Source organism: Molothrus aeneus, chromosome 8 (genome assembly GCF_037042795.1).
Source record: "Molothrus aeneus isolate 106 chromosome 8, BPBGC_Maene_1.0, whole genome shotgun sequence".
NCBI lineage: Eukaryota > Metazoa > Chordata > Aves > Passeriformes > Icteridae > Molothrus > Molothrus aeneus.
Window position 1 is genome coordinate 1,407,074 of NC_089653.1, and position 141,621 is coordinate 1,548,694.

Genomic DNA, 141,621 nt, shown 5'->3' on the forward strand with positions numbered 1-141,621 from the left:
ATTACTACCCAGTGCCCTGCTTCTCATTGATTTCTACTTGGCACAGTTTGCCAGATGCTGTTTGCTCTGAGTGTCGCCTTGACCTGCCCTGGTGACGCTGGCCCCTTTCTGCTTTGTGGCAGGATTTTCCCAGCGGGGAGGTCCCACCCCTCTCAGAGTTCAGTTGCAACTTTTGCTAAAGGCTCAGAGGTTACCCATATGTTGTAGTGCAGGGGCCAGCCTGGCTGGAATTAACTCAGGAGTGGCGTCCAGCTTTGTGGCTGGAGCTGGCCCAGAGGAGATTATAAATGCCCCAAAACTAATTAAATATTTTGTCTCCTGCTGGTAAACAAAAGCGAATGAGGGCAAAAATACGAAATGCCTGATTTAACTAGGATCTGTAAGTAGCTTGACAACAGCAACCCTGAAGTCAGTGATGCATGATTTAAAAGCCCCTAATGGGTCAAAGCTGCTACACAAATGAGACTTTTGTCGATTATCCTTCACTTTATAGATTTGCAGAACTGTTACATAAATGTACTTCCTGTCAGTATCCAGAGGAGCCTTTCTGGGGTAAGAGCCATGCATCCACAGATTTGTTTGGAAGAATTCTTAACTTTCACTTTTGCACTGAAGAAATACAGAAAGTAAATATAACCACCAAGGAAATAGGTACAAATAAGAAGTGACAGCATTTTCAGTAACATTTTCAAGGATCTGAACTGTCAAGTGTTGCTTCATAAAAATGAGAGAAAAATATCTCAGTTAAAAACAGATCCAGTAAAATGTTTTCAATTCCATTTTCTCACCTAAGTGCCTAATTCTAGGCACTTCTATTTAAATATGTATCTATAAAATACAAAATTCTATATTCTATAAATATTATATATATATAGAATATATTCTATATATTCTATAGAATGTACAGAATCAGTTAAATTATTTAAAGGCAGAATAATATATATCTAACCAGTTAAATTATTTAAATAATGGGTCAAATGTTTTTGATATCTATAATTCAGATTTCATCTATTCAGTTATGTAAATCAAAAATCCATTCTCATGGCATTTTAAATATTGTCTGTCCATAAGGACATATTATATTTTAAAATACACTGCTGCAGACTCAGTTTCTTTTCTTTTAGAAATATGTAAGAATTGTCACATAAATATTCCATGACAATGTTTTAGAAGGTTAAGTGATGAAAAGTCTCACAAAAATCCCATTATGAAACAAAATGAGAATTCCAATTTGATATTCTGGATACTAATTTCCCATTCATGCTTAACTTCACGTGTTTCTGTAATCCTGCTGCAGCTAATGGGACTAATCCAGTATTCAAAGGGAAAAATAAGGTTTGGTTGTCCAGGACCACAGTGCATAATGCTGTGAACTACAAAATGACTTGTTCAGGAAAGCAGAACATTCACCTCATCTGGGAGGACATGTGTTCAATCTTTATATTTTCCATAAACCCAGTTTTACTTGCTTTTAAAAAAAAAACCATTAGAGTAAGGTTATCTTTATCTGCTAAAATTTGAAACTTACTAACAAATGGCAAGGATCAAGAAAAAAAGAAAAGGAAAACTTAAAACAAATTGGTATATGTACATATACACACACATATAAAATACAGAATATATATATATATATATATATATATATATATATATACACCTCATTTCAATTTTATTGTACTTTGCCATTAGATCTTTATAATCTAACTGTTATGCAAATGAAGTCACCCTCAGCCACATTAAGTGAGGGTTTATGCTAAGGGCTGATGTTGCAATTACTGCTTTCCAGAGGGAGGAGGAACTCTTGGAGCTCTCTGGGTGTGCCCCCTGCCCAGGCAGCTGAGTGCCCACGCACACTCTCCTATTCCACATCTGCTCTTTTGTCTGCATGGACAGCAGGACGCCGCAGAGGTTTCCCCATCAAAGAGAGGCAATTCGAAAAGATTAAGATGTTCTAGTTAGGCCCACGGTAACATTTGATGGTTTGGATTTTCAGCTCTCCCAAGTGTCACATTTGGGAGCTCCCAGGAATTGGATGTGACGGGGGTATTCTAAAAGCTACCAGGAAAGAATAAAGAAACACTTGATGTGCCTGCTAACAGTTAATACTGGCTCACAATGCACAAAGGACAATGTTTCCATCAGGTACCACAGAATAAAGTGATAAGCCATGGCTAGGAGAGCAAAAAATCTCACTGCACTCCATGGACACAGCAAAAGGACTGAGCATTTGACATCTAAAAGCTTGGTGTTTGCTTTTTTCTCCCATAAAGCTAATTGTTTCTCTTAATTCCTTATTATTTCAGGATTTCAAGAGTCTTGAAAGTCATCATTCTATCAGATTTCAGTGGAGTTTTTTTCTGAATTGTACAAACTTGAGGATGGGAAAGTAAATTATTAGTCTTAGTAGTCTTAAATTAAGGTCTTAGTGGACCTTAGTTATTAGCTTTATTATTATTATCTGTAATATTATTACAGAAATATTATTATTTCTGTAAAAAAGTATATAGTTATACTTTTTTACAGAAGTATTTTCAGCCACTGCTGTTATACAAGTTCCCTTCTTTCCATACAAAATAAATTACACAATCATTCTTATTTAATTGCATACATCATGGTTTATGTCATCAACTACTCATGGACTTTAATTCCTGCAAAAAATGCAGGAAGGCAGCTCTATTTCTGTCACAGCTGGCCTTATTCACATATAATTGAGAAGCAAAAATATACGTATTACTTTTTTTTCCCTTACAATTTCGAAAAAAAAACAGTCTGAGCACAGGAATAATTATACTTGTGTAATTCAGACTCGCTGAAAAACGTGTCTCTGATGGAAGTGCTATCAGTTTGAAGAATTAGGGATGCTTTTCAAGTCAAACACTAGGCTGAGGGATATGGGTGACAAAACAGGAACATGTATGTATGACTGCACAGGGGACACGAGCTCGTCTCTGCTTTTTCCAGCAAGGCTGCTTTCCACACAGGGTGTTAATGTTTTCTCCCCCAAAGCAAAAAAGTTTCAATAAATTGCACAAGGCCTTTACACAGGCTGTTAGAACCATGTAAGAAAATTTCTCCTAGTTAAGAAAAGATGCCATAACCAGTGTCAGCTCTCACTAAAAGAACAAGATGCTTGAAAACAACTGAGGAGAGGAAACAAACACACAGAACTTCAGCTATCTCCTGCTTTTCCTTGGCTGGCAGGAAAGCCTAACAGAAGCAATGAACTCATATTGTACTCTTCTAAGGATCAAGATCCCACCTTGGTTTTGCCCATCTCAAAATCCTAGGGCATAGCACAACTTAATCCACACTTCCCATCAGCCAGGAATGCAGCAAAGACCACCTTCCACATACAGTTCCCTTTGGAGCTCTTCCTGGAACTGCCTGTACTGGTCTTCAGTCAGTGCTAGTGCTTGACAAGACAACCAAATCCTTTGTTAAGAACTTCCAGAATGAAACAGAAATACCAATTAACTGGTATTCTGTCTGGAACTAATTTAATTCAAAGGTGTCTTCTAGTACCTTGGGATATGGAGTGTTCTGCTCTGGAGAGAATCAATCAGTGGGAGATTGATGAAGGGGTGCTGAGGTCAGGTTTGCAAATACAGAACCATCTGCAGAGTCTCCTGGGTTGGTACCTGCAGCACAGTAATTTACAGGAGCAGGTGTTTCCTTTTAATCTACATTTTTTTTCTGCTGAAATTGTAACTTTATTAAAAAGTGTCTGCAGTTTATTATTAAGAGGGTACTTTGTTCATTTTTGCTATTAACTGACTGCTGAAAGGTTTCTGAAAGTTTTAATGCCCATAATCCTTAAAAATACAGTTGAGAAAAGAGGCTGTGATGTTAAGTATGGAAGTCAACCAGACAAATCTTTAGAAAGCTGCTACATGTAAACACAATAAAGCCCAAAAGTCTGTTCTTAAAACAGAATTATACTGTTCAGGACTGAGCCATTTCTTCCCAAATAAGGGTGACTGAAATTATTCCAGTCATGAAGATTCTAATTTATTTTTGTTTACAGCCATAACTAACTATGGAGAAAGGAAGCTTTCTGAAACAGAAAAACACTCAAGAATTCCAGCTGGAATTTCCCACCTTGGAAAGATGGGCACTCTGGTCAGTCCCCTTTGGTTTGGCTCCAAAGCACAGCAAAGGTCAGTAAAGAACATTTGAAGTCCAGCTCAGGTTCCTGGCTTTGCTGCACCTCACACCTTGCTCCAGCTCCACTCTAATCCACATTATCCCTTGTCAGGCCTGAGCCCCACACCATCCAAACTGGCTTTGCAAGGTTTCAAAGGTGCTCACATTGCAGTCTCCACAAAGGCATCACACCCCTGCCTCTTCACAATCCTACAAATGTTCTGCACAATTTTCCTTGGCTTTGCCTGATGTACTTTACCCACCTGTAACTCCTACCAGGACAAAAAGGACATACAGGAAAGCAGTTTCCTGGTTTGACTCTATCACCAAAAGAGTCACAGAACACTGCAATGTGAATAAACCTTGGCCTTATATGAATCACAGCATTAAAACCCAAGGAATATCCTTCTTTGCCAATCAGGGAGGCAAAACCCAAGTCAAAGTACACAAAGAAACCAATAGACTTAGAAATTAATTTTTTTTCATATTCTGCTTTAGACATTAAATCTAAATGTCTTAGTCTAAACCCAACTTCCTAGGGAAAAAACCCATACACACCATTGACTATCTGGTCATATCCTGGGTTTTGCTCTTCCACTTTCCTATTCTTTGGAAATTTTTATTTATGGTTTGCAGTAAACTTCAGGAAATAAAAGGACAGTGACTCAGCAATTGAGAAAAATCCCTAGTTCTGTGTTTTTGTTTAAGTCTCTTAATTAATTTCAAGACAGATTTACTCCTTGGGGGGAAAAAATAGATGTGAGAATAAAATATGCTTAATTGGCAGATTTTTCAGTTTTTAATTGAACTAATGTAATTTTTACCTGACCAAGCATCACTCTTTATTTTAATTTAGGTTTTGGGTATTTTTTTACTTCTGGGAAGGTTCCCTCTGTTCCCAGCATGTTTCCCTGTCACTCTGATGAATACTGAGACAAAGAAATCTCTCCTTTCCCAGAAATAACTGCCTCATCTGTTGCTAATTTCCCTTCCCATCCCTTATGGAACACATGGCTCCTTTCTATGACCTCTTGCTGTGTGCACATTCATGAAGTCTTTAGAATTTCCTCTTCTTCCAAAACTTTCCAAATTTAACAACCACCTTCAATGTATGTTTTCTGTCTATTCTCATCTAAATAATGGAAAAGAAATGCAAAGTATTTTCACGACTCCTTTAAGCAAACCTGTTAAATGGCTTATTATTGAGTTATTCCCATTTTCTTGACATCCCTTTTAGCCCTACACTCATTTCCATAGCAGTACATTTGTATGGTTTCTGTTGCTCACTAAAGTTTCCTGGTTTGCCTCCTTCCTCATGGCCATGTGTTTTCCTCCTGGCCCCTACACGAGCTGTGCCTCTGCAGAAGCACACACCAAAGAAGCAAAACAAGCAAAAGGGCATTTAAATGTTCGTGTCTGGGCTGCTGGATCTAGCCATGGATTTCCTCCAGCCTTACAGTGGCCTGAAGCTTCTGTTGGACACTCTCACAGTAAATAACTCTCAAGTGCACAGGAATTTTTGGAATTGTATTTCCCTTCAGGCCATTTGCTCTTGGTTCAACACATCTCTATACCACAAGTCTTAATTAAGAGAGCAGCACAAAACAGTTCTGCAAATCCTCTGCACCAACACTAAGCAAATCCTTTGCAAAAAGATGTGAAACAAGGCCACACAAGTTCTAAATAATATTACTTTAAGTTTGCACAACCTATTCTTTTATATGGGAAGACAGAATTTGTCACAACTTATTTCCTTTACTGTTAACTGAAATGTGCAATACAGTAAAATAAATCTTAGTGAATAATTAGGATGACCAGGTCAGCTACACAATATTTCATGAGAATAAAGTTGCTCCTCAGAAAATAAGTGCTCTTTTTCTTGCCACCCTCAGCAGCCTTACTTGTTTTGCATATGGTTGCACGTTTAATTAGCAATCTTTCTGTAAATGTCTGCAATTAGACAATGATGATTAATAAAATAACTCCTTTAAAGCTCCATTTAGGCAGCAGAACTGCACAATCAGGTATAATTAATTCATCATTAATAAATCATGGCTGATTAACTAACATGTTGATTACAAACACATTACTGCATAGCCTCCCACCTGAGCTCTGGTGATTTTTCTATCCTGAAAAGAAATAGAGACAAAGTAGTAGTAAACTATAAAGAAAATGCTTTAAGCAGCAAAGATATTAGTTTGGTCAGGAAATTTATATAACAAGTCTCTTTGAAATGTATGGGTCTTGTTCATTATTAGTGCTCTTGAGTAAAACAAACTATGGTACTGTCTATTTGTTAAATGTGGATGGGTGAACAATGGCTGGTTCTTTAGTTCACTTTTACTCCTAAGGAAGCCTCTTTTCCTCTGATCATGGGCCAGATTCAGCCTTTGCCTAAGCCAGCAGGAAGAATGAAAGCAGCAGCACTGCTGCTCCAAAAGGTGCACAGCCCTTCAGCCAGGAACAATCCAGGGAATATCCAGGGAATAACCCAGGGAATAACCCAGGGAACAACACAGGGAACAACCCAGGGAACATCCAGGGAACAACCCAGGGAACATCCAGGGAACAACCCAGGGAACATCCAGGGAACATCCAGGGAACAACCCAGGGAACATCCAGGGAACAACCCAGGGAACAACCCAGGGAACAACCCAGGGAACATCCAGGGAACAACCCAGGGAACAACCCAGGGAACAACCCAGGGAACATCCAGGGAACATCCAGGGAACAACCCAGGGAACAACCCAGGGAATATCCAGGGAACAACCCAGGGAACAACCCAGGGAATATCCAGGGAACAACCCAGGGAACAACCCAGGGAACAACCCGGGGAACAACCCAGGGAACAACCCAGGGAACAACCCAGGGAACAACCCAGGGAATATCCAGAGAACATCCGGGGAACATCCGGGGAACATCCAGGGAACAACCCAGGGAACAGCCCAGGGAACAACCCAGGGAACAACCCAGGGAACAACCCAGGGAACATCCAGGGAACAACCCAGGGAACAACCCAGGGAACAACCCAGGGAATATCCAGAGAACATCCGGGGAACATCCGGGGAACATCCAGGGAACATCCAGGGAACAACCCAGGGAACAGCCCAGGGAATATCCAGGGAACATCCAGGGAACAACCCAGGGAACAACCCAGGGAACATCCGGGGAACATCCGGGGAACATCCGGGGAACATCCAGGGAACAACCCAGGGAATATCCAGGGAACAACCCAGGGAACAACCCAGGGAACATCCGGGGAACATCCAGGGAACATCCAGGGAACAACCCAGGGAACAATCCAGGGAACAACCCAGGGAACAACCCGGGGAACAACCTGGGAACAACCTGGGAACAACCCAGGGAACAACCCAGGGAACAACCCAGGGAACAACCCGGGGAACAATCCAGGGAACAACCCGGGAACAACCCAGGGAACATCCAGGGAATAACCTGGGGAATAAGCCAGGGAACAACCCAGGGAATATCCAGGGAACAACCCAGGGAACATCCGGGGAACATCCCGGGGAACATCCAGGGGAACATCCCAGGGAACATCCCGGGGAACATCCAGGGAATAACCCGGGGAACAACCCAGGGAACATCCCGGGGAACATCCAGGGAATAACCCGGGGAACAACCCAGGGAACAACCCAGGGAACAACCCGAGCTGTGGGACAGGAGGCCAGGGCCAAAGCTGCCACCACAGCTGTGACCTGCACCTGATCACAAGTCCATGTGTATAAATCATCCTGCAGCTCCACCAACTCCAGCAAGACTGAATGCAGGAGAAGAATGTGCATTTCCATTTGGAGACTGCTTTTGCTTGCCACCTAGCCCTGAGATGAGCAGTGCATTTAAATCTCATTATTGCTATGTTCTTTGTAGCTTCAAGAGATAGAATTTTCTATTTAAACTAAGATTCTCACACTGTTACTTGTCCAGCTGCTTGGACTTAAGTAAGATGTAACTAGCAAGTTCTGATAAAATTCAAAATAAAAGGAAAAATGGGAACTTGGCACAACTAAGTTCCTGATGATTTATAACAGGATGACATCCAACTGTTCCCACAGTATCAGAGTGTCTTCTGAATTCAAAACACATCACCCTGAAATATTGCAAAGAACTAAAGCAAAGCTTAAGACAGAGGTGACTTGAAAGAGAAAACAGTTTTAGCTAGTCATTGGAAGTTCCATATTCCTAATAAATCCAGTGAAAGACCACATCATGGTGACAAAATCTGAAGCAGTACACTTCATGAAGATTACAGAAGAAACTTTCAGTTTAGGAGAAAATCTTCAGGTTTTGAAAAATAATTGACCTTACTGTAACCAATAAAGTTTCCCCTCAGATTTTAATCAGCTTTAGGTGCATCACAAGGTCAATCTGTTAAATCTACTAAACCTTTAATTAAAGTATTGACTAAGCAGCAGTGCTATGATCAAAGGCAATACCATTTGACTTCAAAAAATACTGTTCATAAAAGAAAACCACAAGGCATGTTTCTAAACCATTTATATTTTTTCATATTTTAATTCAAGTAAGTCAGTGAACATGGCTGCCATTTTAATACATAGCCAAGAAAATATACTTTTTTTAAAAAATTAATTCAGATTTCATGAAAAATTATCTACATGGGAAAAATTTGATTATCAAACAGATGCTTACAGTTTAATCCAAGAAGCAGTAAGGGATTTCGACATAGAATTTGGAAATAAAGAGAAGAATCATTTAAAGGCAGAAAAACAAGATAGCTGTACTCAAACATTTTCATTGGTCAAGGCACATAGGAAGTGGCAAGATGGAAGTGAAGAATACCAAGGATCTTGAAGATCAGAAGTGAGTACTTTCAAGCAATTTTTAAAAATGGCCAATGAGTAATAAAAGATTTTGAGAACAGCAGTAATTGACTGCCTAGAGCTAAGATAAAATCAGCATAATCAGAGTAACATAAAGATTAGTGATTAGTGAGAGCAGAGGGAGACTGGTGGCAGTTCTTTCACAAAGTCAGGTTTCCTTTTAACACCACAGCCGTTTGCCCTGCAATGTCCACTCTGCCGTCACCGCGCACAGAAATCTTCAGCTCTCCTCCACGGCGGGAGCACTGAAACGCTAAAGAGAAACAAGAACTCAGAGTTAAAAAACTCCTGTGTGTCACAAATGCTTTAGAAATCCATGAAAACTCAGGGAAAGGAGGCTTCTGGCTCAGAAAGCAAGCAGCACCAGGGCAAACAGTGCAGCAGGGACAGCCTGGATGAACTGCCTTCATGGATGAAGGTCAGCTGAGGCGGTGTATTTCCAACCAGACCTTGCCTCTTGAGCCTGACAGCCTTACTGCTACTAAAACTGCTACTTCACACAAGCAGTGAGGGGCAGTTGGCTTTGTTGTAGCAAATTTAGTTTCTTCCATGTAGCTAAGAAGTTTTGAATTCTCCCTTCATGGGATACAGTTTTTGGAGGGAAGAAGGAAGAACACCAAGCGTTATCTGCATGAGAAGGAATTGCCATTTCACTGGCACTGAACACCAAAAGCTGACACTGCATTCAAAGATGTGCCTGCCTAAAGGGTAATAAGCTCACAAAGGCAATGAGAAAAGTCTACAAAGAAACATAGACAGCTTCAGCTGTCAGAAACTGACACCAAATTCTTATACAGGATGCAACAGATATTGATTTCTAGAATCTTGAAGATATCATTTAATACAACTGGGTAAACCTGAAGTAGACACAGCCTTCTGCTTGCAATTGCTTAGAGAATTCAGCTTCTGTCTGGACTGCTGAGCCATACACAGGTGGGATGATGTTCACCTAGCATGTGGAGTCTCTAACTCGTTTCAGCAGTCTCATTTTAGTTGCATGACTTGAAAAGGGTCTGGTTCAGATGGCATTTAGGAAAGTTTTAAGCAGTGTTGCTTTTGTGAAAGGCTCTAAATGGATGAAGAGGCAATCATGTTCAGTCTCCTCACTCAATGAACTTCCAACTGCTCCAGAAGTTGTCCAAAGCTAAGGGGCATGTTTTTCCTCCCAAACCCACAATTTATAAATTGGGTAGAGATTGTATTCAGATCCCAAAAGAGCACAGGCTCTCTGATGCCATACATGCTGTATGCTTTGAAACTATTTCTCAGGCACTGCTGCTAAGAAAGCCCTTCTTTGATCAGGAGATTAGATTCTCAGACAAAGCAAGCACTCTGAAAGAATGGAAACAGGAGCTATTTAGAGATTGAGATTGATACTTTCTGTTCTTTTCCATTTATAGAACCATGAGTTGTTTTTAACTTGTCAGACCACCTATGAATGGAGTATTGCTTCAAGTAGTAACTGAAGTGAATATTTTAGACTCTTAAAATACCCAGGTCAGCTAAAATTGATCAATTATTATTGCCAGGTGTGGAGGCAGGCTAAGGTCTTCCACAATAGCGGATTGAAATAAAATTTCAATTCTTCAAAGGTTGGTTTGTTTTTTTCTTCTTGAAATGTCCAAACTCTTAGCTCTTTCACGTCAGGATTGCTGAGATTATTTTGATATTGGTCCATTTTATTTTATTTTTATTTTTTGGAAGAAACTTCTGAAGTACAAGAAAAACAAAAAATAACACACAAAAGAAATTTTTAGACAAGCTTATACGAAAATAATACTTGATTTATTCCTTCTCTCACACAAAAGCACTGGTATTTCATGCCATGTCCTAGAGTAAACAGGCCTGCATGGAACATTTCAGTACCCAGAGCATTTCATTTAACAGCAGTGCCTCTGGAGGCTTCAGGCATCTCTGAAGTGCACTCACCTTTCAGATCATAAAGCTGTTGCACACCCATTCCACACCTGTGTTTACCAGGAGTACTTCACACTATACATAGATTTTATACATATCTGCCATGAAAACAAGTATGTACAAGTGTACAAACAGTATCTACCAGCTGACCTCACAGTGCCCTGGGCTCCTCTGTGGTTAACCTGACACACAGGAAAGTTTGGGAGCAGCCACAAGGCCGGTGATACCACAGTATCACACCCCCTGCACTCACACAGCAGCTGGGGGCCTTGTACAAACACTATCCTCTTGTTCTGGAGCTTCCTACCAGCCTAGATGGAGCTCAATGACCCCTGCTTAACCAATTAAAGAAATAATGGATTTTCTTCATAAGGTCATAGAATGACATCAGCACAAAATATTAGTGATTTCTTAAGTATTATTACACTCTTGTAGTAATACTTAAGAAATCACTAATATTTTGTTTGAATTTCTAAACCCCATAGAGGAATGCTGAAAGAAGCATTTGTTCCTTAACCCAAGCAAAGATCTCCAAGACTCTTTTTTTATCCTAAGAAAAAAAGTGGGCAAATCTGGTGATTGATGGAGGGAAACACCTCTCCTTTGAAGAAATGTAACACTTGTGCATAAATCTGATGTTGTCAATCTATGTGTTGAGATTACTTGTAAAAGATTAAAACTGCAATGAAAACTCTTGACTTCATGAGAATTCAAATTAGCAAAAATTTAAATACAGGTAGATTCATTGTACCTTAACAGAGCAACTTCTTCTGTCTTTTTATGTGTTTTGTTGTTGGTGGTAATGTTGGTAATGTTGGTAAAGCCTCCCCAAAAAACAACCCTTAAATGCTATAAACCTGTTCTGTAACAGAAGGAATCAGAGAAGTTAAAGGCAGTGACAAACAAGCAAATTTCCCCACAAATAAATACAGTTGTCCCAAGTAAACTGGTATAGCAAGATTCCCCTAGGTTAAACTGAGATAAAAACTGTCCTGGGTAAGGCCTTGACATCACAATAATTTGGGAAGTCCTCTCTAATTTGTTTGGTTTATGGAATTCCTTATGCAGGTTTATAAATGTTACCCTAGAGATATGGCAGCAGTGTGAAGGGCTGGATACACAGACAGTTGTTCTACACTGCATTCACTAGCAACTGAGGAAGTCCATACATCTGAGAGATTATAACTTGTATACATTGCAGAGACTCCTCAAATGCAAGAAAGGCAAGGACTGGTACAAAACCCTGATTGTACAAACAGCTTAAATTCAAGGACATGGACCCAGCTTCAAGAAAAGGTCATTAAGTATTTCACCTTGTAAAAGTACTGGAAAATTCTCTTTGTAGTTAGTGGGAGTGGTTGTTGTTTGAGAATTTAGTCTAAAAAAAGTCAGAAGAGAACCCAAACACAGGAAATTAAGTCTGATGCTTCAGCAGAGCTGCAGCTGACCTCCTCCTAAAGGCCTCAATAGCCAGAGAGATCTGACAATAGATTTCATGTTCCACATTTTATATTACTTTATGTGTAATCTACTTGGGAGCTAACAGATGCTTCATTCTACGGAAGAAAATCTTCCTTTATTTTTGCAATAAAAAGTATCGGATATTGCAGAAGACACCACAGAGATTTCTAAAAAGTGCAAAGATGCTCTTATTTATTAATACTTTCTGATATGGAATGTCCTTGAATGCCAGCTATCTTTTCCAAATAATCTCATTAGTAGTAGAATCTGCCCAATACTACCTGATACCTCTCAGACAGGCACATGACCCCTGTAAGGAAAAGTTATTTCTCATAAACATACATCAAATTAACTTGTCCTATTTAAAACAGTTCTGTATGATTTCTAACACAGAAGAAGTTTGAGGACATATATGCATGAAATATGAATGAAAAAGAAAACCCGAACAACACAAACCTATCTTGTGGACAGATAGGACTTTCTTGTGCTGAACACATTAGAGAAGGTGATTACAGTATCAATTGCCCTGGCTGCTTTCTGGTTTCTCTAAAAGCAGAACAGGGACAGTACATACAAAATACATGAAAATGCAAAACGGGTAGAAAGTGTCAATTTTAAGTACAGACAGAATTCCAGCCTGTTTGAGTGCTTAAAGAAACAGTGTCTATAGATGCTATGGGGAGTTTCAGTCCCACATTGACATCCAAAAATGTCAAAATCTTCTGAGAAACAGCCAGTCCATAGGGACACATTACCAAAGACAGTTTTTCATCTTCAGAAAACATGCTGAGATTCCCCCCCACCTCCCCCCAGCATTACTTAAACTATCACAGATATTGAGTGGTGTAAATGCAAATACAAGATCTTTGGGACAGAACATGACATCTTTCCTTTGATCCATGATGGAGAAGGTCCAGTTCATGGTGGAGCCTTTAAAGACTTACCATCCTCAAGAAACTCCATTCTGAGATTGATTTGACCCAATACAGAAAGGCTTACATTCAGGCTAGCTGTTTGTTTGGAAAAGTGTTTACTTTTATGGACAAAGAACTTCATTAGATCAAGTATCCAACCTCTGCTCTAAACTAAACGTGGCCAAAGGTTTGTGTGCAGAATTGTCCCCTGTCCCTTCTTGGGGAACCAGGTAGGGGATGAGAGTATTTTGTGTTGCTTCTCTTGTTCCTCTGTTCTCTGGCAAAGCAGCAGAAACAGGAGAAGCAAGGAGTCACCCAACACTCCTCACACAGCATTGGCACATGTTAACAGCTTCTCTTGGTTTCTTTCCACCATGTTCTAAGGTTTCTTGCTTAGTAACAAAGATGTGACCTAATAAGCATATCTCATTGATTGAACCAAACACACAAACCAAACACATCCCAAGCTTCAGGGATGATGAAAGGTCGTGAGAACTAAAATCCCAAAGCCAAGATCAAAAACTGACAGCAGAGACTTATGATGCAGAAACCAACACTTCAAAGCCCTGGGCATGATGTGTCATGGTGGTGGATAGGAAAAAAAGCAATTTCTAAATGATTACCTCACACACAAAATATTGCTTAATATTCTATTCATCTTGAGGAAATGGATAGGGAGTTATTGCTACTTTTTGCATTGCAGTAGTAATACAACCTTTTCTTTTCTAGTGAGTAGATTTACACAAATGGACAGCTTTGCAATAAAACAGTTTCTCTTACCAAGCATTTCTTTCTTCCCCAGCTGCTCTGACCAGTAGCTGCTTAAAACAGCATGAGCAGATCCTTAAAAGAAATTGGGAAACAAAGTACAGAATTAAATTATAATCACTACTTTACAGAGTAAGCATAGCCAAAATGTAAATATCATAAACCAAGTGCCATGTGTGTTTAGGGCAAAAAAAACCTAAGTTCTGTCTGCTGTGCAGACTCATAACTCCCATTTATGGTAAAGCAGTATTACTGGCACATCCTCTAGCTTCAAAGCAAGTCTTGCTAGGTGAGGGCACCATCATCAGCTACAATTCTCAGCTGACTAATGATGAAATGGTACCTAAGCAAAGAACACCACCCTGCAGCAATCCAAGACACTGAGTGCAATGCCAGAGAACAGGCAGGAACACGCCCTGCTGCCCTAACATGCAGCCAGCTGAGCTCCCACAGGCCTGACAGCAGCAGCAGGGTCATGAACCAGGGAAGATCTCAGCTGAAATGCACTGCAAAAGAACCCAAACAAAAATCCAAAGCACCACAAAAAAGAACACCAACAGAAGAGGATATAAATTTCCACTGCAACACTCATCCAGTAATGAACTAGACTCTCACTTTTATCTAATTGTAATACTTGAGGGAAAAGATCTGAAAAACACACAAGAATATCTGGCCTAATGACAGTAAGAAGCTGATTTGATTTCTTCTGAATGAGTTTGCCTCAGCCATAAAAGTTTCTAGTTTAATGACCACTCCTGCTATCCATATACACCACTAATTTATAAGAGACTCCAAAGTACAAAAACAGATTAATGAATCTGAATAAGAACCTTTTAATTCAACTGAAACAAAAAGTATGAGCTGCTTATCATACAAACACATACCTGTAACAGGGTCTTCCAGAACTCCAACCCAAGGTGCAAAATATCTGGAGTAAAAATCATGGCCTTTTCCACTGGAATTTCCCTTAACAGTGAGTATGAGTCCTTTCAATTTTCCTGTCTTTTCAGCTGACAAAAAGTGTTGTGCATTCACTTTCAAGTTTTCCAAGACAGACCTTGAATATAATTTTGAAAATTTAATAGCCCATAATTCATTTTACATGAATATAAGTACTGAAAAGAAAAAAATAAAGCTACAGAATCACCTTCTCTACAATTCAAACCAGCCCTAAAATATTAGGGGAGACTAGATCCCTAGCATTGTCCTCACAATGGTACTTGACAGAAAAATCACCTGGAACCTCATGCACTCTGAATGAGCAGAGAAAAAACGTCAAGCCATGCATCAAGCCATCCTATTTATCTCTGAAAACAGAGCATCCTGAAATATTAGCCACCAAAAAAAAAAAAATTCACCTTGTATCAACATTTTAATCATTGAAAGAATTATTGCCTCACTATGGAATGTACCAAGTGCTCCACCTCCTTTCAGAGCAGGCAAACAACACATATCATTCTAAAGCAGTCTGTAACTGCCTGATACCTCCCTACAGAACAGTCTGAAAGAGTGAAATTATAAGAACTCAGCTGAGAATATTTGTTTTCCCCCAGTACCCCAGACTTTAACCATTAGTCAGGCCAAACTTCAAGTTTGTAATAAGAGTAATTTGGCCTGATTAAAGAAGTTATGTTTCAGCAGTATTTACCTAAATCATACTTGAATTAACAATGAAATTCAGATGAGATTAACAAATGCTTTGGAATAATTTGAATTGGAATTTTCTCTCTAAAGCTACTCATGGTGCTGTTAAGCATGTGTAAGCAGATTACAGACCCAGGCAAGTAAGACTCCCTGGCATTCTGCCAACGTGCCCTGAGCTGAAGCAGGACTCCCAACTTCCCACCAGGTCCCTGGATCATCCTTAGACTCAGATGGATGGGAAAAATACACCATCATTAAAACTGCTTCCTTCTCTTGAAGAGAGATTTCAGAATGATCTTCCTCAGCTTTGCAGCTTCAATAAGCTCACTTTAAAAGATCAAATAACCACTTTACACAGAAATTTAAATCAGAGGTTTCTAATCTCCACCTGATTTAAAACAAGATAAAAGAGCCTGGTATGTAAGGAATAAAGAGGCCAGCTCCATGTCTGCATTCTTGATTAAAGCAATTACCTGTCATAAGTGTCACTGAGGCGGACCAGGAGCTTCTTTGTGTCGGGAGAATAGCGGATGTCTTGGACAATCATGTCACCAACAGCTGCCTGGTGGGAAATGCAGAGACAGGAAAAACCATCATCACGTGAACATAAAATATTATTCCCTTAGCATTTCTGTAGAGCACCTTCCCTGCTAGAAGAGGGCTTATGCAAGCTCTTCCATGCTACCCTCAAGCACGTGCAAGCAAGAAAAGCAAATGCACCAAGTGTTTGAATGGATATGGGGGAGTTACAAGCCCCATGTATGTCAGTTTGGGAAGAAATCCAGGACCTAGAGGAGGGCAAGGACACAGACTGCCCTCTTAAGCACACAAAAGGCTGAAAATGCCATTGAAATAAATATTGACACTTTGGTCAATGGAAATGGGAGACACAGGTTCAGCTGCAGCACTTTGGAGAATTCCACTCCCTGACCCTCTGACTCATTACTGAGAGCTTTGAAGTTTGGTGTTTCCAGTTCAGGAGTACATTGAGCAGTGCCTTGTCACCATTTTTTAGCCATTTTTATACATAAAAAATAAGCAAAGCTATTATAAATGTTTTTCTAAGACAACTGATAGATTCTTCCTTTACCTTTATTAATTCTTCTACTTCCTTAAGTTCCTGAAGAAAAAAAAAAACAACACACACACACTGTAAAAAATGCAATTTATATGTATGTATCTATGCAACTACAAACAGACACATATACTGAGATACACATACAAATACACATTTTCCTTGAAAGCCTATAGTGAATAAAATTTTGACTAACCTGGGGGTAGGCTGTGTAAAGTGGCAAGTCCAGGACAATATGATCTTTCACTTGTCTGGCCTTTAATTCCCCACTCAGTGTCACAAACGTGAGAACTGAGTTTGTATTTTCTAGAGAGAGAACATTGCAACATTATCAAACATTGGAATTTTAATCTAAATTATCATAGCCCTGGAAGTAGCTCAGTATATTCAGAAAAAGTTAGTTATGCAGCTCAAATATAGAGCAACACTGTATTCTGGGCAAAATTCCCAACTAACTCAATCAATCTGCTGAGGCTAATAAACACAGCAATTGTCAGGGAATCATTCCTGCATTTGCCTAGAATGAATGGGAATGCCCTTTTAACAGAAAGAGCAATATTCCCTATTCATCAAATCCTGCTCTACCTCTCCCAGATGACATTTGCATATTTAGCACTTTTCCTACACCAGAGTAATAGCAGGGCATGGGAATCAGAGGGCAGGCATCAGACTACAGCCTTGTAACTACAGGCAATACCCAGGGTATCTCCAGTTGTGTTCTACAGATGTTCTGAATGTCTAATTGCCTTTGTCTTAAAAAAACAAAGATGTTAACTAGAAGTAAATGTTCTAAAAAGCTATAATAACACATAAGTTGTAAACCTACTTTGTACGTGAAATAACACAGCAGCTGATGCAAGAGTAGCATGACCACAGAGAGGAACTTCACTGGCTGGGGTGAACCATCTGAGCCCAAAGCAGGAACCTTGGAAAAATAAAGTTTAATAAGTGGAAGAAGTCTATATCTTAATTTTACCTCAATTATATATATATAGAGTGATGATGTTTCAGTTAATCAAAATGCATGTTACAATCAGTTTTGGTCCTAACCACACTTCTAGGCACCCATTTGACACTGATTTTTCAGAATAGCTATCCCTTTTGAATCAGGTCAACAACCTCTGCATGCTGCACAGCTTTTCCTTTGTCCTGAACAGGTCTCATTTAGAAGACAAAGCCTCCATGTCCGTGTGTATTATGAAATCCTCCAGAGGCAGTCATGATCTGTATCACCTGCAGGCCAGGTTACTGATCAGAGGCCATAGATGGTTTTGTTGGTATAACACTGCCTGTACTGGAGTTAGCTCACTTATGAATTATTTTGCTTAAACCACCAGTTAAGTCTGGTAAAAGCCCCTAATGTCTACTAACCCTTCATTTCACTAGAAATCATATTTCTATTTGCTGTTTAAAAAATTTGTAATACACATGTATGATACTTGGTTTCCTGTAACTTTTGCATGTGCACTTCAAGTGAATAATTACCATACAAACACAACAAGAAGTGAAAAAGAAAATGAATTTTTTTTAATCCAAACCAGTCTTGTCACTGCTCCTCTGGAAAGTTTAATACATCAAAGTCAGTCCCCTGTAATAAACACAAAGAGAAGCCAAACAAACCCAGTGGTGGAAGGTGATGTCCCCAGCAGTGAAGTGCTGTGGGGGCCAGCCCAGCCCAGCCCAGCTGGGAGCCTGCTGCTGTCCTGGGAGCAGGACATGGAGGGTTCATGCACGTGCCTGAGGGAGGCAAACGTGACCCAGAACGGCTGCCTGGACACTCCAGACACACAGGACTGACAGAACATGGGGCACTGCCAGAAAGCCACATGTCCCTAAAGTAATAGAGTTGACTGGTTTGGTTTTTTCTTTAATTAACATTAAATTAATACTGATGGTGAAGGCCTGCAGAAACACATGCTGTGTCCAGCAGCCCTCCCTACACCAATTCATGTTCCAGAAGCAGATGATAAATGACATTCTGATGCTCCTGGCTCACTCCCACCAGCCCTCAGCACACACAGTCTCAGGTGTAGCTGAGTGACCAAATGCTTTGAAAGACCTGTGCACCCTGGGCAGCTGTGTGGATCTGTCTGAGGCCACAAACAGCCCATTAGTGCCAAAAGCTCTATAATGACAAAGAAGGTGCCATTTTGTATGCTGGTAGAGATGGGTGACTGAAAATAAGCATGTTAAACATATTGGCAAAATGCTAACATGAAAAATGAAAAGTACTGTAACTTCCTGCTCCAAGCAATTAGTCTGACCCTAAAGTAAATTCCAATTATTAACAGTAGCAAGCAATTGTAGTTACTATTATCCTTAATATTTTTAGTTACAGAGACTGTACAAAATCCTACTCCCTGAACAATCCATCAAACAACAAAGCTGACAAACATGACTCCTTAACCTGGAATCTAAGTCCAGACTAGGGGATGAGCCTTGGCTCAGGCCACCACACAACTGCCAAGTGAGCAGATTCAGCAAACTGATTCAGCTGAAAATTAATCCACAGAGTGAGTCTGAATGAATTCTGCATTTGTCTGATGTTTTCTTGTAAGCAGAACCACTAACTTTTGGTAAAGTCATCTCCAGGTTTCAGTTTTCTGATGAAAGCTGTTTCTGAAAGGTTCATTTCTGCTGCAATTTTTTGGTGCAAATCTTCATCCAGGTCCTAGGGATGACACAACAAATCCAGTCAAGCAAAGGCCAAAAAATGCAGAATCAAACTTTCTGTCAAATACAGACAGTTAATTTTCTATTATAATAAAACATGGATTCAGTTTTAATTCACAATAATCTCCGAGAGTAAAAACAACCTTAAGTGGGACAATCCACTCCCTTGGTAGGAGTTGAGAAGAGACAAATTGGAAGAAAAAGAAAAAAAGAAGAAACAGCTGGAGCTCACAAAGTGCCTGTAATTTAAGCCAGTGGACATTGATCCCAAGATACCCAAGCCCAGGGGTTGTAGAACATTCTCCTTGGCCCATGTTCCACTGCTCTTTCCCCACGGTTATGCTGACTGGCCAGGTTTGAGAATCTAACCTTTAAAATACTGAAACTCAAGTGAAACAAAGTACTGAAGGGACCTGGTCAGGTTCAGCCTCTGAGATAAAAATGTGCCCTTTAAACTTGAATTACTTCCTTCAATAACTAACCCTTTTCAGCCAAAATCCCATACTGCAGCTACAAACCAGGAACTGATTAGTCCACTAGAGCTGCTCTTGCAGACTGAATTCTGTACAGTTAAACAACATTCTCACATTCTACAGCACAGTTACATTCCCTTTATCCCAGGAAGAGTTCAGCACAGTTACATTCCCTTTATCTCAGGAAGAGTTCTGTCAGTTACTGCAAAGATCCTAGACCAGGGCAAAGACCAGTAAAAATGTTATTAGAATAACTTCTTTTTTAATGACATGGAACTTCATTGAAACACTGCCATCCTGTGGCACCTCTGGAACACAGAGAGGACTGGTTTTGCCATTGCATTTCTCCTGATTTTTTCTGTAAAGCATCTGCTGAGACTCTGGAGGGAGCAGAGAACACTTGTTTTGCATGGCCACTTCCTTCAACCTTAGAATAAAATGCTGAATTAGGATCTCAGCTTTAGCTTCACACTAAAGCCTTTACTTCCAGGAACTGGAGAAAAATTTAAACATCTGCATCCCAAAGTCATGCAAGTAAGGTAGCTTCATGATATCTTGATGTAACAAAGTAAAATTAATATAAAAAATGAAATTAGAACCTCATAATTTTAATACAGAGATAATTTTGAGAGTATTTAGATTTTATGGGGCCAAAAATATGTCTGAAGAGAGATGTTCCCAGTCACACCTTTGGCTGACCTGGTAAGTAGGCAATGCTAGATAAGATTTAGACAGACTTAGGAACTCTAGAAAGGATTCATGTTGGCATTACGAGCTGTTGCCACTGGCTACCCTACATAGATTTTCAGATTTACAATTTTTATCAGGAGTTACTACCCAAACAATACAAGGCCTGTAAGTTTCGGATCCATCTTAATAATTGTTGTTGTTAGAAATTGGTACCAATTAGCACCAACTGTGCACGACACCCTGATGAGGGGGATAACTACTGTCAACTGCACCAAAACTATCATGCAACACTGAAGCAATAAAAACTGGTTGTTTAAACTTGGATAAAGCTGAACCCAACACGCTAATGGTGAAAGAGTCACATCGAGGTCTGTACCCCCTCTTTTTCTTTCTAGAGAAAGAGTAAAAATTAAAGAAAAATAGGGAGAAAACCCACACCAAAAATCAAAACCCACACCAAAATCAAACCCCACAGTTTAATCCTTCTACTGAGCACTGATTTCATTTTACAGCGTTACTTTTCAGAGTTCACTCTGAATCCTTCTTAATTCTTCAGAACTTTTAGTCTGAATTATTCTTGAAGAAATTAAGCCATTTCTCTTAACTCAAAATAAATCCAGTTTGTTCCTTAAAAAAATATTTTTAACAGCCCACAAAAACTTCAAACGTTGTCTTGTATGACATCGTTTTGATGAAAAAAAAAAAAGCAACTCCTTTGCTAATTTGTCTGTATTCTTGTGCTACAGCAAACAAGTCTGGAAAACAGAAGTTTCGAGTAAAGAAAGCAAAGTCTAATGCAGTGCTGAGTGCTCAGGCCAAGTACAGAACGGCAAATGTCATTGCAGTACCTCAAAAAACAGTTGGGGTTTTTTTTAACTTACATTTTCAAGCAGACAAACTGCCGCAGGATTTCCAGAAAACGGCCGGTTTGTAAATGCATCAACCGTAAAAATTGGAATCTGCATTGTCGTGTGCACCTGTTTAGCCGCAGGCTGCGCTCTGCCAGGTGCTCTCTAACCTGTTTTACCCAGACCAGCACAGCTCCCAGTTAAAGCTCTCCTGACGGCAGGCGGAGCCAGCGGCCTCATCCCGTCACTTCCTAGCGCCGACACGGATTGAGACTCCGTCCTACACCCCTGGCGCTCCGCACTGATTTATTATTCTTTTTTTTAAATTAAACCACACATTTTAACCTCCCTTGCAGCCCCTGAACGCCTCAGCGCGCCCTTTCCCCACAGCGCCCGGCACGGTGTGTCCCGCACTGAGGGAGGCGGGATCCTGCCCGGCTCGGCAGCTCTGCTGAGGAGATCTGGGCAGCAGCCATGGCGTGCGCCCACAGCGAGCAGCCTTCCTCATCCTCACTGCCTCCCAAAGCTGCGCCGAGGGAGAGGGACAGGCAGAGCGAGACACAAGCTCCAGAGCATGGCCGCAGCCGCCGCCATCAGTGCGGGCACGAGGCGAGGGCGGCGCCGTGAGGGGATGCCCGGGCACGCGCGCGCCCCGCCCCCGCTCCTGGCCGCGCGCGCTCCCGCTTGGCGCCAAAACGAGCGGCGGTGGCCGCGTGACCGAGGGAGGAGCGCGCACGCGCCCAGGCGGCCTCTCAGTAGAGGAGGCGGCGAAAGGCAAAGGCGGAACGCCCCCTCCCCTACCCCGCATGCGCACGCGCTCCCTTCCACCACCCCCCGCTCTCCCCCCGCGAGTGGCGCGTGCGCGGGAGCCGCCTAGGCGGGTGTGAGGCGGCGCGCGGCGCGGGTATCGCGATAGTCGCGCGGCCCGGACGCTCCGCTGCCCGTGGGCGCTGCGCAGCTGTGGACTCGCCGGAAGGCTCGGCAGAGAGCGAGAGGCGCGTCCTGCCCTGTGCGAGCGGCTGCCAGGGCACGGCCAGGGGTGCGCGAAAGGCTCGCGGTGAGCGGAGAGGGCGAGCGGGCCGGGTGAGCGGCGGCGGGGCCTGCCCGGGGGGCTCGGCGGGCGGAGAGTCCCGCCGGCGGCGGCTCGGGCCCCGGCCGTGGCCGGGTCGGGCCCGGCGCGTGCCCGTGGGCGGGGGAGGGGGAGGCGGTGCGGAGCCTCGTTCCCGATCGCGGTCGCCATTTTGAGCGGTGGAGCCGAGGGCGGCGGCGGCAGCGGTCCCGGGAGAGCGACGGGCGGGGGCTTCTGCGGCGGCGAGGGGGCACGGGCCGGGCGGGCAGCGCAGCGCAGCGCAGCACCGCACCTCCGAGGCTAGAGGTGGGCAGCGGGACGCGGCGGGAGCGGGCCAGGCGAGTGGCGGGCGCCCCGGGGAGGCGCGGTAAATGGCGGCGGGGAGCGGGCGGGGGTCAGGGCCGCGGTCTCGGGAGGACGGCGGGAGGCGGGATCGCGACGGCTCCGCGCCTGCCGAGGCGGCGATGGCGGCTCCCTTTGTGGGACGGCGGCGGTGCCCCCCCGCACGCGCCCCAGGCACGCACACGCCCCCGCCGCCCCCGGCTGACGGCAGACAAAGAAAGGCCTTGTGCCTCCAGCCCCTTCCTCAACTGTTGCGCTTCAAGGGAAAAAACAGCCCAAAAAACCACAGCGCACGAAGCTTTACGGAGCGGATGTGCAGCGTGCTCGGAGTAAATGCCGAGCTTTATGTGCCGTGCTGCCCACGTGTGCCCGCCGGCCGCGCGGTGATCCCAGCACAGCAGCCCCGGGGGTGGGGGTCAGTCCCCGCCGTGGCGGGCTGAGATCCCGCTGGCGTGTGCTTGGATACCCGGTTTCAAATCCGGAACAGAAATAAAGCTCATGATCCATCATGTTTTCAAAATAAAATCTTAACAGTTTTCTTTTTAAGGGCGGGACTTAAGCACGGGCGGAAACTCAGGGGGTTTTTATTTCTGTTTTGTTGGATTTTTTTTTTTTTTAGGGTTTAAATAAATAAAAGATGGACTGGAGTGGAAAACACAATGGGCCCAATGATACAACCAATGACGGAACAGTGGTACGACTCCGAGGCCTCCCATTTGGTTGCAGTAAAGAAGAGATTGTTCAGTTTTTCCAAGGTACCTCCAGTATAGTCGAAGTGTAGTGGGTTTCTTTAGAGTTTTTTGTATGTTATACACAGCGTTTTGGACATGTTTAATAGCTTTTAATGGGGTGGATGGGGAGGGATTGTGTTGAATCAGTTTATCTTAATTAAGATTTATGCCCTGTAAACGAAGCACAGATAACCGTAGATATAGTAGAACACAAAATGTACCTGATTTTGTCGAGGTGGGAAACATACCTTGCACAGGGGGGTAACCTGAATGTTAGCATTTGGATCAGTTAAATTGCTTGATTGGTAGCTATATTTTCTTCGTGTAATTTAGGTGGTTGCATTTTTGTATAGTCTAAACAGAAAAGTACGGCTAAATCCATAAATGTTTAATGCAAAAATCATGGGCTTGTACTGTTGGGTGATGGGGGAAACAAGGTGGTTTTCTTTTTCGTTGTTGTTGTTTAGATATGCTTTAAGTATTTGCTACAGATGGGAATGTTTCAGCCTTTAACACTGTTCCCCTTGACGGGGTTATTTGTCCTTGGGTTAAAGGGTTGGAAATCGTGCCAAATGGGATAACATTGACGCTGGACTACCAGGGGAGAAGCACAGGGGAGGCCTTCGTGCAGTTTGCTTCAAAGGAGATAGCAGAAAATGCTCTGGGGAAACACAAGGAAAGAATAGGGCACAGGTGGGGATGGAGAGTTTGGGATGGTGTTAAATCTTTCTTTTTTGGGGGTTGTGGGTCAGTAATGCTTTTGGGGGGTTGGGGACCATTGGGGAATTGGCTGTTTTTAAGAATTTTTATAACTGATCCTAAGTTAACTGGGGAATTACAGTAGATTTGGGGGGTGGGGGAGACAGTATTGCACCGGGTAGTTTGCTAAACTCAGAAAACTGTTTCAATCATGCTCGTGTAGGGTAATTTGTGATAAATGCTGCTATAGCCATTGTTTTTTCAACAGTATGTTTCTCATACTGGAAAGACATGTTTTAAGCTTAATTTGTACAGCTAGAATTTTCACATAGTAATTTTTGCCACTCTAAAGTGGGTTTTTTTAAATGCACTTAAGATTCTTACAGTTTTGAGGAGGAACTTAAGTTCTGTGGTATTTCTAGTCACTGCTATTGGCTTGTACCTTTGGCTCTAGAAAATGTAGTATGGCCTTTTGTAAAATTCAGACTGCTTCTGCCTGTGTTCTTACTGGTGCCTTGAAAATCCTCTCTTACTAGATACATTGAAATCTTCAAAAGTAGTAAGAGCGAAATCAGAGGATTCTCTGACATGCCAAGAAGAATGATGGGACAACAGCGACCTGGACCATATGATAGACCATTAGGAGGAAGAGGGGGTTATTATGGAGCTGGGCGTGGAAGTATGTATGACAGAATGCGTCGAGGAGGTGGTGGATATGACGGTGGTATGTTCATCTAATGAACACAGGTTCTCTTGGCAGTTTCATGTTTCTGACATGCTTGTCAAGAAATAAGAAATGGCACTAGCTGTAATGCCCGTTAGGTTGGATGTATTTATCTGAAAAAAAACTTGTATCAAATCATGTGGCTGAGTATTTAAGATGAATGTTAATAATAAGGGAGCTATTTTCATTAGAATCAGATCTTTCCATTTGCATGTTTCAGTCTGTGTTACATAAAAAGAAATGTACTTTTGCACCATGTTCAGAAATCCAGGTTTGACAGTGTGCAGGGGCTGTTTGCAAAGTGCTGGCTGCCCAGAGACTGCAGAATTGAGTGTTGTGTGTGCATTGCTGTGTGAACTGTGAGCAGTGGTGTAATGGCTCCTCTCCTTCTCTCCACTGCACAGGATATGGTGGCTTTGATGATTATGGTGGCTATAATAACTATGGCTACGGAAACGACGGCTATGACGACAGGATGAGGGATGGGAGAGGTAAACGAAATTCATAGTTTGTCTGAAAAGGTTTCCCTGTTACTTGAGTTGCAAGACACAGTATTTCCAAGACAGAGATAACAGTTTCATTCTGCTGTTTGGTAAAGAAGGCTGTTAAAAAGGGGAGGGGATTGGGGAGTCAAAGGTAAATAGATTGCTTAGCAGGGCTTCTGGATAAGGTTTGGGCTGAAACATGGGAAGTGTAAACACCGTGCATTCACTGGTATATTTAAGTGCTTTCAGAAAAAGAGTAGTGATGACTTTTGGCTTTTCATGATCTTAGAGGTGTGTGGGTTTTTTTGGTTTGGGTTTTCCAATAGGCATGGGAGGCCATGGCTATGGAGCTGGAGATGCAGGGTCGGGGTTCCATGGTGGAGGTCATTTTGTTCACATGAGAGGGCTGCCTTTCCGAGCCACGGAAAACGATATTGCTAACGTAAGTACCACGGGGGAAAGGGCTTCTCATGCCAGCAGCGTGCACGTCCCTGGCTGTCCCAGCCAAACTGGGGGAGCCTTCTCAAACCAGTCACTGCTACATCTGCACAAAGTTAACCAGCTTTTATAGAGCTACTGTCTGAGGTGGGATTAGCGGAGAAGTCAGCAAAGCTATATTTAACATTAATCCCTGCACTCTCTGCTCCTTCGTTTCCATAAAAGATGGATTGCAGAGACAACACTTGCTGTAATCAGTATCCTCATTTTAAGGTCTTTAGGATTTTTTTAAGCTTATCTGATTTGCCAGAATGACAGAAGGTGTGAAACTTAAATTGCTTAGTTTGCATATTTGTTTGTTAGCCTCTCTGAGACTTTATTTCAGGAGAGGCAGGGTGGGCAGGCTGTGTTGGCTTGGAGAGGACTGTATCCCTCTTTAAAGACACTGGGGTGGCAGGTAGAGGTGCATCTGCAGGATCTTGGGAATGCATTCTTGAGTCAGTGCAGATGTGGTGTTGTTGGGGAAAAGATTTTCTTGGGATACAAGGCCTGGTTTAAACATAGCACGTCTTTGGAGAGAGGCTGTCTTGCCAGTGGCACCTATGTATTACATATGCAGAGCTCCATTCTTCAACTTTTGCTTGTTTGCTTTTGTGGGTGGGTTGGTTTACTTAAATGGAGGTGTATTTTCTTGTGACAGTTTGATTGTTCCATTTAGGGTAAAGACTCTGTGACAGCGAGGGCCAAAAGTCAGGCTTAGATCTGGGGCAGTGAGGAAGAGCAGTGCTATTGACAGGCAACTTCTCTTGAATTCCATGAATGCATCCTTGCTTTGAGAAATCTGGAAGAGCAGAGCCAAATGGAAACCAACTGATGGTTTTCTTGCCCAGGATGCCATCACATTTAACTGTGCTGCTCAGAGCAGAGTGTGTGGGCAGGAGTTGTTTGTATCTGCATTCAAAGGAAGCTCCTCAGGCTCTGTAGCTGCAGCTCTCCAGGCTGTGTAGTAACAATGGGTTGTAAACGTAGGTTGACCTGATGCTGAATGTCCCAGAACCACTAAGTACTACTTGAGAAGTGAGTAGTTACATCTGTGTGGTAGGATGACATTGAATTAAAGCAGTGCACCACTAACCATGCAAATGGAAAAAAAGTACCTGGCTTGAATTCTGCATTAACGTGATTGGTTTTTTAATTTGTTTTTTCCCTAGTTTTTCTCACCATTGAACCCTATAAGAGTTCACATTGACATTGGAGCAGATGGAAGAGCTACAGGAGAGGCAGATGTGGAGTTTGTAACACACGAGGATGCAGTAGCTGCCATGTCCAAGGATAAGAATCACATGCGTGAGTGTCGTGTTCCCTGGCGCTGCTCGGCCAGGCTCCATCCTGAGGTTTTCCCAGTTTCCCATATTGCAAGCTCGCTTGTTTGTGGGCTGCTGCCTGTGAGGGGGTGAGGGTTTCCTTTGTACCTGTGCTTCTGGTCTGGAAAACAAAATACAAACGGAGGCTTTTTTGCTTCTTCAGAGCATCGGTATATTGAGCTGTTCCTGAATTCCACTGCTGGAGGTGGCTCTGGAATGGGAGGCTATGGCAGAGATGGAATGGGTACGCATCAATTGCACATTCAGCCGGTGCTGTGCCGAGTCTGATGAGTTCCGGGCTTGTAACGTTGCTCTTGTGGCTTTGCAGATCAAGGGTACGGCTCTGTTGGTAGAATGGGGATGGGCAGCAATTACAGCGGTGGATACGGAACCCCTGACGGCCTGGGTGGATACAGTGAGTACAAGTTCTCTGCCAGCTGGCCTGGGATGTGTGTGAACGGCTGTGGAGGGGGACAGGGCTGCTGGGCTTTGGGCTGGGAGAAGGGAAAGAGAGGGGCAGTGGTTTTCTGGAGCTCAGTCTCTGGGGCCTTTGCACATTGTGCTGCAGACGCTGGTTAAGAGCAGTAGTGCTGGAGCGTTGTTGGTGTGAAGTTGTCACCTTCACCAGTTCTGTGTCACCCATCCCACTTTCTCTTCCTTTGAGGTATGTATGTATGTGTGACCTTGTGTCAATTGTTTGCAGGTCGTGGCAGTGGAAATAGTGGAGGATACTATGGGCAAGGCAGTATGGGTGGAGGAGGATGGCGTGGGATGTATTGAAGGATAGCCTTGCTTCTGCAGAACATCTTGGAAGAAACAGTCTCTGGTCTACTAGACTTTCTTACAAAATTTAATTTCTTTTGTATTTTAAGAACTTTATAATGACTGAAGGAATGTGTTTTCACAATATTATTTGGTAAGCAACAGATTGTGATGGGAAAATCTGTTTTCTGTAGGTTTTATTTGTTGCATACTCTGACTTTAAATAAATTTTTATATTCAAACCACTGATGTTGATACTTTTTATACTAGTTACTCCTAAGGATGTATTACATATTCCAGGCTACAGTCGGTTTAAAATGTTGTACTATGGTTCCATAAAGGTGGTTGTACTGTAACTCCTATGAACACTGATTCAGTTCTATGTACTCTTGGTCTAGTGAACAAATTGAAACATTCACTTGTTTAAGGGGAGAAGGGTAGATGAATAGGTTAGTTTCTTTGGTAATTCCTTTCCTAAACCCTTTTGGTAAGTTGTATGTAGTAACTCAGCACAGCAGAACGCTGTGCAGGCTCAGTCACTGTTCCAGCTTCCTCCTGCTGCCAGCGCCCCCTGGAAATGCACAGCTGTGAAGGAGCAGCACCCCCTTTGTGCCTCCACAGCACCCAGAGCTACCACGTTGGTTTCCACCTTGCTGGAGTGTTCAGAGCCTGCATTTCACACCTTGCCCTGCCAGCCTAACAAACACAGCACAGCTTGTAGCTAACACCACATAGGTCAAATACTGGTTCATTCGATGCTTCTTACTTCTGATCTTTTTCACAAACATGCTTTTAGGAAGAGTGGGGGATTTGGAAGCAAGTTACTTCTTTTCTTTCTTGAATTTATTGTATTTAAACACGGTTCAGCATTTTTTTCACTGCAGAGAGCTGATTTGTCTGTATTAGTTCAAAGTTTGCAAAGCCATTCTACATAGGAGCTCATTGGAAGCCAAGATCTCTAAAATACCTGTAGGCCCAATACCTGTTCAGTAACACACAACCCAAACACGGTGATAAAACTTTTTGTGCATTTGTGACATGTAAGATATGTAAGAAACTTATTGTTTGAAGACACTTAACATACCTGATGTGTAATGGAAAAAGGTATTTATTCTTCTGAGCCAGTGTGATCTCCCAAATTAACTGCTTTGTCCTCAATGCCTCCCTTAAAATGTCAAATGTGATCTCTTGGGTATTGCAAGTCTGTCACCTGTTTTGCTAGTACTGTGTTATATCTGTAATAAATGTCTTCTTGTGGGAGAGAGGAGAATGGAGTTTATTTCACCAGAGACCGTGTCTGGGTGTCAGAGGGAGTGGAAGAGCTGCAAAGGGTAACTGGCACAGGAACCTTCCAGCACTGGAGCAGCGGTGGCTAGGAAGGGGAGGGGAAATGAGTCCTTAACCGCTTGAACCATTGTAGCTCTGCAGAATTAGGGGGCTCTTGGTCTGTTGCCAGGGAAGCAGAGGTGTTTCCCAAGTGGCAGTAGGAGCACCAGAGTTAATTTAATTGCAGAAGTACCTTAGAGAGAGGTGGAGGAAAGGTGCACTCGCAGGAGCCCGTTAGCGTGGGCACAGCCAAGAGCGAAATCCCGCGGCGCTGCAGCGCCTCCTCCCCTGGGAACAGCTGGGGCTCCATCTTGGGAGGAGGAGGAGCTGACACCTGCCCGGCCTGGGCTGTGCTTAGGGCAGGGTGAGCTCACTGCAGCCCCGGGAGCTGACACTGCCCGGCCTGGGCTGTGCTTAGGGCAGGGTGAGCTCACTGCAGCCCCGGGAGCTGACACTGCCCGGCCTGGGCTGTGCTTAGGGCAGGGTGAGCTCACTGCAGCCCCGGGAGCTGACACTGCCCGGCCTGGGCTGTGCTTAGGGCAGGGTGAGCTCACTGCAGCCCCGGGAGCTGACACTGCCCGGCCTGGCCTTTGCAGAAGGGCTGGGCTGTGCTTTGGGCAGAGTGAGCTCACTGCAGCCCGGCCTGGGCTGTGCTTAGGGCAGGGTGAGCTCACTGCAGCCCCGGGAGCTGACACCGGCCCGGCCTGGGCTGTGCTTAGGGCAGGGTGAGCTCACTGCAGCCCCGGGAGCTGACACCGGCCCGGCCTGGGCTGTGCTTAGGGCAGGGTGAGCTCACTGCAGCCCCGGGAGCTGACACTGCCCGGCTGGGCTGTGCTTTGGGCAGGGTGAGCTCACTGCAGCCCCGGGAGCTGACACTGCCCAGCTGGGCTGTGCTTTGGGCAGGGTGAGCTCACTGCAGCCCCGGGAGCTGACACTGCCCAGCTGGGCTGTGCTTTGGGCAGGGTGAGCTCACTGCAGCCCCGGGAGCTGACACTGCCCAGCTGGGCTGTGCTTTGGGCAGGGTGAGCTCACTGCAGCCCCGGGCAGCACAACTGCACCGTGCGGGACACGAGTCCCGTGTGCCCGTCCTGTCCCTGCCCCGCAACGAGAGCAGCGCTCAGCGCCGACCCTCGGCTCCCAGCAGCAGCAGCACGGAACGGCAGAGGAGCCGCTCCCGGAGCCTGAGCAGAGCTGTGGCCGCTCCCAGGGGCCGGAGCGTTGCAGTCCCGGCTCCTGCCGGGCAGCGCCGGGCACTCGGGGCTGCCGTGGCCCCCGGGCAGGCAGAGCACGCACGGGCACTGACCCTGCCGGAGCCCTGCACAGGGAGGAGCACGGGGAGCAGGGGCTGACTCTGGGGCTGGCTATCGGCCCCAGAGCAGCACAGCAGAGGTGGCTTCATTTCCCAAAAGTAATAAAATGTTGCTCTGATCCTGCCTGACAGTTCCAGGTTCTTTGGGTACCCCACAGCTCTTCCCGTGCTCTTCTCTGTGTGAGAAAGATTTAGGATCAAAAGCAGGGTTTTACAGAAAGTCAGAAATGCAGCATCAGTCACAGCAGTGTCCAAAAACCTTAAAACCAGGCCAGGTATGCAGTTTGATGCCAAGGAAACCATATGGAACATCCAGCATCCATTTTGTTCAAGGCTGAAGTCTTACCTGCAGTCAGTAACAGCAATCTGAATATCACACACTTTTCCTATGCAAACAGGACAGCACAGAGGGGAGGAAAAGATGGCAGTTAAATAACAAATTACTTCATTGCACATTATGGAAATGCACTATGTTCTTGTTTTAAAATATTGCCTACTTTAAATTATTTCTGTTTAGTTGCATCCCTTTTCACAAGTTATTTATTAAAGCAATACAGATTAGCTTTATCCTACCCTCTCTATCCTGCATCAAACCATGCCTGCCCCACAAAAGCCCACCTGGAAACGCTCTCAGGAAGCACCTGAGCAGCACCTGATTGTGTCTTTGGCAGGGTACCCCACTCCCCAGCACAGGCAAAGGCTTTCTAAGCAACTTCAACTTAATAAAGTAAAATACTCTCAATTACAAATTTAAATTAAGTGACATTATTCTCAGATAACTTAAATTTATTTTTTTCCAAAAGTTATTTACAGATTTACAAGTATTTGTGTGGTATTTTACAAAAAGTTACATCAGGTCATTTTAAAAACAATTTTCTTTACAAAAGCTACATAAGCAACTACATTGAGGTGTTAAAAAGAATAGCTATGTTAGCTCTTGGGATATTCACTAAATCCCTATCCTCAGAGACAAAGCCAAGCTAAACAAGGTGCAAGGACAGCTAAAGGACCTGTTTGCAGCCTCCCTTTAGCTGCCAGCACTGCTACTCCATGCCCACAGCTGAAGGAACTACAGGGCTGGAAATCCTGGAGGGTCCAGGGCTGGAGCCCAGGCCAGGAGTGGCTAAAGGGAGGAGGGTGCAGGGCAGTGAGTGCAAGTGAGGGCAGTTTATCAAAGGATATTATTTCTATTTGCCTATGGAAAGAACAAGGATCTTACATTCCAACAAAAGTTACCATCAGTGACAAGAGTGGGTAGACTCAGAAAGGCTCAAAAGTGCTCTGCAAAAAAATGAAATTTAGGAACCAGCTCTGAAGGTTTGAGAAAGATGGTGACAAAATAAGGAAGAAGCTCCCTGTGCAGCACAGAAAGGATGTGATCCCCAGCCTTTCTAGGTGGTTTCTAGAGCTAGGCAGTGACTACACGTACAAGCTGGAGAGCATGACTTGCATGAAAATGCTGCAGAGACTTGTTCAAGGTTACAGACAATGTCAGACAAGAGGCCTGTGCTGAACAGCTCTCTTTCAGTGGAAACACAGATATATCAAATTAATAGTTCATGTGAACAAATCATTCAGCAAAACACACCTTCCTCCAGAAGTGCCCCAAGCACTGTTTGTGCCCTGGCTGAGCACAGCTCCCCTCACCCTGGGACTGCAGAGAACAGCTGCAGTGCCATGTTCTGGGATGTTCTGGGATGTTCTGGGATGTACCAACTGCTGCTAATGCAGAGAGGTAAACAAGCACACTGTATTTGGCAACAACTTCTCAGCCCACTGCATTCATTGCCATGCTTTTTTCCAGTACAATTTAAAACCAGCTACTGCAGGGTTTTGCTTCCCAACAGCCTGTCACAGGCACAGGATTAGGTTGGACTTGTGGCACATCAGCCTATAAGAGTATCACCTTCCTCCAGATCATCTTACCAACTGAAATATTCATCCAACACACATTAACACTGAGTCTCCTGTATAAACTGCCCTGCTTCCTCCCAAAAAAGCTGCTGAGGCATTTGGCAGACCAACATACCCTTCTGGGTTATTCTTCTTTTTAGATGTGCATTTTGTACATTTGGTCCCATTGTCTCCATTTGTTTCAAGAGGAAGCAGAGAACTCATCCACAGTACCTTGAAATTCCAACTCCACACTGCTTACCTCAAAGTCTGGAAATGCTGTTGACATTCTTTAGTTGGTGTGGTGGTTTTTACAGGATAAGCTAAACAGCAGAATGAATAAATCTCTTATGGCACGTTGGAAGAGCACCTCTGTATCAGAATGGCATGGCAGGAGTCACAGACCCGCACAGGCTTTGGTGAGGAGGGCAGAGGCAGCTCATTGTCAGAGCAGGCATTGCAGAAGATCTCCCCACAGTTCCTACAGTGATGCTAAAGCACAGGCAGAGGATGAAAAATTGAAATTTACAATGGAAATGTGCTTGGTAATTGGATACCAACAAACAATACACACAGTGCAATCCAAACTGCAATTCCTGACTCCTTCTTGGAGTCAGTCTGCAAAAGAAAATGGATCTACATCCCAAACTGTGATGCAATCCTACACAAATGATGTTTGTCTAGGACTGCACCACAGACACATGGCCTTTCTAGACTTATATATATATATATATAGATATATATGCTGAAAATTTCATTCAAAGTCTGGATTAAGGATGTATTCTGCTATAGAAAAATACAGCATGAGCAATGATATCTGAAACAGTGGATGCCTCTGACAGGTAGCTAATTGAGATTTAACATAAAAAGGTAAAGGAAACTTCCTGCACAAATTAGTAAAGCTTGGAAATTAATGTCACATTTTAGTTTAAAATTACAAACTCATATTTTCTTACTCCAGTATATAAAAAATGCCATAAAAAGACTTTTACACATGTCAAATTCTAACGGTGCCAGAGCTGATAAGAGTTTGAGATAACAATTCCACAAAGTAGTTAAATAATTCTTAACTAAGTTGCTCTGTGGAACTTCACTATGACACTGTTTCTTTTGAAATTAGGGCCCAGCTGCATTGTATGTATCAAAGAACTAGAAAAATATCAAAAATACCTCTGCTTTTACCTGATCATTGGCATTTCATGCCACACCTCAAAGATAATTATTATTTACATCATCCTTGTAATAATAATTACATAATACTTGTAAACACGGTGGGAGAAATCTTGTTAAAGTTTTACCTTCCTTTTGGAAAGTGAAAATTCCTTTTCACACAGCTTGCAATGAGTGGCTTCTTTGTCCTTCAACCAAACCTGGCCCTGGAGAAAAAATGATCATAATTATATTTATCTGATGAAGTTAAACTTTGGGCTCCAGGGGAGAAGAAAAACCAAGAGCAGAACATTCACTGCCTGAATGCTCAGTGCCCTGGGAGCAGAGTAATGTCACAAAGACACCCTAGAGCAGCACAGGACTGCTCCAAAACACTGCCAAAAAGACAGAGCAGAGGTGCACAGAGAACATGCTTGAGGTGCTAAAGCTGGGCAGTGCCTCAGCTGGGAGAGCACAAAGGCATCCAAGCCTCCAAGTGAAGCCAATGTCCCTGCTCAGCACATGGGAACAGCCTTCAAGATGCAGGGAAGCAAAAAAAAAAACCCAAAAAACCAGGACAGTGTCAAGAATTGTGAATTTCCTTCTGTTAAAACCACTTAACAAACCCAGAAGTCTGCAGAAGTCTGCTCAACCATTTCTGCCACTCTTACCTGGACTGCAGCAATGTGCCAGGTACACACCAGATGATCAAACCTGTGCACAGAATCTCTGCTCTAAAGTGCTCCCTGCTGTCTTTAACAGAGTCCCAAACCTGCTGACATTGCACATCTTATTTTATCAGCTTTGGTGCTACAAGTTCACTTGTTTCTTAGGATGATCAAATATTTATTGATCACTGAGAAGTAGGATGCAGTTTAAGCTCAGCTGGCTTCACACTCTGTCCCAGATACACTCTGTAAATGACAGAAGGGTTTGTACCACTGCAAGAAAAGGGCCAAAATGCACAGCTGTGCACCAAACAAGGAAAAGCAAAAGCAAATGGATTTTTTCCAGGAAGTTACAAGGGAGTGTGCTTCTCTCCCACTGGAGGAAATCATACAGTGAGTCTCTCTGGAGTAGCTGCTGTTGGAGAGAAGTCTTTCCATGCTTATGAAAGATTTCAAAAAGAACACTTTAAAAAAAGTTTATTTTCTCAAAATGCTACTGACCTGCAGTGCCTTGTTAGCTTCTTTTATATCTTCTATTTTCAGCTTTGATCTAAGGAATAAGATAATGCTACTTCAAACTTCTACATGGTCAGTTATGCTCCAACAACTTAAAAAGCTGGTTTAGGTACTTAAATTTTAAGCCAAGTCCTCTGAACAAGAGTACAAGACCACATTATGGCATTCTGGAAGAAGCAGCCTCCCCACAACCATCCAGAGCCAATCCACTGAGATATGGGTCACAGGACACACACAAAGTTATCCTGCAGGGCATCAAAGGCCACAGAAATCACAGCAGACTGCTGAGGAGACAGAGATCATTGAATGAAGCTTCAACACCACGGAACAGTCAGGAGAGTGCTGCCTGCCAGGTGCCCCTCCCCTCCCCTGAACCTGGCCTGGGGTTCATCTCCCCCCCAGGGTTTTGGGTTTGTGCTGAGCACAGGTTGATAACACAGGGATGTTGCTGTTGGGGCTGGGCAGGGCTCACACAGAGCCAAGGCCTTTCCTGGGGGTGATGGGAAGTGAGGGCACAGCCAGGACAGAGCATAAAAGGGATATCCAAAGGGATATTCCAGACCAATGGCATCCAGGGGACAGCCAGGACAGAGCGTAAAAGGGATATCCAAAGGGATATTCCAGACCAATGGCATCCAGGGGACAGCCAGGACAGAGCATAAAAGGGATATCCAAAGGGATATTCCAGACCAATGGCATCCAGGGGACAGCCAGGACAGAGCATAAAAGGGATATCCAAAGGGATATTCCAGACCAATGGCATCATGCTTGGTATATAAAGTGGGGAAAGGGGAAGGGGGCCTTTTGGGGTGATGGAGTTTTGCCTTCCCAAGGCACCATTCCATGGGATGGGCCCTGCTCTCCTGGGGGTGGTTGAACACCTGCCCAACTATGGGAAGCTGTGAATGAATTCCTTGTTTTGCTTTGCCTGCATGTGTGGCTTTTCTTTTCTGTAGTAAACTGCCTTTATCTCAAGCCTTAATGAGTTTTCCAGTTTCTGCTTTTCCAGTTGTCTCCCTGGTGCCAGTGTGGGGAAGTGAGTGAGCAGCTGTCAGGCTGGGGCTCAGGAAGAGCAGCCCTGCCCTGCTGCAGCCAGAGCTGTTACCTTCTCCTTGGGGCTCCTCTGGGAGTACCACAGCTGCCAAACCAGGCAACTGTTCTCCTGCAGAACAAAGCCTGATGTCCTTCACACTGTTTGTGTTCAAACTGTTTTGTTTTGGATTCTCTGTTCACAGCACTGTCATTACCCAGGAGCTCACAGCCACCCCACCAGCCACAAGTAAAAATTACCAGGCCTGACCTAACTAGATACATTGACTTCTCCCAACTGGTTAGTTACCAAAACAATAATATTGTCATATTGTAATAAATTATTAATAATAATAATAATAATAATAATAATAATAATAATAATAATAATAATAATAATAATAATAATAATAATAATATTGTCTAATATGCTTTACCACTGTCCCACTATTTTCCTTGATTCAAGTGTATATGACTAAAGCAATATGTGTAAGTCATCATGAACAATAAAATTACTCGCTCAGCTTGGATGCCAGTTCTTGGAGAGCAGCTTCTTGGTCCTCACATGTGCTTTTCAGCTGCTTGTTCTTCTCCTGAAGTTTAAGGAACTCCTTAAAACAAAACAAACAAAATAAAATGAATAAACAAATTATTCTCAAATGGTGCCTGCCCTACTGCCTAGGAAGCTGCTCCTACTGAGAAAGCCAAGTGCACAAGTGATCCCTCACACTCCCTCCAAACACAGCCTGAACAGCAACTGCTCAGGAGAAAACTCTCTCAGACCCCAAGAGACAGAGAAACATTTCTGCTTCTGTAGCCCACTGCAGGGAGAAAATAAACCTGAATGACTGGAGATAAACCCTGGAAAATAAACCTGAATGACTGGAGATAAACCCTGGAAAATAAACCTGAGTGCTGGAGATAAACTCTGGAAAATAAACCTGAGTGCTGGAGAGGCCAGGAGTACAGAGAGCCACAAGTCCAGCCTACAGTGAGGACAGAGCCCCCCACACTGAGAAGGGAAAGCCAGGATTTCATTTCTCCTTATCCAAAGTACTGAGCTCTGATCTGAGGACTAAATGGGGAGTAAAAAGCCAATTTTTTCCCTCATTTTATTTGTGAAAACACATTAATGTAATCTTTCTCATATATTTGCAGAAATTCTTTAAAATACCATGTCTAAGTCCATAAATAACATTGCAGTCAATTTGTAAATTTTTAGTAAAAATTTGCAGCAGAATTTACTTTCTTAAGGGTAACTATTTCTTGGGTCTCTGTTCTCAGATGAGACACAGTTTCCTTTTCCTTCTGAAGATCATCCTCCAGGGTTTGCCTCCACTCCTTTTCTATCTTCAAGTCTGTTTCCAGCTGAAGCCTAGAACAGGGAAAACAAAACAAAAATCACTGTGCACAACAGTATCACTTTTGAAAACAAAACTGAGTTTATTTCTGGGTGCAATAGACTATTACCATAACAAACTATTAACTTACATGTTTTCTAAAACAGAAATAATGTGTCAATATAATATTTTAGGTATCAGTGTAACAAACAAAGCACTGTCATTTAGAAAATGCTTTTCAAAGTAAGTTTATTTAAAGGACCAGTAGTATGGCATAATTTTGAAGAGCTGACCTTTGAAATAAATGAGTAAGAGAAGACTAACCACAAAATCCTGAGGTATTTTTAAAACAAGCATAGGCAAAGCCCCTTAACTTTATACAGCTCGTTTCTAAAACAAACCAAACCAACCAGCCACAGCATCATTGGTGATGCAGACAATCATTGCAGGTATCTCTGATATCATAGAAGTTATTTCATTTTACACCCTTAGATGTGAATCTTCTATTTTAGACTAAGGTTTATGGCATTTTGAACAGAACTGAAAATAAAGGAGGAAGGACTTTAAATTACTATTTTTGTTGAGGTTTCTACACAGCTGAGGTTCAGCATCAACAGGGCTACAGATTCTATTGGCTTAACTGAAGTCCAGCTAAAGGAGTTAGGGCTACTCTGACAGAAGAGCCATTCCAGCTGGAATTTTACTCTTGGTTTCATGGAAGACTTGGTGTTTTGAATGTTATGGGGGTGGAAGCACACTGTTCAACCTTCTAGATTCAAACTGTGTCAACACAGGAGAAGAGGAAATAAAATCTGAGAGTATTCATGCAAGGTCTTTGGATGGGAAACCTACAGCCACCTGAATTTTCCTGTTTTAAAAGCAAACCCACTTTTAAAGGAAAGACTTACATTTTGGGACACTACCTCAGCATCTGGCTGGAAAAGAAGTGAACATGACCTGGAGGTTTCAGAATTGCAGAATTCTAAGGCTGGGGTGTGAACTGTTCTTTTGCCCAAATCTGCAGAGGTGACTGTGGTAGTAAAGTGAACATTTGTCATGACAGTTGAACAAGTGGATTGAAATTCAGAGTTCTGAGAGAGGCAGGGAAGGGCTAATAACTGGGTTGGAAATCACTAATTTTTAAGCCCCAATCTTTGTGCCAAAGATTTACTTCAATAACTGATGTTTTATCTTCCCAAAGAGAGGAAAGCACCTGTCCTAACAGGGAGCTTCTAACATTATGTACTGATTTCAATTAGTACTGAAGGATGTAACAGGAGAAAGACAGAGGGCTGGCTTTTAAATTAGCTTTTAACTTTCATGACTCCACTGGATTTTCACTTGTTATTTCCTGTGCACTGGTAGTTAAAGCACTTCTACCTCATCTTTAAGCTGGATCAATCTAACTATTGTTGTGCCATTTCTGTTTAAGTTTACACTACTCCATACTTGTGGGCTTTGTTCAAAGTGTGTTTTACCACTACTCCACTACGTATTTTCCCCCACTTAGGATAATTTCCTCCTGAATTAAGTTGGCCTTTTTAGCCAAGAAATAATGCCGTTTCCCCTTTCCTTTCAAGCTGTATGTCATTTTAGAGGCACCCAAAGCCAGCTTGGCTTCCTTGGAATGACATATTTTCTTCTGCCTTGCCAGTACCTGACACAAAGATTTTTAGTATTTGCATTCTGTTCAAAACCATTTAACAACAAGCAGCCTGCACTAGGACAGAGGACATCTTGCAAATGCAGAATGTTTACTGCCATGCATTTTTCCAAACAGGGAAGAAATACTCACAGCTGTTTCTCCTTCTGGGAGAATTCGTTCTGCAGGCTTTCAGATTTATTCACATATTCCTGTTTAAGTTTCTCATCCTCAGCCTCAGCCTCCATTTGAGCCTTCTCTGCTTGCTGCAATCTGGTGTAATTCAAATCAACTTTGGGTAAAACTGAAGCTAGAACTAGGGTGTAGAGGGTGAAGAAGACAAATAAAAGAAAAATGGGGAAATAGAAACATTTCTAAATAAAAACAAAGTTTGGGGGAAACTCACAAACTCAAACGAGAAATCCATACAATGCCTAGAGAACTTAGGTCCTGGGTTTGCACAGTCAGAGAGTAATCACGGTAAGTAATAATTGTTTTATTTATGCTCATGAATAACAGGTGCCAAAGCATGATACATATTTTAGAATTGAAGCTTTTCTTTTTCCTCTAGCATACGTTCATGTGTTATTTCTGAAGCCTTTTTCCCCCAAGTAAGTTCTGTAAGAGTCCTTGGCTTGCACTGATCACCCATTAAGACAGGGCAGAGCGTGTGTTGTGCAAAAGCAGCTCAAAACAACTGAGGCATAAGGTTGCATACAGAGCACTGCAATCAGACAGCAAAAGACTTGACTAGCCTAACACAACAAAACACACCCTGACAGCTCCCACTACATTCACAGAACTACCTCAACTACATCATAATTAATTTAAATAGTCTGTAGTAAAAATAATGCATTCTTACACTGGTGAAAATAGCTCCATACTATAGACAAACCAAAATGATTAATCAAGAAATGAGGGATTGTTATTTGATTTAATCTTTTCTTTCTGAATTCCAGGTTTGTTCAGCTCTGGTTACTCTGTGGTGGGTGTATTGTAACAAAAGTAAATGTACTAAAAGGGGATTTGTGCTATATCATGGTTACACCTGTCTGGAGAATACAGGAGCCTGTAAAATCCCAATGAATGTCCCCACGTGACACTCTGTGTTCTGCAAAACTGCCTCAAGGGCCTCTCAGGTAAGTGAGGAAGCAGTGAGATGGCTGACTTGTCACCTCCCAGCAGCTCCCTGAGCACAGAGTGACTCCCAGCTGCCAGGGTCAGCTAAAAAGAAGATGTGTCAGCAATATGTCTGCATTTGTGCTTCTGCTGATGAAGGTGCACCAGAGGGAGTTTCCAAAAGCTGCTGGTAAACAAGTGAACAAGGCTGGAATTAAACCACCTTATCAAGGGTGCACTACCTCCCTCAGCTGCCCCAGGGGCCTGAGGGATGCTCCCATCACATCTGCAATGGCAGTGCACAGAGGCCAAGCTGTGGGAAGGAGAATGCAGGGAAAGAGCAGGATCCTCCCCAGTGCAGAAACTGCCTGAAGCTACACAAGACACCAATGGCACATTAAACCCTTCCCTAAGTCACAAAATAACTGCAGAGCTGTTTCCACAAGCAAGGCAGGAAGGGAGCTTGCTACCCTAAAGCTGCAGCATCATCCCCAGCCCAGCACCAGGGCTGGCTGCAGTGCTGGGATTCAGGCAGATGCTCAGCTGGATTTGGCATGCAGGTGATTCTGTGGAAACACTTGTTTGCATAGATAACATTGAGGTGGATAAGGCTCCCATTTCTGCCATGGTCTTCCTGTTGTTCTAATCTGTGTTTCTGGTTTGGGTTTTCTTTGAAGATAGTTATTTTTCAGTAGCCAGCTCATGTTAAAGGCTGTTTCTGCTTCCAAACCAAGGAATAAGCTAGTACATAACCATGCAGTAGAAACCCTTTCTGTATTACTGCATCCTGCCCCCACTTTTACAAACATCCCCTTCTGCTGCAGAACTCTAAGGTCATTTTCCCACTCAACATCCACTACAGCCTTCAGAGCAAACATCAGGGAGTGTATTAAGGGCAGTCAGCAGCCTGAGCTCCTCTCCCTGCAGTGCAGGCAAGCAGCAGCTCCCAGCAGGAACAGGAGCTGGAAAGGCTCACAGTGCTGATCCCAGTGCAGAGATCTCAGCTGACAAACGGGTTCGGCAGGTCCAGGGCCCTGACTGTAAATCCTGCTCACTGCTCCTCCTGCCAGGGCAGTGGGCTGGGCAGCAGTCACAGCTACAGGATTTGCTGGAGCACTCTGTGTGCCTGGAGCCCCTCAGGAATCAGGCTCCAAGCACATTGTGGCTCCAGGAGAGTGTTTTACCCCAGGACATAGGGAGGTGAGCTTTAGCAGAGGCTGGCATCCCTTCACTGCACACACACTGCACAGATGCTGGCACCACCCTCCTTCCTCACACCCATCCTTCTGAGGGAGCTCAGCTCCAGCTCCTGCCACTCCTGCTAGTTACAAGCACAGAACCCAGCAGAGAGTGTGCTTTGGGGTAAATGCAGCCTAAAACTGAAAGGAGTAAGCAGGGGCAAGGGAAGTTTTAGCCAGAAGGGCTACTTTGTAAACCTCTTACCTACAAAAGAACCAGGAAAATCACTAATTAGTGATTCAAGTGTCATAAAAATGTACAGTCAAATAAAGATATCTAACCTCTTAAAATAAAATCTGACAAAGAAGTGATTCAATAGCATTAGAAAACTAGCTTACATTTGCTTAATAATAGTGCAGTAATTTACTTTTTTTCTTTTTTTGTTTTTTTTTTTTTTTAGGAGGGGTAAAGTGAGATCGGAGGTGATGTTCTTTCAGAAAACAAACCAGAACCCAGCTACAATCAGTTACAGTGCAGGATTTCTAATACCACTTTCAAGTTTGAACTGGGAAATTCTGAAGTCCTATTTTATCAGCAATTATTTCAACACAAGAGGTCTGGAGGAGCTCTCAGAATGATATATCCTTGACAAGTTTATACTGGTGCTGAGCCTCACTGCTGGCACATTTGACGAATGACATTGCAATAGTCCTAGTTTGAGTTAACAGATCTTTGTCACTTCATGAATGCAGTGGACAAAAATCAAAGACAGATGGAGGCAGCAAAACAGTAAAAACAAAAATTGGGATAAAAGGATAAAAAGAAAAAGAAAAAAGAGGAAAAAAGGATGTCAATAAAAGAATATTCATGTCACTAATTTTTTTAATACATAAGCATGTTTTTCATAATCAGATTTAAATGAAAAAAAAGACATGTCAAACACCAACATGACAGGGCTTATGGATATGTTATATTTTACAATTAGAAAGATCAATGTTGCATATAAGGCCACTAAATTAAAACATGTGAATCACATCTTAGTATTATGCTGTACATGCAGTCTAACCATAATGTAAATTTATATTCTGGAATTTTAGTCTTTCACTTTTCAACCTTTCAGTGTGAAAACTCATTAAGTCATTGAAAATAATGGCACTTCCAAAGCAATGGACAACAATTATAACAGCTTCAGCAAACAACCAGTGATCCTTGAAGGCATTAATGTTTATATTAAGCATATGCTTAAGTATAAGCAAGATTAATGCTTCAGTTTCTATTGCATTTCATTCGGGGGGGAAAAAAAGTAGGCAATAAGGAATCAAAATTTTGAAACAACTGAAAGAATGACTTTTGATATCAGCATAAAAACCTAGGACCAGAAGAACGATGGTAGAGGAAGAAAACTGAAAGATTAAGTTTGCATTTAAAGTGAGTGTGTTTGTCAAACAGAAAAAAACAGTCCAACAGCAAAGCACTAATTAGAAATTTCAGGAAGGTTTGGTTTAAATGTTCCAGTTGAAAATTACATTTCAATGGCAACCGTGGGAATGCAGTAAGATGTAAGGGAGTGGAGTTGTGAATAAAGAGAAACAAAGATGGGGCTGTACCTTTGTTCTAGTTGTTTCATAGTTGCATTAATTTGATTGGTCTTGTCCTCTAATCGACTAATTATTTCATTCTTTTCTTTCATAGCATCTTCAGAAACCTGTGTTACAAAAGAGGTTAAAACTGAAATTGGTACAATTGCACCATTACCTTGCGGGGGCTTTTTTTCCAATATCTAAAAGGGCACATGGTAAAAATCAAGTTTTGGTTCTCTTTAAGCATTGCTTTCCAAAATCCTTTGAGGACAGTATGTAAAATCTTATGCCTAGCAAGTTTGTAGTTTTATACTCTGCAAGTGTAGATGCTATTTTATATTTAATAAGTATAAATGTTTCCCTTTGATTTCCTTCCTTGGTTAATCACTTTAGAAGTCAAAGTTAAATTCACTGACCAAGTAGCCCATTAGAACCTTACCACTGAAGAGCAAAGAGCTTAGTCCAGAAAATCACCAAGATTGTCCTGCAAATCAACCCCTCCCCAGATCCTAACACTGGAGAACATTCTCTTACTTTTCTCTCCAGCTCTATTTATATTTCTCATCCTCTGGTGGAATTTCCTCACATTTGCAGATTGGAAAGTAGAATCCTCTGTCCATCACTTCAATTATCCCTCTGCAGCATCCTAATTTTTTTCCCCTCATTCTGCCATAGATTTGACTGGGTTCTTGTGTTGGTTTTCAGAATTTATTCCCTAAATCAAATTCATATTTTACATAAGTAATTCACTGGTATTTTGTAATTTGTTAACTGCATTTGGGGTCCCTGAAATCCACATTCTCCCAAAAAAAGGCATTTAATTGTTAAGAGATTTTCTTAATTTGTTAACTAATTTAAAAATAACCCCAAAACTGTAATTACCTTTTTCCATTTAACATATTCTTGTCTTCCTTTCCCTACTTTGGAAGGTCAGGGCTTCTCTTCAACTCCTCACTATGTGTCTACATACTTCTGGTTTTTTTATACAACACAGGCCAAAAAATGTCTTTGTTACAGTACATTATTACTCTCTCAACTTCACATAGGATATAATTAGGCCATGATCTTATCCTCATGCTCTTTTCTTCCCTAAACCCAGGAAGTAACTGCCTTAATAACTTCTTTGTATGAAACCATGTTTACATAGGTAATGTTCCAAAATGTCAAGCTGACCTAAGAAGCACAAGGAAACCAAAACTCCAGCATCCAACTGCCCAGAATGGTAATCATGCATTTCTGTCTCTGTGATCCTTTCAGCAGTTTAACAGCAGATTGTCCCTTTACCTGCAGCTTTTGGTACATTTCCACATTAATTGCTTTAACTTCATCAAGCTGCTGCCGCAGGCTGATGAGGGTGTCCTGCTTCTCATGGATATCCTTCTCCAGCAGCTTCATGGCAAGCTCTATCTCGTGTTTCATGCTAACTTGAACCACTAGCTCATTCTCCATATCCTATAAAACACAACACAATGGGTTTAAATAATTATGGAATTATTTATTTCTGGTTTTAAACTCTAACAGAGCTGTAGCACCACCTATTTTACTACTTCAGAAATTCTGCCCCTCTTTACCATTGCAAATTATCCATAAATGTGACACTCATATACTAACTGGCCAATGGGGTTTTTTAACTTTTGGAGAAGACAACTCACATTATAAGAACGGTGTACTGTGAAAAATGTGTATTTTATGATTGGCTTTTCACAAATATTCAAATGAATATTATATGTGTTGTGTTAGAAAGCAATGCTGTATTCATTCTCTTAAGCAGTGTGTTAAATATAGTTTCAGGTTATAAAAAATGTTAAAATAGAAACTATGCTATGTAGGATACTTTTTTTAAAGAAAGGACTCGCACTGAGACAGCAGCCACAGGCCACCTGGATCCTTCAGAGAAAAACAATTTATTGCCCTCCTATCAGAAGAAATGAACTTCCCACCTCGAAGGCGCTGTCAGGATTCAGAGGAAGAAGCTGACACTGCCCAGCCAGAATCCTGTGTTTGAATGGAATTTATGCATCATGGATGAGCTGTATGAATATGCAACAGGCTGTTGCTTTTAAGGGTTAATCCTCTGTTAACGTGGGGCCTTTTTCGGGCTCCTGCTGCCCAGAAAAGGTACCCAGACATCTGTAACTCTTTGTCTCTATTGTCTCATATTGTCCTAATTCAAATTGTCCAAATTATTATTACTCTAATTGTATTACTATTTTTATAACCATTTTATTACTATTAAACTTTTAAAATTTTAAAAATAAGTGATTAGCGTTTTTCACATGTACAGAGCTGCCTAAGTATTAATTCCAAAAATAGAAGTGAAATATTTGTATTTTCACAGGAAAGATTTAGCACAGATAGAGAGCATAGAGTATTGCTAAAAGCTTACCTAAAAATTTATCCAAGAAAAACGTGGTTGTTTTTTTACTATTCTTCAGCAACATTACTACAGAAATATTGGTGCTCTGTGGCAACTCCCTTTAGAGCAAAGGCAGCACTAAAGCCAGGAGAAGTGGCACTGCTGGGCCAGTGAGGGCGGTGCAGGGGCAGGGCAGGGCAGGGCAGGAGCGCTCACCTGCCGCAGCTGAGCCTCCTCGCGGAGCTGCCGGCGCGCCTCGCTGTACATCTCATCCAGGCCCTGCCTCGAGTGCTTGTACGTCTGCAGCTCTGCCTCCACGTCCACCTTGGCTGCCTGCAAACACACACAGCTTCTGGCTTCCTTCTTCAGAAATGCTGCAGCTTGATGGCACGAGTTTCATGTAGGCACACAGCTGGTGGTGACTGGGAGTGGGGCTGAGGCCCCGTCCCCAGTGGTACAGCTGTGAAAAGCAGGGGAGCAGCACTGACAGCAATGAGCCATGGAGGGCCCAGGGGTGCTGAGCAGCCAGGAATCCCAGCTTTTTCTTCCATCTCCCACCTAGGCTGAATAGCAATCATGATCATCTACAACCCTAAGCTTACCCTTCTCAACTTCTACCTATATGCTATAATAACTGCAACCGTCTTCCTCACCCTAAACACGATCAAAGTCCTAAAGCTATCGACCCTAATAACTGCATGGACCAAAATTCCATCACTAAGGGAACAGAGGGCACACAGGTGCAGTGCATGACCATGAGGGTATAAAAGGTTGGGCTGAAGAACAAGAAGGGCAGCCACTGGCAGCCTTCTGGAAGTGTGTAGTGATAATCTGTGTGTTGTGTCCGTCTCAACTGCAACAATTCAATGTTTTTGGGGAATATGAAGAAAAACTGACAAACACATCCTCCAAGCACAGGATAAACATGGAAAGAGCTGTTTCTGCTCTGTGGCCATTGGCTTGATAATGAGAACTGAGTAAAACCAGCAAAACATCTATACTGCAGTACTGTCCTCTTTTGGTGTCACTTGAATACAGTACACATGCATACAGTGTACTAGAATTTTAATTTACTTATGCCATTTAGAAAGTTCCACTTTAATTTAATAAGTCCTTTCCCACATAAAAGTTGTACCAGATTTGGACAGGTTAAGTTTACTTGAAGTTGAGATGTACAAACTTTCGAACAGAAATTAAACATGTTACAATATTAAAAGTGGTAAAACTAACATACCTCTAAATGATGCTGTGTTTTCATTAAAATCAGAGTATTTTCACTCCTTAATTGATGGTTTTCTTCCTGAAGTTTAATTATATTGTTTTTTGCTATTGCTAACTGAAAAGAAACAAACAAAAAAAAAAAGAAAAGAAAAGAAAAGCACTGTGACCACTTTTGAGAGTAGAAATAAAGGATAAAATGTTCTGATTAATGCAAGAGCAAGACATCTGCTCTGTTCTCCCTGCCTGCCAAACAGAGGATTAGCTGTTTTTAAAGAAAGCATGAAGCTCCTGGTTTTAATAATGAGTCACTATCACTACACAGCAGCAGTGTGTTCAGGATACTTCACTGTTTCATGGCTGGTGAAGAACATGCTTTCTTTTCATTGCTCCATTATGACTTAAAGACCCTCAATTCTCTTTCCTCATCCTCAACTTCTGCTTTCCACTTGGCTTCAGGTTCATCCAGTTCTCATTTTCTTTTTTGGGCATCTTAATATATCATATGGAGCAGCTTACATAAGAAAGCCTCCCCCATATGAACAACAAACATATTTACAAAAGATGACATTTCATAACTGGGCCCTACAGTATACAGCCTAATGTCAGAATTATAAGCCAAAGGATCAAAATAGGTGGAAAGTTGGGTTGAAAGCTTATAAAGGAACCAGAATACTCTGAGAATTAACACTCAGAAAAGATGCTCTCACTCTGTCTGGATACATTACTCCCAGAGTGAGCTAGCTGTCCCTTCAGCAGCTGAATTTAGTTTCCAATTTTCCCCTTCATTAACCAAAAAAGGTGTGCTCTCTCTTATAAAGCTAAGAATATTGGAAACTAGTCAAGCATCAAAGATAAGCAGAAATATAGGCTATAAACACAAACCAGAACCAGACAAGTCTGAAAGTTGTGTATAAGCATCCAGGAACCAAGCAAGAAGCAACCCTTTGGCTAAAGCTGAGGACTGGAACAGAAATTGCTTGGTGAACTACTTTCTGTCTCTTTGTAGCAACTGGTGTCATCCATTCTAGACTAGTCATCTGCACAAATCAGACTGACAGCTGGCACTGAGAAAGGATTCTCTTCTCATTTTGTCCAAAGTTGGGAATCGCAGTGTTCTACAGAATTGATGCACTGATGCTAGGGGCTGCCTGGCAAACTGACTTCAAGTCCCTGCAGCTGCTGCCCCTCTCCTTTAGGCCAAAACAAAGGTATCTGAATATATTATACAGAGCTTCCATAGCTTAAAATAATGTAAGGATATTTTGAAAAACGGTCTTTCAGAGAAAACAATATGCCACACATTACTAAAATAAAAAAGTACCTCTTCAATCAGTTTAGTGTTTGATTTCTCCAGTGAGTCAACTCTTGCATGTAGACTGCTAACTGTGCTACTGAAAGGGAAAAAGAAACAATGGTTTTCAAGATTACATCAAAACTCACTCAACCAAGCTCAGAAGCTTTAATGCAAGGTACAGTGATTAATGGTTAAGAGCTGTGAGGTCTGTTCCCATTACTGGAACTTTTCCTAAATATAAGAAAATTACTCTCCTTTGTTTAACATTTCTATGCTGCTTTCCAATTCCCAATGTCACCCCTGTCACTTAAACTCCTGCTTGGCCAGAGCTTCCATGCACTCTCCCTTTCCTTTATCCTTACAACCATATTGCAGACAAAAGATAAATGAGTTCTCCCCTGTAGAACAAAACCATTCTCCAGATTCTCTTCCTCCAAAATACATTTCTTTTATAAAATCATTTGTTTCTCTGCATTTTTTGAGATTTGTCCTGAGGCTCCAGATTCTCTTCCTCCAAAATACATTTTTTTTATAAAATCATTTGTTTCTCTGCATTTTTTGAGATTTGTCCTCAGGCTCCAGATTCTCTTCCTCCAAAATACATTTCTTTTATAAAATCATTTGTTTCTCTGCATTTTTTGAGATTTGTCCTCAGGCTATCTCTTTCCTGATGCTTCTTGACTTCATTTAGGAGTCTCACCAGAGTTTTATTGCCTTTTATTACTCTGTTGCTTTTTATAGTATCAAACTACATCCAGGCCTTTTCCATAACCTGATTGCCTATTTCTGCAGAAAGCACCATTTTTTTAGGCTGCACTTCACACACAGGGAAACAGAAAACCTATTTTGTAACACCATTTACTTTTTTACATATTTCTCTGTGGTGCCTTCAGAAGTTGCCAGTTCATTTGGAACAGCAGGGCAGAGAGATTAATGCATTTTAGGATGTCTAAACACAAACAGCTGAACTGAAATAAAATGGGAGAGTTGCTGAATCACTGATCTGACAGGAAATTCTGTGCATAAACCAGAGTACAAGAGCACACAGAAGCTCACCTGGATAATGACATCAAACAAACACCACTGCTCTAAATTGTGATAGCTCCTTTCTCCTCCTTGACTTCCATTTTGCTCATATTTGATGTGCTCAGCTTTTCTGTGCTGTTGAAGGTTTCTGCTCAGTGCCACCATTTCGAAGCAGAATATCCTTACTCCAACAGGAGTCTTAGAGTAACCAATGATCCAGATTACCAGCATTAAAAATTTAAAAATATTATTACATTTCCAAAAGGATCTAGATCAGCTGTGCTAGAGATCCTACAGAAGTTCTTTCTGGCTTTGTTGTTTGGTTTTGGTTCGTTGGGGTTTTGTAGCTTTTTAGCCCCTCAGACTTTAATTTTGTACAATACTCCTCAGAGAATTTAAATCACTGCTCTTCTATTTGCACAGTAACAAGCACAGTGGTGGACTAGGTTTGTTTCATCCAGCAAAGCAAGAGGAAAATGCTGCTTTCCTGAAAATTGTTTCAACAGGAACCTCAGCCTACCACATGTAAGTAGCTTCTAGCAAGCAGTGAACTTATTCAGCTTCAGTCCTAGGCATTAAAGCCACAAACTAAAATATTCTGCAAGGCAAAGAAATAAAATCATATGGATTCAGCAGAACACTCAAAACCACTTCTGGCAAACTGTTAAATGGAACACAATTAGAATCCAGACCAAGCTTTTTATTCCTGTGATGTTTTGAATCATGAGCACCTTCCCATTCTAGCCTGTTGGTTTTGTGTTTCTTTGAAGAATAAAGGTTTTGCCTGTCCAAAAGCATGAAAACTGACACTGAGTCTCCAGGAGAGTGTCTTTTCCTACTTCACTAAATCTTCAGTCTAAACACAGAAAATTTGCAGCTCTTTCTGTGAAGTTCTCTCATAAAGCTGTGGTACAAAAGGCACCTGTAAGCCTGGCCTGACACCCATAGTTCAAAGTAATACTTACTTCAGTTGCCTGTTTAGCTCCTCAACATAATTCTTTTGGTCCAATATTGCAGCAATCTGTACATTTCTAAAGCAAGCACAAAATAAAATTAACAAAATTATGTATTAAACTATGGACTGAAAATACACATTTTTTCCATATGCAAACATCCATCTCAATCATGTTTTTACAAAGAAAGGAAGCAACTTCATCTCATACTCATGAAGGTAACAACACACGTTATATCAGTGAGACACAAAAAAATCCAATGCTTTAACTGCAAACAATTTCTCTTCATGAAACAACAGTCTGAGAAGGATAAGGATGTTTATTTACTCTGCCATAACTCTGGTTCCTTGAAAGCCTGACTAAATCCCAAGCTGGGGCCTTAAAGGTCTGCAGGTTCCTTTTCACTGCCACCTGGGAAGCCTCCCCTGCTTGGAGGCAGGAGCTGATGCTGCTGAGGTTTGCTCCAGACTGCAAATATTCCTTCAGCTAAGTAATAACACAGAACAACACACTGAGGCACTCTTCTCAGGGTCAGAACATTTCATTCTTAGGGAACCTGACTTATTTCTAAAAGAACAGGCCCAGCCAAGAAATCATTTGTTAACATAGAAAACAGGAGGTGTTTTGTGAGGACATACCTTTCTTTACCCCCAATGTCATCATCACTCTTCAAATACACAGAGAAATCGATCACCCCAACCTAGGGGAGAGCAAAGGTACAGTTTCATATCATACAAATAAGTGCTGCTGATATTTAGAGCCTTGTATTTATGCAATTGATAAAACCTCAGTTACAGCATTTTTAAGGTTCATCCAGTTTCAGCCAGAAGCTGAAAAACCTGAATTATAACACTTAAAACAAGATTTTACTACGTTTAATATTTACTTGGTTTATACAGTGCTCTCCTGTCAGGATCCTGTTTGTTCTTTCCATGTCTTTTCTAAAAAGTTTCTTCTCAAAATACTTTCTAAAAACATGTTTTTCTGATTAAAGCAAAATGCCATCTCTAACAAATAAGGTAAAATGTTCTATTTATAAAAGTTATTTTATTTCCATTCACTAGGGCTGCATAAACACATTTCACCACTGAGTAGCATTTTCTCAACATATCAAAATGATGCTCCTGGCTGTGATTTCCATCAAGGTTCAGAAATTTACCTTTCTGCTCAATAAAACCTGCAGCTTCTGGCTTCTCTGAGAAGGTGCTTTCTTTATACTACTCTTGACAAACAGAATTATTCTGGACATGTTACAAATGTCAAATTGGGACACACTGCAATCAGAATCTCATCTGCCACTACTGCCTCCTCAAACTGAGATTTCTCTCTCATGCAGCAAGGCCACCCAGTGATAACAGAGCTGTAGCTAGCAACAGATTTTGTGGTCTATAATACACATATTTAATTCTCAACACTAAGAGCAAGTTAAGTTTTCTGTAATTACAGGCCTGTCAATGTTATATCTTCTTTTACACAAGATCAGTGCCTGAAACTAACATTACACAGTAACCAGAACAAACAACTGAGGACAAGTTAACCACGGGATGCAAAAGCACACACACACAATTAGCTGTAACTTCTCTTTCCCAGAGGAGCTGTTTTTTCACCAAATATATTAACAATAGTAATAACCACTTAAGCTACTATGATTTATTTCCACATAGAAGCTGAAAAAACCCAATCAGGGCTGAACACAGTCCACATTTATTTACAAATACCTGTGCATCTGCCTTGAAACAAAAACTGTTAATATTTTCTTGGAAGAGACCAGGGTTAAAAGTCAAAGCCCATTCAAAGCAGGAAGAATTCCAAGTCTTGCTTTGCAGAATCAAAGTAGTCACCCTCTTAAGAGGTCATAAGAGAGTGTTTGTTTCAGGACGCTGTATCATTCCTATGATGTTCCAGAACAGCAATAAATGAAGCAAGCAGGGTAAAGTGATCATGGAACTATCTCTACTTGTCCCACAGAAGAAAAGGCTGGGTCACACAAGTCAGATGGAAAGAACTCTGCCTTGCTACAGCTGCTCCCATCTGAGGACAAAGCACAAAGCTTCACCCGTGCACTCTGCCCATTATCTCCATTCCAAGGTCTGACCCCACTGATAGTGAGGTTAAGGCAACAGCCCCACAGACCCTGGAGCTGGATCATCACACCCTGAGCAGTCTCAGGTAGGATTTCTAACAAGTCACCACTCCAAAGTAACAAAATCCACCAAGAAAAGTACAGAAAACTCTCATGGACTGCCTGTGCATTCCTTTACCTGGATGGACTTACTTGTGAATCCAGGTCTTCTCCCTTCACACACAGGTTGGCATCGATCACGTTCAGCCCAACTAAGAGCCCAACAATCACTGCTCCTTCCTCCTCCATCATCAGTGCATGATACTCATAAAACTCACTGTGTGAAGGAGAAAATTGCACCTTACTGCTATATTCATTCTATATACATCCAATAAATTATTCAGAAGTGACATACACATCTAAATTTTCTCTTATTGTAGCCTTACTACAGCATCCATAAAGATGAAACGGCCCTGCCCATACTTTCACCTCATAAATATTTAAAAATTCAAAGTTTTTCTCAGAGGCTATTAAAAACAAGGATACTGCCTTAGGCTCCAGATGGCTGGGACACTGTGGGGAGGGTGACAAGATTTATTTTGACTTTAAAAGAAAACAAATAAACAAACAAACAAAAACAAAAAAAAAAGAAAAAGAAAAAACAATGTTGAAGAGGATACTGCAAGAAATGGATGTTTGGCCACACTGAGTCAGACAACTCTTAAGTTGTTAAGAAGCACTGCAAGCAATGCAAAGGAAGAATGGCAGAAGAATTACTTTTTGTGAAAAAAAATGCCTGGAATTTAGTGAATACATGCTTGAAATCCAAGGACCCAAGGAAGGGATTATATGGATAAAAGAGAAACTTAAAGGGCTGAAATGCTAAAAAGGTTTTTTTAATATTGTCATAGTTTTACACCAAAATCACTACAAATAGAAATACTTCACTGAACAAGAGAATACCAGCACTTTCTTCTCCTTGCACTTTTTGAATAAAATTTTAGGTTCTATGTAACAAACTGTCTTTTCACTGGAAAAATCCATAGCTGCTGAACACCAATGACATCCTGACATACCAGTGTTATCTAGGCACAAAGTCAGTCTTAAAAATATGTATACCTTAGAAAACTGAAATGAAGAAGCATCTTCTCCATTGTGTTTGAATGACTCCATCAGAGAGGAGAAGTTATACCAGAAGAGAGCAATGCCAGTGTTAGAACTGTGAAAGCAAAGCTCAAAGCAAGAGCCCTCCTTCCAATGGCAGCTCAGTGGAAAGCACACCCATGGTGGGGATGAAGTCACCCCCTCCCCAGTGCACGGGGGGGAATTATTTTTTAGGAGGATTATTTTTTAGCAGGATTATTTTTTAGGAGACTAAACCTCTGAAAATAAACTGCACCCAGACTCCAGTGAGTTGTGTACCTGAGCAGGTCTCTCTGAATGATTAAACAGCGAAGATAATCGGCCATTTTCTTCTGCATCAGCGCCAAGCGCAGCCAGGCCCGGGCGCGGCCCAGCGGCGTCCTGAAACAAAGGCCACAAGGACAAACAGCCCCAAATTAACAAAATATTGATTACATCGTGCTCTTTAACACCTTATCAGTCTACTGGTGGAACAACTGAAGGGGTATTTTAAGCTATTAGTTGAGCATCACCATGTGGAAAGCCATAATGTTTAGGCTTTGACTCCAAGCTTCAGGGTAACAGAAAGACTTTCAACTACTCAGCTGAGCTTGGGAGCAGGCCCAGGAAAAACAGGAGTACAGACTGCACTAGAGCCTGATACTCTTGAAAGTCCTGTTTTCTGCTGAAGTAAAATGCTTGCAACAGTTGAGACTCCTTTCTGCAATTTGTTTGGTAAGAGTTGAGGGGAATTGCAAGAAAATGAACCAAATGTCCATCACAAGCCACCATGGCAGCTTCCCTTCCCAAATCCTACTCTGGCTCCACCCAACCCTTACTCAAGCCTACCTTTAATTGTGTGCAACTTCAGTGCTATCTTAGGAAGACAATGCAAAAAAAATGAAAAGATAAAAAGTTACATAGGTAACTGGCAAACTCGAATATCCAGCACATTACACCTGGACCTTTAGAATTTCCTCTTCTAGTGCTTGCATACTTACAAGTGGTAAGCACATCAATGAAAAAGAAAAACCCCTCACAAGTTGTGTTAGGATAGGAAGAGAGTAACACACCTGGCAAAGGTTATGACTTCCTCTGGCCTGCCACAAGAGTAAATAATTATTTACATGCCTTGTGCTTTAGATAAGGTCTAAAGCTAGAAATTAGAACCCCTGTGCTGCCCTGCACCAGTCAGGGCAACCAAACCCTTTTGGAATTTCATGTGTGGCCATTTATAAAGCTAAATACAAACCAGAGTGCACTGGAATGGGGAGAGAATAAATTTACAACTGAGTAGGACTGTGCAGGCAATAATCTCAAAAGCTGCCTAACTCCTTCCTCTTTGGCATGTCACCTTGTGGTTTGATACAGCCTTTGCTGACTGCACCCACCAATGTTTGCTGCAGCTCTAGACTGCACAGTGACTGACACACAACCTGCCCCTTTCTGATTGTTATCCAGCTCCCATTCACCTGTGCTCTCCCCTGAACTAAGGCTTGATTGATGCCAAAGAAAATCCTGAGACACCTGCAGATTCTCAGTTCTTTATTTTCCTGCTGCATTTTAACAATACTACTTACTTAAGGCCAGGCAAATCTCTGACACTTGCTGCTATTTCCTCAGCTTCTGGATATAATTTCTCCACAAGTTCCAGAGGACCCCAGATGGTTTTATTGTAACTTAGAAAGGATTTTCTTACTATGAAAAGAAAAATCAAGTAACCAAATTAATTTAAATTACTGCAGTAGCTTCCTTCATAATATCTGGTGTGTGCAAGGGTTAACTGCTGAGTCCAGAGTTCCAGGTAACTCCTAACTGAGACACTGGTCAGCTCACCAGTATCTAAAGCCAACTTCCAAATTACTTTGCTGTGAATATAAAATTGATATGCTAGAAAAAAATAAAACAAAAAGGATGTTCAGCTAAAGATATACACTACATACATACATGCAGTTGGTAAACCCTGGACCACTTACAACAAATGCTGCACAAAAGGACAAGTTGGTAAATGTGGAAATATATGTGGTGAAGAATTAATAATTACACTATTCATTATAAAAGGTGACCATTTACTTCTTTTTTATGCAACATTACACTTTTTTTAATCTACTTCCAGATAGAAAGGAAGAAAAATGGCATGTTTGGGATGAGAAATATGCAGCTAGACCAATTTGCACACCTTTCAGGCCATGCTTCAGGCAGTGCTCCATGACAACAAAGAACTGCTGCAAAGGTGGGTAGTCAGAATCCAGAGTGCGCCCAAAGCTCAAGGCTGATTCAATGAGTCCTTTGATACTCAGTTTAGCCATGTTTAATAAATTTGCTCTTTCTACAGCTGTAGGGTCCTTTACAGCTAAGACAACAAGAGAAAAAAATGTTATGGTTCAAGTTTTAGGAGCGACACAAAGAATTAAAGTGCTTCACATCCACCTTGCTAAAAGGAAAACTTACATTAAGCTAATAAACCTAATAAACTCAGCAGAACAAATTCAGTAGGTGCTATAAACCACCATGCCACAGAGAAGCACCCAGCCCAAAGCACATCCTTAGTGTTTTAATGGGTTTAATGGGGAAATCCCAGGCTGGGAATGTCAGTTCTCAGGCACCATGCTGTCCCAGCAGGTCTCAGAAGCAGCCAAGTCACCACAATTAACACAGCACCTCTGCTGCATGTGCCCTCCCACGGTATCAAAGCAGCCTTTCTGTTAATTTATGGATTTATTTGGTGTATTACAGCCTACCTACAGAAGCAGACATCATACCTTTTATATATATATATATATATATATTCACTTTCCACTGTAGCTTTAATTGCACAGTGACACAAACACATGCCTTCCTTCTCAGGCTGTTCAGAGTCACTGCCACTAAACCAGGAGCATTTTCTGGAAAATACTACACACTGAAAATTCAATTTCTCACCTAGCCACAAAGTATTTTCTACACAGAAAATCTTAAGAATTAAAGGTTTAGCTTTAACTTGAAGTTTTTGGTAAACATTACAAAGTGTATACTGCAAAAATACATTTGAGGATTAAATCTTGTCAGTAAAAAATCCATAGCTTTTTACAATCATCTTAGTCTGACAGAATGGACAAGGTTCCTCTTCTTAGAAATCCTGCTACTGAAAACAGAGTGCTCAGGAAATTCTTAAGAATTAATTCTTAATTCTTATTTTTATTTATAATGAAGCAATTCAAACATTCAGGCCAGACCCTATTTTCTCAGAAACAAAACAAGCCTCTGATTATTCATCATCATCAAAGTAACCTGGAAAGAAACAAAAGAGTTTGATGATTTACTGCTTAATTAAATTCAACAAGTAAAGTAAAAAACCAAACTTTTTAAAAGACACTGAGACACAGATGTCAAAATATCTAGAAAGGCTTGCAACTGAGAAAAAAAAAAAGTGAGCCTGTTCCTTTGCAAATCTGAGTATTGGTATCTGATACAGACTGTATCTGTCTGCACATCAGAAAGCACAAAGAACCCAAAGCATCATAACAGATGGGCATTTTCTCAGTTCCTCAACAGCACTGAAATGACTTGTCTCATTTCCTGCAGACTTCAGGTATTTAGGGATTGGATATTAGAAACCCTGAAAATTACTTTCTAATATTCTCTTTCCCTAGTTGCCTGCCAAATACCCAACTACCCCTCTGCTTTCCAGGAAAAACAATGACTGAGATTATGTACATGTAACAGCCTTAAAAAACTGATTTTATAGTTCCTCAGAACTTCAACAGAAAACCCCAGGAGACATGACAAACAATAAGATAATGAGAGACAGGGCTCTGACAAAACTGTACCCAGCCAGGAGCCACAGCTCAGTGCTTTGTCTGTTCCTTCCTTCCTGCTCAGCTGCTGGGGACTGACCAGCTCCACCAGAGCAGCCCCAGCACAGCATCCCCAGGACAGGTGGAGGCTGGAACAACAGCACCTTTCTGCAGGCAGAGCACACGTCCTGCTTTTTTATTTGCTTTGCTACTGACAGCATTAAATACTGTGGTAGAGGAGGAAACGCCTTGCTCAATGCAGACTTCAGGTGGGTAGATCTCCCTTGCTACACATCCTGCCTTCTTGAAAATTCCTTTGTCAGGTGACCTCATTCTGACTCCTGGAGCCGATCCTCCTCAGACAGACTTCTATGTCTGCTGTCCTTTCAATTACCAGCCCTCGCCTGCTCTTTCTGAGGCGAAATGCATCCTAGGTCTGTTTTAAAGTGCGATCCACCCGCATGTTTTTCTTCACCTGCTTCTTAAAAATATAAATGGCGAGCAATTTTTTTTAAAATTTAAAATCAAGATTTAGAATTTAACACCATGGTGTGAAATCCTACATCCCAGCCACCGCTCGGGTACCGTATGGGGCATTACATGGAGCAGAGCGAGGGGCATTACAGGGAGCAGAGCAAGGGGCATTACAGGGAGAAGAATGAGGGGTATTACAGGGGGCAGAACAAGGGGCATTACAGGGGGCAGAACAAGGGGCATTACAGGGAGCAGAACAAGGGGCATTACAGGGAGCAGAACAAGGGGCATTACAGGGGGCAGAGCGAGGGGCATTACAGGGAGCAGAGCGAGGGGCATTACAGGGAGCAGAGCGAGGGGTATTACAGGGAGCAGAATGAGGGGTATTACAGGGAGCAGAACAAGGGGCATTACAGGGAGCAGAGCGAGGGGCATTACAGGGAGCAGAATGAGGGGTATTACAGGGGGCAGAACAAGGGGTATTACAGGGAGCAGAGCGAGGGGTATTACAGAGAGCAGAGCGAGGGGTATTACAGGGAGCAGAACAAGGGGCATTACAGGGGGCAGAACAAGGGGTATTACAGGGAGCAGAACAAGGGGTATTACAGGGAGCAGAACAGGGGGCATTACAGGGGGCAGAACAAGGGGTATTACAGGGGGCAGAACAAGGGGCATTACAGGGGGCAGAACAAGGGGTATTACAGGGGGCAGAACAAGGGGCATTACAGGGGGCAGAACAAGGGGCATTACAGAGAGCAGAGCGAGAGGTATTACAGGGAGCAGAGCGAGGGGCATTACAGGGAGCAGAGCGAGGGGCATTACAGGGAGCAGAATGAGGGGTATTACAAGGAGCAGAGCAAGGGGCATCACAGAGAGCAGACCAAGCTCTGCAGGGCTCTGCTCCCCGGAGCAGCAGCAGCCTCCCCGGCAGGGCTGTTCGCAGGTAACACCAGCCTGGCCGGCATGGCCGGCTCCGAGGGGGGAGCCTGGGCCCGTGAGGCGGCTCGGCTCCGCGGCCGGGCAGCAGCCGAGCGCGGCCGCTCGGGCCGGGGGCTGCGGGCGCCGTCCCTGCGGCAGCGCCGGCCTCTCCCCGCCCGCAGCCCTCCCGCACCCGGGGCACCGCCCGCCCTGCGGGCCCCACACGGCCCCGCTCCCCCCGGAACCGCTCCCTGCCCGCAGCCCCTCGGCCGACCCGCGGCCCGCGGCCCCCGCCCCGCTCCCGGCGCCGCAGCCCCGCTCACCCATGGCTGGAGAGGAGGAGCCGCCGCCGCCGCGGCCGCTCCCTCAGGGCCCGCGGCTCCTCCCGCCCTCAGCCCGCGCCGCGCGGCGCCCCCGGCGGCGGGAGGACCCGCCCCTATCGCGATAATCCCCCCGCCCCGGGCACCGCCCCCGCCCCTATCGCGATAATCCCCCCGCCCTGGGCACCGCCCCCGTCCCTATCGCGATAATCCCCCCGCCCCGGGCACCGCCCCCGGCCCTATCGCGACAGCCCCTCCGCCCCGGGCACCGCCCACGCCCATATCGCGACAGTCCCCCCTCCCCCAGCCCCAGCTGCCCGCCCGGAGAGCGGCATCAGCCACTGGGATGGGCAAGAGCGCCAGGGCAGCCTTGGGCCCAGGAAGCCTTGAGGCCTCTCTGCCCTTCTGTAGTGACATGAAGCTTCAATCCCTAGCATTTATTCCAGATAATAATTCTGTAGCATGTATCAGAATAAATAATATCCTTCTAGAAAAATCTGTGAGTTTAGTACCTTTAAAGGTAATGTGCAGGGGAACTGAAACCAGCATTAAAAAAAAACCATGTAAGTTTTTGGGGTTTAATCTTAAGAAGCCCAGGAATGTGAATCTGGCTGGAAAAGAGCCAAAACTCACAGAGCTGTTTATCACCAAGCACATTTGTCATGTCCAGATGGGATCTCAGCTGATGCTTACTGTACCCTAAGCACTACTCTATGCTTTGCTTAATAATTATTCTTTCCTCTCACCTTTTTGGGCAAGGCTAACCAGCAACCTGTAAAATAAAAAAGTGTTATTTTCCTTGCCCAGCTTCAGAGACTGCACTGAACAGCACAGAGGGTGTCACTGCCTGGGCCTGCAAGGAAAGACCAAAGGACAAGGGACAGACCACAGCCCATGGTGACAGAGACACTTACAGCCACCCTTCCCACCTCTTACAAGGAAAAAGGAACCTATACATTTAAATATTAAACAATTCTGAAACAGTCACACTCTGATCCTGCTAGTCTGGCATAAAACAACTCCCTCTACTTCCTTTTTTATTCATTTCTGGGAATCCCAGCAACATCTGCATGTTTTCCAGCAGCACCAAGGGCTGCCTCTGCATGAGGAAGCTGTTTCAAAGGCAGCACACAGAAAAAGTGATCCTTTACTGCTAAAAGATGCTCGCCTGCTGTATATTCATTGAAACACAGAGTGTTTTAGAGAATCACATCTCAATTTTGTTTGAGACCACCAGAGCAAAACACAGTTTCCTCAGTCTAATTTTTACCACATGACAGGGAAGGATGCATTTTGTAAGTGGATTCTTCTGTTTGTTTCTCATGCAATTTCATGATGGGATGGCAATACCTTTAATTTATGTATTAAGTTTTTAATAGCATGCAAACCATTTCCTGGATACGCATTGCTTGGTGTAAGAGAACAGATTAATGAAATCTTAAGAGCTTTCTACACACAGATCCTAAACACAGAAAGAAAATCTCTTCTAAAAAGTATTCTGCTGTCACTACTATAATAAAGAGCATATTTTACCCTATTTTTTTCATCTTTTGAAAGACCCAGAGCACAGGCACAGTTGATGAAGCATGTATTTTCACCTGAAAAAGGAGATTTTCAAATTATTGTTGTACTGTTCTAAGTATTTGCCTTGTATAAAGCAAAGTGTTAACAAAGTATACACAGCTTTAATGAAACCAACAGCAACTTTTATTAGTTCAAACATTACAAAAAGTTAGGGAGCAGTTTAAAAGAGTGAAAATGCTCATATTTAACAAGTTTGTCTGCAACTGTATGCACACAGCTACTTGACATTGATCCAAGAAAAAACAAATGCTAATGATTCTGAAGAATCAAAAAATTGATGTTTCCACCAGCAGCCTTGGAAAGAAACTTCTCAGCCTCTTCGGTGTAAAATATGAGGTAGCATAAAGAAACTAACAGAGATCTCTCAAGTAAAAGGTGTTTTCTGTTGTTTATATGCCATCATCTTTAAAAAAATACAACCTGGGCATGTAAGTTTCTTAGTCACCAAGCTGCATGTCTAGTTTTGTTTCCTTTTTGTTTTCAAGACTACAGGTCAGATAAACTGAAAACAAGAGTTCTACCATGAAGCATTTCACTTCAGATTGGTCTGCTGAACACATAAATTATTAACAGGGGATGAAGTGAATCAGCATCGCATTTCTCCCTGAGGTATGCAAAATCAAGAGATTAGAAATGTCATCAAGGGATCTTCACATGAGAGATTAATTACATTATGTATATAAATATAAAAGATTTCAGCATTTTTAAAAGCAGGAGTAGACTTCAAAGGACAATGTGAGGTTTTGAAGAAGTGGAAGAAGTTTTCTCTGTTTTTTTTTTTCCAAACAGCACAACACAGCACCTTAATTAGGAATTCTAACAAATGGAGTTATTGTATGTAAACTACATCTTCAAGTTACTAAAACCAAATAGAGCCCAGAAAACTGACTCAGTACAACACTGGTCTACACTCCCTTCCTCCTCAAGTGCTTCCCCAGTCACTTGTGCAGGTAACTGTTCATCAAGGTAAGAGAATATAGCAATATCCAACAGGAAGGAACAGAGTGCTTCATATTTCTGGTTTGTCACAAGCTGGGTGCTTTAGTTCTGTAACCATCAGCTTTTTCAAGTAATATCTGTTATTCTACTGAAAGGAAACTTCCAAATAATTGAATGCTTCCTGTTTTGGCTGCCTCCAGGCTGAAGAGTGCACATCAGCACTGATTACCCAATTCCCAGCAATTTACATTAAACAGCAGCAGAAGATACAAAGTCCTGTAAAACTTCCATCTTCCCACTCATAAGATGTTACACTTGTGGATACTTTCATGAGCCCCGGCTGGAAGATTCAAGATGTAGCAAGTTAAGGAAGCATTTTAACACTTGGCTTTCACAAAACCTATTTGAATATGCATGGATGTTTGCAAAGAAAGCAGCTAACAAGGTTCTTTCCTGTTCAAACAGGAGATGGAAACAGTAATAGCTAAAGCTTATTCAGTACAATGCCAGAGAGAAAGAAAAAATTACCAAGTCATCTGAAAGTGACACTGCTTTCCTTTCCACCAAGATTATTCATGAAGCAGATGTGTTGAGTGGAAGAAAGAAATCACACTAATGTTAAGATGCCAAGAAACTCAAAATGATCACAGGAAAAAATGCAAAAGCATTAAAATTAAAACTTCAGGCCTCGAAATCAAAAAATTATGGCCAAGTTGACTTGCAAGTGAGCATTGACTTTTTCTGCTGTTGAAGACAGAGAAGGTTCTAAACACATCCACTAGCTTGATCTCAAGTACACTTCTGGCAAATCTAATCAGCACATTTTGTGTTGTGCTGCCAATCACTGTTAAAAGTATAACCTAAATAATCAAAGATCTTCCCATTCTCACCTCAAATCTCCCTGAGTCAATCCCAGCTTTCCCCTTTCCCAAAGCAGCATGGAGAAAAAGGATATCATTGCCTGGGACTGCAAATGGCAGAGGAGCTTCTCCAGGGGAGGATAGCAGCACAGGGAGGGAACACAGCCCACCATGACCAGCTTGTGCTTGGCTCTGGTGATGGCGACATTCAGGCGGCGCCAGTCCTTCAGCAGGGTGCCAAGCTGGAAAGGAAATGCCACTTGCTTTTATTTTCCCTACTTAAACCAGAAGTAGGAAAAACTTATGGACATGAACCACTCATCTTCAAAATGCATCTAAACTACTGAAATTGACTGGAACATGTCAGCAGCCAGGACATCCCTCTGGCTGTCCTGAGCAGCCAGACCCCTGCCAGGGGGCTCAGGGACCCTGGCACAGAGCCCAAAATGCCCCTGTGGATTTGATTATGACCCATGGAGCAAGTTACCAACCTTAGATGAAGATCTGCAAGCCATGACAAATGAAGTAGGATGATAGTGAATTAATCACAAGGTGAAAAAGGAGATTTTGGGGTTTTTAGAATGGGGATTCAGGGGGGCAAGATGGAGGGATCTGGGTGTGTCCAGCCTTTCTTCTTCTTCTTCTTCTTGGCCTCCATCTTCTGCTGTGATGTTGGCACTTTTATATTGGTTTAGAGTAGAAGCTCAGTGTCTAACACAGGTGATAGGTATTGGGAAGTAATTGTAAATATTGTACATGTAGTTTTTATAAAACTACATGTACAATATTTACATGTTTATGAATATTTACATGTATATTTACAAACTTCTATAAAAAGATAACACTGCTCTGGAGGGAAGCAGAGTGCCTTGGGCTGTCTTGCTGAGCCAACCTCAGCAGGGCAGGAGAAAGAATTTTATAGATAAGATACAATGAACAACCTTGAGACTGAGAAATGAAGGGCTCTGACTCCTTCTTCAAGCCCAGGCTGGGAAAAGAGACTTTCCAATGTATCTTGGGGTCACTGTGCCCAGCGAGAGACCCCGACAGGAACAAAGTTAAAATGACCAACTTACATTTTCATCAATACTGCTCCTAACAAAAGACACAATTATGACACTTTTATCTCTTCCTTGGTATTTGTCAACCGTGTTCACTTCCACTCTGTTCTCCTTCCATTTTGCCATCAAGTCAGTGATGGTTTTTAACTGATGTCTGTAGGGGGATATGATGCCAATGTCTGAGGGCTTACAGCCAGCCTGAATGAAGAAGAAAGCAGAGAAAAACTCTGTCACTGCAGTTGGCTTGGGAAAGTCAGTATGGTCAGAAAGATTCTTCTAATTAATTTTTTTTAAACAGTGCTGCAAGATATTGTATCTAAACTAAAGGAACTGTAGGTGTAACAAATATTAACTAAAGGAGATAGAAAACATCAGTTACTGCAAGCTCCCAAGCTTTGTCTTAACTTGGCACAAAGTCAGATATCCTTGAAATCCTCATTTTTCTTTCTTCTTCAGACTGTGAGGTGAACACTCGGAGCTCCTGCTCTGGATTTCTGGATGAAAGAAGGAACAAAGGCAAATCCTCTCCCCTCCCTCATCTCTTAAAAGAATTTGGCATCCAGCGTTTGTTTTTTTTGCATCTCAGATCCAAGCAGGCAAGGACAGGGAAGGGAATGCAGACCTCAGGCTCCCCACTTCACTGACATGAAACCAACCTTCAATTTATCTTTAAATTTATCCTTAAGATTATCCCCAAGAGAGCTACCCAACACATTCAGTCACCACTACTAAAGCAATGTAAAAATATTAAAGGTTTCCCTCCAAAGCAGGTAATAAAGTAGAAGATACCTTAATAAATAAGGATGTGAGGAAAAGCACTATTTTAGCTTCTGTCACATTGCTTATGCCACCCTTTTCTGCATGTTCTGCTGCTGGGACCTTTGAAAATACAAAGAGAAAACAATGACTTTTGCTGTCTGCAATGGGGTGCTGTGTTCTGTCCCTAGCTCACTGAGTCATATGTGGATTTATACTGATGGTATGAAGTAAAGAAGTAAAGTTAAATGCTAAATTTTACTAAACAGAAGAGTCTGTACTGTGAATTAACTTCAGAATACTGCATTTGCAAAACAAATTGGAACAATCCCCAAAATAAGTTTCTAGCACTAGCTTGTCACCTTAAGAAACTGCCAAACTTAATCCTCTGACTTTACAGTTCAGCATTATACATCATATATCAAAAAACCCAAAAATGGACATTTTCCTGCTGATAAGGTAAAAGAGCAAATTATATTTTACACGGGACTTTTGCTTTAACACTCTCCATACAGCATTATTTACAGGGAATTTTCTTCATTCCATGGCAGAAAGGATAATTTTTTTCAAATGTCTGAAAGCCTACATTTAAAGCTACAGCAGGAACTATCCAAAATGGTAGTATTAAATTGTAGTATAAACTCCCAACCTTGAAATATTCACTGGATTTACCATTTCTTAACTATTACCTCCCATTCTCTACATCATGTATGAATGAGGCCAACAAGCTCAGGATGCAAACTCTTGTCACTGTAGTGTCATAGTTTGGGATTTTTTTCTCTTTGCTTGATTCCTGTCTTCTCTGAAGTTGAAGTAGCAGCAATAGCAATGGAAATGTGTTTGGAAGCCTCCAAACCCCCTGTGCTCAAGCTCTCTTCAAGCAGAAGAGCACTGTTGAACTGCACAGTTAATTTCTCACCACACTGGCATTAGCGTAGCTAAAAACTACACAAAAATAATTTCAGGAAAGAAGTTCTAAAAGCTGTGTCATGCTTATGGTAACACATGCTTACATTTATATTTCTCCTGTTCCCCTAGGACATCAGCAGAACCACCAACAAAAACAACTTGGGCCTAGAAATTCTCAGGAGACTTGCCCTAAATCAAGGATGTCATTTTTCAAACCACCAGCCCCAAGCTGTCAGAGAAGTGCAGACTGACACAGGGGTTGGCAGAAAAGAAATAAATAGATTTCCCATAGCTGTCACAAACTTGTTGCATTGTTAAGCAGAAAACAATAGAGGCTTTTTCTTCTTTTTTTTTTTTTTTAAAGCCAGCATAATAACTGTGAGCTTCCTGGTGCTGTCATGGTGTTTTTTCCTCTTCCTTCTCTCTCTGCTTATATCCCTCCCCCCTAAGTCTACTTCATAAGCATTTCTTGGTTACACTATAAACAATACAGGAGGAAAAAAACCTACTATGAAGTCAAAGGAAATAAAAGCTGGTTTTGTTTGTTGTCATGTTCAGTAGGTTTTTTTTTTTCATTTCTCCCTTCATGACTGCCACAATACATGCAGTTCTGACAGGAAGTCCAAAAGGAGAAATGGCATTAGAGCCTCATGTCTCAACAAATCTAGAATATTTTGGAAATAAAAACTTTCCTCCTGGCTCTATGAAGAGGACAGCTGTCTTACACTTGAGATGGGCTTTCTAGAGAAAAAAAATGGAACAGAAACTCCACTTTTTCATTAGCAATTTTGCTATGATTACTAGATAAACAGTGGTTCAGCCAGATTCCTATTAACAGGCCTCTTCCCTGGGACCAACTGTCTGCCTTGCTGGGAAAGGAACTGCAGCTGTCGAGGCATCCCTGGAAAATGTCTCTGTTTGGTTTAGACATTTTTAGAAATTTCTCTAAGCCATCAAAATAAACACTGCTTGTTTTTAGGTCATTGAAGAGATTCTATCGAACTGTTAGAAAAACCATGAATCCTGTACAATGTCAGAGAGCATAGAAACACTGGTGAGTTCTGACCAGGGTCAGCATAAAAGATCATAGAGGTTGATAATTATATCAAAATTATATTATATTATATTATTGGCAAAACACAGTGTTAATAGGAATCAACATAAAACCTGTTAAGGAGGAAGAAAGACTCAAATCATAATCCAATCACTAACTACAGTGACAAGTAGAGAGACCACAAACAGGTACTAATTTATTCATCTTTTTCCCCAAGTGTTTAAACTCTTCCTCATTTTTCCTGCAAGTCAGTTTCTTGGCAGAATTTTTATCTGCACCAGAATTTTACTTTCCCAGCAAAATTCTGGGTCTCCATGAAAGGACCTAAACCAGTTTATTCATCCCTTATACTTCAATGTATAGAACATCTGCAAAACCCCATGGAGAATTGGAGTTTTTGCTGCCACTGGCACACAGCTTTGCCACCACTGACCCTCAGCCACTGGAAATCAGGCCATTCCCTGCTGGCAAGGACAGCCAGTATGGCTGCACACTTTGAACAGGAAGAACTAAGTTTATTCAATATTTTCTGAAACAGTATCTGAATTCAAGTTTTCAGCTGTTCTCAGGTGTGATGTTTCCAGCAGCAGCTGTACCACCCTGCTCTGCCAACAATGCCAAGGATGTTTTTGTGTGCTGCACACTTCACGTGATGCTGGAAAAACACTTTCTGAGGTTCCCTGTTTTACCCAACCTAAGCTGAATGAAGTTTTACATGTGGGAAGAGCAAAATGAACTTTACCTTCTCTGTGTTCAGAAAACACACAGGTGTGTCTGGATCAAGAACTTCTTTCAGCCATGACTTTGAAGCATCCCCAAGGTCCAGTTTCAATTTCTTTAGGTTGGGCAAGTTAACAGTGGCATTTGACACCTTCTCTGAACCACATTCCAGTTTGCCTTCATATACCAGCATGTTACTCAATGACATAATCTTACTAAAGAGTTAAAAAAACAAGAAAAGGCATAAAAATCTCTCCATTTCAATCCCACATCAAGAACACATTTTAGTAAATAAATGTTGAAAGTACCTATTCATTCTGTATTGCACAGTTAATTGGACAACAGCATTTTGGTTTTGTTCCAGCCTTTTAAATAAGCTTTCACTCATGCCAAGATCTCTGTTACAATACAAAGACAAAAAATCAAAATGTGTCAATCAGAACACTGCAAGAGCCTTCCCAGAACCTGTGACTAGGAATTGTCCAGCAGCATTTTATCTTACCTGGCTTCTGCATTCAGCACAAGTGGAGGCAGCTGCTGATGATCCCCCACCAGCACAAACCTTTTGGAGCAGAACAGTGGGCCCAGGCACACGAGCTGGCTGATTTGGGAAGCTTCATCAACAATGCAGAAGTCAAATTGCTTCAGAGTAAAGATGGGGTGATTTACTCCCATGCAAGATGTTGCTACCACTGGCTGAAAATTGAGACACACTTCAAGGATAAGGTACATTTTATATCCTTTAGCACTGTATTCTCCACATTAAAAGAAAAAATATTTCCCATTAAACTGAACTAAACTGTAAAATCACAGAAACCAAATTATTTATCCTTGAAATCAGACCAACATCACTTAGATATATATTGGCCTGACACATTCTTGTATCAATTGCAAGTGACAAACAAAACCAGCTTTAGAGCAGACTGTAGCAAACAACTTGTTCCTGTCATGTGTTCAGAGTGATGCCAGGTTCTATTCATGGACAATTCATGGAGTGTGCTGAAATGACTACAGTGAAAAATCAGGTGGTTTGGGGTTTTTTTTCAAGACTGAAGAAAAGATAAAACAACAACAGCAGCACAGTTCTCCCCACCACTGTGCTTCCACTGCAACACAAAATGACCAAAATAAGAAATGTCAATTCATTTCCCTTATGACTTCAGTCTTCCCCCAGCAATACTTATCAATAAAAAGTAAATGGCAGCTTTTGTGAAGCTGGCATTTACTCCAACTCCCATCAAACTTTATTCTTTCAGTGAATTTAATTTAAAGCTGCCACTGATTTGTATGACCCAGCTCCCGTTATGGTTTGCATTAACATTCACACAGACAGCACTAAAAAGAAATATTAAGAAATAACCAGAAATAAGGGTTTGGCCAGGTCAGCTCCACAGCATTCCACTTCCTCTCCCCCATCTGCTGATTGTACTGATGGCACAAGGAGCACCAGTGGGAGGGAGAAGGGACAAACAGCAGCAGAATGTAAATAGTGCTAAAGGAGGCTGCAGCAGCCCATTCACAAAACCTCTGTCAGAGAAAAGCAGTGGAGTCTTTGGGGCTTATTACTTACAATGATGAGTTACTTTGTGTGGACATAAACAAAGCTTCTCAACTTGCAGACTTAATGTAGGTCATTACTGGCTATAAAGAAATTGAAACAATGCAGAGGTTGAGTATCTCTTTCAGCCCAGATTTCTTACAGCAGTGCACACCCCTGGGATGGGTTCCTTCTCTGCAGCATCCAAACAAAATACTAACGTAATTATCTTTAATAATTTGAAGGACTAGCAAGAAACCATTTTTCTCACCTGACTATTATAGACCTCTTCCAAGTCTGTTACAGACTTAATTGATCTGGACCTGCAGATTTCTTCTTCTGTATATTTCTGAATATCTGGGTGAACCTTCTGAGCTCGCCCCAAGCGCAAGAAACCAACTTTGAATTTGGCCAACTTCAGCAGGACATTGTCCACAGCTGTGTGTGTAAAACTGGTCAGAAGGACACTAAAGCCACAAGCAGAAAGAATTCTCACCTAATGAGTGGCAAAGGGAAAGAAAAGGAGAAGCTGTTAAGGAGAAGCAGAAAAGGATTCATCTGCAAGAATCAACAATCCCAGGTTTGCTAAGGGGAAAAGCACAAAGGGTTTTGGAGGGAGCCAATAATAAACATGACCTGGTCTGTATCAGTCTCTCTGGCCAGATGTGTCAGTTGACAATGTGGGCAGCAGTCCTGAGGGCTCCCACGGCCAGCAGGCTCACAAGGCTGCTCACACAGAGCCAAAACCTGGATGTGCACTCCCAAGGAACTGCACTCCAAGATCCCCAGGGTAAGCAGCAGCCATGCAGCCTCTGTTCCCACAGCACTGCTCCCCTTGGCAATGCAGCCCCTGGCTGGTCTGAAGACAGCAGCAGCCATGCAGCCTCTGTTCCCACAGCACTGCTCCCCATGGCAATGCAGCCCCTGGAGGTTCAGGGCAATGGGCTGGTCTGAAGACAGCAGCAGCCATGCAGCCTCTGTTCCCACAGCACTGCTCCCCATGGCAATGCAGCCCCTGGCTGGTCTGAAGACAGCAGCAGCCATGCAGCCTCTGTTCCCACAGCACTGCTCTCCATGGCAATGCAGCCCCTGGAGGTTCAGGGCAATGGGCTGGTCTGAAGACAGCAGCAGCTCTCCAGCCTCCTCCTTCCACGAGCTGATGGCAAATGGAAGCAGGTTAACTCTGCTCTTTGATGAAAACCTCCCTCAGCCCACAGCCTGAAGGCAGTATGCTCCTACAGTTCTCTCCTGGGAGAAGAGAAGCACCAGCTAGAGGAGATGGTAGCAGACTGCACATAGATGCAGCCCCACAGGTTCATGCAATCCACAGTGGCTGCTCAAGCCAGTACTACTGGCTACTTCCTCTTTTGAGCTATAACTCAGGATTTGAAGACTAGCTGATATTTAGAGCCAAGGAATTTTAACACTAAAGCATCACAGAAATGATTAAATATCACACTTCAATCTCCTCCCTCCCACATACATTCCTACACAAGCAATTGACCATCCTACTCCACAAAATCCAATTTTAGTTCTACCAAATATAGGTTAAGCAAAAAGAAGTGTGTTTTCTTCCTTGAAGTTATACAGACACTGTCAGATGAAGCCCTGACACTACAGAGTTGGTTTAATTCTATCCTCTAAATCTCACCAAAAAAATTAAACTCCAAGGTACATGATCTTACTAGAGCACATATTGTAGTCGTTTTTCCTGTTCCAGGCATACCCACAATAAGGGTGTAGTCTTTTGAAAGTAGCACTTGTTTCATTGCCTGTTTCTGAGGCTTATTTAGACCTTTCAGAAGAAAAAGCAAAATTGAATTATTACACTTCAGCAAAACTGTAATAATTACTAAAGTCACAGCAAAATTGTTATTTCCTCCTTCACTAAAGCCCTTAATAGAGACAAGAACTGAGCAAAGTCTGTAGGTTTTAATGAAGATATGACATTAAACATAATACACAAGATAAGTAGTAGAAGCTCTTCACTATGGTCCTAAAAATAAGTCACTGAAAACATTTTTATTTTTAGACTTTTGTGACTTTTTTTTCTAATATCTTAATTGACCACCTCCACATATTGTGTCTGGGCATTTGTGTTTGATCATACCACTTTCACATCCAAACACACAGCTCACAGCAAGGGCTGATGAGCTGCACATACATGTTGTTTAGAACAAACATCCCAGCAGAGCTGGTTTGCCCTAGCCTGATGCAAACAAGCAGCACATTTCAGCTATTTGGACTAAGCAAAGCTCAAGCAAAGTAAAACTTCAAATTGAGTTTTTATAGAAAATTCAGTTTACTCTAAGAACTCTAAGACAACTCAGTTAAATTTATGTTTTCACAGGCAGCTCTGTCAGAGCACAAGGAAATATTTCCACCAAATACAAGATGCTGCCTCATACCTAAACTAGTTTTGTTTTTAAATAAATGCCACAAAGCATGACACTATGTTGACACTTGTCAACAAGTTAGCAAGAGTGATTGATTACACAAGTGAATGTTTCCACCAAAGCCCATCTCCTTCCTCTCCCTCCATCCCAAGAGCTGTCTCTGTCCCTTCCTCCTGTAAAGGTTACAGAGGGAATCACATGGCCCTCTGTCTGCAACTGCACACTGCAGCCTCTAGTAAAATAAAGTTGTGAACAAGGATCTGATCAGGTCTTCCTGTGATTAAAAGAGCCTTCAGCTAGTTGGAAGACATGCAAGGTAAGAACCTGGTTTTAATTTTTAAGCTGAGAACTATCACAGGACCCCCAAGGAGAAAAAACTCCTTACATTTATAGCATGATAAATACTTTGGCTGTAGAAACATACTACTAAGCAGAGCATTTTGGGGAAAGTAATTTTGTACCCTTTAAAATATTTGCAACAGTTTCCTTTGCTTCAGGAGGAAGGACAGAGCTCAAGTGCTGAATAAAACACGGTTTCTGGAAGTCAATGATCAGGTTGCGGAGCCTTTCACTGTGGATAAAAACAAGACAAAACTGAGTTCAAATAACAGTTACCAGTTGAGAAACTTCATCTGAAAATATTGGAAGTGTGAAATTAAGTTGATTTTTCATACCTGACTGGGCAATCTTTCATCAATTTAGAAAGATTTTTAAAAGGGACTCCTGTACCAACATCTCCTTCATCATGATCCAACCTAAATACAGTGTTCTTGGGGAGGTTTGACAAATCCCTGAAGGATGACAAGAACATGGATGAAATAATTTTGTTTACCAGCTGTATGTTGATTAGAGACTCATTACTACATGTTAAATGATATCTTCCAGAGATCCCAGAGTGAAGCAACAGCTGATTGAAATACACTATTAACTGATCTAAAGAAAGCATGATCCCAATGAGGGGCAATAAAACATAAGCCAAACTTAAACACAATATAGACTGAACAATGAAATTTACTATTAACACAGTCCTCACTGTATCCATATAGATTCATGCTAGAGATGGAAGTCAATAGAGTAATAATGTGCTTTTATTCAAACCACCTGGGTAAATAGACAGGCATATATACCAGGTACTGGCAGTTCCAACCAAGACAAGAGAATTTCTGAGGGTACTACTCCAAAGCCAGTGAGGCCTTGTGAAGGCTGGCCTGGAACAGAGACTAGATAGAGCTCAAGAGTAAAGTAGGAATTTATTAAAAGGATCTCAACGGATGCACCTTGGGCAGCACAAGAGCCCAGCCAGGGCTGCACCCAAAATGAGCCAAAATGGTCACAAAATGGACACCCAGTCATGGGTCTCTCCTAAGTTCTGCTCCATTTGCACATTGCAGTTCATTGTCCAATTCCAGCTTTAGCCCAGGCAGTCCCATCAATCTTGTTTTTCCCTCTTCAGTCCAGTTGTTTGCACTTTTGGGCCTGAGATTTGGATCACTTGTCCTTGGTCCCCAGTTAGAGAAGGAATTGTTTTGCCTCCCTACTCTGTGCAGAGAGCTCAGCATCCCCTAATATGAAGCCTAGACTTACACACTAAAGGAGCACAGAATCTGAGAAATATAAAAGCTAAACCCTGAGGCATCACCAGTAGGAAGAGTCAGGACATGTCACAGCTTTTTGGACACCTAGCAGCACCCTTCCTCAAGGCAGTGCCAGAGTGTTTACAAACAGATACTTTTCTTTTTATCCTATTACCTGCCCAGCAAACAGGAGACTTTTGTTCCACTGACTTCTCTAACATAGCCAGTAGCCAAACCAAGCAAACCCTTTTCCTCTCCACTCACAACCACTCGATCACCAACCAACAGGTTTGTCCCAGGTATGGCACCATTTCTACGCTGGAAAAAATGTAGATACTGTCCCTCAGAAACTTCATGGACTTCATCAACTCTGGTCATGTTTCCAACACAATCTCCAGCCTTCTCTCTGAAGGTATTCAAAAAAGAGATATTTTAATATTAAGATCCTCTCTGTAAGAGAACTATTAAGAATAAAACCCCATAAGTTAAAAAACCATACCACCCACAAGCAACAATCAAAACCAAAATACAACACAAACAAAAGGAAGGAAGGAAGCATCATTGGCATGAGCTTAGAAATTAAACTTACCTTTCCAAAGAAGGTGTCATCCATATATTTTTATATCCCTTTTTATGCTCTCCACTTTGCAGCTCCAAGGTTAACATCAGATACCAGAGGCTGAAATACTCCAGGTGGGAGGGTTTCAGGTGCTGGGTCTCTCTGTCAATGACAGGCACCAAAGCAGGAGGAAAGGCCACACTGGCCATCTTCTGCTCCACAGCCCTAGGGACAGAACCAGCCACAGAGAGGCTCAGCCTGCATCCTTTTTCACCTGCAAGCCCATCTGTACATAGCAACAATCCAAATACCCACTGTAACATCCCAGACAGATTCATTTATCATTACTTGAATAAAGTAGAATCTGCATCCCTTGTTCGGATGCATAATCTTGTGTGAGTAACTTCACATTATCTCCATCATTTTGAAGGGCAGTAAGGTAATCAAAGACCAAATAAAGGCATTTCAAAGATAGTAACATATACATTTACAGAGTTTACCTTTTACTCCTTTTATTGTAATATACTATTTTGATATTTAGCTAAGCAATGGGGATTTAATAGTTAATACACAAGCAAATTTCAAGTAATTTTTTTCAAAACTAAATATCAATAGACATTATACCAAATCATACATTCAAAACACAACCAGAGAGACAAAAGCTTCTTCAGAAGTAAATAGCTCTCCAGCTATATCCTGCTGTTGCAACAAATGAGTATTAGAAGCAGGATTTCACAGAAACATATCAGGGATCCCCACAAAGCTCTCTCAACACTTGGACCTCTCTAATTTTAAAAACAATCAGGCATTCTATTTCCACAAGACCACCCCCAAGGCTCTCTTTTTCTAACAAACCTCATTTGATCTCTTCCACATACAATTCTGGTTGTTTTTTGTGCAGCATAGAGACTAAAACTTGTAACAGCAGTTAAAACAATACAATAACTTTGTGTGAAATTTTATGGAATATTTGCTCACTACTTGTGTTGACCAGGAGATGCAATAACACTTCAGCAGAGTAGTATCAATGTCTTACTTGTGTCATACCCTACAGGGAAACAATCTTCTACAGAGTGAACCTGAAAAAGTGGCTCTCCAGCCAGAACTCAGGCCCAGAGATTGCCTCTTGCAGAGAGCTGCAGGAATATATAGCTTTTTAAAGAGATCTGTTATTGTCATCAAGTATTTTGTTGAGACTTATCTCAGATTTTGTCTTGCAAAAAGTGTACCTGAGCAAACATATTAAGTCTCTGTGAAATCAGGAGCCGAACCATAAAAGTTGTAGAGAAATCTATGGAAGATTCTTTTGGGGTAGAAAATTATTCAATATATACAAAACTGTCAATCACAAAGATGAAATTATTATATCAAAAGATACAATTATTCAATCTCATTTAAAAACATTGGTCAGACTTTTTTTTTACCTGCTGTACAGAAAGCAGTTGTGCATTTGGGAACAATATTTACATGTTTGACTGTCATCAATCACAGGAGGCAAAGCAGCAAGCTGTGAATTCTGCCTTCCCACATCAGATTTATAGGTACTGTGTGTCAAGTAGAAGGCCACATGATTTCTCAACTTCATTAATTCTGTCAAGAAAAGGATAAACTAAACTGATGGTTTTGCTTGTAACAATTTCTACCTCAAAAGTAATTAGCTATCAACTTTTTAGTCAACTAAGAACTCATTATTCACAAAGTCCTTGCACCATATTAATAAAACAACTGAATTTTTAACATAAATGTTAGTAATGAGTGAAGTATCCCCAAGTATTAGAACAAGTGAAGTATCCTCAAGTACAGCTATTTTCATAAGAGTAAACTTTACAGTTATCCAGAAAGATGTTAGTAATATTGAAGAGAATGATGGTTTCCAGAGAAGGGGAACAACTTCACCTCTCCGGTCCATGCGAGCCCCAGACACAGGATACATTGTACCAGTTCTCAGATAAAGGAGAAATCCAGCTTCAGGATCCACTCTCCGCTCCAAACTCAGCAATGTGTACAGAATAACCTGCAAGCATTATACATAAATACGTATTTACATACTGCAATGCACATTATTCCAGTATAGTGCTGTGGTTTAACCCCAAGCACCACACAGCTGCTCACTCACCTCCCCACCCTTGCTGAGGGTTGAGATAAGGACAGTTTAAGATGGAAAAGAAAAGCCACACATGCAGGCAAAGCAAAACAAGGAATTCATTCACAGCTTCCCATAGTTGGGCAGGTGTTCAACCACCCCCAGGAGAGCAGGGCCCATCACATGGAATGGTGCCTTGGGAAGGCAAAACTCCATCACCCCAAACCTTGCAGTGCCCCCACCCTTCCTCCTCCTTCCCCCCACCCTAGACAGTGAGTGTGATGAGCAGCCACATGGTCTGGGACACCCCTTTGATCCCTGGGGTCCCCTGTCCTGGCTGTCCCCTCACTTCCCATCCCCCCCAGGAAAGGCCTTGGCTCTGTGTGAGCCCTGCCCAGCCCCAACAGCAACATCCCTGTGTTATCAACCTGTGCTCAGCACAAACCCAAAATACAGCCCACACTTATCTCCTGTCAGGAAAACCATTGCTAACCCCAGTCAAAACCAGCCCAGCATTAAAAACAAAACACATTCTAAACTGTATTTAGTTATTCCACAATTTATATGGCTAAACAGCCATTATTATCACAAGTCTTCTAGAAGCTGCAAGTAGTAACTTTACCAAGGATTTAAATTAAAAGGCATCTTTAAAACCTTTTATCAAGGCTACCACATTTCTAAATCAGGCCAGCTATATGGAAATATGTATAACTCCAGCTCCTGAAACAGTTTGCTTCAACCTCATATTTGAATGTAGTCAGAAGAGACTAAAGAACAGACATTTCAGGATAAAAAACCCATAAGTGTGCTTGAAGGTGGTAAATGTATACACTTCTTACTACTAAGTTCACTTTCATTTTATACCAGCAGCTTTGGGCATGAGCTAGCCACGAATTTAGATTATAACACATACAAAGTGTTTTATACTCATAAGACAAAATAGGTCACCTAACAAAAAAGAGCACAGAGCACTGACAGTGAAATGAGGCATTTGGTGCCTGTACCTGACTTCTGTGCTCAATGGAGTTGGATTCCTTGCCAGACTTGAGCTCCAAAGGCATTACCCGAGACTGTACTCCAGACTGGCAGTGGATTTTCACCCTGGCTGTAACATCAATCTTGCCCTTTAGCCCAAACCTGGGAGACCAGATATTCTCTTCAATGTCCAAGATATCTACAACCTCTATCTTAGAAGATACATCTTCTGTTTTTCCACCATTTGACCTAGGAAGAAAATTAAGCCAGAAATTAACAATTTCCCTTTATTATTAATATTTAAACATTAAAATGTGTTGCAACTAAATATATAATATTTCTGCATTACAAGTGCCCTTTAGGCACTAACTTGAGAAATAAAATGCATTAAGTCTCACTCAAACTACTCTTCCCATTAACAGAGGAAGCAACATATCAGAAACTAACTTCAGTTAGTTTTGCTATTCACCTAAATTTCAAAGTTAAAATGAGACTTTAAACTGTTTTTAATAGTTTTTGGTCTTTTCTCAATAACCACACTCCGTCATACACGTGAGAGTAGCATACAGGTTTTGCTCAGAGCTGCCATTTCACTGAAACTTTACCACCCTATGCTTACTACAATTAACAGCAAGAAGCCATGGACAAGAAGAGCTCAGCAGCATTTGAGTAAAATCATCATTTCACCAAAGGAATCTGTTATTAGTCAAGAACTTAATTTCATTAATAGTTTCACATTCTGATTTTTAGTCTTGCTCAGAACTACAGTAACTCCTGCTTTGGTCAGCAGCTCAAATATCCTTGCTCTTCTGCTCACTAAAAGCTCTGGTTTGTACCACGCTGCTCACAAGGATTTAAAGATTTTGAAGTCAGCTCCCCCTCAGGCTTCATGTCCTGCCCAGTACTCACCAAGGCAGCTAAACATGCAGCACAAGGGCAGCTCTACAGTCAGTGAGGCCATGAATCACCCAACAGATGTGCATAAGGAGTTCTAAACATTTCAAGTGAACTAAACAAGATAGACAACATAGAAGGGTTTAAAACTTAATTCTGGCTTCTTACAGTTTTAGTTGCATTTTGTTTTGGTTTGCTGGATTGTGCATGAAGTCTTCTGCCCACTTAAAAAATGATGGCAAATATTCTTCTATTTCTTGCATTATCTGTGCTTGTTTCACATTTAAGAGATACCTAAAAAAAAAAAAGACATGCACATGAAGGAAACAAAGTATTAAATCTGCTGTTGGCACTAAAGAGACTTGCCTCAAGTAGCAACAAGATCATTGGAAGTAACTGTCAAGTTCTTATAAATATCTATAAACTGTAGATAACAACAGTTTCATAGAGGTTCAACTCAATTCATAAAACTATTAACTGAACATCTATTAAAAGAGATATACTATACCAGAAGATCCATTTCTGGTGTAACCTTTGAAACAACAGGTACAGCACAGTGAGAGCATCAGTGTAGCAGATGTGATGAAACAAAATGAACAGTTTGCAGGAAAGGAGTACCAGACTCATGCATTTAAATATGGCTATTCCTACAAGTCATGCAATGTTGAATAAACAAATTAAAAGACCATTTGTTTTTAGTCTGGATATCCTCATCTGCTCCTTACATGCATTTTGACAGAACATGACACTGAATGTAATTGTGTGGCATTAGATAATTCAGTGCTGGCAACCACTGGAAATAATGTCATTATTCTACAGCAACAGAGTGGATTTTGCACAAAAAGGTTCATAGGAGTGCAAATGACCACAGGCAGCAGACTTATGCAACTTATTTTTCAATCCCAAAAAACAGTAGCCAACATATGTAAAAAGGAATTGCAAATTAACAGTTTCATGCAGGCCCAGAGGGACATAAAGGCATTTCAGCAGCCACAATTCAAAATATTATCTTCATAACAGAACTAAGAGTAATAAATCTTGCCACTACAACTTTAACTTCTGACTCATCTGGGATCAACAGATACTGATATTGCCCAACATACAATTTAAAACAGTCTATATATAATGATTTTTAATTTACATGAGTAGAATGTATTTTAATCAAGCCTGCAGTAAAATGTTAAAACTACCAGCCATTCATCTTCCCACTTTCTGAGGGAAATACTAAGCGTTGCCTAGCATTTCTATTAGCTCTGCTGAGAAAATAAGTTAAAGGTCTTCTGACAACTGAGACTTTAAGTAACCTGATAAAGATATGAAATTAACAGTTCTTGGTCAGTCACAAGGTTCCAGGTTCATTGCTGAGGATCATAATTAACTATTTGTCCCATTCAAATCAGCTTTGGGAGATGCCTGGAAATCTAATGTTACAGACACAAACACTGCAACCTGCTTGGCCTGAAAGCAAAAAAAACCCTGCCACATACAGTTACTGCAAAAGAGCTCAGATATTCAGAAGTTGCTCAGCAGGGAAGGCAAATAAAATTAAGCTATCAAATGGGGAATTATCTTATTAAAAGATCCCTAATTTCCATTAAGCAAAGTCATTTGGCAGAACACTCTCCTGATACCAGTGCTACAATTTTTAAAGTACAACTTAAATTGCTGCTTCAAAGTGTTCCTGCCCTGTCTTCCACACATAATGATTTTTAGTCTTGCTCAGAACCACAGAAACTCCTACTTTGGTCAGCAGCTCAAATATCCTCGCTCTTCTGTTCACTGTAATGAGTACTGTAATGCTGTAATGCCACTTACATTTCCTTGAGGTACTTTTGTCCATACACAATTTTATTTGCTAGTTCTTGCACCTTTTCTTGTGTCAGGTCATTGGTGACTGACTGCTGGAAGATGTCATGAAGAATTGTCCCAATGAGCATTTGGGGTGAGCCCGGCTCGGCGCCCTGCAACAGAAGGGATGTCACCAGAGCTGAAGATTTGTGCCCATTTCATGCCAACTTCCCTGGCAAATTTCTGGGTTTGCTTTGCTGCACATCATGGCCTGCATTATTTAGCTACAAGATCATGACAGCTTTCACCTCACTCATGATTATCTGGCCAAACCTGCCTGTGAGAGCAGCTGAATTGAAGTGGGTCTCACCTATTGCTTTATCCCAAGCCTGACAATGTCAGGATACAATCTCTATGTGATTGGCAGGCAAGAAAAAAAGCACAGATTAAAATCAATTTTGAGAAAACTCTGCCTGCAGGCATTTCCTAATGCAAATACATACCTTTGGAATCTTACACAGATTTCTTGCATGAAGCAGTTTCCTGTCAGCTAAAACAGCAAAATCATCCCATGTGTCACCAAGATGGCTCAGAACCCATCAGCAGGGCTGGGCTCTGGAGACTCACAAGAACTGAAAGTGGTAGTAAATGACCTTCCATGAGTCACTACCAAACAGCTGGGAACCTAAACACTGTGGTATTATGGATCTCTCACAGACCAGTGGATTCCATTCACAACAGGTGCTATCCCAGTCAGGACCCTGTGCATTGTCCCAGCAATTATTTTATCCCACTTACTCCTCTAATAAAGGATTGAAGACCATTTCATGGTCTTAATTTCCTGTTCTTAACTTTCTTGTTCCAGTCACAGGTTCCCAGCCAGGCTGTTTACCACTCCATTAAAATGTCCTTATTAATTAGGATTTATATTCCTATCATGTCTGGAAGTTTTCATCAGCTGAGACCGGCAGCTGTTGCTTCTCTATTTATCAGCATATCTCTCATGTATCAGCAAGGATACTACCACAAATATCTCTCATACATCAGCAAGGATACTACCACAAATATCTCTCATGTATCAGCAAGGACACTACCACAAATATCTCTCATACATCAGCAAGGATACTACCACTTGTCCTCTTTCCAAGATACAGCAGCTGGATTCAGACTCCAGAGTTAGCCCACACCAATTATTAACTGAATTAGCCACATTTTTCAGAAGCTGTTAACTTGGCCAAGTATGGTTATATTTTCATATGGATGGCAAGAAGCATATCCCTCACAAAGGATTCATATCCACACAAAATGTGGCAAGAGATTATTAAAAAAATTAACAGAATTATAAGTGGAAAGACCGTTTCTTTAGCCTAGTAGCTGCATTAAAGAGCACTGCATTATTTCAGGTGCAATTCTCAAAAAGACAAGAGAAGCTCAACCAGAGACAGCGTCCACCCCAAAAGATTCTGTGTTGTGAACATTATGAATTGCTAATAATGCCATTTCCAAGAGCCAGATTTAACACTGAGCTAAGGCAGCAGTGCCAGGGGAACAGGAGCTCCCAGGCAGTGTGGAATGAGCACTCACCCTGAAGCGTTCACTCAGCACTGCCCTCCTCATGCAGCGGATGCTGCTGGAGATGGTGGTGCCCGACAGCAGCAGGTCTGGGTACAGCACCAGGTACCCACTCTGGGCACTGATCACCCACGTGCCAGAGCTGCACTCCCCTTCCAAATGAACAATGTCCCCTGGAACCACGGGGACAGACTCCCTGCAAGGGAATACATCCACACAATCAGTGTTTGCAAATGACAGACAATGCATCAGAAATAACACACTAACAGAGCAGATTCAACATTCTTTGAAATGCTGGGTTGGCTCCTTTTAAGGAGTTGACCTAAAGAAGTTCTGAGAGTGAATAAAGGCATTTTTACAATGACAAAACTGCAAGGTAGCACGGCCCACTCAACACACATTACCTGAGATCAGGCCTCTCAAGATGATATCCATTATGCTAGCATACTGATAATATTACATTAAACAAAGATTCCTTCAGGATCCCCTATCACTTTTAAGGCCATAAAACTCAACTCACAGACAACACAAACAAAATTGAGTAAATAATCCAGAATTTCATTCTCTTTTCAAACATCTGTGCAGATTACCAGCCATTCCTAAGGATGCACAGTTCTGTATCTTCCAGTGAGGGGGAGGCTGTAATTGTCAAGTGTTTCTCAGGGTCACTTCCATTCCTCTGGATCACGCTGACCTCCAGCACACGGTATCTGTTGTTCAGCCCATTCTTCAGGATCGCATCAGGCGAGTCAGCCACTTTCTTCTGAAACCTGAAATTACAAACGGCTAATTACAAAGAATACTGCACTGTTTGAAAACAGCCAACCTACATGCAAAAAGGGGGAAAGCTTCAATTTTTCAAATTCAAAGTTTCAAATAGAAACCAAATTTTACTCCCCTTTAATTTTTATAAATATTTTGTTTGGTTGGATTTTTTTTTTGATTTTTTAGTTCTGTACGGGTAGAGTGTAGGAAACCTCTCTAAATACTAAGCAACTTGCTGTTTATTACAGTTAGTGCTTCAATTTTGTGTCAACACATCCATAAGCAATAGTAAACTAATTATAACTGTTCTGCAAACGCTGTGCTTGGGAAAAAGTTTGTATCTCCCTGCAGGCATGAACTCCCGCTGCCACACAAACACCTCGAACATGGAGCGGTAAATTTTTACCCATTACCTGAAGCTGATTAGAAAACTGATATTCAAGGTTCAGTTTCCAATAGCCAAACCCCGAGGTAGAGCGGCCAAACCTGCCGCTCTCCTGTCCCCGAGCGATGCCTGGGGGAGCTGCGGGGCGGCTGGGGCAGAGCCCACGCCGGGGCCCCGCCGTGAAGAGCCTCGACCGCGGCGGCTTCCCCTCACCGGCTACCCCCGGCACTCCCCAGCCCGAGGGAGGCCGGTGCCGCCCCGCCAGCCCTCAGAGCCCGGTCCAGCCGACCCTCACGGCCCCATCCCGCCTCTCCCCGCCCGGCGCCGGGAGCGGTTCGCAAGTTCAATTCCCCCGCGCTCCCGGCCGTCTCCGCCCAGCTGCGGGTCCCCGCGCTCGGCCGCTACCTCTCGGCCATGGGCAGGTCCAGTACGGCGCTCGGCTCGGCTCGGCTCGGCTCGGCTCGGCTCGGCTCGGCTCGGCCCGGCCCGGCTCGGTTCCCTGAGCCCCGCGCGCTCCGCCAGCCCCGTCCAGCGCGCCCCTCGCGGCCAATGGGAGGCGGCGGAGGGGGCGGTCCCCGCGCGCGCGGCTGAAGGCGCGAAGCGGCGCGCGGCTCCTCGCGCCGCGGCCCGGGGAGGGGCGGGGCCCGCGCCGTGAGGGAGCGCGAGGGGCGCTGAGGGCCGGGGGGCGCAGCCGCCGCTGTCAGCCGCGCCCGCCGGGAATTCCCACTCTGTCAAGGGCTGTCCCGCCCCCGGCTCCACCTCCGCCACTGGTGCCGTGGTACGAGGTAATATTAGACGTGCCTTCAGTTCCCAATTCATTTATGGGCCAGTCTGAGCCCGAGAGTCCAACCCTTCCCCTCAGAAAGATGTGTGGCCGCTGGCTTTCTGAGATGGTGCTGAAGTTTCAGATACACAGATCTCACTCTGCTGCTGAAAGGACAGCTTTGGCCTATGCTTAGACATCCCAACAGAAGGATCGAGTTCAAATTGATGAATTTTAAAAGGTGAGAACATTCTTAGGTTAGGCCTTTACAGTTTTATTTGGGATAGTCCTGAAATATATGCAGTAAACTACATTAATGCTGCTTCCCAGTGCAACATTATTCTCTAAGAGAAGCTTAATTATAATTGTATAGTTGCTTGTTGATATGATTAAATGCAGTCATAATGTGGTGTGATATTGAGATTACGTAAGTGCTTTTAGCACTTGCTAAACCTTTGTGCTGTAGCCTCTTTCATGCTGTCTATACATCTCCCACGCACCAGAAAATAAATATTTCAACAGAATAGGTTTATGAAGTACAAAATAGGCTTTAAATATCTTTTTGAAGTTATCTAAAATCCAACCAGTGTGAGGAATCTCTAGGGAGAAAGTTGGACACAAGTGTTCTGAAATCAGAGATTGTAAAAAATGTTTGCTGATAGATCTTCAAGTTGCATTCTCCAAGCATAACTGTGTAAATTCAGGAATCAATATTAAAACACTTCCACACACTGTTACATTTTATTTTGAAAAACTAATTCTGAAAATACAGCACAGTTCCATCAAGTAGGTGTGTTTTTCACATTCTATACCAGACTCAAGAATTCAGAAGACACTTTATGTTCTCTTCCTCTCAGGCATGAACATGCTGGGTTCTGCTTTATTCTGCCTTACAACTGCTTAACTTACCATGACACTTCTCAAATACATCCCTGGTAGTAGAATTAAGATGTAAAACTCAATTTAATAATCCCTAACAGTATTCACATGAAAAAGAACTGGCTTATTTGCTCACACAGCAAAACAATGTAGGGAAAAGAAAGGCACTTCAGTTTTCTAATACAGTGGATTTATCTCTACTGCAAGAACTTGAAAATGTAAAAGTTCACTGTGATATTGGCTAGCTTTCCTTTATGGGGAAAAAAGATCAGATGAAAAAGCATATTTGCTGTCATTTAATTAAGAATGACAATGTTGTGCATATTTACCTATTAGGGCAAATAGATCATTCCAGAAATATGTATTCTTCCTGGTTGCAACACACACAGATCACACAAGGACATGGGTTCAAAAATTTTAATAAAATATATCCAGATACATTTCATTCTCTGTCCACTGCTACACTGTAAATTTCAAAGAAATATGTATTTTTAAGAAACTGGGGAAAAAATTGAGCCACAGAAGTTGGTATTGAATATATAACTGAAAATCCAATTTGTTAAATTTGTCAAAATTAAGCAAATCAGTCTTACCATCCAGCACTTAACATCACCATTTGCCAATTCTTACAAGACACTAAAATATTTACAATAAATAAATAACTTACATGAAGTAAATGCTTTACAGTTTCCTGAATCAAGTGAGTAAAATCAAGAGTACCAATGCAAATCATGTATAAAATAATTCCTTCCAGAAAAGGAATCACAGGAGGAGGCCAACATGCAATAGTCCATTGCATACCATGACTTCAGGAACAAACAGTACATACACACCTACAGAGGCCAGTACAATCTTCATTTTCTTTTCTCTCTGAGGTTGCATGTGGTCCCTATGCCTAAATAAGTAATTGCAGCAGCATGCAGTGTTCTTTGGCACCGTGGTTTAGGGGAGGGAAAAACCTGTTTACACCAGCTAGTACCGGGATAGCACATACTCATAACATACTCAGCCTTGAGCACACCAAATCAAGAACATGCAGCTGCACAGAAAAGCTTTCTAAGATTAGGCCCCCACCACCTGCCACAAGGAGATCTTTTCTAGCACTCATCCCTGTCGATTTCCCCCCACTTTTATTTGTGTAGTACAGCATTTCTTAGAATACAATGTACACCAAAATCTCCAAATTGCAAGCTATCCAATACTGCTAAATACATCTTGCTGGTTGTAGCTGAAATGGCTGAAGATACCTTCCTGGCTAGCAATTTCTGTTCTTGCATACAGAAAACTCATACAGAACAAGAATAAAAGGCTGCTTGAAGTGTGCTCTGCCAAGCTCAGCTTCTACAGACCTGGCAAGGATCTGAATGCCAAAATCATTGCATTGTGTTGAATATCAGTTTATTCCATTTAATTTTTAAAGAACAGATGCCTAATTACTAGATTCAAAGGCAGCATAATCAGCAGCAGGTAACTCCTGGAATGGTGATAAAGCTAAATAACAGCTTGGAACCCATGTAAAACATGGGTGTCATCTCCAAAACTGTGTCATTCCTAAAATTCACCTAATGAAGCCTACAAGATCGAGTGCAAACAAAGTGTTTAGAGCTAGCTAATGTTTATGTGGATGTGTCACCCGGTTCTGACTCCAGGAAATCAACCACATTTTGGCAAATAAAGATGTCAGACAACAGCAGCTCCACAGTAACAGAAAGCTTTTTTTGTTAAACTTCAAGTCATTTATTCATCGCTATCATTTGAGGATTGATGGTGTAGTTTTACAGCAAAGTCTTCTCAAACAAAGAATCAGTTGAGGTGCAAGAATTGTTTCATAAGTTCATAGGTGGTGAAAGCCACGGCCTGGGAAGGAATACAGCGAATGTAATTCAAGGACAGCCCTCGGTACAGCCCCCTCCGTACGCCGTGCTGCTGGTACACGTACTTCAGTGTCTGCACCATGGTACTGCCAAAAGAAATCATCACTGGGTACACACATGCAGCAGCAAAATCATTTTCTTTACATATTTACTTGGGTTTTAAGAGATCCATGGAGAAAAAGCCAGGGCATTCCACACAGCAAAGCCACATATGACTAAAAAGCCACATATGACTAAAAACACAGCCTGTGCTTCTGCAAGAAATTTAAGCCCAAGGGCTGGGAATTGGAAAGAGGATGGTGCAGTCCCAGCTAAACAAGTGTTGGCCTGAAAACACCTGCCCTACAAGACATAGTACAGTATTTTCCACCAGAATGGCTCCACACATTCTCTTGCCTAACTGGCAGGAAAGAGCAGAGAAGCATAAATTCCTTTTACAAATAATAATCTGAGAATATAATATTTGACCTTATTAAAAGCAGAAATTGCACTGTATGTGCAAAGAGAACTTTCTTCACATACTTGTATTGAAACTAAGCAGACATGAAATGGAAAGCACTTAAAGTGCTTGGTGTTTCCATGCTATTGGAGACAGTGCTCTTGGAGAGCATCTTCCCTATGTTCCAAAGCTTCCAGACTTCCTGCCTGCTTTATCCTCTCATGCTCTAAAGACAGACAAAGCACAGCTCTCCATATGGTCACAACAAAATTGTTAAATGGGGAAGCCTCAGGTCTGTAAAAAGGAGTCCTCACAAATGCAAAAAGTAAAACCCCGAGAATAACAAACACAGTTTTATTTTAAAATCATCAGGAGTGGAGAATAACCAAGAAAAACAAAAAGGCTGGTGAGGAAAACAGAACAGAACCTTCACAGTTAAGCAACACTGAGGTTGTTTGTGAAAGGTCACTCGGGCTGCTCTTGTAGGATCCAAGCTTCCATGAAGGAGGTTCCCAGTGAATTGCACTGGGTTCAGACATACACAATTCCACAAGATTGAAACTAACCAAGAGAAAACTGTCCCAGAATATTCAATTAGATTGAGACAATTTGAAATTCAGAAAGTTTCTCAAAATGAAAGCTGATTTAATAACATTATGATTTTTAAGTTATTATGGTGCTTCCATTTCTACTGGAGGAACCTCAACAATGTGTGGGGCGTAGGAGGTTACTATAAGTGCAAAAAAGCTCAAATACAATTTTATTATGCAAAATCATCTTATGGAACAGATTCTGCACCATTAAATTACACTGAATGTTTCTACTTCATTTCAGTAGAAGCATTGGGTCTCTCTTTCAGAGAGCCTGCTGATATTAAAGGTAGCACAAGTTGCATTAAAATACAAAAACCTATTTTACCAGTGGAGATACAGGATTACTAACAAGGGTGCCATTGTTATTTCAGGTGATTTTTTAACCCCAGATTGACAGCGGTAGCTTTCGTCTGCAGGGAAACCTCTTTATTAAAAGAATGAAGAAATCCACAGCAGAGTAGTTCAGGGGCTGGGGGTGGCTGTTTTCTTATGGTAGTTGCTTTCTTTCCAAGATGAAAATTGAGAGCTGAACTCAGCTCAGACATGAAGAAGTCAGCGCAGATGAACAGCAAATACTCACAGGCACTTGTCAGAGTCCGGCAGAACCGCTCCTAACTGCATCCGCCTCCGAGTGACATCCAGGGGATACCTGCACAGGAGACATGCAAACTGCAGCTCAAGCACATCACTAACAGCTGCTGCAATGGTGCTGAAACAAGAAAACAAACAACTCCACGTGCAAGCTCCCACTCTCTTTTCACTGAGTCACGAATCCAGCTTAGATTCTCAACACAGCTGAAAGCTCTCCAAAAAGGGAGAATCCCCTTACACACCCAAAACCAGCAAACCAGAGCTCTTAATGCATTCCAGTTGGCACTAGTAAGGAAGATACAGGAAGTCAGATGAGAGTATAAAAGAGTAAAATGCTGAAGGGAGAAGACACCTGCATTGAAAATAAAATTAACAGTTTAGAGACTAAAAGGCAGTGATATTTACAATGCAGTGATGTAGGGAAAAATCCATGCTGTGTAAGTCCATTAAATTAACTTATTTTATGGACAAAATAAAATAGAACAAGGACAGGGTGAGAAAGGAAAAAACAAGCAAAGTAATAAAAATGCCAAATACAATATGGAAGACTTGTTTGGTTTTGGCTTTTTTTAAATCCTATGGTTTCACAGGTTACATAGATTTGAAAGTAAATTGGAATCATAAAGTTCTGCAAATTATGTTCAGGGTCAAAATTTTTTAGCTTTCCAAACAAGCTAAGAAACAAGATTGTTACTAAAAAAGATTCCAGTGGTTTTAGGAGATTAGCGTGGATTTGTTTAATTGACTCACTGGATAACTCTTAAAAGACCCTGAAGATTAAATAGGTATTTAGTAAGTGAAACAATAGGAAATACCCACATTTCAGTATTTGATGAATTAAAAAACCTTACTAATAATTAGGCTTGGATAAAGCTGTGTCAGAGCAAAGTTTCTTTCGAATGAACAGCTGCAGAGAGGAAAGCAGCCCCATCCCCAACTTACGATATGGTCTGAGCTATGGCTCCAGCTATGCCACCACACAGCAGGTTTACATGGGTTTTCAAAACTAACACCTCGGGGTTATCTAATGAAGGCCGTCCAAGCAAGGCAGGTGCTTGAGCAAGTCCAATGCTCTTTAAGGTACCAAAGGTAAAAAATGAAAAACCTAAAAGGAAATTTAATTTTATGTACTTTCATAAAAAAGCAAACTGTTTGTTGATGTATCATCATAAACAGAAAACTGCATTTACAAAATGAAACTATTTTCCAGTTCTTTTGGAAGTTTTTTCTTATGCAGAAAAACAGAGAAAATATTTTGAACTTCTGTCCAAATGGACCTGTGTTTATATATAATGCTACAGTACTTTAAATAAGCTAGACTGTGAGTTTTAAGTTACTGGATTGCTGTCAAGAATCTCCCCGTGCTGCTAAGAATTGCTCCTGAGATCCTTTTAAGTGAGGGACGTGTCTCAGCCTTTACAAACGAGGGTATTTGAGCCGGGCTGCTGTGCTCTGTTCCACAGGCGGGAGCGTTTACGGAAAAGCCGCCAGGAGATGGAGCCAAGGAGGCTCTGAGGCCGCATTTACAGAGCTGCCAAGGATCGGATGTGCCTGCGGGAGAGAAACAGCCTCCTTGTTGCCTTGGGGGAAACTGGGAAGTACAACACAACCACTGGTTTACCTTTCTCACTCTCAGCTCCAAATTGCAGAAAAGCCAGGCTTTGACTATTGAAGGCACTTCTTAAGGAGCATCATTGAAGGTGATTTGGACAGAGCTAATTAACTAGGTGCACAAATATATTAAACAAATTTAGAAGTGCACAGAACTGCTGAAGGACTGGCACGTTCTGGTTTTAACTTACCTGCATACGGTGCCATTCCCACCACAGTTGGCATCAGCCCTCTGTAGAATCCACTCAAACCACCTTCCTTTGAAAGAAAAACACAGCAGCATTTGTAGCAGGAAATAAAAGTGTCTTGAGTCACCCCATGACAGCAATCTGACTAGCACCAGCTACCCAAGGAGCTCATGTTCTGCTTCCTGTGCCTGCAGAACTGAAGGGACAACTGCCTGGCTCCAGAGGAGATCAATAAGTGAAAACCAACAGGAAAAATCTACACCCAGCATTATAACTGGAAACATTTATGCATTATACACAGCCCTCCTCCCCAAATCTTTTTGGTAACATCACTACTTTTCTTGGAAAGCAGCTTCTCTGCTCTTTCTGACCTCCCACGTACATGAGACGCAGCTACAGCTCAGCAGCCTAAGGCAAGAGCACAAATAACTTTTATCCAAATAACTTTTTACATTAAAAAATTCAAAGTGCACACAATGAAGTCAATTATTTCACACTAAGCCATTATGTTCAATGCAGTGCAACATCATTTAAGAGCATACTTTGCTTTTTCAGAACTGAAGATTAAAAGAAAAAATACCTTGGTGTAAATCATCTTGAATGCATGGATAATTCCCATGTACTTGTGTTCCCCTTTTACTTGGAACGCCAGGCGAACTCTAACCATATCAAGAGGGTAAGTACAAATCACTGCTGTAATACCTTTATTAAAAACAAAAACAAAACAAGCAAACAAAACTCACCTACACCTTATCTGATTCTAGGATTATTTTGAAAAGTAGAATTTCCTTTTCTGGCAGTGAATACAATAGCATATACAAACTGTTTTGTTACAGAAACACTTAAAATCACTTACAATCAGTAAACAGGAACACTAACTCCAGCAACACACAAAGGATTTGTTTGTACTTGGTGCTCACTGAAGCAGCACACCTAGGCCTGGATTTTCCAAGATTTATGGGCCTGACTCTTCACCTGAGCTTTGAAATCCATAGCTCCTAAGAACCAGGCTAGTTAAATACATCAGCTTCACTGGATTGCAACCATGAAACTTAATCCTACCATATTTTAAAAAAATTCAAACCACCAGATTTACATGTTTTATTCCAAACAGGTTCTGTCAGAATTTGGTGTCCTTACTGGGTATAGATACATGTATGTATCTACTCATCTGAAAATATGGAACATATTCTAATGCCACACTAAATATATTCTAATTACATCTAAACAGAGCCAGGCTCATACTGATGAGAAGTACTTAACTGTGTTGCATTACTGCATTTTAATAGCTCATGTTACATCAGCACTTCTATCTTAAAACTGAGCAGAAAAGCTTTCTGGACTTAAGATGCAAAATAAAAGGGAAAAAATCAAATCTTAGAACTAATCCAGTTAGGATTTGCTTCAAAACAGCTGAAATGCTGCCCAACTTGCAGTTTTGGAAGTGCAACTCCAGCACTTTCCTGTGCACTCCAGCACAGAAAACAACAATTCTAACACTTGCCTGAGTAACAAATTCTTTCCAGCTGCTAGGTATTGAGGCAAACCACTCCATGGCTGACAGTCTTTGGAAGGAATAGTGAAAACTGTTGACTAACAGCAGTGGTCATTTTCTGATGGCACACCACAGTCACCAAAAATAAACACAAAACCCCACCAAAGAACCAAAACTCAAACAAAACTTAAAAAAAAAAATCTGGGGAAAGGCAGAAAAGAAAGTAAAAACCTTTGTAATTGGCACTGTTTTCTAGAAACTGCTCTGATTTAGCCAAATGTAGCTTTTCAAAATTGGTCCTACAGAAGATAAGTACACTTCTGGTGGAAAGAAAATTGTCACTTGTTTTTGTCAAGAAAATGTCACTTCCTTTTAAGTTTTAATGGTTTCTTAATGACACCTCTTTTTGTAGGTGTATCATCTCCCCTCCTTTCCATAAGGCCAAGACAAATCCATAACAGGGGGAACAAAAAAAGCAAATACAAACCAACAACAAAATCCAAATGCAACGCAACCCCTGCAGACAAGCTCTGCTTAACTTTTATGCCTGGAGTTTAAAAAAAATGAAAAAACCCACTGCTCTGATAAGATGAATGATCTGAAAGTTATCAGGATTAGATTGTGAGATTAAAAAAAACACTGTAAGTGAGCTATCCAAAAATCTGACACTGGTCAACTCTCAGGTGGGAACCAAGTTTGTGGGATTCTGGATTATCCCATCAGTAATTCACTTTAGAAGACAAAACCACCTCTTTTGGAGATTTTGGAAAAGTCCTCTGAACAAAAAGCAGACATCTGCAGTTTATTTCTGAGGTTGTCTCACCCCCAGGATTCAAAAGTTGGAAGCTGCAAAACACTAAAGCAACTTTGAGACTGTTTCCACTGACTTACATGAAATGCAAGCCCCCAGTCTAGGGCCTTTCCCTAATGGATTCCCTGAGATGTCCAGAAATATCATCAAGAGATGAATTCAAGTAGTTTAAAAAAAATTAAGGGAGGAGTAAAGCACTTTTACAGAGCTTGAGAGTGCACAGGGAAGCCATCCCACTTCAGAAAACAGACTTTACTCCCTCTGCTCTTTCCAGTCCTGCACTGAAACCTCTCCAGACACTTCCTCTGAACAAAGGCTAGCAACAGACCAAGCAGGAGCTTAGGGAATGCACTCCTTAGTGAGCACACTCTGAAAACAGAACAATTTAAAAAAAACAACACAGATGAACGGTATGGAGAGTGAGGATTTAAATAGAAACGTCTTCATTTTTTTACTTAAAGTCTTCTAGCTATGAATTTTTGAAAAACAAATGAAAGAAGTAAAAAGGGGATTTGGGACATCAGCCACAATATATGCTGTCTTGTAGCAACTAGGAGAGGCATGTTCCTGCTTTACTGTTCACCCAAGGAAAATGTACACACAAGGGATCAGGATGGCTTTTGGGGCTCAAGAGAGACACTGTCCTTTCCAAGAGGAATGGCACCAGCTGTGGGACACAAAGTCATCGTGGTGAAGTCTACAAAATCACTCATGTCACCTCTGCTCCTTCAATGCTGCCTGAGGAGAAGTCAGACCACAGCACCTCAAGGCTCAGGCCCAGGCTTGAAAAAGCAAAGTCTATCCCCACCAATGAGAGCTAAGGCAGAAATCTCTGCTGGGGGAGGTGAAACAGGACAGATTCAAACCTGCACCAGCAGTTCAGAGACACATTCAGCACTTGGCACTGATCTGAAATAACCTCAACAGGGGAACGCAGCTCCTCCCTTCCAAGAGCCACTTCCTCCAAAGCAGCAGACTTCCAAACTCCAGTGCTGACTCAGGAGCCAGGAAAGGCCCTTCTCCACTTCCCACGTTGTCCTCAAGCACCTCTGACCACTCTTGGGGACAAGATGCTGGGTCACACACACTAAAGACACTGCCACTGAAGCACATTAGACTGTCCTTGATTCCCTTCCCAGGCTTTGGCAGCTAACAATGAGATTAGCTCCACAGGGATTCATCTGTCTCCCCATTTCCCTACTATCCCTCTGGTCTTAGTCATTTTCTTTCTTGGGAAATAAAAATAAAAAACTATCTGGAGCAAGAAAAAGCCACAAGTGGAACACATTTACATTGCAAATACAGCTGGTATGCAAGTTTTTATTATCTCTGTATCATGCTCTTTGTACTATATCAGGAGCTCCAGAGATCAAATTAAGCACTGCCAGGAGATTCAGAGGAATAAAGTTCAAAAAGTGATAACCACAAGACACAGCCTTGAACTGCAGATTTGCTCCTTAGCCAACGTAAAGATTAAATTATCCAAGTAGCATCTTCTGAACAAAACAAAGCTTCAGCAACGACATACACAGAAACTGCTGATGATAAAAAATATTTATCAGGTTAAAGAATGCCTAATTTATCAGTCCTAATATTTCTTTATGTCAAATTAATAATAATTCTGTCTCCTTCCATAGCACATCTGAAGAACTAGACCAGATTTTTTTAAAATGCTGACTGAAGTAGGCAACTGTTCATTACATAGTATTTAAAATGGAGACAGCCAACATCCTCCTAGATAGTGCTAGGTGAGTACTATTTTCAATCACTTTTAGTAAAAGTAAAAAGCTAAAAACAAAAACATACTTTCTGTATTAGTTTAATGGGACTTGAGTTTATTCTAGATAACATCTAGTCTTTTTTGGCTTTGTCATTTTGAAGTTAATCAAGTGCAAAAGAGGAAATTCACATTTCCATGTTTTGATTTGGATTTTTTTTATTGAAAACTTTAAAAAATTAATTTGTAAAATCATCCTGTGATGTTTTATTTAATGTTACTTGTTCATTTTTGTTGTTATTTGATAATTTTCTTTCCTAAACCTAACCAACCTCTGTGATTTCTCTTCTGCCCAGCTCTGTCTTTCCTTAAAAGAAGCTGTACCCTACTTATCTGTTAATGAAGTGTTACAGCTGAAATTTGAATCACACAAGACTCAGGAAATTCAGAGTTAGAGTTTCCACAGTAATTTTAACTGGTCTCCTTAAATATAAGCATTACAATAGGCTTTTATTTCCTCTCCCCCCACTACCCCCATCCTCACTGCCTTGTTTTCCCCCGTGGATATGCTTCTGATCCTGTTTATCACTTACAGAAGACACTGAAATGTTTGCCACCACTTGGAGCTGATTCTGTTGACCACCAGTCACGTTGGAAACATTGACAGAAACAAGATTGAAGTTGGGGGGCACAGAGAAGTGAAAGCAGACAGCTGCCTGGCTGGAGGCTGCAGCAGGGACACAAGGCTCAAGGAAACACAGGTTATCTATCTCCACTTGATCCTGCACCCCATGAAACTGGCAATGGCCCGGGCACCAACACGGGGCTTTGTGCAGGATCAGCTCCTTTGGTGTTGGTGTGGAAGAAACAGAAAAATATCCTCCATTGCAGCCAGCACAGGAGGAAAGCAAGAAATAGTACTGATTGCTTTCAAGTCTTCTCTGTTTTGTTTGCAAACCTAGAAAACTTCTGTACCAGATTTCAAACTCTCTGCTCTTCTTAGTGCCTCCTTCCTCCCCTCCATCTCCTTGACATACTTAAGATAAACCCTCTGCCTCTTATTATCTAAAGAATATCCCAAGAAGCAGATAATGCCACCTAGTAAACAAATACATGTGACACTATATAAATACTTGACTGCTGTGTTCATCTCACCCCCAAGTCAAGCTCAGTTCCTCACTTTCTGGACTCTAAAAGTGAAACTATTGAGTATGTGGTACTTAAACACACCAGCTAAAGCAGATGGTGCTTGCCAGATAGCACTGTACATTAATTTATTTCTGTTATTCTAACCACACAAACCAGATTTAACCAGTAAGGTGCTTACAACAATGCCAGATGCTATTAATTTATTTATGGGAAGAATTCCACCCCATCCAACACTGACAGATTAAGCTGATTATTCAGGGTTTTCACAGTGCCTCCCAGTCAGGTTCCCAGTCTCTGACAAAGCTCCTGAAAAAGCTAATAATAATAATAATAATAATAATAATAATAATAATAATAATCTTGGTGGGGGAGTATATTGTAAAATGTTCCCTAGAACAGTTAAAGCTAGGGAAAAGGAAAAAAGGAAGGAAAAAATAGCATCTATGGATCTAGGGGTTTTATTTGACTTTTCAGATAGAAAGCCAGCCAAGTTCTGGAACATACCTTAGCAAACAGGCCTTGTTAGTTTTTAGGACTCTTCTCACTGTTTAATTTCATTCTCTTTCCTCTGGTGCCACACAAAGTCTGAATATTTTAATGAGATCTTCCTAGTTTAACTGAAGGTAGCATTAAAAATCCCAGTATTTTTTCCAAAAGAAGCTAAATAGGAATACCTGTGACTATCTGAGGACTGTCACTACAGTACTTAGCCTCTCTTACAAAGGAAAAGCACACGAAGAATCACTTCAATTACAGCTCAGTCCACTATTACTCACCTTCCCCTGTTTTTTTCTTAGCTACTTTTGACTCAATGACTAGCAAGAGGAAAACAAATAAATAATCATACCATACAATGGAACTTTACTGATAGGTTTTTCTGCTGCTATTGCACTAAATAATAAATGAGAGATTTTAACATTCACAAATGTGATCTAAAGAGCATCATGAAAATCCTGCACTGGGCATGGAAAAGTGCAGACATTTCTGGCAAATCCAAAGAAACTTCTCATTTGAGAAGCCACAGTTCTCTCTATTTCTGTGGGCTTATATTCAACCTGGCAGCAGTGGCAAGGGGCTGATGAGCTCATTCCACCAGAACCTGCAACTTTATACTTCATACTGATCCCCCTGGTTTTTATACTTGTTAATAAAAGACTATTAAAAAACTGTGCTTCACAACATAGCGCAGAATTCACCGCTTGCACAAATATTCTTTAAAGAATACTCTTAGACAAACAGATTTCAATTAGGCAACCAATCAACCTAACCATTTCCTAGTATATTTACTTAATACAAATTTGCAGGAGTTTGACCCAACCCCACATCAAATCATCCTCTGAAGGAATATTACCTTTGAGCAAAAGGCATGTGTGAAACCCAAGTACAAAACCATACCTGCCATGGATCCAGCCATTAATCGATGCACATGCCCAGAAATCCCAAGCTGTTTCTTTATTACCTGCACAACGTGGAACATTGTCAGTAGTCAGATATCAGAAAAGACAGGAAAACACAGCACAAAGCTTATTAGCACATTAGTGCAAACTCTGCAGCAGTTCCCAAGAAGTTTACAATGCTATAAATTCAACTCAGAACGTTTCATTACTGTTAGATTTTTTAACACTGTTTCCAATGTTAAACACTGTTTCCACTGCTGCTGTTTCCAATTTCTTATTAAAAATATCAAAGTACTGAAATTCTACTGACAAAGCAAAACAGTAAGTTGAAAGTATTTGTACTGTTCACTTCAGAAACGAGATTAATTGTTTATTTAGTTATCATTAATATGTGTTAAACAAGGCAAACTTAGTATATAGAGAGCAAAGGACACTGAACAAAACTGAAAAGTAAGAAGAGTCAATTTTTCTTACATGCACATCATGTGAAATACTCCCATAAAGATTTTAACTGGATTAAAAGAAAAAAGAAAAAGGAAAGAAAAAAAAGGAGAAATAAAAAAGAAGAGAAAAAGGACAACATTTCAGAGTAAGTTAATTACAGTCTGGAAGGAAGTTAGAAATTACCTTCCAGGCTTTTTATCAAATAACTGAGACTTTCTGCTATAAAAACCATTTAGTATCTTCCCCCTTTTAGAATTATTTTTCTTTTACATATCCATGCAAAATATTGCAAAGGTTTCTGGTCAATTAATTGAGAAAAGAAAGTGCTATGCTGCTAACTGGGTTCTTGAAATTGCAGATTCATAAATCATTTCAATTACAAAGCATGGCATGCAGTCTTTTATTCCACACAACATAAAATATGTACAGATCAAGAGCATTCATGATTACAGCACAAAGAACAGAACCTACAAAACCCATCACAGCAACTTCTTTGTATCAGTCTTCTGAAATTTACTCTTAGGAAGGGAATCACAATTTCAATCCCATTGTCCTCAGTAAATATGGTACCATTTACTTGGCTGGGTACTAAATCTGACCTTTCAAACATGAAATTTCTCCTTGCTAATAGCAAAATGGTATTTTTTACTGCAAATAGAAACGTTTAAAATACATTCATGCCAACAACTGACCTCCACAAGATGTTGCAAAGATTTATTATGAAACAGTAAATGCAGGAAAACAGAAAAGAGTCGACAAATCTAGCAAAACCCTGAAATGAGCATTTTTGTCTTCAAGGTCATTTTTATCTACAGCCTGACATAATAATTTGTCAGGTCAAATGTAACAGTCACATCCAGCAGACTTTCACGTTTAGGTTCTTTTATCCATGAAGTAGTAGGAATCCCAACATAAATACAATAAAGTTGTTTCATTCTATATTTTTTCCTACATTATTCACAAAGGGCTCCCTCATAGCAATACAAATAGCAGTAGATTTTTAATTCACTTTTGTTTTCATTAAAGAAAGGGTATTATTCTCAACAATACAAACATTTAGAAATCAGTGTGAATTTCTTTTTCCTTAAGCAACATTGCAAAAGCTTCCCTGGTGCCCTGGTATTTTTAATGAGTAAATTCTGATAAAATTAAGCCACCTTAGAAAAGATGTGCAGCTAGTTAATAAGACACAGGAGTTTCAATGTTAGTTTCACTCACTCAACCAGTCTGTATTCATTGCAGACACGGGAAAAAGAAAGAAAAGGAAAACAATCAGTTCAGCTACCTTTTTATATTGGTCAAATGCCATAAACTGAATAGCACCATAGGGAAAGATCCTGATCATCATGGCCCCGTTTCCTTTATACAGCCCAAGGTACCCTTCCTTTTTGGGGACAGCACACAATGTAGAAAATACTCCTGCAGCAATACAAAAAAAGCAATTCAACACTCTGGGGAAGGAAAAAAAATCAAGGAAATGCTACTGTAAAGGAAGTAAGCATATAAAGCTAAAGCTGCATCATGTTACTCATGTAAAGTGGAAAATCCACTTTCACTGCCCAAACATTGCGGGAGGGGAGAGCCTTAAGGTGAAGTTTGATCAGCTTTCTCATCTCCCAGACTCAGTGAACCTCTGCACTCAGGCCCCAGCACCTGCCTGGACTGTGAGCAAGGCTCCTGCAGATGCCACTACCCATCCACAGCAGCCTAAGGGCAGCTACACAGGGGGAACTGGCTGACTTACAGTTCAGTCAACTCTGAATAAATAAAGAAAGAAAGAATGCTTTAAAAGCTAAAACCATGGCAAAATTATATGGCTACATGCTAAATTACAGATTAAATGCCACCACTAGGGAAATCAAATAAAATTGTTGAAGACTCTCATTACTTACAACTTAAACATCTCACACTCTTTATCTCAGAATTGTTGCAACAAGAAGCAATCCTACTTTTAATTGGTGGAAATAATGCAACATCACAGAGTTTGGGCAAAACCTATAGTTTTACTATATATGTATAGACTATAAGCTTATATAAAGTATATATATTAAATATATATATTATATATATTAAGTATATATATAAACTTAAACTATAGCTTTATATATATAAACTTAAATAGAGCTTATATATATAAACTTAAACCATAGCTTATATATATATAAACTATCAGCTATGCATAGTTACTATCAGATTCACTTTTCAGTTTGATTCTATAAGAGAATTAACTGTGATAATCAAACAGTTTTAAGTCATATGTATGCAACTGCTATATAAAAACTGAAAATGATATCTTGCTTTCAGGTAGGAAGAAAAGAATGGCTGACAAACTTTCATGTGAAGTTTAAACAAAAGTATCTATTAGTTTCTGGGATTCTAAGAATATGAATAGATTAGTGCACCTTTTCACTATATCATTGTATATTAAGATATAAATACATATTTAGTAGCAAATTTACTTTTAAGATGTCTTGCTTATTACCTGCCTCTGAACTTACTTATGCCAAGACCAGAAATGCTCTCTACTGTTTCTATTTCCTAGAACACAGCGAGACCCTCCAGCTCCACAATGCAAAGGTATAAAAACACACAGGGAGGACTTGGATGAACTGAGCCATGGTGTCTCTGCACTTACAGGTACCTCATCCACATAATTCTCCTTTTTTGCCTACATGTAACATGGATGCACATTCAAGTCAGACATAGTTCAAATAATCAGCATCGTATCTGACTCCCAAAATAGGGAAGAACAGAAGATTTTACTTGCCAACTATGGCACAGTACAAAGCAAATGGAAGATTTAAAATCCTACTCAAACCAATAATTTCACCCTTCAATTCTTAGACTTGAGTGTACACTTGTGTCTACACATGTGTTACTAAAACACATTGCTTGTGTTTCCCTTTTTGCCACAGTGAATAGATATATCTACTGAATTTTATGCTTTAGAGATGATTTATTTTTCCAACTTTTAAGAAACATTAGTGGCCAAGTTAATAAGTTCAGTTACATGCAAAATTAGCCAAGTCAAAATATTTTTTTTCCCTGAAAATTACAACACTTAAATTTTGGAGCAAAAGTTATGCCATATTTCAGTAACATCTGACATAAATGGCTCAAATACTCTGCACAAGAGGGCACTGTTAGAGCCCGCAGAGAACAGTTGTGGACACGTGAGTTTGCTCTCACCATGATGCAACACAGATGCTGAAGACAGGTCACCTGCACCTTCCAGCAGGCACAAACCCTCTGCTCTCTCCACTTCCCAGCAGCCAGGCCTGTCTGAGCCCTGGGAACCCCTGCAGTACAGCTCTCACCAAAATCATCCAAGCTTTGAAGCTGTGACTGCCAATCTCCTGCTGCCTTCTGTAAACAGAAGATCAAGCCTAGCTCTTACATGCCTTATTGAGGATTATTCTGACATCTCAGTCTCTAACACATTGATTGATACCACAGCTTACACATAGCTTTGTTTCTCTTCTCAAACAGCAACAAAACACGGCACACAGACTGACCAGACACATACAACCTCCTGTCTGATGAGCACCTTTATCATCAGCCTCATCACTGAGTAAATTAACACACCCAAACCACACACACTGCATTTAAAACCAAAAATTAGCAGCCATCTTACCTAGATGCTTGTAATGGTGGTTATGAGCTTGCAGCAAAATCTTTACTCGATCTAGCGGTGCAGTAGTTGTTTTGGCACAACATCCTGCAACACCTTTCCAAGAGAGAAACAGAAGAGTGACAGGATGAAAAAAGTTCTTTAGATCAGCAGTTAAATAAGGAATTTTTCTAATGTAGATAATCAGGAACTGGAAAAAGCCCCAATGACAAGTAAACAGCTTCCATTAGATGCTACAAAGCCCCTAAAGCCTTAGCAAAACATTTAAGCTACTTTTCCTGTTTACAAAAACCCAAGCCACTGTCCGTCTCAGCTGCTAAGGTCACTGCAGGAGGAACTTTCCTGAAAGTTACTCAAGAGTTTTCCATCCTATTTCCTCCTTCCCTTTACGGGAAACAGCCCTTGCCAGTGTTCCCAAGGAGGTGGGCTACGTGTCTGCCGTGTACCCTGTGCTACTTCAGAGAGTGAGATCCAACAGAGAGTGCGGCATGATGGAAAAACTGTAAATAAACACAACCTTTTCCTACCTCCAGCAAATCAGTCACCTGAGACAACACCTTACAGAACAAACAGGCTTTTTCTCTATAAGGTCATTAATGTGGCATTGTGTTTGCCAGGCTGTCTCGCCCCTTCACACCGCCTTCATCTTCTCAACAGCAGCCTCAGCAGTGTGAGGACAGGGATAATCCGCCCTCCCCGAGCACCCTAACGAGGCTCCGGGCTCATTTCACTGCCGGCTGGCCGGGGCTCCTCGCTGGTTCTGACACACGTGCGAGTCCCTGGCGTGCACCGCCACCGCCTCAGTCCATAGGGGGAAAAGGCAAAGCGAGCTCCCCGCTTGCCCAGGGGACGAGACCCAGCGGCGGTTCCACCGGGGACAGCGACACCTCGTCCCCGCCCGGGGCACCCACCTCCGGCGATGAAGGAGCGCAGCCAGTAGAAGTCTCGGCGCGCCGCGGCCGGGGGCAGCGCGGCTCCGGGCCCCGCCGCCGCCGGGGAAGCCATGGGGCAGGGCCGGGCCGGGCCGGGCCGGCTCCCTCAGGCGGCGGGCGGCGCTCGGGGCAGCGCGGAGCCCCCGCCGCGCCGCAGGGGCGGAGCTCGGCCCGGCCCCGCCGAGCCGCGGCCGGGCCACGCCGCGGCGCCTGCGGATCGCGTCAGCCGGGCCGGGCCGGGCCGGGCCGCCCCTCCGCGGTGAGCCGGGGAAAGGCCGGGACAGCCCCGCCGGAGCCGCTGCAGCAGCCCCTTCGCACCCTCTGCCTGCTCCGCGGCACGCCGCGGCGTGGAACCCTTTAGTTAGTGCCCCGGGGATCGCTTGCTGCTCCTAAGAACAGCCATCCGCCCATTTCGCCAACAAATACGTATATTTACACCTATGGGCGCACATAACCAAAACCTAAAGAGCTCTAATTAGACTGTACTGTAAAATACATCGACTTCTTTTTAGCCATTTAAATGGCTACTTAAACTTTGGGCTAGAACCTGAATAGTTCTTTTGTCTACAATTATGGTTTTATATCCAGAAAAAAATATTCAGTGTAATTATTTACATGGAAGTTTCAAAATGCATCAGAAGGGGAAACAGTGAAAAAAGAAAAATCAGCAGTTTTAGAATCAGAAAGGTCAAACATTATGATTCCACAGCCGTCAACATTTTGGACAATTTTTTAGATTTTCTGCAATGTCTCTGTTGATTACAGTGTATAAGGCTTTCCTTTATAATAATAAATACCAGGAGGTATTTGACTTTTTGTCTTCAGCTCCTGAAGAAAAAACTCACAAGTGACTCTCTGAATGCTGGTGCATGGAGCAAGGACAGAGCACACACCTGGTGACAGCTGGTGAGAAAGCTCATGCTGTCAGCGTTTCCATTATTTTTCTGCAGTTACTCACCTACTCCTTATATACTTTTTGCCCCGTACATCTTGACCTTGTATTTAAAGTATTTCACATATCAATATGTCTTTTTAAAAAGTTGGTCTTCTAACACAAAGAAACCAATCAAACAGATCTCAATGCTTGCACGAGTAAAAGGAATCACTTTCCAAAAAGAATTGCCAGAATATTTTTGCTTCCTGCTTGTGTCAGATTGCCTTCAAGAAAAATTACTCATTTTTCCTTTAATAGATTATATTCCTTAAAATTAAGCATGTGTCAGAAACAAAAAAACTTTTTGCTCTATTTGGTGACTGAGTCATTTATATATGTGAGAAATGGCTGTTACAATATTCATTCTTTCCCACAACTGAAAAAAGAATAGATTTCTTCTACAAACCATTAAATAAGACCTTTACAGCAGAAAACCCTCAAGCCTTTTTACCTTTTGTAATAAACCTGCAAAATTAATTTTTTTTATTGAAGTCACTTTTTGTAAGTCTCTAACAGAAAGCCAACTATTCTGTGAGTTACTGAAGCAGGTTTTTCAAGTCACTGTTGATGCCATTTTCACCACCCAATTTGTATTCTTTTGGGTTTCTGCTCAGGAAAAGCCTCCTCCCACCACAGCAGCCATACCGTGTTAACAGCTCCAGCTGTAGGAGCCTAATTTACTGATTTCACACAGAAAAGCATTGCAACTGCACTAACAGCTGAAAGTCATCAAGTTTCTAGAGTTTCACCAGAGACTAGAAAAATCAATAATCACAAAGATGGGCTGTCACTTCTCTTAGCTACAGGCAGAATATTTCAAGAAGATACTGTGTCAGCCCTCATAATTTAGGGAAGCAGTAAAGAATTTGCATTGCAAAACTAAACAGAACATCTTGCATAGATATACTAACACACAAAGGAATTCAGCAATGAGCTTTATGTGCCTAGCTTTGTTGGGTTTTTTTAAAATACTTACTGGTATAAAGTGCTTTCAAGGCCTGTTTTCTTTATTAGAGACTGTAGTAGTTTGTTTGCACCTTTAAATCTTAACATCCTCCCAGTTGTCACTTCATCTTTTTACCTCAAAATGTTTACACTTTTTACAGAATTTCTCTGGTGGCATCTCTTTTATGATGCATTCTTAAAAGTCATCAGAAATTTTAATGTCATTTGGGTTACACTCATGTGTGACACTATGGCATCCTCCCTCGGTAAATTAACAATCAGCAGGGGAAGACATTAAAATTACAATACTCAGGAGCAGAACTACAAATTTAAAAAAAATAAATCAAGCAGGTAGGTAGTTTTATCAATTGTAATTTGTTCCTGATTTTTCTGTTGCTAAAGATGCTTGGTTTTCTAAACACATTTTAAATACATTTCAATTAAAATACACTATTAAGGTTCTAGTTAGGCAAGCTGTCTTCATAGTCATGGTTGCCAAAAAGATTATTTTCAGTGCTCTTAAAATGCTGGTGTACACCAAGCCCTATTTTGGGATATCTGTACACGTTACCATCAGGTATCATACCTCTGTAAGCTTTTTAAGTCTTTACTAATTAGTGATCTGATGTAATAACTATCTAGTTGCCTGTTCACCTGCCCCACACCATTTCTACAGACATCAGGAGTACATAACTTTCCCCACATGATAATCATTCTTCTTCTGCCACAAAAATCACAGCTTGCAGATTATAAGCCTAGCAAACCTCAGTTCCTCAGGACTGTGCTGTCCTGCACTCTCTTGACCTCTGTCAGCAAGTAGCTGAAGTGCTTCTTCCAGAGGGGAGGTGAGCAAGGAGCCAAACAGGAGCACAGCACAGGAGGTGCAGCAGGACTCACTGACAGGGCACAGTCCTGCAGCAGGACAGACAGAGCTGGGGGCTGGGAACAGCCACAGGGACAGCACAGAGCAGCTCCATGGCACAGCCACAGAGGCAAAAAAGGAACAGAAGACCCAAAGCTAAGCTAGAGGCAAGCCTGAGGGTCACCTAGAAACCAAACCCACACAACAAACAAGCCCAGAACCAACAGAGAAGCACACCTACACCAGAGCTTAGATAGGAAGCAATTACCTGGCCAGGCCTGAGCTTTAATGGAGTTCAGGGCCCATGAACCAGGTGTGTGGGTGGAGGCCCCAGGTGAGGCTGGTCAGGGCCAGGAAGCCTTGTTGACACCCTCAGGACCCTGACAAACCCAGTCAGTGAAGTTTTAACAAACAGAAATATTTGACTAATCAGGTACTGAGTCTGCAAATACAGTGGTGCCAAATTCCTCTGGCTAAGCAGGTCCCTTCCTTTCTTTCAGGAGCCAGGAGAGGTGTGCCCTGTGTGATCCCTGTACCACATGGCTTACTGCAAAAGTGCAGCACACTCGAAGCATCCAAAACTCTTGGGTCTGTGCATGCACAATTCACCATGGCTTGCCAGATGTAGTGTTTACCAGTAAGGTACTGCACAATCATTCTGCTGCCATGCTTTTTATTACTCATGCAAATCATGCACTGAAGTAAGGGCCAAGATTTCCAATGGAAATAGACACTGGCAGCAAACTGCTGTCCACTGCAGTTCAGGAACATGTGTCAGGAAATATTTAGAATAAATGCAGTGGGCCTGTATCATGGGTATCAGAAGATGAAATCATAGTCCCTTCTGGTTTTATTTCACATAAAATGGTGATAACACTTAAAGTATCTGTGTTCTGTGTGCCTACAAATGTTAACCTGTTTTCAGTGCCAATCAGGCAGGTAGATACTATCTACAGAACCAGGGCCAAGAAAGACTAAATGAGGAAGTGGTTGCAAAACCACAATTAGAATTCAAGAGTTTCTGCATTAAACTGATGTTGTTTGAGACTTCACTCTTTCAGACAGTGCCAACTAACAATGCTGTGGGTGCTTTATCTGATTATCCGTATTACAAATCCAAAAGCATTGACAGTGTTTGCCCTGTGTTCACCTGCATTCACAGGCACAGCACCCCACACCAGTGTGGCACACAGGTGGTCACATTTGGGCTGTGAGCAGGCTGGGCACTTTGTCATGCTGGACTCCCAAGCTAAATAAATGTGAGGCAGGCTTTGATAGAAAGTGGAAGCTGTAATCTGTGTTTTGTAATCTCGCAAGCAAACAACTCTAATGTTTCAGTATCATCTTTCCACTACAAGGGAAGCAGGGCTAGCTAAGATAGGCCTGGTTAGATCAAATCTGTCCCTTAAAAAGCAGTTTAGGTGTCTTTGCAGTGTAATTCTCAGAGCTTTTGGTTTGTGAAGAGCTAAAGTTCAGCATCAATCCAACCTTTTTTACCTTGGACTGATGCTGTGCCTGTTGCAGAGGTCTGATGCAGATGACTCTGCAGGACTAATTCAGGCACACCTGGATAGTTCTGCTTCTAGGGTCAAGGCCCTGAGGGCAATAATAGGTCTTAATGGACCTGACCAACTGCATCTGGAGTCTCCACCTGTCCTTTGCCCATGGGCCCTGGAGCTCTATTTAAGCTCCACCCTGGCTGAGGAATCAGTTTTGGTTATTTAGAGCCTTAGTTTGGGCTTGGCCTCTATAGTCTGCATGGATTCTGTTCAGTATTCACTTGGGTTGTGTGTATTTTTCCTTACTCTATGGGTCTCCAGACCAGTGGCTTGGGTTCTTGGTCAAACTTCAGACCTACCTCATCTTCTGGAAGCTGTTTTATTACCTGGCCTTGTGCCTGACTGCAGATGGTGTCCCTGGGCCTGTTCTGTTTACCCTGTATGTGTACAATGGGTGAGGTCCTTGTCCTGTTGGCTGTTGTGTGGGGCTCCCTGTCTCTCAGTGAGCAGCTGCCCCTCATGGCTCCCTCATGTTTACCACAGACTTGAATTTTGCCAGAGCTGCCTGCAATGCAGAGCTACTTACAGGTTTGTGCACTTTATTACTTCATCCCATGCTGTTCAGTTTTATTCATTCTATAGGTGGGCATTGACTTGTATTTTATTCTGGAGAATAGCACTGGGAGAGGAGCACTGTGTCAGACCAAAGGCCCACCAGCTTAAAACCTCACCCAGAAAAACAGCCAGTAGCATATTCACAGGGAAGGAGGCTTGGGTGGCATCCAGGGCCCTCAGTGCACTCTTTCAGCTTCAAGTAACATTTAGTTAAAATTGCACTTCTGTGTTGTGTGGTTTTGGTTTAACTTTCTTCCGTTATTTTTGCTTTAAAGAAAGAAACTCCCTAAAGTGTTTTGCCTCTTCTGTGTGCTGTAGTAAGGAGTTCTGTGGTTTGAAAACATGTTGTATGAAGTTGCTGTCTATGTTCTGATTATGTGTTTGATCTATTGCCTTGATATCCTCGACTTTATCTTTAGAGAAAGAGTTCATTGCTTCTCTAAACACACATTGAGTGAATGAGTATCTCTCTCTGATATTACTTTCCATGCTGGTTTTGGTTTTTAGTATATTGGTTGGAATTTAATCCAGATTGCTGCCTTTCTAGGGTGGAAATAGTGGTGCATTTAGCTGCTCCATGTGCCTTTAGGTACAATTGCTATGTTCTGATGTGTCTTTCAAGTTTCCCTTTGTCCCTTTTAAGCCAACCAGACCTGCACATTATATTTGAGATATAAGTGCACAAGAGATCTGGGCTAAATAATGATGGTGTAGGGATGCTTCCTGTTCACTTCTCCCCTTCTTTTGTACTGATCCCTGACACTTGAGCACACAAAACAGCTTCACTGCAGCACCTTCACAGTACCAGGGTCTCTGTTTTGAATGGTAGGAGTTAAGTCAGAAGCTGTGATTTCCATGTGCCTCACTTTGCATTTTAGTGGAAGGATTTCATCTGCTGTTTTATTGCCCAGACAGTCATTACTGTGGGATCTTTTTCCCAACATCTCAACTCAGCTTGTCTTGCCAGGCTGAGTATCTTACTGTTGCCAGAAAAGATTGTGACCTGGTGCTACTTGCTTCCCAGGATGGAAGACCTCAGACCATGAGCACATAGGTCTGTAGGTGAAAATGAACAATTATTAGTTCTTGTTTGTTTCCTAGCCCTTAGCATGTTTTTAATGGAGCTGTGATTGTGCATGTTGATGCTTGGGTGCTCCTGTTAACCTGTTTATTCTAAATAAACCTTAGCCCTCATTGTTTGTTGCTTTCCCTCAAGTTACTAATTTTTTACTCTGCATTTTATTCAAGCCCATAACCTCTAACTCATTGCCATCACCCCAAGAAACATACTCTGATTCTGTGGGATTTTATCATCGAGTTCCAGTTCCTTCAACTTCTGCTGTGTGCAGCAGTTTATTAAAAATTAAAAAATAGTTATTTTACCTCTCAAATCACCTGTGATTTTATCTTACAAAAATAGCTTGTGCTACCTTATATTTTAGCAGGACAAGTCTTTGAAAGACTTGGATATAAGTCTTGATATCCAGCCCTGAGGAAGAGATGGAATGGTTACACCCAGCAAAGAGAACTTGTGCATTGCTAAAATTCCCTGCCACTGAGGGCAACTGTTGAAAATTCAGGTGTTTGTGGTGTAAGTTTCACCTTGTTTCAACTGAAGTGTGTGTGAGCTTAGCTAAGATTCCCAGACTGTATTTCTCTCTTGATGCAAGGAAGTGTATGCAGGTAGGAAGAGGATGGAGGTGCAAATTGGTGATAGGCTGCCAACCCACTATCACTGAAGAGCAGCAGTGACAAGGAGTGTGCAGATCTGTGCCTCTTCTCCTTTATCACATGGCACTTAAACCAGCAAAACGTTGGCACCTAAAGCATCTCTAGGAATGATGGATGTGGAGAGTGCTGCTCACTTGTGTGCAGCAGAAAAGCCTCTCTGCAGGCTCACATCTGACTGGGCTGGCTCACACTTGAAGTGTTTTATATTGCAACAGCTACAGACTTAATAATAATGAAGCCTTTCTAAAAAAGTACTGCTCGGGTATATTGTTTCACAGATCCTATTTCCAACATCTGTTTTTCAGTCTGAAGAGATGTTAGATTTGGTGGCCTGCTTTTCACAAAAGGCTCTGGTGATAATGAGGGGTGGAAGAAGTCGGTCAGTGGACTGACTGTTCCTCTTACCATAACATTTTACTCGCCCGTTTCCCTCTGGGAAGGAGCAGCAAATATCGTCAGTGGCTCTTAATGAATGAGGTGGGGGATGGGGAAAGAGCAAGGCTCATTATGTTTTACCTCCTTGCTGGAGGGAGAGGGCGGCTCAGCAGATCTTCCTTCTCAGCCAGCAGCTTCCCCATGTTTCTGGGAGTGTTTTTTTCCACGCGTGGGATGGCCGGGCCCTGCTGGACGCTGGTGTTCGAGGGTCCTCCTGGACGGCACATGTAAGGGGAAAGGGGTTTGTCCCCCGGGGAGCCCCTCGCCTGTCACGGCTGGCCCGGCTTTCCCTCTCCCAGGCTAAAGAGAAAAGGGTGATTTTATAGAGTGCCACCACCGCGGCTGGCCGGGGGGTATGCGGCATCAAACCACAGCCTCCGCAAGTAACGGGATCATTTACCTTTTCTCTTATTGCCGTCATTTAATGTTGTTGTTGTTAGATAACCCCCGGCGTTACCAGCCTGGCAAAACGACGGCGGCTCTCGTGGGCAGCCGTGGGGGCACCGCCGCCCCTCTCGCTGTCCCCGGGGCCGCTCCGGGTCACCCGGGGCCGCGGGTGGGCTGTGGGGGGCGGCGAATCCCGCTCCGGCCGCGGGGATCCAGGGCGCGTTTTGCCGCCTGCCGGGAGGGCTCGGTGCGGCGAGCGCCCCGCCGGGCCGCCCCCTCCCCGCTCCCTCCCGGAGGGTCCGGCCAGGGGCGCCGCCGCCGGAGCACGGAGCACGTTTCGCGGCCCGGGGCTCCTCTCCGCGCCTGGGCTCCTCACGCCATGGGAGCCGCCCGCCCGCGGGGGCCCGGGCCGTGACCCGCGCCCCGCTCCGAGCCATGCCGGCATCGCCCCTTGCCGAGAGCTGCGGGCTGGCCGCGCCGCAGCCCTGGTACGTGTGCGGGACGGCTCCCGGGGCTGCTGCGGGCGGGAGGGGGGAACGGCGGGACCTCTGCTCTCGGAACCCCACCTTTTTTTTTCCCCTTTTTTTTTTTGATCCCTCTGCTTTTCCACTCCCCTCTCTCTTATCCCCTTGGCTAGTTGCAAAGTTGAGCTTCAGTAGAGTGGGGAGGGGGAGGTAGAGGCACCGCCGTGGCCAGGCTCGGAGCCCCGCGGCTCGGGCCGTTCCGAGCCGAGGAGGAAGGCAGGCTGGGGGTTATTCAAATGCAAAACGGAGTGTGTTGGCCGAAAAAAACGAAGGAGTCCGGTCTCCCTGGCTGTGCTGGAGCTGCAGCAGCCAGAGCCTGCCTGGAAAAACCCGCCAGGCAAGAGAAACTGCCTGCAGCCTGCGTGGAGGACAGGGAACAATTAAAAGGGACCCTGCCCGGCCATAGGGCCCCCGGCCAGCCGGAAAAGCCCCGCAGCCCACTCCCGGCGAGCGAGGGCTGTGCAGCATCACCCTGCGGAGCTGCCGCTGCTGTGCGGGGCTGGGGCAGCGTCCCCGCTGGTGCCTCCCCGCCTGTGCCACGGGAGAAGCCGGGCGCGTCCGGATGGGCGCTGCGGGTCCCCAGCGCCGCCGCTGGGCTCGGCCCCATTGTTTGCAGCCCCGGGGAGGGCTCCCGGCGTTGGGGAGGCTCGTCCAGCGGTGGGGCCGGGCCACGTGGAGCCACTGCCTCCCCCCAGGAGGGCCCTGCCTGCCCCTTCCTCCCTCGGGGTCCGCCCGCCTGCGCCAGAGGAGCCGGAGCCCTGCAGGGCTGTAGCCCCCGGGGCGCTGAGGGCTTGTCCAGCTGCTCCTGGAGCCGGGGGACAAGAGCTGCTGCTCTTATGGCAGCTGGAGGCTTGGTGCTTGCGGGAATGCTCCCTGGCGTGCCCGTGAGAGAACCAGGGGAGAAGGATGAGGTTCGCCGAATGCGTGAGGAGAAAGGAGGCGGCGGCCTGGCCTGCTGGGAGGCAGGAGCAGCTAACCTTGCCCAGGTATGGCTGCTGGGAGGCAGGGGCAGCTAACCTTGCCCAGGTACGGCTGCTGGGCCCGGGCAGGAGCAGGGAACAGCCGGCGCTTGTCCCGGACCAGGCGCAGCAGCAGTCAAAGGAGACGCGCCAGTTGTGTGCCCAGCCTGTCCTGCACTCCGCCAGCCTATCCTGCTGCACCCCAAAGATATTTAAAGGGCAACGGAGTCCGCATCTCTTGTATGTCGGCCTAGGCAGCAGCCAGGCAGCGTGGTGAGATTGCTACTCCTTTAAGGAGGAGAGGGGAATGTGGAGCAGGGCGTGAGCGCACCGATGTCAGCGCAGTGAGGCGGTGGGACTCGGCTCCTGTAAACAAGCTGGCCAGGGTGGCTGCACCGGCGTGCTTCTGGCTAAAGAGCTCTTCTTCTAGAAATTATAGTGCAATAATGGCAGAATGGACAAAGATCGCAGCGTTAGGTATTTAAACATGGCTGAGTGGATTTCTAAGGCAGAGGTGTCAAGACAATGGAAAAACCTGTGAAAACAATAATAATAGTAATATTTCAAGTAATAATAGGTCTCCCCAGCTGTGCTCAGTGACTTTTGAGCTATTCTTGTGGAAAGGCAGAACGCTATTCTGTGGTGTAATTACCCTGTTTTTGTTATGTCAGTCAAGGCGAATTAGGAAAACAGATTGAATTGGGAAAATTTAGCATTTAGCGTTGGTCTGGGCAGGTAGCCTGGTCGACCCTAACTGTAAAGGAGGAGAAAGCTGGTTTGTGCTTTTCTGAAGTTGCACAAGGTGGTCGCTCTCGGGATGAGGGTCAGTCCCTCAAGATAAGACTTTGTTGTGCTTGGGGGAGACAAGGGCAGACTGGGTTGTGCAAAGCAGGTAATGGGAAAGAGTTCAAGGTGAGATGTACCAAGGAACTTTGATATTCACAGTTTCTGTAAGACCTAATTCTTCACTGTGTACTAATTAAAAATCTGCACTAATGGTGTTTTATTATGACTGGCGTGGTACCCGTGGTTGTTAAAGCTGGCCTAAGCACTTCCATCCTGCTTTCTGTTTTCAGATACTTAAAATTTCAAAACACCTTTCAGGCTGAAATTTTCCAGGCTTAATCTTTGCCTGAAGGTTCTTCCCTCCACCTCCCCCTTCTTCTAGCGAGTTTGAGATAAGGTGATTCAGTTAATGGTGGTGGGGGTTTTTTGTGGGTTTTCTTGTTTTTAAGAAAAGGCAAACCCCCTGAAGAATGTAGTCGTATTATCAAAAAGAAATGAAGTGCTTTAAACAGCAAAAATGCAGAATTAGAGAGGGATATGATGAGCTAGGGTGTTTTGTTTGGTTTGCTTGCTTTTTTGTATTCAGATGTATCTGGAGTGTTCTTGGAGTGTTCTGGTGGATGGGTTTTTCTTTGATGAGCCTTTAGAAATTACTTGGTATATTTTTACATTTAGCATTCCCCCTGTGAAGATCAGTGCTTGGCTGACTGCACATAGGTTAAAGTAAGCCCATGCTCCTGCCTGGCTGAAGGGAGGATAATGCACATGTGGTGTGAGTCTTCACAGTTGATTTTTGGTTCAAGTTGTTTGTCTGAGGCTTAATCTGGTTTGTGGTTTAGGCATGTGTGGTTCCTTGCCACAGTTCTATTTTTTTGTTTTGTTTTTTCCCCTAATTGTTCTAATAGAGCTTTCTCCAAACTGGGAGGAGGTTTTTTGTGGTATCTTTTTATCTGTGTGACTCACTGTGTAGGCTCCAAGGTGCATGAAGGCATTGCACAATGCTGACCATGGCCATCTCCTGCTGGATTCGTGGTGTGCCTATTTCACAGCAGCCTGCAGCTCCTTGTGCAGTGGAGTGGCAGCTCTGCCTCACCCTCCCAACACAGGGCTGGCCTTCTGGGGCCAGCAAGGACAGAAATTTAGGATGAAGGCCTTGGTGCTTGTTCTGCTCAGCACCATCCTGTGTTGCTGATGAGTGAGTAGAGGACTGTGCTTTATGTGCCTTTGTCTGTGAGACTGAGGGGGCATCCTGCAGTGCCTGTCCCACATTCCTGTGCTACTGGAAAGTGTTACCTTGAGCCAGTTTAATATATGGGGATGAAATATGTCCAGCTGCTGAAGAATGGCATAGTCCTGTAACACAGAGCAGAAAAGCTCTGTGGAGGAGAATGGAGTGAGGAGGCCTCTATGTGTGAACTTACTCATGGTACTGAGATGGCAGATGAGAAATTTTGGTTTTATTTCTTACCCAAAGCCAAATGTGTATTCAAGGATTAAAGTAGGGGGAAAGGGAAAATTGAAGCTGATTCTCCCCTCCTAACCCATTTCCCTTCTTTTCATATACAAAGTGTTCTACAGAGCAATGAGTGGATGCAGGGAACTAGGCCAAATTGGAAAGCAGGCTGGCTTTGGTGCAGCTGGGAAGAATATGCAGATGATGGGACATGTTTTGCACCTGAGGGTCAGATGTTTTTAAGGTCTGTCTCCTTTGGTGTCTCTTGCATCTTTCTCTAGAGCATTTGCTGCCAGAAGATGAGGTGTTTTTGACTTCTAAATTGTGCATCTGAGCTTGCATGTCAGCTTAGGCACATTGTGGCCCTTACTGCTTGGGACCTGCATATTATTGAGTGGCTCTTATGAAAACCTCCAGACCTGTTTCTCCTAAGGGCACATCTCAAGGGACTTTTTAAAGATACCTAAACACTGAAACAAAATGTACTTAAGTACATCTGACTGTAGTGAAACCAGGTGACTAGCGAGGCTAGTGACTGCTAGCTGTGTCATTTTTTCCCTATACTGCTCTGTTTGTTCAGAGGTCACTTGCCATTTTTCACAACACCATAAAAAAACTGCCATCGTTTTTTATGAGAACACTTCTAATATCTTTCTTTTTCCCCTGCCATCTTCCAACAAGAATCAAGTTATGTAACAGAATCTTGATTGACACAGTCTCTAGAATGAAAATTTGCTTTTTTTTACCCATTTGTGTAAAGTGAAACATTGTGGGTAGGTTTGGCTTGTTCGTTTTGGTTTTGTTTTTTCTGGAGGCATTCTGACAGTATAGGGTTAAATTTCTTAATTACTTTGTAGGTAGAGTTCTCATTATAATAGTTTGGAATTTTGAGAGGAGACAGGACTAAAAGCTTTAGCCTTTGATTAGCTTTTCTAGCAGTATTTGTTGAGGATTATAGCAGTCAGTAGAATTGTTCCAGATTTATTACCTCAAATGAGCAAAACTTAAGCAACTGGCATTAAACCCAGCTTTCAGCTTTGCACATGGATTAGGAGAGATAAGTTGTCTCAAGAAACAGCTTCAGGATGCACTGCTATTATCTAGGGCAGTTCCCTGCAAAACCTCCTGTCACCCATTGCCCCTTTTACATCCTAGGGACGCCTGTGCTCCCCTGCCAGGGAAGGCATGGCAGGTCTCACCTGGTTGGGCTTTCGGAAGAAAGCATGGAATAAGTTTCTTTCTCTCCAGGATGATAGAAAACTGACAAGTTATTATATTGCCCTGTGAGGTTTATGTTTTATAGTCCTGTTGAGTCCATGTAGATGTTTTGGAAATAGAATGAATTCCTTGTTGTGAAATATGACCAATGTGGTAAAGCCATTTGTTGTCTTTTAGAAGCAGCATGAGATGATTTGCAACTGCTGCAGATATCAACAGTCCTCGCCAGTGCTTTAAATGGAAAAGGGAAGATAAAATATTTCCTTGTGTTACAGGAAACAAAACTTGAAGACCAACCTTGAACCTACCTAATAATCTGGTGCTGACTGTGGAAGAGGAAACAAAGAAATAGCCATGTAACTTATAGGACAGGTTATTTAAAATGTCAAGACAGTTTTTAGCTAGCAGTTAAGGTGGTTTTGGCATTCAAGACTGGGGTTTTTTAAGGGAAGCAGAGATCTCTTGCTAACAACCATTTTGCCTGAGACTGTAAGATCACCTTGCAGGTTGGGCACTCAAAGTCCCAGACAAATATAACTAAAGTGAAGCATCCACCCCTACCCCCCAAAAAAATTCCTTTGGGGGTCTATTCAGATCTCTTCTGAAAAACCTAAAGTCACTCCAGTGCCAAAAATGAAACAAAATGGATTAAAGTGTTGCTGGTCTTGTGACCCTGTATTGTCATCTCTGAGTCAGACAAAGCCTTTGCCATCTTTTATAATGCAGCATTTAAAGCCAGGCAATTTCCTACGAATATCAGCATTCTTTTTTTTAGCAAAAAAAAAGGGAAGTCTTGAATCACTCTGTTCATAGCCTCTGTAATTTTGGCCCTGAGGAGAAGCAATGCTTTGGCATTGATAGTTTTCTACATTCTTGCCAGACAGGTGTGTTTCCCTCTATTATTTTTTTTTAAATGACAAAACCAACCAAAGAATTCCAGGTTGATTTTGCCTCTTCAGTCCTGAAGCAACTATTTTGCAATTTTCAAATTATCCAGTTGCCAAAGGGTTTGAGTGGGAAGGGACCTTAAAGCCCATCTCATTCCAAGCCCCTGCTGTGGGCAGGGACACCTTCCACTAGCCCAGGTTGCTGCAAGCCCCATCCAGCCTGGACTGGGACACTTGCAGGGAAGGGGCAGACCCTGTGCCAAGGCCTCACCTCCCTCACAGGGAACAACTTCTTTCTAGTATCTGATGTGAACTTTCCCTCCTTCACCTTGAAGCTATTCCCCCATGTCCTATCCCTGTCCAAATGCACATAAAGACATTATAATGTAGTTGTAGTAATGATTTTAAAAGTTACCAAATTCTTAGAAATTAAGCTTCTGATTGATAATTTTGATGGTCATGCTTCCTGAACTTCCACAATAACAGCTACTTGTGTAAGCAAACAATATGAGCAAAGCATCATTCACATTCAGTATTCTCAAAAATCCACTCACTGTTTCCACTGCAGACCTCCTGTATTCTCTGGTCATTCTGCTTCTGCTTTAGAGCTGATAAAGAGAAAAGACTTCATCACTTCAGTCCCCCTCCTGATTCACACATGGCTGTGTTGCCTGGCCTTTGTTGATGGCTTGCTTTCTTCCTTGGTCTCCTGGCTCTGAAAGTAGCTCACATTTCTTCTCCTGCCACTGTTATGTAGCTCCTCTGCTGTGGCTGCAGATGTGCCTGCTGCTTGCTTCCAGCTGGTTTTGCAGCCCTCCAGGCCATCCTTTGGAATGAGGATCCCAGTCTCTCAGAACCCCAAGAAACTGGGGAGGCTTTTTGCAGGCTGCCAACAACCATTTCATGGGCCTGCTGATGTGATGCCCTTTTTGATTCATGGAGTGACTCCTAATGGCCATGTCCCCTTCCCCCATGTGCCTCCGGAGAAGGGCAGGGGGAGGAGAGCCCTCGGGTTACCTTCCTTTCAGCCTTGTGTTTGTTTTAGTGTTTCTCTGTCTGACCCAGCTTTTATAGAGAGCTTCTGTGGGAGCTGTTCAGGTGTTTTGTACGACCTTTGAAGCTTCACCCACGACTATAAACAGCTGCACGTGGTGTCTGCTTAGTCCCTGCAGGTTGGAGGTGTTGCTGTGGAGGAGGGATTCAGCTATTGATTCAGCTCGTTCCCTGTGTGTTTGGTGGGCACTGTTTGCTTTTTGAGAAGTGTCTTTAGCCTTGTCTTGTGCAGCACTGCTGGCTCTAAGTGGTGTTGGTGTGTGTGAAGAAGCCTGCTGTCTGAGGAATCACGTTCATCTGATGTGCAATATGAAGATGTGATACAAGATTATCCCATCGTGGTCAGATAAGATTACTTGGTCTGTATGTTCTAGTACAGAGGATCAGTTGGCTTGCCACAGCTGAATAAATAAGAGACAGGCTACAAAATGCTTTAAATAAGCTACTGAGAAGGAGTTTGGGGAGTTCCTGCTGGCCCTGGTGGGTGCTGTGGCCTCTGGGCAGCCTGGCCAGGGCTGTGACAAACAGCTGCCCGCGTGCTGCTTTGGGGCCAGCGAGCTGGTGCCCACACAGGCCATGGGAGCTGGCTGTGCTGGGGGCACTGCTCTTGGGGCTGCAGTGGCAAAACTCTCCCCACCTTCAGCAGAGCTCAGAGCAGGCTGTGGGGAAGTGCAGCCTCCCTGAGATCACCCTGTTGGCTTCAAGGTGGGGATTGAGGTCACAGGAGTGGAGTGGTGATATCAGGAACCTTGTCAGGAACTGGTTGCTCTCTTCTTTCCTTTTCTGTTTCCTTCAGGAGCCAAATGCCCTTACTTTTACTTCAATTTGAGGTCAGGATTTTAGACATCATCCCCATACTTCTTGTTCTTCCTCTTCTTGGCCTCTTCCCATCAATGAGAGGTGTAGAAGGCCTGGAGGAGGCTTAAGGAATGATGGTGAGGGGAAGGTGTCCTGCTGGACACTCTGGCTCTGCCTATTCCCATTTTAAGGGCCCTTGTCTACCCATGTGATATATTCATAGAGCAAAATAAAGTTTTTAAAGCCTTCTATAGGTACTTAAATAGCTCCATGTGCTTAAAAAATGTACTTGTGAGAATTTCTTTACTTTAAAAAAACCCACCTTGAAGGAAATTGTTTTGGAGCATGAGAAATTTGTTGTATCTTTTGAGATGGTTCAGTTTGTTTGGGGAGTTGGGGGACCTGTGCATTGCAGTTGTGACTGGGGACAAAAGCTTGGGACAGATGCGTGGTGGTTTTTTGAAGGTAAATTAAGTCTTAGTGATGAAGCAGAGACATCTGCCTTGCATAAAACATGATATAGGCACATTATGTAATACATTGTGCTGTGAAGGTATTCTGGAAGGTAACACTGGGAAAGATCATTCTTCCCTAGTCCAGTTCCTTATAAAAATCACAGATTGATCTCTTTAGTTACTTATCCCATTTTATATGGAAATATACCATGGTGGGCTGCCAGTGGGTGGTGAAAGAATGATAGATGCCCTGTGATGATATATTGAATATGCGCAAAAAATAAACTCAGCTTTGTTCTTTTGTTCCTGAATGTCCTTACACTGATAAATACTAACTTCTCCTTACTCAGGGGAAGCATATTGGTTAATGAACTGTTCATAAAATTGAGAAAACTCAAACTTTTTAGTACTGACATAAAATAGTAAATATGTGATGTTGCCTGGTCATTTGAGTTCAGTTTGCTTTTTTGTTTGTGTTACAGGCCTTTAGGCAAGCTTTTTATTTTGTAGTATACTAATATTTTAAAAGCATTTGTGCTAGTTGAACATAACGCCCAATACTGCTATTTCTGATTCTAGCTCTGTATTTTTAAATATTAAAAATGGTCAGCTGAATATATGTGCACCTTTTTAAATTAGAAGTATATTAATGCTGTTTTGTATCTTTTTCTGTTTCAGAGTTGGCATTGTATGAGCAGAGAAAGCAGCAATGGGAGTATGCAGTTTTCTACTGAAGAGGTCTCTCAAGAGCTCATGATTTTTTTCCATCTCTTCTCTTAACATTGCTCCTGCTCTGCAGACATGGCTCACCATGCCAGGCCTTCCAGATCAGCCAAAAAAGAAGAGTTAGGCAAAAGGAAAACTAACCAGAGCAAAAAGAAATCTAGCCAAGTGAGAAAGAAAACCACAAAGGCTTCCACAAAAGCTGTTAGTTCTGGAAAAAGTAAAAAGCCAGTGCAAGAAAAAGATGTTAAGAAAAAACAGCAAGAAAAGAAACCAATCATGAGCTCTTCAGGTAGACTTCTCAGGAGCAGTGTAACCTTGTCTGGAGCATCTTGGGTGAGTTTGGAGAAAGGTGACAATATCCTCTTCCACAGCCAGGATTCTTTCAGCATCAATGGCTTCACAATGGCTCTCCGGAACCGACCCTTCTCCAGAAGCTTGGCCCAAACTCCAGGAACTGCAAAGCCCAGGAAAGCTGCAGCACAAAAAAGGCTAGAAACAAAGGAAGAACATGGACAAGAAGCCCTGGCAGAAGTAGAAGAGAAAAATGATGAAACAGCTTTGAAAGAAGATGTAGCTGAAGGTGAGTTAGCTGCTCTGCCTGTGGAAGGCTGGCTGTGTGGTGCAGGTGAGGAGGATTCTGTTATCCCATGTGCCAGCCAGCACGAGGAGGCAGAAATATCCGAAACAGATGACTCCATTCCAAACAGTCACCTAACTGATGATGGTACAGAAGCTTCAGAGGTGAAATCTAAGCTTGGAGACCTGCCTTGTGAGCAGATACTCAGTGATCTTGGTACAAGTAGTTTGGCTGAAGCATTTGTTGAAGATGCTGCACTGGTGCTTCCATCTTCTCCTTCTGACTCTGGAATTGCCTCTGAATCAAACTCGAAGGTGCATGCAGAGGCTCCCTTCAATGTGGTGCCTAACAGTACAGAACCTGACTCCAGCTCTGTTGATACCTCAGGCCTCAGCTCAGCAGTACTGATAGAGTCAGTCACACTTGCCAAATTCCACATTGGAGCAGGGTTGGACATGGTGCTACCTAGGGAAGAACAAGACTTGGATTCTGCATCTCTAGTTACCTCTGAGTTTAACTCACAAGAACATTTATTAGAAGATGCAAGGTCACTGGCAGATTCCTGCTTGAAGGCAGGCTGGGGTTTGGAATCTGAGAATAAAGACATTGGTTCAAATTCCAGTTCTGTAGCTGCCTCTGAATCAAATTTGCTTTTACATTTTGAAGGTGCAAGCTCACTTGCAGAATACCCCATGAAACTGGTTGTGGATTTTGTACCCATTCACAGAGAACTTGATTCAAATTCAGATTTGAGCTTTACAAAAGAGAATTCAGAATTTGACACAAAGAACATATTTAGAGTATGTGAACCAGTCTCCAATACCTCTTTAAACAATATTGAAGTAGAGGACATTGAACAGCTTGTTAAATGTATTGATGCAGAGACATTAATTTTGAATTCAGGGTATGTCCCCACTTTACCTTCAGATTTAGGAAAAAGCACAGTTGATAAAATCTCTGCTGAAAGCTCTGGACAATTCTCTGGAGGTTTTGTTTCAGAGTTGCCTTCAAGCATGGAAATCTCTGCTCTTGCCTCAGAAAAAGCCATAAATGCAGATTTGCCAGCTGACTCAAGACTGCAGCATAATGATTATTCATCACAGCTGGGAAGTGTCGGAGTAAGCTTGAATTTGGTTCAGGACAACAACGTGAGCAACAGCACTGAAGCAGTTGAGGCCTCAGGGCCATACTCTCTTAAAAATCCAGCTGGTGATTACCCTCTTCCATATTCATCTCTGCTCCCTATGCTGGAGAAAAAGAAACGAAGGCGTTGTGGAGTGTGTGAGCCCTGTCTGCGGAAAACAAACTGTGAGGAGTGCAGCTGCTGCAGGAAGCGCAAAACCAGCCACCGGATATGCAAAAAGAGAAAATGTGAGGAACTGAAAAAGCCACCGCCGCCAGTCACGCTACCTTTGGAGGTAAGGCAAAGAACTTGCAAATTAAGTCACTCTTTTGAGGCTTGAGGTGCATCTTAAAATTCTGCAAAGGGAATTGCTGGCCACATTACAGCTTCAGAGAGTTCAGGGTTACTGTTGGTGCTAACAGGTTGCACAGTAACTTCCTCTTGTCATCTACAGAACTGTAGGTTAGAGTGAGCTGGAGTTAGTCTTGTTCCTGTTATATAAATGTGCAAAATCAAAGGTAAATATGGCTTTAACTCTGTGTCCCAGATGTTGCTATGTTGGCCAAAAGAATGGATTCATTGGCGTGCATAAAGAAATGAGGAAGATTTAGGCACAGGGTGTGGGGAGGAGGGAGATTGAGGATAGTCTTAGGAGACTGTGAATTACAAGGGAGAGTGTTGGTATTTCAGAAAACTGAAGGCTAAAAGCTAAGGAAGGCATGTTTTCTGCTCTTTGGTTCAGTTAAAGTAATTTGCTTGTGATGACAGATTTGGTGGAAATCAATTTATAAACTTCAGGACCAAGTTGCATTTTCCCCTTTCGCATCTCTCTGCCTTTCTAATTGTCTATTCTTCTGTTTCTCTCATTTCACTTCTCTTTTCTCTCTCCCTTTGTCTTTTACCACATTCCCCATACATCCTTTCTTTTTCTGTGTTTCTTACTCATTTTTCTGGCCCATCAGCCTTTTGTAACCCAGGTCATAACTTTTGGAACAAAGAGGAGGGGAAAAGACAGTGTGTATGCCCATGTGATAACAGCACTGACCTTCTGAGGGATTTCAGTTTCAAGATCAGGCTTTAAATCAGGTAAGTAGGGAGTTGAAGGTAGATTTCCCACATCCCAGCTGAATTCCCTGACCTGTGAGCTGCAGTGAGACTCTGCAGTGCTGGTCCTGCTGGGAGTGTTCTCTTCATGGGATCCAATAGTACCTGAAGCACAGAGGGGAGAGGCTGTCTTGGTCATTAAATCACACCTGCCTTGGAATGTGGGAAACTGAAGTTCCAGTCTCTGCCCACCAGCGTGTGCTCTGAGAGGAGCAGTTCACGCTGGGGATAATGCACCTGCAAAACCTTTCTCCAGAGCAGTTCCATGGAAATGCTGTGTTCTTAGAGCAGGTAGAATTCCTGTCAGCTGCAGAGGTCTCAGGAGAGCTCCTGCTTGCACTGCTCTGTCCTGTGCTTACCAGGCTTGGCAGAGAAGTTCATTCTGGTTTTCAGGAAGGCAAGCACAAAGCAGAGTCCTGGAGCAGTGAGGGGGGGATAAGGTATATTCCCCTTTGTGGGGGGAGTATATTTTAAGGTATGATGTTTAGGGAACTAGGCTTAAACAGTTTGGCTCAGAATTCATTCAAAAACCTCTTTCTGTTTCAGCTGCTCCTTAATGCTCTTAAAAAATAAGTGGGGAGAGGGACAGCTGTAATGGGACTTAAGATGGATATTAAAACAATAAAGGTGGTAGAGACTTATCCAGACCTTTTACAGCAAAAGAATAGTGACATTGTCCTTTTGTATATTGAGTCGGTGGGATTGAAGAGAAGTTCATGGGAGAGGGGTTGTGGAGCTGAGGTAGGAAGTGATCTAAAAGCCATGTTTTAGAAGGGGTTTTGGCAGGGTCACTGAAAGGAAGCACTCCAGCTTTTCTCTCAAGCTTTGTTTTCCAGGCTGAACATACTGCTTTTCTTGTTGCTCAGCCTGACCTACTCCTTGCAGATTAGCTTTGCCTCTTCACCTTTGTCCTCTCTGGGCACTGCTTTTACTTTCTTTATGAGAGATTCCTTGTTTTCATTCTTTGGCAGCTTTTATTTTGGTGTGCTTTTATTTCATTAGAGTGGCCACATTCTGTATGATACATTCAGAGCTGCACCAGAAGCCTCCTTCATTTCTTGTTAAATTTTGTATAAAATTTCAGGGTGCTGCATGGAGGAAATGAAGTATTCCTGACATATAAGAACATGTCAGGTATTTTCTTATAAAATTGTATTTGAATGAAACCTGGTGTCTTTTCAGATATTCCTAGAAAGAGGCCTTGCTTCATTTTCAATCTCTAGAAACTGTGCTCTGAGGAAATGAGAAAGTATTTCTACCATGTTCTATCAGCTCTTTCAAGGTGTTGAGATGGGGAAGGTGTTGGGGGATGGGGAATGCTGTCACTCAGTTTAGCAGCTATCCTTTAGATAAGATTGCAGGGGATTCCATTGTTTTCCCAGACTGTAGTACTGGGACTTCTGTGGCAGTAATGTGTTTCAAATAGAAACAGCTGAGGAAAACCCAAAACTGTAGGTCTCTGTCCATGGTATGGAAAGTGAACATAAATAATGAAAAGAAATGAGATTGGCTTCAGTGTGTTCCTTGTTCAGAAGAGTCATGCTTCTTGCTCTCATGTTGGTGGAATGTAAGCATTTTTCAGAGGTGATTCACTGGGAGGAGGGTGTAGGGGGATAGAGCAGGAGCATAGTTGAAATGTTGGTGTTTTGCCTTAAAGGAATTTTCTCTCCCCATTCCAACTAAAAAATGCAAAAGTCCCAGTGAAGTCAGTGAGAGCTGTGCGCATTAAATGGCTGTATAGCCACTGTGGGGGTTGGCAGTCCATACCTGCTGCTTAGGAAAGAAAAAGTGTTGGTTTTCTTTAAGAACTGAGGTGGATTTACAGTTACAAGGAGTAAGGCCTGGCTGGTGGAAGCCATGAGTGTAAACTGAAGTGCATATTCCAGCACCCATGGCCACGTGTGCACCAGCACTCAGCCCTTGGAGGATATCAGCTGCATGTTTGGAACTGGCAATAGTTAGGGTACTGTTATTTCCATTAATTCACACATAATCCAGATAAAGATTTGAAAGCTATATTGGACTTGAAAAATACCATTTTAAACATTAAGTGATATTGTACCTTCCTGAATGTAATGGGTTTTGCAGGGATGTGACATCATGAAAGTCTGGATATAAGGCACTGTGGGCTGTAGTTCCCAGCCCCTGTGTGGAGCAATATTGTTGCATATAAAGTCCCTCTTCTGAGGAATTCACACTGTGCCTGTTTGGTTTGGAGCTGGTAAAGAAGAATCCTAAAATATATAAGGGAAAGCATTTTCTTGCTTATTGAATTTTTTGAAAGGCAGCCCAGTAAATAAAATGTAAGGAAGCTTTCATAAGAAGAGGAAAAAGGCTTTATCTTGGGTTACTGTCCCTCTCAGAATGAATAATGCAGGAATACTTCACAGTGAAGAGCTTGAGATGCTTACCCACACAGGATTATGATGCTGCCACATTTTTGTCTTCTCTTTAAAGACTGCTGTTTGCTGAAACAGTATTGCAGTTACTGAGGGCTATTTTACAGCTATTTTGTTCCAAAAAGCAGATTTAATTCCAAGAATTAAAGGTGTGCCATTGCATTGCATACTGTCAGGGCTGCCTTCATGAGTTGCAGTGTGGGGTGAGGATTTTGTAGGCTTCAAAAGTAGCATGTGGACAGGAAAGGTGGCTCATGGTTTATTTTCTTTTTTCCATGGCCAAAGGATTCCTGTTTTGGCCGGGCAGATGCTGCAGACAGAGCCTGGAGCTGCTGCTGATGGGCCCCTGCTCACTGGTGCTGTCCTGGGGGAGCTGCTGCCCTGCCCACAGGGGTGTCAGGCTGGGAGCTGCAGTTCTGGGCTGCACTTGTGGGGATTTGTGACCCCCCAGCTCCCAAAGGGCCCTGAACTCACAGGGCTGCTGCTGAGCTGGCAGTGTGGGGAGCCCTCATCTCCAGGGCTGCTTTTTGATGCCTTCAGAAGGCTGGCCTAGAACAGAAACTAGATGGAGCTAAAGAATAAAGTAGGAATTTATTAAAGGCCTCAGATCCACCTTGGGCAGCACAACCCAAAATGGCCACAAAATGCACAACAAGTCACGGGGTCTCTCACTTTTATAAGTTCTGCTCCATTTGCAAATTGCAGTTCATTGTCCCATTCCAGCTTTAGCCCATGCAGTCCCATCCTTGTTTTTCTCTCTCCAGCCCACGGTGTTTATGCCCTTGGGCCTGAGATTTGGATCATTTGTCCTTGGTCCCCAGCTGGAGCAGGAATTGTTTTGCCTCCTGCTCTGTGAAGAGAGCTCACCATCCCATAATATGAAACCCAGAACTACACTAAACCAGCACAGAATATGAGAAATATAAAAGCTAAACCCTGAGGCATCATTTTGCAGGGCTTGTCAAGGCAAGGTGCCCACATTTTAGGGTCCTGCCTAGGCAGGGAGCCCTCTTGGGTTGAAACCACCTGCTGGGGAGAGCTTTAATTCTTATTAGAACTAAATAGTTAGATTTAGGGGGAGCTGTAGTCAACAGACTGGCCAAAAAAATGAGGTCAGTGAGTTCACTTGGGTTGCCCAAGGTGTCTCAAGACATCTTATTTAATTGCTGTAATCTGAGTAGCATGAAATATTAAATAACAATAAGGGCCTGCTTGTCTGTGGGTTTTTAACACGCTGCCGACAAACCCCGACATATTGAAAAAGGATGCTGCAATTCAAGTTGGTTGGGAGCTTTCCAGTAGCCATTCCTTGAATGGAAAATGCTGAATGAACAGGAACTTTTCACAGCTACTATCTGTTTTAATGCAACTATTTTTTGGGGGAAGTTTCTCGAGGCTTGAGAAATGCAATTTCTGTTTAAAACTTAAAAAGGGATGAGAATTATTACAATGTGTTGGTGGTAAGGGATTTTTGCCTGATGCAGACCAGGGGCTTGAACTTTGGTCTCCCACATCCCATCTGTCTCCTCTTGAATTTTGAAAGTTTTGCTCTGCTTTGGAACAAAATCAAGAGCTGAAATCTGAAAAAAAAAAAAAAAAAGGGAAAATGGAATTCTTGTGTTCTAGCCAGGCCCAGCTATAATCAAGAAATTTAGACTTAGTGGTATTTATTTTACAATAGACTCCAGAAATATTTAAGCCAGTTGAATTTTAAAATGGGTGCACATAAAAACACTCCTGAGTAGGATACTTGAGAGTTTTGTAAGGGGATAGCACACAGCTAGAGGAGTTTGGGAATGTGTGTGATGAGCAGGGCTGCATGCAGCCTTCCCTGCCCCACGGATGCAGGGCAGGGAGTTGGAGTTGTGCAGTTTGCTTGTATTTTTCACTGACACTCATACTCTGTGGGAGTGTATAATAATTACAGCTCACAGCACTTTGCCATTCTGTGTTCCTGGGTGTGGACCATAATGCAGGCTAAATTACAGTGAGATGGATTAGTTTGTGCTCTAGTTATTTTCAGAGGCTGTATTTAACAAATTGCCTCTTCACTGCTCCTTATTTTCTGTGTAGGTTCTTAAAGCTTTTATGGGGAAATTATTTGAAGAGGTTTCTTTCCTTCCTTGTGTCTGAGGAGCTCTAACATGAGGTTACAAGGAAACCTGAAACTGCTGTCCAGTGCATGTACCAGTCTGGGGACTAAATCACAATATGGGGTCTTAGGTTTCTAAACAAACAAAATAGTTCCTTTTCCCCCTGTATTGAAAAGCATCTAAGTAGCCAAACTACCAAGAAGAATCAGATCACTAAGTGTGTGTGACTTCCACTCTCTCATTCTTAATGTGCAAAAATGACCCTTGCAGATATGGGCTATTTGGGGGAAAGAATATAAATCAGTATTTTAATTTTGCCTTATCCTAAATCCTATTTAATACATCATTCCGATGCAACAAATGAAGAGCTTAGATACAAGGTAGCATCAGACAACAAAAAATGGGCGACAGCTTTCTCTGATTTGATTGCTACACTGGGGAATGAGCTGTGTGTCCACGTCTGAGCATTTCTGCTGTTTAACTGATTTGGACCAATAAGTGGACAGTAATTACATTACAGTGTAGCATTAGATAAGAAAGCAGATTGCAGTTTGTAGCTGATGTGAAGGTGTTCTTACTGGTTTTTATCTTTAGAGCATAAATTCATGGCCAACATTCTGGTTTAGATGTCAACTGTGAATTGTTGGGAATTCAGGGAGTGCTTGGGTGCCTGCAGTGTGAGATCTGCTGTGGTTGGTTTGATGTCCCTGGTTAGGGAATGAGGGCTCAGTGTGGCCCCTCCAATGTGTGGAGCAGGTGGAGATGTGGGGAAACAATTGCACTTGATGTTTATATGGTGGCCAGTTCCCATGGCAGTCCATGTGCAGGAATTTGTTCTGTTGGGTGCTTCTGAAAAACGCCAATCACTTGTGTTTAAAGTTTTAAAAGTTTAATAGTAATAAAATGGTTATAAAAATAGTAATACAATTGGAGTAATAATAATTTGGACAATTTGAATTAGGACAAAGAGTTACGGACATCTGGGTACCTTTTCTGGGCAGCACAGGCCCTAAAAAGGACCCACATTAACAGAGGATTAACCCTTAAAAACAATAACCTGTTGCATATTCATACACTTCATACATTATGCATAAATTCAATTAAAATACAGGATTCTGTCTGGTCATGTCAGCTTCTTCCTCTGATTCCTAACAGTGCCTTCAAGGCGGGAAGAAGTTGGTTTCTTCTGATAAGAGAGCAATAAATTATTTTTCTTGGAAAGATTTAGGTGTCCCGTGGCTGCTGTTTCGCTGCAAGTCCTTTCTTTAAAAAAAGATCTTACATAGCATAGTTTCTATTTTAACATTTTTTTATAACCCAAAACTATATTTAACACACTACTTAGAGAATTAATACAGCATTACTTTCTAACACAACACATATAATATTAATTTGAATATTTGCAAAAAGCCAGTCATAAAATTCGCATTTTTCACAGTGCTGTAGGAGTAGGTGAAGCCACAGGAGTCTGTTGGACCGGGCCCGCGGAGTGCGGCGGGCGCTGGGCTCCCGGCCCCGGGCTGGCATTTTGGAGGGGCTGCTGCCGCCGCGGCCGCTCGGCTGGGGAGAGCAGGTGAAGGCAGGCCCTGTGCTGCGGCCTGCACCGGGGAGCGGCGATTTCACTCTTTGCAGGGCGATCCGGCCGCCGGTGCCCGGCGCTGCACGCCCGGTGCCGCTCAGGAGAGGGCCGGGGCTGTGCCGCCCGGTTCCCCTCAGGAGAGGCCCCTTGCTGTGGTGACCGGTGCTGCACGCCCGGTGCCCCTCAGGGGCTGCGCCGCCCGGTGCCCGGCGCTGCACGCCCGGTGCCGCTCAGGAGAGGGCCGGGGCTGTGCCGCCCAGTGCCGCTCAGGAGAGGGCCGGGGCTGTGGTGCCCGGCGCTGCACGCCCGGTGCCGCTCAGGAGAGGGCCGGTACTGCACGCCCGGTACCGCTCAGGAGAGGGCCGGGACTGTGCCGCCCGGTGCCCGGTACTGCACGCCCGGTACCGCTCAGGAGAGGGCCGGGGCTGTGGTGACCGGTGCTGCACGCCGGGTGCCCCTCAGAGGAGGGTCGAGGCTGCGCCGCCCGGTGCCCGGGGCTGTGCCGCCCGGTGACGCTCAGGAGAGGGTTGGGGCTGTGGTGCCCGGTGCTGCCCGCCCGGTGTCCCTCAGGAGAGGGCCGGGACTGTGCCGCCCGGTGCCCGGTGCTGCACGCCCGGTGCCGCTCAGGGTTGGGTCGGGGCTGCGCCGCCCGGTGCGCGGCGGTGTGCGCACGCGTGCGGGTGCGCGGGGCACATGTCCTCGTCTGACCCCGTTCTCCTCGCGGCCCCAGCCGAGCCCATCGACCCCGGCCCCGGTGCCCGTGGCAGGCGGCCCGCAGCGCCTGGGCCGCGCCCGGGGCGCGGCGGGTCCGTGCCGGCCTTTGCGGCGGCCTTTGCGGAGCCCCTTTGTTCGGGCGGGCGGGCGTGCGGCCGCCGGGGGGCGCTGCGCGGCGCTGCGCGCTCCCGCGGGGCCGCGCGCGGCCGCCGCTGCGGCAGGAAGCAAAGATGGCGGGGCAGGGGCGCCGCCGCCGTGAGGGGGAACGCGGGGCGCCCGCCATGTGAGGGGCGCCGCGGGGGCGGCGGACGGGCCGCCGGGAGCCGCCGCCGGCCCGTGGAAGGGCCGCGTGTAAAGCACTCGGGGTACTGCAGAAATATCGCTGTTCCATAATAAAAATCGGAGGTGGCTGCCTGCCTTTGTGACCACAACTTATATTCTGCAATTTGATGTTTTTTTAGGTCCTAACAGAAAACAAAAGGCCTCAGAGGAGGAAGCAAAGAGTTTTAAAGGTAACCGATGATTGCTTTGATATTTATCCCCTCCCGTTTTGAGCAGCATTTTCTTGTCATACGGCCCAGGAAGGCAAAGGGTTAAACGCTGGGTAGCGGCGCTTTCCAGCTATTAAGCAGATTAGCTAATTTTAAAAGCACAGAACATGTCCTTTCTTTCCTCTTTCTCTCCAGCATGTTGTAGACATATTTGAGCCTCCCTGCTCAAGTCTGCAGACCAAAAGTTTGCTTTCCCTTGCTTGAACGTTCCCTTTAATTTCTTCTGCTCCTAGTTACATACTTTCAAACGTAACAGTTAAATGTTTTTAGCATACAGGTTTTATGGCAGCTGAAATTTCATGGGGGAAGTCAACGTTGAACTGCGAGCCAAGTTAACAAAAGTGGAATTTTTATACCTACTTTACTAAAGTTTTGATATCCTCCCTTTCTTTAAACTTTAGAATACCTCAGCTGAAACTGAAAATCCTGTAAACTTACAACAACCTTCAGTTTCAGTGGTAACATATTCCTTCCACACTTTTAAAATGGCTATCTTTCATGATAACAAAAGATTGGTCTTTCAAATGCAAATATCTTAGTTTTTATACCAAAATATAGACTTGCTGCACTCATGGCTAATGTTTGGGGTTGTTTGGGTTTGTTTTTTTTAAGTAACAGGTAGTATATTGATATTGCTTCTCTCAGTTAATCTTTAGAATGTTTTGAATAGAAATAAGTCATTAATTTTGTTGTTGCAAACAAGTTGGAGGATGAATGGGGCAAGATGGATGGATGGTATGGATAAGATGAAGCTAGTGAAAATGCAAACAAAAAGTATGTTGTTAAACTTACTTTGTTGAACTATTCTAGCTAAATGTAATAAGATAGTTTAGTATTGTTTCAGTACACTAAAATTTTAGAAGTTATTGGATATAGTATTTTTAAGTGCTGACTGGTCTGTAGTGTCATTTTACTTGAAAACATCCCAATTTATTAACAGTTGTGTTGTCATTGTTACAGTTACAGAAACTTTGGTAAGACAAACCAAAGTTAAGATTAAATAAGGAGCAGATAACCTGTCCAACCCTGAATGGTGTCTGTCTTTTCATGTGGAGTAGTTGTGCAAACTAATTGTGGTTTTACAACACTGGCAAATGTTAGTGGGCTTTTTCTGCATTAAAATAAGCCATTGAAATATTTGTATTTTTGTTGTTCTGGGTATGATTTTAATTATTCATTTTAATACTGTTGCTCTTTGTAATATACCACATGGGTGTAGCTATAACTTGAAGTGTTTGCTCATTCTGTCTTTTGTGCTGTTGACAGTAGCATGCAAAATAAGGAGTGTTTGTAAAGGAGTCCGTTTCTAATGTGTAATTGGTGTGATGCCTGTTCTGGCAAAGAGTGGAAAATGTGGTTTTTTGGTCACAGACAGATGGGTGTCTGTCTGCAGTCGTGGCTCATGGTTGGTCTTGAGATTTTCCTCTTGAGTGCATTTTGCCACTGTTTGTGATGTGATGGCCCAGCAGGTTGCTATGGAATAGGAGTCTGTCATTCCTGTCCTTTCCAAAAAACCTTCTGAAGAGTTTTTTCCCACCCTTGACTCTTGAATGGAAAGGCTTGTCTGGTTCTGTGTGTGTAATATCCACGTCAGTCGTTGGACCTGGGCTGGTTTATGGTTTGACTTTCTCTTTGCTGAACTGATTCTATGATATTTCCCCTTTGGTTTTAGGTACTGGCTTTGTGTTTTCTAGTATTTGTATTTGTTTTGTAGTGCTGGGGTGTACTTCCTAAGAGTTTGTCTCATTGCATCCACCCAGGAAGGCACAGTAGCTCTGAAGGCATCTCATGCAATGCTGCATTGGGGTTGCCTTTGGTTTTGGATGGGAGAAGGGAGGTTGGGTATCTAAGTTCCACTGCAGCTCTGTCAGCCGCAGGAAACTTCAAAAAAGCTGCATACTTTGCAGACTTCTTTCCTAGGGCATTTTTAGAAATGTGGCATTGTGTTCCATGGCTCTAACCTGCTTTCTGCTGTTGCTGGGACACCATGTAAAGGGGTGTTGTCCTCTCTGTTGAATTATGACTTCAATGTTTGATTTTATGATTGGTAGTGGCTGAGGGCATCTGACCACTGACATTTTCAAAATTCAAACAGGATGTGTCCTTTTTAATTTGTATTTTCTTCAAGTAGTATTCTTAGGCTCCTTAAAGGAGGATTTGTAGTACTTTCTTCCAATAATACGTGGAGCTTTGGGTTTTTTCCTGACTCTCCTAAGTTTTGATAGATGCACGTTTATTTACTTAGAGGGTTCATGTTCTAACTGTGCTGCTGAGGACCAGGCCATTCACAAATTCTCTACAGGGGAAAATAAGCAGTGCTTTCCAGTTGCAAATGGGTTGGACAGAAAAAACAGGACTAAAAGTGATGCACACTATTACACTGTACCTTTTGTGTACTATTTATACTTTTCTATACTCATGTCTTAATGCTCCTTTCTGGTTATTGGGCAGCTCGTTTAGGAAATTCATCTCTGCCATAAATACTGTATTAGGTTCTCTATGTTTATTTTGAAAGAGCATCTGAAATATTCATCACTTCTAGCAGGCAAGTGCTCATTAAAGAAAGCAAGCTTTGTAAGCTCACAGTAATGGATACAAGGGAAGGAATATACTTAGTTTTCCTTAGGGTTTATATTATGTTCTTCTCCCAGTTAAGCAGACACTTCTTTAATTTTATCCCTTGTAATGGAAAATCTATACAGAAGGGATTCATACTTAAAAATTAATTTGCCTGCATTTCTAAAGTCACATTGTACACCCTGCTTCACTTAACATCATCCTTTTTAGCCACTTACTGGTGTTGTGGCTGAATTTGGGCAGTGCAGTGCACCTCTTCCTGAGGACAGGGAAGTGCTTGCAGTCCTTTCCAAGGTCGTTATTACCACAGAGCTCAGGAGAATGGGGCAGTTGCACATGGGCTCATGTTGTGATGTCAGGGAAACCTCCAGGACACTGCAGGCAGCAGTGAGGAAAGTGAGGAGACCTCCCCAGGATCAGGAGGCAGCTGGTGAGGCACAGTCCATGGTCTTTCCTGGGGTTCTGGGGAGCCAGGCCTGCAGGGGTTTGTTGCCCTGATGGAGATTAAAGAAACCCAAAACAACAACAAAACAAAGCAAGGAGAAAGAAAGAAAGGGAGAGGAGAAATAGGGAAGAGCCTGGGAGAAATCCCTTGTGCCATGTGCAGTGCTGAGTGCTGTTGTGGCTGCCTGCAGTCTGTGCTGTGCTGTGCTTGTGCATAAACACTGCAGCAGTGATAGGGGTGCCAGCACAGTGCTCACAGTGCCTGCTCACCCCTGTAACATCCCCTCAGCCGAGGGCAAGCCAAAGGCAGACGTGACTCAGTATCCACAACTTTGGGGCTGTTTATAAACATCATACTGGGAACATCCAAGTTTTATTTCCATCAAGGCTGCAAATAGCTGATTGAGCACCCTCTTAATTTTTCTTTTCCAGATGTACAAAGCATAGTCTTGTAAAAAAACAACTTTAAAACATTAAGTTGGCTTGGCAGACCTGCTGTTGCCCTTTTTATGATGCAGTTTTAGTTTTGCAGCTTGAAGAAACTAAAAATACAGTTTTTTGATCAAGGTCATACATGTGTTAACAAGGTTTAGGAATACAAGTTCTAAATTTCATGATGATGCTTGGAGAGAGCAAGGATTGAACTGATTTGGAACATTTATTCTAAATTATGGTGTATATTTTTAGTGCAGAATATCTGCCAAAATATTTAGCTGGATGAAATTAAATTTTATTATTTTTTCCCCTTTGAACTGAGATATGAGCAAGTCAATGGATGGAGTTGCACTGCAGTGGAATTTTATGGGGAAAGAAGGAAGAATGGTACAGTACAAGTTGGAAAGGATGCTGTCCAGAAAGGACTTCTCATATTTGTTGTGGTTTTTTTTCAAATAAACATCATCACCTTGGAGCGTGTTCCTTCAGTAAATACCAATTAAAATTGCTTTGAGTACGGGTTGAAAGTTTCTTCTTGTTTTTTACTCCCTTTTTGCTCCTGTTTTTTTGATAGGTAGACCTTACTTTTGGTATCAGAGCATCCAACACAAACCAGTTAACTTGTATTTTTAAAAGTAAGATAATTAACTTAGCTGTTACCTGGATTGAAAGAAATGTTCTCTTTTTCACCTTTTTCGAGTTAATGTGCATCTGTCTAAATGGGATTAAATCTTTAATTTTTTTTGCTTTTGGTAGACTCATGCAAGCACTTGATGTGAGCAGGCGTGATTGTGGTTGTGATTTAGCACAGGGCATTTGGCCCTGCAGCTTCCCAGCACTTCCCCATGAATGCACTCATGAACATATGAAGCACTTGCATGTTGTTTGTACAGTTCAGCCAGGACTACTCATGGATGTGGATGGTTTTGAATAGAGCCCTAACAAAGAAAGCCTTTGTAAGTGAGCTGTAAATTATTAATCTTTGTTTTCTAATCCTTGATTTTCCCAGTTTGTGGTGGAGTGGAAGCCTGTCCCTTGTGAATTCTTTCCCGGGGTGCAGAGATGCTGTGCTGCCCTTGCCCCATGCCTGTAGGGCTCCCTTCTCCTGTGCAGCTCCCTCCTCTTGTGTCCCTGTGCTGCTGTTTGCCCCACAGCTCCCCAGAACGCTGAGGGAGGAAAGTGTGGTACCCTGAGAGACTCCTTCATGTCCACAGTAACACAGAGCAGGGGCTCTGTTTTAACTCCTTCATTGCTGTAGCACAGCAGTTGTGAGCACAGGGCCCCTCCTCAGGGATTGGTGGGGCTGGGAAGTGCTGAGTGAGGCCAGGCTGAGCCTCATCATCACAGTGGTTTTGGGGGGGTTTGTGTGTTTTGAATTGCAATTTATTTGTAGATCTTGACTCTCATGGTCTGTTTTAGTGTAGGGCCTTCCTTCTAAATACTTCATTTTATTTAGAAGTGGAGCTTCAAAAAACTAGAAAATGTGTTTGTGATCAAAAATGTCATAAAATATGCAGTAAAAGTAGCATAGCTTTTGGAAAGGGAGGAAAATGTGCGTGTGGAGATGAAGGTCAGTTGTGTAGGTATATTGATTGATACACTGTTTAGATGTTCTTAATGAAGCATTACAAAATAAACACAGGTTTTTCTCCAGCTATGTTGCTTTGTTGATATTGTTTGCATTCAATACTGCATCATGAGCTTTATTCCATACTTGTACTTGCTTTGAAATAACTGAGATGGCTCTGCCAGTTCCAGTAATGGTTCTCAGTGTGCTGCTGGCCATACATTTATTGACAGTAGCACCTAAAAAATCCTTTGAAAACGGCTGCTCCCTGTTGAGGATCTGATACCACATTGCCAAGCAAGTTTGTTTATTGCTTTTAGCAATTGATGTGGGAGAAAACCATTGAGGAGCCCTAAAGTTACCTGAGTGGCAGCACACTCTTAACATTTGTGGGGTTTTTTTTTTCCTTTCTTTCTGCCATTTTATACCAAGAATTTTGGTTAATGTTACTGATTATTGGAAAGCTAATTTAACTGATACAATGACAGCAAACTTTCCCACTGGCATTAGTAGGAACCTTGCTTTTCTAGAGACCAAGAGATCTAATTTGTACTAAAATAAATTCTTAATTATATGATTTTATTGGGAAGGTAAGAAGAATTCATGCTTTCTTTTTAAATGCTAAATGTATGAAACTTAAATGATATGAAGAAAAAGGAAGACAGTATTTAATCAACTAACAATAATCCCTTTTCATTCATTTACGTAAAATTAATTTATAGACTATTGGCAACAAGGCTGTCCTTGTTGTCCTACCAACTTTAATTTTAAGCCTTCTAGAATATGAGGATTTTTTGAAGCTGACTTACAATTGAGTGGTTTGTGTCTTACTGAATTCCTTTCTCAGTGGTTTGTTGGTGCTGTCTGTATTGCATTATAGTTTAATCAGTGCCCTCCCTATAGTAAAATGGGGCTGTACATTTCATTTTCCTAAAAGAAGGGGTTTGCTGGACTTGTCAATAAGAGGACAAGCTGCTGTGTGTTTGTAAATGCAGAGCATTCACTTTGTGGCAGTGATCACTGGCTGAGCTCTGCAGTGCAAACACCACAGCTGCAGTGCTGTTATTGCAGCCTGGGAGTGAAAGCTGCTGCTCCTGTAAAGAGCACGGGGAAGTTACAGTGCAAATTCTGCCTTGAGCTTTACTTAAACCATAGGTGTGCAAGGCAGAAAAGGAAACACAGTTTGCCATTTTTTAGGCTTTTTTTCCTCATGAGAGTAAGCAAAACATAGATGAAAAATCCTGAATAGAGCTGCCTCGTAGCCTGGTGCCTTAAGAGATCAGCATGATTATTCTTTTTTCTTTTTAATCTCAGTTAAGCTGCTCCTGTCACTGAGTTTTCTATTTCTAAAGAGTATTAGTTACTCCTTTTTATCTTGTGGCCCCTCATCAGCCTTAAAACCAGGATAGAATGGTGTTGTGTGTCCTTAGCAGTTCTGGTGTGAGAACTGCTACCAACATGTAGTAACTTGTAAATAATATAATTGCTTGTACAACAGGTGATGGGGCACAGACTGTGGTCCTGAATGAAGGAGCTGAATATCTTCCTGCTTAGATTACAGGAACTGTGCAAGGTTATGTTTTTAGTTCAACAGTTTGGATCTTTACTGCACTGAACCTGAAGAGAAATTGTCTCAGTTTGGTTCTCATGTGGTGAACCCAGGAAAGACCACTTTGAACACTTGTTCTTGTGCTGGGAGGTTGTAAGATTGTATCCTTTTATTTGGCTTAAACATAAATTTTTGAAAAGATAGCTGAAAGAACTTGAATTTGAAAATGCTCATGGATGAAAAGTGCATCCAAACATCTAACAAGATGCTTTAAAAAACTCTTTGCTCTGTCTTGTTGCAAAAAAGTGCACCATAGTTCAAGGCCAGACTTCTCCAGCCTTAACTTAAAGTCATTGAGTCTTGTTAATCTTTTGTATACTAGAACAAGGAGCCCTCTGTTATCAGCATTCTTTTCCACATGGACTGAGCAGGAGTTTGTGGCTTTTCAATTTTCTTTCTCTTTGGTAAATTGGAGAGAGTGAGTAGAGAGTGAACTTGAGGCTTTCACTTCAAGATGTTTCAATCCTTTGTCATTCTTGTGGTCCTGGGAGCCCTCTCCAGCATATCAATGTCTGGCCTGAATTGGGGATGCCAGAACAGGATGCTTTATTCTGCCAGCAGGTGCAAAAGTGCCAAGTGCAGCACTGAAAGTAACCACTCTTTTCCTAATTATATTGTTATTTATGCACCCAAGAATCTAACTAACCCTTTCAGCCACGAAGCTGTGCAGGAGTTTCTATAGTTACTGTGAGCTGATGGTTGCCCATGTGAATGTCCTCCTGGAGGCACTGCTTTCCACGGTAGAAACCTGCCTTCTGTACATCCAGCCCCATGGCTCTGCTGAACACAGAGTGTCTCTCTAGCTGGAGTGAAGTGGCTGGCCTGCAGCTTAATTTCTGAAGCATCATGTCTGCCTTTGCAGATTTGCTGTTTTTCTAGGTATGAATTGACTGCTCTTTCAGATTGTTGCTAAGGAGGTTGCCCATGGCTGGGGTTTGCTCCCTGAAGCCCCTCTTTGAGCACTGTGGTGATTCTCCATTGGCAGGGAAGGGCCAGGCAGCACTTCCTAAACACTGTGCTGATGGTTTCATAAATGAGTGAACCACAAGAGACATTAGCTAGGGTGGGGAAATTCTGAGACTGGAATTCTTTCATCTCGGCTTTTGAGCTAAAGCACACTGGGGGAAAGTTCTCTCAGGGATACATATTGTTGCAGATTGTATCATTTTTCTTTTCTGGCTTAATTGAGTGCTATGTTTTCCAGAGCTGCCAGGGTCTCTTTGAGTGCTTGGTTTCAATGTTGATGACAAATGATTGAATAATTCAAAACACCAGTAAAAAACAAACCAAACCAAACCCAAAACCCAAGGAAAACAAAAATGACCAGGCAAGCTGTTTGTTTATATTTGCTTCTGTGGCAGAAAAAGTGCTGTAATGTTTGGGGTTTTTTCTTTCTTAACAAATCCACTTCTTGGATGCCTGTGTAGGAGAATGGGGTGTCCTTCACCCTGTTTTTTCTTGCTCCTGTTTGTAGCTTTTGCAAGATAGATATAGGAATTGATGGAAACAACAATTTGAGTTTGTGGCTGAGAGAGCCCATTTCCAAGTAGTCATTCAATAAATACATTTCTATGGGAGCCACCATTTGAAACCTTTACAGTCAGAATTAGTATCCTGCAGTTTTTATTTTGTAGTAAGTGTATCCTTTGGGGTCTGATACTGTAGAACTAAGCAGTCTCACTGAAGCTGTTGCACAAGGTGGGTGGGAGGGCTCTGCTCTGGTAGTGGTGTAGGAGAGAAAAGGAAGAGAGTAAAGGTATAAAGACTTTGGGGCCATAATGTGCTAATTCCTCCTGGAAAGAGACAATAAGGAGCTTTTCTGGTGGGAGGTTGGCTGGTATTTGAAGAACATGGCAAGGAGAATATAAATGTAGATTAAATGGAGATAAAATGGAGAGCTAAGCTGCAGCTTGGAGAATGTTCTCTGCTGTTGTGGCTACAAATATGGAAATAAAAGCAACCAGCAGCTAGAGCAGACTTTTCAGCTGTACTAGGGTCCAGTGTGAAATGCTGCCTTGCTGTGATGCTCAAGTTGGTGAGTGGGTGGTTTGATACTCAGGGAAGTTGGAAGTGAGTGGGATACCTCCAGGAAAGCCTGAATGTCATGCCCCAGGTCAGGTTCCTTTCTCCAGATTTGCAGAACCTCTTGTTCTTCTGGGTTTCTGTATAAATCAGCTTCTGGTAAAACTTGCCCACAATCTTTTGCCAAGTCCTGTGCTGTCCCTCAGTGCCATCTGTGAATGCTGCTCTCTTGCAGAACAAAGCCCCTTGTACAGTCAGGCTGTGTTACATTAACAAAGATCCCCAATCTGTTTCTGTGCATTAATAGTTACAGAAAATGTGCCTTAGCTGAGCCCCTGCAGGAGTGTGGTACCCTGAGAGACTCCTTCATGTGCACAGTTACACAGTGTGCTGGTACCTGCTTTATTCCTGTGGTAAGATTGATGGGGAATATTCCCCAGCTTGCAGCTTGGCCCCTACTCTGCTGTTCTGTTTTGGGAGCCTGCTTGGGCACCCTGCTCCTGCTGCAGCCTTGCTGCTGCTATCTGCATTATTGCAGTAGTCAGACATGTCATGTGGTCAGAGATAGAAGCTTATTCTTAGTTGTATTACTGTATCTGCCTTTAATAAATAAAAAAAAAAAAATCCAAGAACAAAATGTAGCTGTATTCAGGAGGTGACCTATAGCTTCCACAGCATTCCCCTTCTATCTGTCTGTTCTAACTAGTGCATGGCTTCCTACATAGCATTGGCACGAGCAGCTGCCTCTCCTTGTTGCCTGTCCTCTCCATGTCTTATCTCCCTATCTCAGGGCATCATCTGTCTGTTGGTCCTGTCCAGTGCAGGTCCTCGATTCTGCTGAATTTCTGCATGAATTTCTACATGTACCAGGGAGCAGAGAGCAGGAATAAATGACAGAAGAGTGAATTGCTGCTGGTCAGCTGGGTGGTGCTTTCTTGCCTCTTGGTGGGGCAGTGATACCTGACTGTTGGACCATGATCCTTGTTTGAATGTTAGATTAAATACATTTGGGGCCTTTTCCAAACAGTTTTTCTGAAGCAGCACTTATAGTATATTGTGGTTTTGGATCTCTGAGGAGCTGCCAGCTCTGTCCCAGCTTGGAGGGACATGTGGGGCTGGCTGTGTGGCTGCAGACACTGCAGCAGGATCCAGGCTTACCCGTGGCCCTGCAGCTTGCAGGGGCTTCTCACCCACTCATCCTTTGTGCTGATGGATGTTGTGACCCTGGAAGAGCTGTCTTTTGGGTCATCTCAGTTTTGGCACAAGCAGGGGGTGCAAGTATTGTTTGCTGTGTTGGGCACTGGGTTCACATGGGACCTGAGCAGAATCTTACAGGGAGGGCTGGTTGGGGGATTCGGCACTAATTGTTGTGTAACTCATCAAGACTTGCTTGTCTTGATGAGGCATTTTATCAGTAGTTGGACAAGGCATCATCTGTTATTTCTTGTTGATGAGAGTAATTGATGGTGGTGGTGTCCTTCAGTAAAGTGTGTGTTGTTATCACTGTGGAGCTCTGAAATGACACACAAACAATGGGCTGCTTGCTGCTCAGATCTGGACTTATCTTTGGGCTAGCTTAAACATTGCCTTCTGATGGGGAGTTGGTGAATTCTGCGTTACCTCAGGGGCATCATGTGTTGAAGGAGAAGTTTTAATAGTAAATCCAACTTCAGAATGTCAATTGATTTGCTGTAAGTGGCTCTTGGTGTGTGCTGGCAGCATTAGCTCACAGAGGAATTCTTGTGTGTATATATACGAGACAGTGTTTGGTTGAAGTTCAGTAGAACATGGCCACAGAGGCTCTGTGCTTCCTGTCCTAATGGCACAAAGCAGCTCAGAGCCTGAGCTGGAGCATGATTTGTTAGTGCCTCGTGTCTCCTGCAGAGTAGAGCTCTCCTTAATGAGAGAGGAAACTGCTGCTGTTGATCTGCTTTATTCTTCAGCTGTTCATTGCATTTGTAAAAGCCTCAGAACCAGATCACATCTGTGCTTACCTCCTGTGAATGTTATCACTGTGCTCGGGGTTGTGATATCCCTGTCTGTACTTTTCACTGGGTTTTTCAAGTCCTGTTGCAGGTTCAGGACTTGAGGGTTGATTGTTCCTAGCTCGAGGGGAAGAATCAAATGAGCTCTGTCCCTGGTAGTGTGTCTGCACTTCTCTGGGGTGGGAAATACTGACTTCACATGCTAACAGACTATCCAGGGGCCTTTCCTGTTTGTGAGGGAAAAGAAATGTATCTTTTAGTATCCACTGCAGTTCAGTAAGAGGAGATAAAGCAACACAGTGCTCCCAAGGCAGAGTTTAATTAAAACAATAACAGCTGATTCAATGACAATATTTTGTCTTCATGTGGAAAAATAGAATATGAAATAACTAACTCATGCCAGTGATATGATTCATCTGGGTTTTTTTTCTTCCTCATTGCATGTGGGCAGCTTCTAGTAATGTTAGTGGAAAATATGAAGTATGAAGAATTTATTTTTTTAATCAGTTCTACCTTTGCTGCTGGGATCACTGGAGTTCTGTAGGCACACAGCACTCTACCTGTGCAGTTCTAGCAGATCATGGAATATGCTGAGTATTTCTGAGCATAGCAGTGCTTTTTGATCAGATAAAGTATTTTATTTTATTGAGGAACAGGCTAGTTGGGAGGACTGTGGTGACACTTTGTACTGAGTGCTGTCAGTGGGTTCTGTATCAGATCTTCTCATCTCTGCTAATTGTGGATGAAGCCTCTTCCTTCCCTGTGCCTCTTATTACTCCCAAATTACCAGACTTAAGTTATTAGTTTCTTCAATGTAGTGAACAATTCCTATAATGATGAATGGAATACAAAATGTGGTGTTGTGTTGAAAATGTGCACTTGATGGGGAATTAGTTTTCATCTACTTGATTTTATGTCCACAGCCTCCTCATTGTCTGATTAAATAATTTTAATAAAAATTTTACATGGTTTGGAATCTTCTAGATTGGTAGAGATGTTAGATGTACTTTTGCTTAAGAAAGAACAACAATTCTGCTTCTTTCTGAAGTTAAGACAATTGCAATTCAGCTTTTGTGCAGGTATAGAATTGTGGGGTTTTACTCTTTTATGGTGGACCCTTAACATATTTTCTGGTACAGTGACAGAGACCTGTGTGATGCATTTACCCCTGCCAGTGATAGAATGGTGGAACCTGTTCAGTTTTTGTGGATCCCTTAGAAAGTGCTCAGTGCCCTCCTGAGTCTGGGAATCACTCACAGAAAATCACCAGGAACCAGAGGAGCTCCAGCTCACTGACCATTAGTGAGGATCTGGGGCTGCTGAAAAGTCATTAATAAGGAATCTTTGTGTGTCTAATACTGACTTAGCTGCACAGGTGTTGGACATGTTTTTACACATTTTGTGAGAAGTTAGGATGCCTCTCAGAACATCTAGGATGTGCTGTGGATTCCTGGGGTTGTGTTTTATCAGTTCCAAGGTGACCACTGAGCTCCAGATGGAGCTGCTTTGTTTTGTCTGGGGGTTTGTGACAATTCCATCTCAATGGTTATAATTAATCATAAATCTATTTTGCATTTATTTTCCCCAGTTTTGTCAGAAGTCCATGCCTTTGTTGGTATGAGCACAGCACCATCTCTGAGTTAACTGAATGGTTCATAGTGGTGGGATTTTCTGGGCACTGTGAGGTATTGTGCCTGCCCAGGATTAATTAGCCCCATGTTGCTGATACTTGATTTGAAAAGCAGTCCTGGTTTTCTTTTAAGTATAGCTTAAGGTTACAGGGGACTGAAGAACTCTTAAATCAGATAAAGGAACAGCACTATCTACTGTGATTCAAAATTATTTTTAAAGGAAATTTAATATTAATAAAATCTGAATAGCGTAAGAAAAATTGGATTCCTGCCTTATTTACTGTTCTGCATGAGTTTCTGCCTTAATTAGTTTTCTTTTTACTTTGTATAACTCCTTACTTCATATCCATAATGCTATCTTAAAGTATGTGTGTATATATATATATATATATATATATTTTCTTTCCAGGGCACAATATTCTGATTCTGTCTAGATTTAGATTTTGACATTGCTTCAACCACTGTATAATATCAGTGAAGATAAAGAACATATTTAACAAAACATTAAAATGTAGCATTTACTAAAATACAGTTTTGAATAGCTTACATGAGAGACTGTGGAGAAACCTGGAAATTTCCATCTAAATACAGAAGCTAAACAACTGTTTAAAGAGTAACTTCCAAGTGAACTGATGTAAATTGGCTTTCTATTAATTTCTGCTTAATGAAATTAAGGTTTGTAATTATTTAAGGGCTTGAAGCAAGAATGGTTGGTTTTCAGGATTAGCTAAAGTATCCAACCAAGTGGTGTTGGTTAAGCTAGTTAATGGGTCTAGCCAAATGAATGTGATTATGCCAAATTACTGCTGAACTTTGTAATCTAATCCCTTGGATTTCAGTCTTACTTTTAACGTAATTTTTTTACCCTTTTTTAATCTGCTCATGCAAATTAATTCAAAATGGAATGCTTACATTTCATTCTAAATGCTAACATCCTTTATCTGACTATTCATTTCATTAGTCTCCCTTCCTCCTCTGTCCTTCAACAGTGGGGAAAAATAGCTCTAAAAATGGATAGGGTCTTTAGCCTTCAGGTTATTTTATAACTTCCTGTTTTGTTTATTTTCCAATGTCTGTGCCTAATTAGGATATTCCTTGTGTCTGTCCAAGTAGGGTTTAATTGCTTTAAATATGAAGCTTCTTATTTTTAATGTGCTTTGAACAGCTGTTACAACAAGGGTTTTTTATTGTTGTTTTATAGGCAAATTTAGAAAACAAAGCAGTAAATGGCCGCAGACCAGAACTCATGGAATGCAGTATATGTGGTCATGGTGAAAAATACAGGGTGAAGACAAAGCAAGCAGTACCCATTGAACATGTGCAGTGTAAGGAGAAGGAGAGCATGACTGGCTTGGAAGCAGAGAAGTGGGCACATGCTGAGAAGCCATCCTTTGGTGCCCACGTCAACGGGGACATCCACGCAGCCGTGACGGGCACCCCACGCTTGAACCACGCCGAGCACAGCCACGGGGCAGCCTCTCCCTGCCCCTTCCCTGAGCCAAAAAAACCCTTGGTGCACACCATCAGAAATGGCATCAACACCCTGCATTATTCACCACCAGAAGTAGTTGCTTCCCTGAACAATGTACCTGCAGAGGAACGGACAGACTTGACAAGCAGCTCCCACATGCAATGGCCAACGGGTGGCACTCTGAATAACATAGTAAGCACTCTGACAAGTGGCACTGGCTGTGTTCACCCAGAAAACCAAGGGAATGTTTTAATGAAAGAGGAAAACTGCACCTGCAGCATCTCTGAGTATTCTGATCAGTCAGTTTTGCAGACAGGTTCCAGCTTGGATGTGCAAGAAAGCTTGTGTTGTCCTCTGCTGCCTGAAGGGGAGCTGCAGTTAGGGAAGGATGGCTTTACAGTACCAAGTGTGGAGACACAGCCTGAGAATACTGCACTCCAGCCCACTTTCTTGTCCCTGATTAAAACCAGAAATTTAACTCTGGAGCAGGTTGTAGCTATTGAAGCTTTAACACAATTATCTGAAGCTCCTTTAGAAACAACTTCACCAGCTAAAAGTGAAAGTATTGAACATACAGGAGAAACAAGTTCCAACTTGCTCCACAGTTTTAAAAGGGATATCTCATCCTCCTTTACATCCTCTGCATTACAAGAAATCAAAGACACTTACTTACAGAATGAGCAACAGCTCTTGGCTCACTGCACTCACTCGCAGAAGCAGCTCCCTAATAAGGCAGTGTTATACAATGGCCAAAGTTCAGTGTCTGAATTGTGTGATAAACCTGCCAATCCAGCTGGGGAGATGTATAATTTACAGTTACCCTCAAGAGATACCAAAACTTTATCTGACCTAACATCTGGTGCAGCATCGTTTTCGGGATATGATTCCAACAAAAGTTGTGCTCATGAGCCAGTCACCCTCACAGGGTTCTGCAGTGCTTCATGTGATGTGCAGCATACAGGGAACAACCTGGAAGCTCCTGGCCAGCTGGAGCAAAAGCCATCGTGTAGTGATTTGAAATTGGAAGGTGGTTCTTTGATTAAAGAAGGAGGAATTCACAGCCAGGATGAAGAGGATGTGGCTGCACAGCTAACTCAACTGGCAGCCCTGATTGAATCAAACCAGGCAAATCCAGAGCAGAAGAACAACATAAAGGCATCACTGCTTAATCTAATATCACATGAGAGGCAGCCAAAATATAACCAAGAAGTGTTGCAGAAAAAAGAATCTGTATTTTTTAGGCGTAATTATAGTTCCTTACTGTTAAAGCAAAAGCAAGCAACCAATAAGAAAGGAAATGGTGTGCCATGGAAACCGAGACACAAAAAGAAGCCTCCAGAAGCACGCTATCAACAAAATAATCAAAACCAGCTAGAGCTGTTGTCATGCCAGCATAGCGAATTGCAGGACATTTGGATATCATCAAAACTGCATAAGCTTGGTCAAACCATGCCACAGGACTCCAGGGTAGCTCCATCTGAAAAAAAATCTCCGAGAACCAAAGTACAGAGAGCGCTCAGTCAAAATACTTCAGCATCACAAGAAAAAACTAGATTATTTCTTCCACAAGCACAGATAAAATTCCACAGGTGTTTACCTGAGGCACCACAGGAGAAAAAAAAAGACAGGTTGTTTGGCTGTGAAGTGGTGAATGAGCAAATGAAAACTGTGGGCTCCAGTGACCCACTAGGTGCTGATCCAATGAAAAATGAAGTTGCTGCACGTAGCCAACACAGCGACCTGTCCTCCCGTAATCCTCTGGCTGGTTCTCAGCTGAAAACAGCATCCTTGTTGAAAAGGCCAACTGAAAACCTACAGATGTTTACAGAAAAATGTAATTCTCAGGTACAGCAAACAGCAAATGTCAGTCAGGCGCATCCTTTGCCACCAAGTTTTAACCGGTCTAACCTGAGAGCTAAGGAGATGTGTAGTGAGAACAAAGCCCATGTTCAGCAGGTAGATCCGAAGTGCCAGGTGCTGCCTGTTCCCTGTGCTGGGGCCCAGGTGCCAGGTTCTGCTGAAGCTCTCAGGAATATGGAGTGTGTGGGTGAGGTGACCGTTCTGACATCAACCAGATTGGGTACTGACCACGCCCAGAGCACAGGCGACTCAGGGTGTTCCCCAGCAAAAAACACGCTCAGCAGTTTCCTTGAATCACCTATGAAGTTTCTTGATACCCCTACAAAAAATTTAATAG

At 42.6% G+C, this 141,621-nt stretch overlaps 6 protein-coding genes across 17 annotated transcripts in view; 2 read left to right on the plus strand and 4 right to left on the minus strand.

The window, feature by feature from the left end:
• Positions 1 to 8,654: 8,654 nt before the first annotated feature.
• Positions 8,655 to 21,921, minus strand: PBLD (phenazine biosynthesis like protein domain containing). Of its 2 annotated transcripts, XR_010784007.1 has the most exons (10): positions 21,499 to 21,921; positions 19,353 to 19,452; positions 17,608 to 17,706; positions 16,978 to 17,087; positions 16,797 to 16,826; positions 16,180 to 16,268; positions 14,947 to 15,119; positions 14,075 to 14,137; positions 11,671 to 11,781; positions 9,150 to 9,255 (listed from the first exon to the last, which is right to left on the minus strand). XR_010784007.1 is itself a non-coding variant. In XM_066554694.1 (9 exons), exons 1-9 carry the CDS (start codon positions 21,580 to 21,582, stop codon positions 9,143 to 9,145), a joined length of 861 nt encoding a protein of 286 aa, XP_066410791.1. In that variant the 5' UTR covers positions 21,583 to 21,918; the 3' UTR covers positions 8,655 to 9,142. The 2 variants fall into 2 exon arrangements, 1 of the variants encoding a protein (XP_066410791.1); XM_066554694.1 differs by lacking the exon at positions 11,671 to 11,781 and having other exon boundaries at positions 8,655 to 9,255; positions 21,499 to 21,918.
• Positions 21,922 to 22,331: 410 nt separating this feature from the next.
• On the plus strand, positions 22,332 to 28,324 carry HNRNPH3 (heterogeneous nuclear ribonucleoprotein H3). 5 transcript variants are annotated; one of them, XM_066554249.1, is made up of 10 exons: positions 22,332 to 22,548; positions 23,496 to 23,631; positions 24,162 to 24,300; positions 24,843 to 25,030; positions 25,435 to 25,521; positions 25,842 to 25,957; positions 27,165 to 27,300; positions 27,481 to 27,561; positions 27,646 to 27,732; positions 28,021 to 28,324. In XM_066554249.1, exons 2-10 carry the CDS (start codon positions 23,514 to 23,516, stop codon positions 28,095 to 28,097), a joined length of 1,029 nt encoding a protein of 342 aa, XP_066410346.1. In that variant the 5' UTR covers positions 22,332 to 22,548; positions 23,496 to 23,513; the 3' UTR covers positions 28,098 to 28,324. The 5 variants fall into 5 exon arrangements, with proteins under 5 accessions (XP_066410346.1, XP_066410348.1, XP_066410344.1 ...); XM_066554251.1 differs by having other exon boundaries at positions 22,332 to 22,522; positions 24,843 to 24,985; XM_066554247.1 differs by having other exon boundaries at positions 22,333 to 22,522.
• Positions 28,325 to 31,469: 3,145 nt separating this feature from the next.
• On the minus strand, positions 31,470 to 58,440 carry RUFY2 (RUN and FYVE domain containing 2). 5 transcript variants are annotated; one of them, XM_066554166.1, is made up of 18 exons: positions 58,355 to 58,440; positions 55,043 to 55,216; positions 54,444 to 54,561; positions 53,164 to 53,265; positions 51,955 to 52,078; positions 50,318 to 50,379; positions 49,692 to 49,757; positions 47,728 to 47,794; positions 46,420 to 46,521; positions 45,402 to 45,518; positions 44,114 to 44,281; positions 42,857 to 42,954; positions 39,105 to 39,224; positions 37,215 to 37,344; positions 36,486 to 36,580; positions 34,926 to 34,974; positions 33,906 to 33,983; positions 31,470 to 33,099 (listed from the first exon to the last, which is right to left on the minus strand). In XM_066554166.1, the coding sequence occupies exons 1-18, from the start codon at positions 58,356 to 58,358 to the stop codon at positions 32,956 to 32,958; spliced, it is 1,818 nt and encodes a 605-aa protein (XP_066410263.1). In that variant the 5' UTR covers positions 58,359 to 58,440; the 3' UTR covers positions 31,470 to 32,955. The 5 variants fall into 5 exon arrangements, 4 of the variants coding, with proteins under 4 accessions (XP_066410263.1, XP_066410262.1, XP_066410264.1 ...); XM_066554165.1 differs by having other exon boundaries at positions 47,728 to 47,797; XM_066554167.1 differs by lacking the exon at positions 58,355 to 58,440 and adding an exon at positions 56,673 to 58,045 and having other exon boundaries at positions 47,728 to 47,797.
• Positions 58,441 to 60,035: 1,595 nt separating this feature from the next.
• DNA2 (DNA replication helicase/nuclease 2) lies at positions 60,036 to 80,787 on the minus strand. The gene is made up of 21 exons (XM_066554882.1): positions 80,784 to 80,787; positions 80,203 to 80,398; positions 79,625 to 79,808; positions 78,068 to 78,213; positions 76,421 to 76,546; positions 75,388 to 75,607; positions 74,197 to 74,314; positions 73,725 to 73,890; positions 72,331 to 72,525; positions 71,917 to 72,147; positions 70,842 to 70,958; positions 70,629 to 70,738; positions 69,457 to 69,566; positions 68,043 to 68,267; positions 66,737 to 66,930; positions 66,543 to 66,632; positions 66,257 to 66,449; positions 63,585 to 63,674; positions 62,811 to 62,993; positions 61,830 to 61,976; positions 60,036 to 61,230 (listed from the first exon to the last, which is right to left on the minus strand). Exons 1-21 carry the CDS (start codon positions 80,785 to 80,787, stop codon positions 61,174 to 61,176), a joined length of 3,102 nt encoding a protein of 1,033 aa, XP_066410979.1. The 3' UTR covers positions 60,036 to 61,173.
• Positions 80,788 to 82,807: 2,020 nt separating this feature from the next.
• SLC25A16 (solute carrier family 25 member 16) lies at positions 82,808 to 99,355 on the minus strand. 3 transcript variants are annotated; one of them, XM_066554778.1, is made up of 9 exons: positions 99,256 to 99,355; positions 98,348 to 98,440; positions 95,999 to 96,132; positions 94,268 to 94,331; positions 88,281 to 88,402; positions 87,704 to 87,770; positions 86,844 to 87,006; positions 85,891 to 85,959; positions 82,808 to 84,261 (listed from the first exon to the last, which is right to left on the minus strand). In XM_066554778.1, the coding sequence occupies exons 1-9, from the start codon at positions 99,347 to 99,349 to the stop codon at positions 84,231 to 84,233; spliced, it is 837 nt and encodes a 278-aa protein (XP_066410875.1). In that variant the 5' UTR covers positions 99,350 to 99,355; the 3' UTR covers positions 82,808 to 84,230. The 3 variants fall into 3 exon arrangements, with proteins under 3 accessions (XP_066410875.1, XP_066410874.1, XP_066410876.1); XM_066554777.1 differs by having other exon boundaries at positions 82,808 to 84,364; XM_066554779.1 differs by lacking the exons at positions 95,999 to 96,132; positions 99,256 to 99,355 and having other exon boundaries at positions 82,808 to 84,364; positions 98,348 to 98,432.
• A 16,263-nt stretch (positions 99,356 to 115,618) lies between these two features.
• Positions 115,619 to 141,621, plus strand: part of TET1 (tet methylcytosine dioxygenase 1) — a 59,743-nt gene continuing 33,740 nt past the window's right edge. The window contains exons 1-3 of the mRNA XM_066554588.1: positions 115,619 to 117,538; positions 125,594 to 125,644; positions 139,155 to 141,621. The exon at positions 139,155 to 141,621 is cut by the window's right edge and continues 51 nt beyond it. Of these exons, the coding sequence (XP_066410685.1) occupies positions 115,619 to 117,538; positions 125,594 to 125,644; positions 139,155 to 141,621 (4,438 nt within the window). The remainder of the gene's footprint in view (positions 117,539 to 125,593; positions 125,645 to 139,154) is intronic.

What these genes read in the sequence shown, in the direction of transcription:
- RUFY2 (XM_066554165.1), bottom strand. An exon ending in CCTGAAGCATGGCCTGAAAG is followed by an intron (nt 54,562 to 55,042) that starts GTGTGCAAATTG and finishes TTCTTTTCATAG; the next exon opens with TAAGAAAATCCTTTCTAAGT. An exon ending in AAACACAGCATCATTTAGAG is followed by an intron (nt 45,519 to 46,419) that starts GTATGTTAGTTT and finishes GTGTGTTTGCAG; the next exon opens with GCAGCCAAGGTGGACGTGGA.
- PBLD (XM_066554694.1), bottom strand. Translation starts at nt 21,582, where the DNA reads ATGCAGATTCCAATTTTTACGGTTGATGCATTTACAAACCGGCCGTTT. An exon ending in TTTACACAGCCTACCCCCAG is followed by an intron (nt 16,827 to 16,977) that starts GTTAGTCAAAAT and finishes TTTTTTCTTCAG; the next exon opens with GAACTTAAGGAAGTAGAAGA. An exon ending in CTCAGTGACACTTATGACAG is followed by an intron (nt 15,120 to 16,179) that starts GTAATTGCTTTA and finishes ATTATATTCAAG; the next exon opens with GTCTGTCTTGGAAAACTTGA.
- SLC25A16 (XM_066554777.1), bottom strand. Translation starts at nt 99,349, where the DNA reads ATGGCTTCCCCGGCGGCGGCGGGGCCCGGAGCCGCGCTGCCCCCGGCC. An exon ending in CCACCATTACAAGCATCTAG is followed by an intron (nt 96,133 to 98,347) that starts GTAAGATGGCTG and finishes GTATTGCTGCAG; the next exon opens with GAGTATTTTCTACATTGTGT. An exon ending in GCCATAGCTCAGACCATATC is followed by an intron (nt 85,960 to 86,843) that starts GTAAGTTGGGGA and finishes TCTCCTGTGCAG; the next exon opens with GTATCCCCTGGATGTCACTC.
- HNRNPH3 (XM_066554249.1), top strand. Translation starts at nt 23,514, where the DNA reads ATGGACTGGAGTGGAAAACACAATGGGCCCAATGATACAACCAATGAC. An exon ending in GATTGTTCAGTTTTTCCAAG is followed by an intron (nt 23,632 to 24,161) that starts GTACCTCCAGTA and finishes CTTGGGTTAAAG; the next exon opens with GGTTGGAAATCGTGCCAAAT. An exon ending in CAGGATGAGGGATGGGAGAG is followed by an intron (nt 25,522 to 25,841) that starts GTAAACGAAATT and finishes GTTTTCCAATAG; the next exon opens with GCATGGGAGGCCATGGCTAT.
- DNA2 (XM_066554882.1), bottom strand. An exon ending in GTCTCCTGTTTGCTGGGCAG is followed by an intron (nt 70,959 to 71,916) that starts GTAATAGGATAA and finishes GTCATCCTTCAG; the next exon opens with GGATTTGTCAAACCTCCCCA. An exon ending in AAGAGGTCTATAATAGTCAG is followed by an intron (nt 66,931 to 68,042) that starts GTGAGAAAAATG and finishes CTCAATTTTCAG; the next exon opens with CCAGTGGTAGCAACATCTTG.